Here is a 144179-nt window from a genome sequence, read left to right as displayed (position 1 = left end):
GGACATTTCTCACTACTGGACCACCAATGAGGCTCCAAGAATTGCAAAGGGACTGCCACCATGGATCGATGTGCTATGCTCGAGGATTCATGTACAGTCTGGTGTACTCAAGCAGTGACTATAGTAAGCCACTATAAAAAGTGGTTTCTCATACAAACGACGGAACTAACCGATAAGAGGTATATTGGAAGAATTTATTCGTCAAGTTAAGGCAATCCTAACAAAGTAGCTAAGTTCTTGGTCCAAAATTGTACAGAGTCGGGCCTAGAGTATCTTCGCAGTAGCAGACTTGTAGTCTTGGGGAAAATCAAAAGTCTTGCCATTACCGGACAGAGAAGAAATAATAGCAAAACACAGTCAATAAGGTTGGCCTCCCTTTTTTAGTGCCCTTCACAGTCTTCCTCTCGTCTACCATGACTGGGTCCTTTTGAACTTTCTTTCTCCATTAATTATTAGGGTTTTACTTCTAAGGAAAAAAACAATCATCTTTCTGTCCATTTGCTTGTCCCCAATTGTAGGAGGCTGGCTCTGTTATGTAGTGTGCAAAGCAGGACAGACTGTGCAGGGGGTCCAGGCAACCACATGTTGGTCTACAGGGGTAAAAACTAGACCACCTAATGCTCAAATTTTTATGGTAGCTTGGTCAAGCAGATAGGCCTATCCTGGGTAAGTGCAAATCATTTGTTGTACTCACGGTATCAATCTTGCAACTCACACACTCAAAGGAATACCTCAAGACCAATTTATGAAAATACTTCAGATTTGTATATAATTTTTAAGAACAAGATCATCAGATTTGGTTAAGTACTTTTTGTGATAATAATTTTTGAAGTTTAATAAAAATTGTCTTATAGGCTCACATTTAAAAATACATATAAAATCATACAGTTGGTTTACCAAGTTCTTCTTTTGCCGGTTGGTCAAGGTCGTCGGTCGCACGCTGTGCCAGCTGGAGCAGTTCAGGTGACTCCCGGTTCCAGCGGGAGAAGGTCTCTGGAGCTGGTGCAGAGCCACTGCGAGGGGCCACGTGGAAACGCACTGCACAGGTAAGTTTAACAGTGAATCCTGGGGGTCCACTTGGAGTGTCAAGTTCGCAAGAGGTGGGGAACCCTTAGAGCACAGTCGGTTCTTCAATGTAGAGCATAGGGCGGCCGGATGCAGAGCGAATCGGTGAGCCAAGAGTGGTGCGCAAGGATACCCTCAGGAGCAGGAGGTAAGTTGGTTCAAGGGGCATTCACAGGACAACAGGGGGCACTCTGGTGGGCAGGCAGCAATAGTGCCAGGTGACAGGCAGCATAAAGTGTCAGGTGACAAGCAGCATAAGGTGTCAGGTGCCAAGCAGTTTAAGGTGTCAAGTGAAACCAGCATAAGGTGGCCATCAGGATGTTGATGGCTTATTAGTCACACCTAAGTTCCCTCTGTGTGTGGCTGTCTAGAGGGGATGCACAAGACAGCTGTCCCCCTACCTCTGACGTGTATTCCAGAGACAGGCAGTAGGCACCAAATGGCTAAAGTAAGGAAATAATTCTATGAATGGCATTTCCAAAACTGAAATTTAAAATCTGACTTCACTGTAAGTTGTGATTTTAGATTGTGAGTTCAGAGACAGCCAACTTGCTAACCTTATCTCTTCCAGATTGGGAATTACACTTATAAGATGTAATAAGGGGCTCCCAATGTTATCCTATGGGAGAGATAGGCTGTGCAGTAGTGAAAAGTGAAAAGTGAAAAACGAATATGGGAGTTTTTCACCACCACGGCATATAAAACATACAAGTACATGTCCTGCCTTTTAAATACATTGTACCCTGCCCTGTAGGTCACACAGGGCCTACCTTAGGGGTGACATATGTATAAAAAGGGTAGATTTAGGCCTGGCAAGAGGTCTAATTTACCAGGTTGACATGGCAGTATAGCTGCACAGACAGGCTCTACAATAGCCGGCCTGAGACATAGTTAAGGGGCTACTCACGTGGGTGTCACAATCAGTGCTGCTGCCCCCACAGTAGCATTTAATTTACAGGCCCTAGGCACATGTAGTGCACTTTACTTGTGAACTGCATTTATAAGTAAATTACATATGCCAACTTGGTATGAGACATGTTACTGTGTTTTAGGGCAGGGTGTAGAGAGCACAAGCACTTTAGCACTGGTTAGCAGTGGTAAAGTGTACAGAGTCCTAAAGCCAGCAAAAATGAGGCCAGAAAATGGAGGGAGACAGGCAAAACTTTGGGGGGAATACCACCATAAGGCTATCAGGTCTAACATGTTTCCCCCAGCTGAAAGTGGGGAGAGCTACACAACCCCTTAGGAGCTGTCTTCACTAGAGTGGACAATCCTGGAGATCAGTATTTGTGTGGGCAATGCCCGGTCATTGTTCCACTGTAAAGTCCATTCCCTGGAGGGAGATGAACCACCTCATCTGCATGAGCCATCTGAGGGGTCCGAGGTCTGTCTGAACTATGATTTCTCTACATATGAGTCCCAAACAGGTATAGTCTCAACGTCTCATTGTCCAGACCACAGCAAAAGTGTCTCTTTCAATGGCAGTCCACCTCTTTTTCCATGGAAGTAACCTCCTACTAATGAGGGTTACTGGTTGGTCAAGGCCCTCCTCATTCAGCTATGCTAACACTGCCCCTATGCCATGCCCTGAAGCATCTCCTTGCACAATAAACTGCTTGGAGTCAGGTGCTCTAGCTACCAATACTGTGTGCATGGCTTCTTTAAGGGTGCCAAAGGCTTTTTGACAAACCTCTGTCCAGATCACCAATCTGGGCTGCTTCATTGAAGTCATCTCAGTTAAGTGGGTAACAATGATGCCATAGCGCTTAACAAATCTCCTTTAATAGCCAGTGAGGCCTAGGAAGGCTCTTAAGTCTGTTTGGATTTTAGGTGGTTCCCAGGCCCGGGTGGTTTCAGTCTTGGCCTAGAGAGGCAGCACCTTGGCCCCACTGGCCAAGTGTCCCACATACACCACAGATACCTGCTCAACCTACCACTTACTGGCCTTGATGGTCAGGCCTGCCTATTGCAGGGCCTAAAGCACCTCATGAAAGTGGTGCAGGTGGTACTCCAAGCTGGAACTGTGGACAGCAATGTCATCTATATAGGTGGCAAAAAAGACTTCCTTACTAGCCAGGGCCCTGTTAACCCACATTTGAAAGGGAGCAGGGACATTTTTCAGTCTAAAGGGCATCACCCGAAACTGGAAGTGGCCCTCTGGGGTTGAAAATGCTGACCTCTTTAGCTCACTCAGTCAAAGCGCTATGACTTCCCTGTAGTCAAATCAAAGGTACTGAGGAATTTGGCAGCACCTAGCCTGTCAACGAGCTCACCAGCTCGAGGGGTGGGGTGCGCATCAGTCCTGGTGACTGAATTCAGTCCTTGGTAGTCCACGGACTTCTGATGTGGTACCCGGTAGGAAAGCCTTTGGTACCAACACCATAAGGCTACACCAGAAACTATTAGAGGGCTCAATCATCCCTAAGGCCAGCATCCTGGAGACTTCCTCCCTGACGCTGGCCCTCACCCTGTCTGACAACCTGTACATTTTGTTCTTTACAGGGGGACTGTCTCCATGTCAATATCATGGACGCACAGATGAGTGCTAACCAGGCCCCAGCACCTGTATTCTTTCCCTAAACTATACCATTGCTTCCACAATTGGCACACCCCTGACACACAGCTCAGTCCCTTGTAAAAGGTACCACTGGTACCAAGGGCTCTGTAACCAGGGATGGTGCCTAAGGTCTGCAGCATGTATTATGCCACCCAAAGAGACCCCTCACCAAACACATGCACACTGCCATTGCAGATTGTGTGTGCTGGGAAGAAAAAGGTAAAGTCAACATGCCACCCACAAAATACTGCCTGTGACATAGGTAGGCCACCCCTCTAGCAGGGCGTACAGCCCTAAGCAGGGTGCACTATACCACAGGTGAGGGGATAGCTGAATGAGCAATATGCCCCTGCAGTGTCTAAGTCCATTCTTAGATATCGTAAGTGCACTGTGGCCATATTGAGTACCTGGGCTGGGAGTTTGTCATTACAAACTACAGAGCTCCATGATGGCTTTGCTGAAGACTGGGAGGTTTGTTATCAAACATATCAACCCAATAAGCCCACACTGATGCCAGTGTTGGATCTGTTGAAAAAAAATAGAGATGCCCCCTGAAATTCACCCTCTCTCTAGTGAGTGGCTGGCCAGTCTATGCCAGCCTGCCACCATCAAACATGTTTGGGGTGAGAGCCTTTGCGCTCTCAGGAGTCAGGAACAAAGCCTTCTCTGGATGCAAATGTTTCAAACCTCCCCCTGCATGAACAGTAATACTTAGCAGTGAGCCTCAAAGGCTCCTGCCTTTTGTTCTGGTGCCTCAGGGCCCTCCAACTAGTAGAGATGCCTGCCCCCAGACCAAGTCCTACTTTGACAGTAGGTCAGGTGGGAAAATTAGTAAACATGAGTAGGAGTGTCCACCTCAGCTGAGAACACCTCTGGGCGGCCCAAAGCAGCGGTGAGCTTCTCTCTGCGGAATCCTCCATCTTGTTTTGGAGGATGGTAGCCAATAGGGTTAGGAAGGTGCCTCTATCCCCAGAGGGAGTGGGCACAGAGGGGTGTAGTCACCTTCAGAGTCAGTAGCCCTTGGCTATTGCCCTCTAACATCTATAGTACCCCTAAATGTAGTATTCAGGGGCACCCCTGATCCTTGCTCTGCAGATTCCTAGCAACCGTAAAGAAGAAGAAGGACTAAAGAGCTGCACCAGCAGAGAAGATGCCAGGTGACGACTGACTTGGCCCAAACCCTACCGGCCTGTCTGCAACTTCAAGAATCTTGCTACAGAAAAGCAACTCATCCTGCAGGACCAGCGACCTCTACAAACCCCCAGAGGACTGCATGCCTACCTAAGGGCCAAGAACTCCAGAGAACAGCGGCCCTGTCCACACAGAAACCTCCAACAAGGACTCCAGAGCCTGTAGGATTCACAAGTCCTGCCCATTCTGTACCCGACACCCACATCCCATGTCCAGGTGGCACACCAGTCCAGTTACACCCCTAAATCTAGTATTTAGAGGGTACCCCTGAACCTTGCTCTTAGATTCCTGGTGAAATTAAAGAAGAAGAAGGACTGAAGAGCCACATCAGCAGAGAAGACTCCAGACGACAACTGACGAGGCTCCAGCCCTACCAGCCTTTCTACAGCTCCAGGACTCCTACTACAAAAAGGCAATGCATCTTGCAGGATCAGCAACCTCCACAAACTCCCAGAGGACTGCCTGCCTACCCAAGGACCAAGAACTCCACAGGACAGCGACCCTGTCCACAAAGAAACCTCCAACAAGGACTCCAGAGCCTTCCGGATCCGTGAGTCTTGCCCACTCTACCACTGACGCCCACGGCCCTTGTCCAGGTGGCCCACCACTCCAGAGAAGGTCCCCAGGTGATTACAAGCTCGAGCCCACTCTGGGTTTTCCCCTCCTGACCAACACGACAATGCTTGCAGCCTAAATCCAGAGGACCTCCCAACTGTGACTTGCTCTGGTGAAGATTCACGATGCCTAAAAGTAACCCTGCACCTGCAGCCCCTGGCCTCGGGGAACCCAACCAACGGTCCGCTGACGATCAGTGGGGTACCTTCTTACCTGTCCAGTTGTTGGTCTTCTTCAGATGACTCCCTGGACCAAGCCTGCAGACTCTTTGTGACCCGGGGTTCCTCATTGAAAAGCTTTGGGCCCCAATGCTGTGTTTGCATCATGCATCCCGCAACTCCCGCGCCTCTAAGGGTGTGTGTTTGGTACTGACCTGTGGCCCCCCCAAGCTAACTGGGACCACCTCCTCCCGAAGTGCTACACTGCCCACTGGTGGGGGCTGGGACCTCTTGGGACATTTGGAATCACCCTTGGAGTGTCCATACTTCTAGCACTCAGTACAATGGGGAACAAACCTCCATATCTTGTGATAAAAGAACCCTTTTGTGACAGGGTCGCAGTATTCCTGGCTCCTGAAAGTACGACGGGCCGTTGTATTTGTACCCAGGGGGATCCATAGGGAGAATAAATGGCCAGACCGGCAACCCGGATATCCGGAATGCAGTGTTTTTAACTACACCAGGAAGATGCAATGTGAGGAGGGAAATGAAAGAAACGCTAGCTGCGGATGAGACGGAGCAGTGCAGAAAACACCAAGAAGAGCTTGAGGTTACGTCAAAGAAGGACGAAGCGGGAGGCGTACTACCGGCGGCGTGTCGGGACGTAGTGGAAAGTAGAGACTCTGAACCACGCACCAGGCAGACTGTAGGACCCTGCGACGTCCCTGATGGGACGTGGCTAATGCAGGTGCGTGCATACCTCCCCAAAACCAGGGGGCTCTTGCGGAAGTGGGGAGGCGGTAGAGGGACGAGGGGCGGCCAGGAGGGGATGGAAGAGGGTTAACCGGAGAATGAGGAAGGGAAAAGGAGGGTCGAGGAAAAGAGGAATGAGGACGGGCACTCCTAAAAGAAATCTTTTTCACCGAGGTGATAAAAACGTATATATACCCACTCTCCTCCCTACCATCACGGGATACCCCTTTCTTCTCTGTACTTTCCCTACTTCCTTCTGGAGCACTCCTCCGACCACCTATCTCTTTTCCTACCACTATAATCATAAGAGACACCCACTTTAAAACAAAACCCACTTACCTTTTGTTTTGTTTTCTTTTTCCTCAGTTTGTTTAGTTTTTTCCCCCAAGGAGCCCACCACAGTGGTGAAGAAGTGGGATTTCCTATATAGTGGGGTGGGGAAATAAACCACAACAAAAATGGAAGACTAACCTGTGTTACAGGACATGATTCACCAATTGGCAGAGGGATAGCGACATCTGCAATTGGGTTGGGAGGAGCAGCAGAAGGAGGCATGTAATGACCGCAAAACACTCCAAAATGCTCTGAAAAGTCAAGCCACAATTATAGCCAATAACCATTTGGTTCATGAAACGGCATTACGAAAATTGACGTATACCATTGCCTCCAGTCGAGTCCATCCTAATGTTCAAGTTCCGTCCTTCAGAAATTTCAAGAAGGGGAGGACCCAGACGCGTTCTTTACTAACTTTGAACGAGTTGCTACATCAGCCACCTGGCCGGAGGATAGGTGGGGACAGTATATTGCCCCACTTTTAACGGGAACATTACAAGCCGCTTATCAAGCTATAAATCCAGGTGGTAATACCCCCTATCCAGAAATAAAGAAAGGTATATTAAAACGCGTAGGACATGACACAGAATATTATCATATCAAGTTTCGGAGAACAAAATGGGACCCTATGGAGAATCCACAGGCCCTTTATTATCGAATTCAGGACTTAGGACTCAAATGGCTAGCTCCTATCAGTGCAGATAGGGATAACGTGTTTAGAATTATACTGCTTGAATAGTTTCTTGAGGCTCTACCCCCCACAAACCCGGAATTGGATAAAGCAACATCCCACTGTAGATATCACCATGGCTATAGAATTGGCCTGTGCATTTCACCGGGCTCCTGAATTTAAGTAAGGAAAAGGGCCACTAACCAGCAATCGTTTATCTAGCCCCTCCTACCGGGTTAAATCATTGAAAGGTCCAGAGGAAATCTCCTTACAAAAACTGGTAGACAGGATTCCCAATCAGTTACCCCAATGTTTTCACTGTGCGGAATGGGGACACATAGCCCGGAATTGTCCCCACAAAATGGACAAAACTGAACCCATGGAAATAGGGGTCACTAGAGGGAGAGTTATCTATACAGGCAAGGATGTGCCTTGTTATACTAAAGAACTATTGATAAATGGGTGTTCCACAAGGGCCCTCATCGATTCCGGGTGTAGTCAGTCTGTAATCCGAGCGGACCTAGTACCTGAGACTTTATACAGCACCGATGATAATGTTTCTATCTGCTGTATTCACAGGGATCTGAAACAATATCCTTTGATAACTATAACAATTGAGTGGGGAGGACAACTCAAGAATTTTAAAATGGGAGTTCTTACTCATCTAGTGGAAGAAGCGATTCTAGGTACAGACTATGACAATTTCTCCATGTCATTAGACAGTCTCCATGATAAAAACAGACTAGAGGAATGGTGGACAGAAGCCCCATTTTACCAGATCACCCTTAGTCCGGACAAAAAACGCATCAAACAAAGTAAAAGACAAAGAAGGGAAGGGAAGAGAGCCTATCAAAAGAGAATACTATGCAATAACTCACCCATAGACAATAAACTAGTATTGGCGACCCTACCTCCGTTCAAGAACAGCCAAAGAGAGGACCCTACCTTACGTCAATCGTGGGAGGCAGCCGTAACGCAAAAACTGGACTGGTGGGTCCCTACTTCCTCGTTCAAAATGGACTGTTATATAGGGTTATACAACAGAAAGAACAAGAAAAACGTCAGCTAGTAGTACCCCAATCATATTGTACCCTGGCTGTACAGTTGGCCCACAGTCTGGTAGGGGGCAGACATTTACGTAGAGAAGAGACGGAAGAGTACTTGTTACGTCGGATTTACTGGCCAGGCGTCATTTCAGACATTTGCCGGTTTTGTAAAAAATGACAAAAATGTCAGCTCATTAATCCGAAGGAAATAGAAAAGCACCTCTCTTTCCTCTGCCTATCATAGATGTTCCCTTCTCACGGGTAGGCATGGATTTGGTGGGACCCCTGACTCCATCCTCGAGAGGCAACATGTATATCCTTTTTCTAGTAGACTATGCTACAAAGATATCCTGAAGCCATCCCCTTAAGTAGTATGACCACTAAAAATATAGCACAAGCTATGATTGGGTTTTTCTCTAGGGTTGGATTCCCCAACGTAGGAAGGTAGCCTCTTTCTAGCCTTGCTACCCCCACTTTTGGCCTGTTTGTGAGTGTATGTAAGGGTGTTTTTACTGTCTCACTGGGATCCTGCTAGCCAGGGCCCAGTGCTCAGAGTGAAAACCCTATGTTGTTAGTATGTTTGATATGTGTCACTGAAATCCTGCTAACAAGGACCCCAGTGCTCATAAGTTTGTGGCCTATATATGTTCCCTGTGTGGTGCCTAACTGTCTCACTGAGGCTCTGCTAACCAGAACCTCAGTGTTTATGCTCTCTCTGCTTTCTAAAATTGTCACTGCAGGCTAGTGACTAATTTTACCAATTCTCATTGGCACACTGGTACACCCATGTAATACCCTTGTATATGGTACTTAGGTACCCAGGGTATTGGGGTTCCAGGAGATCCCTTTGGGTTGCAGCATTTCTTTTTCCACCCATAGGGAGCCCAGACAATTCTTACACAGGACTGCCACTGCAGCCTGAGTGAAATAACGTCCACGTTATTTCACAGCCATTTTTCACTGCACATAAGTAACTTATAAGTCACCTATATGTCTAACCCTCAATTGGTGAAGGTTAGGTGCCAAGTTACTTAGTGTGTGGGCACCCTGGCACTAGCGAAGGTGCCCCCACATTGTTCAGGGCAAATTCCCCGAACTTTGTGAGTGCGGGGACACCATTACACGCGTGCACTGCACATAGGTCACTACCTATGTGTAGGGTCACAATGGTGTAGGAAAGTACCATCTTGCCTGGCATGTTACCCCCATTTTTCACTGCATATATGTTGTTTTAGTTGTATGTGTCACTGGGACCCTGCCAGCCAGGGCCCCAGTGCTCATAAGTGTGCCTGAATGTGTTACCTGTGTTATGACTAACTGTCTCACTGAGGCTCTGCTATCCAGAACCTCAGTGGTTATGCTCTCTCATTTCTTTCCAAATTGTCACTAACAGGCTAGTGACCAATTTCACCAATTCACATTGGCATTCTGGAACACCCTTATAATTCCCTAGTATATGGTACTGAGGTACCCAGGGTATTGGGGTTCCAGGAGATCCCTATGGGCTGCAGCATTTCTTTTGACACCCATAGGGACATCTGACAATTCTTACACAGGCCTGCCAGTGCAGCCTGAGTGAAATAACGTCCACGTTATTTCACAGCCATTTACCACTGCACTTAAGTAACTTATAAGTCACCTATATGTCTAACCTTTACTTAGTAAAGGTTAGGTGCAAAGTTACTTAGTGTGTGGGCACCCTGGCACTAGCCAAGGTGCTCCCACATTGTTCAGGGCAAATTCCCCGGACTTTGTGAGTGCGGGGACACCATTACACGCGTGCACTACACATAGGTCAATACCTATGTGTAGCTTCACAATGGTAACTCCGAATATGGCCATGTAACATGTCTAAGATCATGGAATTGCCCCCTCTATGCCATCCTGGCATTGTTGGCACAATCCCATGATCCCACGGGTCTGTAGCTCAGACCCCGGTACTGCCAAACTGCCTTTTCAGGGGTTTCACTGCAGCTGCTGCTGCTGCCAACCCCTCAGACAGGTTTCTGCCCTCCTGGGGTCCAGCCAGGCTTGGCCCAGGAAGGCAGAACAAAGGACTTCCTCAGAGAGAGGGTGTTACGCCCTCTCCCTTTGGAAAAAGGTGTTAAGGCAGGGGAGGAGTAGCCTCCCCCAGCCTCTGGAAATGCTTTCCTGGGCACAGATGGTGCCCATTTCTACATAAGCCAGTCTACACCGGTTCAGGGACCCCTCAGCCCTGCTCTGGCGCGAAACTGGACAAAGGGAAGGGGAGTGACCACTCCCCTGACCTGCACCTCCCCTGGGAGGTGCCCAGAGCTCCTCCAGTGTGCTCCAGACCTCTGCCATCTTGGAAACAGAGGTGCTGCTGGCACACTGGACTGCTCTGAGTGGCCAGGGCCAGCAGGTGATGTCAGAGACTCCTTCTGATAGGCTCCTTCAGGTGTTGCTAGCCTATCCTCTCTCCTAAGTAGCCAAACGCTCTTTTCAGGCTATTTAGGGTCTCTGCTTTGGGGAATTCCTTAGATAACGAATGCAAGAGCTCATCAGAGTTCCTCTGCATCTCTCTCTTCACCTTCTGCCAAGGAATCGACTGCTGACCGCACTGGAAGCCTGCAAAACTGCAACAAAGTAGCAAAGACGACTACTGCAACTCTGTAATGCTGATCCTGCCGCCTTCTCGACTGTTTTCCTGGTGGTGCATGCTGTGGGGGTAGTCTGCCTCCTCTCCGCACTAGAAGCTCTGAAGAAATCTCCTGTGGGTCGACAGAATCTTCCCCCTGCTACCGCAGGCACCAAAGAACTGCATCACCGGTCCCCTGGGTCTCCTCTCAGCACGACGAGCGAGGTCCCTTGAATCCAGCAACTCTGTCCAAGTGACTCCCACAGTCCAGTGACTCTTCAGTCCAAGTTTGGTGGAGGTAAGTCCTTGCCTCCCCACGCCAGACTGCATTGCTGGGAACCGCGTCTTTTGCAGCTACTCCGGCCTCTGTGCACTTCCGGCGGAAATCCTTTGTGCACAGCCAAGCCTGGGTCCACGGCACTCTAACCTGCATTGCACGACTTTCTAAGTTGTCCTCCGGCGGCGTGGGACTCCTTTGTGCAACTTCGGGTGAGCACCGTTTCACTCCTCTTCGTAGTGCCTGTTCCGGCACTTCTGCGGGTGCTGCCTGCTTCTGAGAGGGCTCCTTGTCTTGCTCGACGCCCCCTCTGTCCCCAGACGCAATTGGCGACATCCTGGTCCCTCCTGGGCCACAGCAGCATCCAAAAACCCTAACCGCACGAATTGCAGCTAGCAAGGCTTGTTGGCAGTCTTTCTTCAGGAAAACACTTCTGCATGACTCTCCACGGCGTTGGGGATCTATCCTCCTAAGGGGAAGTCTCTAGCCCTTGTCGTTCCTGCAGAATCCTCAGCTTCTACTGTCCAGTAGCAGCTTCTTTGCACCCACAGCTGGCATTTCCTGGGCATCTGCCCATCTCCGACTTGCTTGTGACTTTTGGACTTGGTCCCCTTGTTCCACAGGTACCCTCGACTGGAAATCCATCGTTGTTGCATTGCTGGTTTGTGTCTTTCCTGCAGAATTCCCCTATCACGACTTCTATGTCCTTTGGGGAACTTTTAGTGCACTTTGCACTCACTTTTCAGGGTCTTGGGGTGGGCTATTTTTCTAACCCTCACTGTTTTCTTACAGTCCCTGCGACCCTCTACAAGGTCACATAGGTCTGGGGTCCATTCGTGGTTCGCATTCTACTTTTGGAGTATATGGTTTGTGTTGCCCCTATCCCTATGTGTCCCCATTGCATCCTATTGTAACTATACATTGTTTGCACTGTTTTCTAAGACTATACTGCATATTTTTGGTATTGTGTACATATATCTTGTGTATATTTGCTATCCTCATACTGAGGGTACTCACTGAGATACTTTGGCATATTGTCATAAAAGTAAAGTACCTTTATTTTTAGTATATCTGTGTATTGTGTGTTCTTATGATATTGTGCAAGTGACACTAGTGGTACTGTAGGAGCTTCACTCGTCTCCTAGTTCAGCCTGAGCTGCTCTTCTAAGCTACCATTATCTATCAGCCTAAGCTGCTAGACACCCTATACACTAATAAGGGATACCTGGGCCTGGTGCAAGGTGTAAGTACCCCTTGGTACTCACTACAAGCCAGTCCAGCCTCCTACATTGGTTGTGCAGCGGTGGGATAAGTACTTTGCAACTACTTACCACTTTTGTCACTGTACTTTTCATAAGGGAAAAATATACAAAACAAGTTCAGTGTATGTACACCTAACCAAAAAGTTTTGCATTCCCTCTTTTCACTCTTTTCTAAGTGCTGAAAAGTACCTCTAAACTTTCTAAAAGTTCTTAAAAAGTGTAAAAAGTTTTTTTCTGTCTTTCCAAAAGTTCTGAAAAACTTTTTCTATCACTTAAACACTGTCTAAAATGTCTGGCACAGGCCAAACTGTTGATCTGTCCAAACTTGCTTATGATAACCTTAGCTGGAAAGGAGCAAGGAGTCTCTGCATAGATAGAGGTTTAAGTGTAGGGAAGAATCCCTCCAGAGAACTGTTGGTTAACATGCTTATAGAACAGGATAAGGCAAGAGGTGCCCCTTCTGTTAAAAAAGTAGCTAATGGTTCCCAATCTGATCCAGGGACTTCCCTAGAAAAAGATTCAGGAAAGAAACTTCCTAGCCTGCCCATTACCAGACAGCCTAGCATAGTTGGCACTGATGTAGAGTCACACCATACTGATAGTGTTGTCCCACATCATAGCAAGAGTATTCCTTCTCATCATAGTAGAAGTGATGTTTCTGTTAACCAAGCTGTTAGGATGCCTTCTGTTAGGGACAGGTCTCCTTCTGTTCATTCTCAACATACTTCTGTTTCAAGGAATGTCCCTCCCACCCACCCTGATGACAGATTGTTAGAAAGGGAGCTCAATAGATTGAGAGTGGAACAAACCAGACTGAAGCTCAAGAAGCAACAGCTGGATTTGGATAGACAGTCCTTAGAAGTGAAAAGGGAAAGACAGAAATTGGGTTTAGAAACCCATGCTGGCAGCAGCAGTATTCCCAATAGTCATCCTGCAAGAGAGCATGATTCTAGGAATCTGCACAAGATAGTTCCCCCTTATAAGGAGGGGGATGACATTAACAAGTGGTTTGCTGCACTTGAGAGGGCCTGTGTTGTACAGGATGTCCCTTAAAGGCAGTGGGCTGCTATCCTATGGCTATCATTTAGTGGAAAGGGTAGGGAGAGGCTCCTTACTGTGAAAGAAAGTGATGCCAATAATTTTACAGTTCTTAAGAATGCACTCCTGGATGGTTATGGCTTAACCACTGAACAGTACAGGATGAAGTTCAGAGAGACCAAAAAGGAGTCTTCACATGACTGGGTTGATTTTGTTGACCATTCAGTGAAGGCCTTGGAGGGGTGGTTACATGGCAGTAAAGTTACTGATTATGAAAGCCTGTATAACTTGATCCTGAGAGAGCATTGTGGCGTGGTCTTTTTCCCGAGCCGAGGGGATATTGGAAGAAGGTGACAGACGCGGCACTTAAGGGTGTAGTATGTTTTTTTTCTTGCTTGTTTGGGATTATAGCACTAACTTTTCCGCCAAACTGTTATATTTCAAGTCCAAAACTAATATAAAATCCCTTTTCTTTTCAGGGTTCCTTGGTGTCCCCGGGACGGCCTGGTCCGGTTCGGAGGGAGAGGTCTTGTTCACCCGGTTCTCATGGCCCAGGATTTCCCAAAAACAAAGAAGGAGAAAGGAACAGGTAAGTGGGGAGAATTATTTATACACGGTTAATTGGGGTTAGTAAGGAGTGGGAGGAGGAAGGGGGTGGTTCTGTGGAGGTGGAGGAATGTGGGGTTTACTTTTCTCTTGTGACTTCCTTTCTTTGTGCCCTCTCTGTGACCCCCTTACTCTTTTGTTCACTGGTCGGGGTACGGAGGGTGTGGTTATTCTTTATTTAACGGTGTTCCTGTTCAAATGGGCTCCCCTTCTTTACACGACCTCAGCCCTCCCTTCTTAGCCCCCTTAAACGCAGCCAACCACCCAGAACCCCAGCCCCAGTCCCGGTACGCTCGTACCTGGCTTGGCCACGCCCCTCCAGGGACGTGGCCGGCTTGTAGGGGATCTCCCGACTTCGCCTCGGCAGGGGCGGGAGGCGCCCAAGGGTTTTCGCTCTCCGTCCGTTGTTCCTCGTCTACGGCGGGGTTTCCCTTCTCTCTGGGTGGTCCGTGGCGTTCGTCTCTCCGGCTCTCCTTGACGTCGGCGTCTTCCTCTGGGTCACGCAGCGCTTTTCTTTTGTCGGCTGGTGTTGTCTGACGGATGACGTTGGACGTCATCACGTCAGGAATCCCTCGGGTGCCCCCGGGGTATCCGCCGGCGGTCGTTCGCTCCGACGGGGAACCGGCGTCCGGAGGCGCCCGGTTACACATCCCCTCACATGAATGGGGCTGATCGAGCCCCACCAGATCCGGAAACCGGGACAAATAGTCAGCCTGACCCATAAGGTCACCAGGGAGGTGGCAAACCTGGAAGGAGAAAGGTTGGAGTTCTATGAACCATCTCAATATACGATTGTTGGTATTCTTGTATCTTGAGAGCCACGTAAGGGGTGCATGGTCCGTATACAGTAGGAAAGGTCTGCCCAAAAGATAGTATTGGAGACTTTCGATAGCCCACTTAATGGCAAGACATTCCCGCTCTATAATGGGGTATCTCTGCTCCCTGGGAAATAGCTTACGGCTAATAAAAACGACGGGATGGTTCACTCCGTCTTCATCCTTTTGGAAAAGAACGGCCCCTACCCCCACATCGGAGGCATCCGTTTGGAGGTGAAAGGGTTTGTCAAACTCAGGACATTTCAATATCGGTTGAGTGGTGAGACATCTTTGCAAGGTATGATAATTATGAAGTTGAGTGGGGTCTAGTTGTGGGATGTTGTTGGGCTGTCCTTTTCTTAAAAGATTGGTTAGGGGGGCAGCCAAACTGGAATAGTGGGGAATGAACCTTCGATAGTACCCCACTAGACCTAAAAAGGAACGAATTCCCTTCTTCGTGGTGGGAGCATTGGTGTGTAGGATGGCTTCGATTTTATTCTTTTGGGGTCGAAGTATACCGTTGCTAATGTGATAACCCAGGTAGGAGATCTCACTAAAAGCCAGTCGGCTCTTGGCGGGGTTGGCTGTCAGTCCAGCCTTCCCTAAGGCCGAGAAGATGTGGTCTATGTGGGCCACATGGTCTTCCCAGGTCTCACTGAAAATAACGATGTCATCCAGATAGGCCGCCGCGTATCTGGTATGAGGTCGTAATATGGTGTCCATGAGACGTTGGAAGGTGGCGGGGGCGCCGTGTAACCCGAAAGGGAGAACCTTAAAGTGATACAATCCGGAGGGAGTAGCGAAAGCCGTCTTTTCCTTGTCTTCGGGACCCAACGGGATCTGCCAATACCCCTTGGTCAAGTCAAGGGTAGACATGTATTTCGCTTTCCCCAATCTTTCTAAGAGCTCGTCTATCCTAGGAAGGGGATAGGTGTCAAATTGTGATATGGAATTGACCTGTCTAAAGTCAATACAGAAACGTATAGACCCATCAGGTTTGGGCACCAATACCACGGGCGAACACCAGGGGCTGTGGGAAGGTTCTATGATGTCTAGATCTAACATCTTCTCGATTTCGTTTTCTACGAGGGTTTTCCTAGCTTCAGGGATACGATAAGGTTTTAGTCGCACGGTCTTCCCAGGTGGTGTAAGGATTTGATGATGTACCAATCGTGTCCTACCGGGTATCGAGGAGAACACCCGAACGTGTTTATCGAAGAGATTCTTCAACTGTCTATTTTGTTGAATCGAGATCTCTGTATTAATGAGAGGAACCTCCCTCTCGCCAGGGGGATCAGTGGGGCACCACCCTATCTCTAGTTCTTTGACGGTATTAATTAGGCAGCCGTGCCTTGGGTCGTTCGGAGGTTCTTCCCATCTTTTTAATAGGTTAACATGGAAGATCTGTGACCTAGGGGGGGTATCGTTAAGCTGAATTTTATAAGTTACGGGAGTTACTAGTCCTGTTATGGTGTAGGGTCCCTGCCACTTGGCCAACAATTTGTTATCTGAACTGGGAAGAAGAACTAGCACTTTATCTCCTAGGGAAAAGGACCTCAATTGGGTATTCCGATCATAATTCCTTTTCTGCTTGTCTTGGGCCCTCTCCATGTGTTCCCTTACGCTTTCCCATACTGTATGCAGGTGGGTTTTTAACTCACGTGCGTATTTTAGAATGGTTTTTTCCCCGTCTTCTTCTTCCCACATCTCAGCGGCCATATCTAGTAGGGTCCATGGTTGTCGCCCAAACAACAGCTCAAACGGACTATGGCCCGTAGAGGCTTGTTCGTGTGTCCTGATTGCGTATAATACTAAGGGGAGTTTCCTATCCCAGTCCTTACCTGTCTCCGAGATAGCTTTCTTTAGTAGTGTTTTGAGGGTACGGTTGTATCTCTCCACCAAACCATCGGTTTGTGGATGATAGACCGACGTCCGTAACTGTTTAATCCCCAATAACTGACATATTTGTGTCATCAGGTTGGACATAAATTGGGTCCCTTGGTCCGTTAGGATTTCTCGAGGAAACCCAATTCGGGAAAAGAACCCTATCATGGCGTGTGCAACACTCTTGGTGTTAATACTAGAGAGGGGAATAGCCTCAGGGTATCTTGTGGCGTAATCCACTAATACCAATATATAACGATATCCTCTCGACGAGGGCAGAAGAGGGCCAACGAGGTCCATCCCTATTCTGGAGAAGGGGACATCAATGATGGGGAGGGGTTGTAAAGGGGCTTTTCTCCGTGAGCCTGGGTCAATCAATTGGCATTTTGGACATTGTTGACAGAACTTCCTAATCTGGGAAAATACCCCTGGCCAGTAAAATTTCCTCAACAAATACTCCTCGGTTTTCTCCCTCCCATAGTGTCCACCCCCTGGCTGGCTGTGTGCTAAGTGTAGAACTTGTTGTCTATAAGGTTCTGGAACTATCAACTGTTTCTTTTCGTCTTGGTCTTTGGATGTGACTCGGTATAATAGATCCTTAACTACGGTGAACGAGGGACCCTTCTCCTGGGGGTTCCGTGGCCGTGCACTTTTCCATGCATGAATTAGACTGGGGTCTTCTCTTTGAGAAGTCCGGAAACTGGGAAGAGCAGTGAGGGCGAGGACCTTTGTAATTACCCGGGGCGTGCTGGAGAGGTCTTGGGTATAGGCTTTCTTAATTGTTCTTTTCTCCTTCCGGGAGAGTTTAGGTCGTACCCTCGGAGGTGATAGAGGCATATTGGAGAAAGGAGCGTCTTTCCACCAGTTGTTAGTTTCTTCGAGCTGTCTGAGGCTGTCTAGGAGTTGTGGGAATTCTGAAAAGTCAGTTCCTATAATAGCTTCTTCAACCAGTTGCTCTACTAAACCCACTCTTATGGGTATTTCTTTTCCTCCCCAAGTGAGGGTTGTCCAGATTAGGGGATATTCTCTGGTTTCTCCATGGATACAACAGATTGATACCGTGAGTCCCGAAGTGTAGTAATGGGCGTCGAACAACCCGGCCCTGACCACAGATTGGCTACATCCTGAATCGATGAGGGCCACTGTGTTTTTCCCATTGATAATTAGTCTCTTCTTATAAGGGGTGTCTCTTCTCCCGGTATAAAAGACTCTTCCCCTCGTGACCCCTATTTCCATGGGTTCCGGTTTTTCTGTTTTCAGGGGGCAACCTCGAGCTATGTGACCCCATTCCCCGCAACTGAAACACTGAGGTTGTTGTATATAGGGCCTATCCAGCCCCCGGGTTTTCCCTATGTCCTCATTGATTCTTCATCCCCCTGTCGAGGATGTTCCCGAACCCAGACGCAGGGGACTAGGTGTTGACCGGGGGGGGGTTACTTTGAACTCAAGGGAGCGATGAAAGACGCAGGCCAACTCGATGGTAGCATTGGTATCTGGGTTTGGATGTTGTTTGATCCAGTTGCGTGTAGACGGAGGCAGCGCGTCCAGATATTGCTCTAAGAGCACGATCTCAATAATGTCTTCCCGATTTGTCCCTATGGGACCCAACCATTTGAGACCCAGATCCTTGATCCTAAAATATAGGGCCCGGGGATTTTCGTTGGGCCCCCACTTAGCTTTTCTAAACCGGATGCGATAATGTTCAGAATCAAAGCCCACCCGTTCTAAGATGCTCTTTTTAATATCCTTATAGGGGGTTATTCCACCGGGGTTTACCGCTTGATAGGCGGCTTGGAGAGTCCCCGTCAATAAGGGGGCGATATATTGGCCCCATCGCTCCGGAGGCCAAGTAGCGGAAGTAGCAACTCGTTCAAAATTGGTGAAAAAGGCATCGGGGTCTTCACCTTCTTGATATCGTTGTAAAACCGAACTGGGCACATTCGGGTGTACGCGGGTAGCAGCGATGGTATCTGTGAGATTCTTAATGGCGGTTTCGTGAACCAACTGGTTGTTGGCCATTATGGTGGCCTGACTCTTAAGGGCATTCTGTAGTGCCTCTCTTTCCAATTTGGCCTCTTTTTGTTGCTCTTCCCACACTAATTGCAGGTGTCTTTGTCCGGAGGCCAACTGTTGCATCATATCGGATATGGTACACTTCTCCTCCATGGTTGGGAAGTCTCTGTCGCCTATTCCAATATCCCACTTCTGACACCACTGTGGCGGGGTCTTTTTCCCGAGCCGAGGGGATATTGGAAGAAGGTGACAGACGCGGCACTTAAGGGTGTAGTATGTTTATTTTCTTGCTTGTTTGGGATTATAGCACTAACTTTTCCGCCAAACTGTTATATTTCAAGTCCAAAACTAATATAAAATCCCTTTTCTTTTCAGGGTTCCTTGGTGTCCCCGGGACGGCCTGGTCGGTTCGGAGGGAGAGGTCTTGTTCACCCGGTTCTCATGGCCCAGGATTTCCCAAAAACAAAGAAGGAGAAAGGAACAGGTAAGTGGGGAGAATTATTTATACACGGTTAATTGGGGTTAGTAAGGAGTGGGAGGAGGAAGGGGGTGGTTCTGTGGAGGTGGAGGAATGTGGGGTTTACTTTTCTCTTGTGACTTCCTTTCTTTGTGCCCTTTCTGTGACCCCCTTACTCTTTTGTTCACTGGTCGGGGTACGGAGGGTGTGGTTATTCTTTATTTAACGGTGTTCCTGTTCAAATGGGCTCCCCTTCTTTACACGACCTCAGCCCTCCCTTCTTAGCCCCCTTAAACGCAGCCAACCACCCAGAACCCCAGCCCCAGTCCCGGTACGCTCGTACCTGGCTTGGCCACGCCCCTCCAGGGACGTGGCCGGCTTGTAGGGGATCTCCCGACTTCGCCTCGGCAGGGGCGGGAGGCGCCCAAGGGTTTTCGCTCTCCGTCCGTTGTTCCTCGTCTACGGCGGGGTTTCCCTTCTCTCTGGGTGGTCCGTGGCGTTCGTCTCTCCGGCTCTCCTTGACGTCGGCGTCTTCCTCTGGGTCGCGCGGCGCTTTTCTTTTGTCGGCTGGTGTTGTCTGACGGATGACGTTGGACGTCATCACGCCAGGAATCCCTCGGGTGCCCCCGGGGTATCCGCCGGCGGTCGTTCGCTCCGACGGGGAACCGGCGTCCGGAGGCGCCCGGTTACAAGCATATTCTTAATAATTGTGTGTCTGATTTGTTGCACCAGTACTTGGTGGACTCTGATCTGACCTCTCCCCAAGAATTGAGAAAGAAGGCAGACAAATGGGTCAGAACAAGGGTGAACAGAAAAGTTCATACAGGGGGTGACAAAGATGGCAATAAGAAGAAGGATGGTAAGTCTTCTGACAAGGGTGGGGACAAATCTAAAACTGAGTCTTCATCAGGCCCACAAAAACACTCTGGTGGGGGTGGTGGGCCCAAATCCTCTTCCAATCAAAACAAAGAAAACAAACCATGGTGCTATTTATGTAAAATAAAAGGCCATTGGACAACAGATGCCAGTTGTCCAAAGAAAAGCACCAAGCCTCCTACCACTACAACCCCTACTGCTACACCTAGTGTCCCTACTAATAGCAGTGGTGGTGGGAGCAAACCTACTAATAGCCAATCCAAGGGAGTAGCTGGGCTCACTATTGGTAACTTAGTTGGGGTTGGTCTGATTAGGGAGACCACAGAGGCTGTGTTAGTCTCTGAGGGGGCTATTGATTTAGCCACCTTGGTTGCTTGTCCCTTTATCATGGATAAGTACAAGCAACTACCCCTAATAATGGTGTTGAGGTTCAGGCCTACAGGGACACTGGTGCCAGTGTTACAATGGTAATAGAGAAACTGGTCCACCCTGAACAACACCTACTTGGTCACCAGTACCAAGTAACCGATGCTCATAACAACACCCTTAGCCACCCCATGGCTGTTGTGAATCTCAACTGGGGGGGGTTACTGGCCCAAAGAAAGTTGTGGTTGCCTCAGATTTACCTGTTGACTGTCTATTAGGGAATGATTTAGAGACATCAGCTTGGGCAGAAGTGGAGTTGGAGGCTCATGCAGCAATGCTGGGCATTCCAGGGCATATTTTTGCTTTGACCAGGGCTCAGGCCAAAAAGCAAAAAGGACAGGGTGACTTGGATCCTGGAAGAATGGACCAAGTACTCCCTAAAGCTAGGGGTAGCAAAGGTAAATCACTACCTACTATCCCTCCCTCTACAGTGGATTCAACTTCAGAGGAAGACGAATTCCCACCCTGTGCAGAACCTACACCAGAGGAGCTGGAAGCAGACACTGCTGAGCTTTTGGGTGAAGGGGGGCCTGCCAGGGAGGAGCTGAGTGTGGCACAGCAAACCTGTCCCACACTAGAGGGTCTAAGACAGCAAGCTGTCAAACAAGCAAATGGGGATGTCAGTGACTCTCACAGAGTTTACTGGGAGGACAACCTCTTGTACACTGAAGCAAGGGATCCAAAACCTGGAGCTGCCAGGAGATTGGTGATTCCTCAGGAGTACAGAAAGTTTCTCCTAACTCTTGCTCACGACATTCCCTTAGCTGGACATTTGGGGCAAATGAAAACTTGGGACAGGCTTGTTCCCTTGTTTCATTGGCCTAGAATGTCTGAGGACACAAAAGAATTTTGCAAGTCCTGTGAAACCTGTCAAGCCAGTGGCAAGACAGGTGGCACTCCAAAGGCACCCCTTATTCCACTGCCTGTGGTTGGGGTTCCCTTTGAAAGGGTAGGGGTTGACATAGTTGGCCCCCTTGACCCTCCTACTGCTTCAGGCAATAGGTTTATCTTGGTGGTAGTGGACCATGCCACCAGATATCCTGAAGCAATTCCTCTAAGGACCACTACAGCTCCTGCAGTGGCAAAGGCCCTCCTGGGAATCTTTTCCAGGGTGGGCTTCCCAAAAGAGGTAGTATCAGACAGGGGAAGCAATTTCATGTCTGCTTACTTAAAGGCCATGTGGAAGGAGTGTGGTGTGACATACAAGTTCACCACAACCTATCATCCACAAACAAATGGACTGGTGGAGAGATTTAACAAACCTCTCAAAGGCATGATTATGGGACTCCCTGAAAAACTCCGCAGGAGATGGGATATCCTTTTACCATGCCTCCTTTTTGCTTACAGGGAGGTACCCCAGAAAGGAGTGGGCTTCAGCCCCTTTGAACTCCTATTTGGTCACCCTGTGAGAGGTCCTCTCACACTTGTTAAGGAGGGTTGGGAACAACCTTTAAAAGCTCCAAAGCAAGACATAGTAGACTATGTACTTGGCCTCAGATCAAGGATGGCTGAGTACATGAAAAAGGCCAGTAAAAACCTTCAGGCCAGCCAAGAGCTCCAAAAGCAATGGCATGACCAGAAGGCTGTTTTGGTTCAGTACCAACCAGGGCAGAAAGTGTGGGTCTTGGAGCCTGTGGCCCCAAGAGCACTCCAAGATAAATGGAGTGGACCCCACACAATTGTTGAGAAAAAGGGTGAAGTCACCTACTTAGTTGACTTAGGCACTGCCAGGAGTCCCCTTAGGGTGCTCCATGTCAATCGCCTGAAACCCTACTATGACAGGGCTGATCTCACCCTGCTCATGGCAACTGATGAGGGACAGGAAGAAGAGAGTGAACCTCTCCCTGATCTCTTCTCTTCCACAGAACAAGATGCTCTGGTGGAAGGGGTTGTACTAGCAGATTGTCTTACTGCTGAGCAGAAAGACCACTGCATAAATCTCCTGGGTCAGTTTTCTGAACTCTTCTCTACTGTGCCAGGTACCACTTCTTGGTGTGAGCACACTATAGATACTGGAGACAGCTTGCCTGTCAAAAGTAAGATCAATAGGCAGCCTGACCATGTTAGAGACTGCATAAAGCAAGAGGTGCAGAAAATGTTAGAACTGGGAGTGGTTGAGCACTCTGAAAGTCCATGGGCCTCTCCTGTGGTACTTGTACCAAAACCTCATTCCAAAGATGGAAAGAAGGAAATGCGGTTTTGTGTAGACTACAGAGGTCTCAACCAGGTAACCAAAACTGATGCTCACCCTATATCCAGGGCAGATGAGCTCATAGATACACTGGCATCTGCCAAGTATCTAAGCACTTTTGATTTGACTGCAGGGTATTGGCAGATCAAATTATCAGAAGATGCTAAAGCTAAAACAGCATTTTCAACCATTGGAGGCCATTACCAATTCACAGTAATGCCTTTTGGATTGAAAAATGCACCTGCCACTTTTCAGAGTTTGGTGAACACAGTCCTGCAAGGGCTGGAAGCTTTTAGTGCAGCATATCTGGACAATATAGCTGTCTTTAGCTCCAGCTGGGATGATCACCTGGTCCACCTATGGAAAGTTTTGGAGGCCCTGCAAAAGGCAGGCCTCACTATTAAGGCTTCAAAGTGCCAGATAGGGCAGGGGAAGGTGGTTTATCTGGGACACCTGGTTGGTGGAGAACAGATTGCACCACTTCAGGGGAAAATCCTAACTATTTTAGATTGGGTTCCCCCTACTACTCAGATTCAGGTGAGAGCCTTTTTAGACCTCACTGGGTATTATAGGAGGTTCATTAAGAACTATGGCTCCATTGCAGCCCCTCTTAATGACCTCACTTCAAAGAAAATGCCTAAGAAGGTATTATGGACAGCAAACTGTCAGAAAGCTTTTGAGGAGCTGAAGCAGGCCATGTGCTCTGCACCTGTCCTGAAAAGCCCTTGTTTCTCTTAAAAATTCTATGTCCAAACTGATACATCTGAATTAGGAGTAGGGGCAGTTCTATCACAACTTAATTCTGAGGGCCAGGATCAACCTGTTGCTTTTATCAGCAGGAGGTTGACCCCTAGAGAAAAGCGTTGGTCTGCCATAGAGAGGGAGGCCTTTGCTGTAGTCTGGGCACTGAAGAAGTTGAGGCCATACCTGTTTGGCACTCACTTAATTGTTCAGACAGACCACAAACCTCTACTTTGGCTAAAACAAATGAAAGGTGAAAATCCTAAATTGTTGAGGTGGTCCATATCCCTACAGGGAATGGACTATACACTGGAACATAGACCTGGGAGTACCCACTCCAATGCAGATGGACTCTCCAGATATTTCCACTTAGACAATGAAGACCCATCAGGTAATGACTAGTCTTATTGTCCTTCGTTTGGGGGGGTTGTGTAGGAAAGTACCATCTTGCCTGGCATGTTACCCCCATTTTTCACTGTATATATGTTGTTTTAGTTGTATGTGTCACTGGGACCCTGCCAGCCAGGGCCCCAGTGCTCATAAGTGTGCCTGAATGTGTTACCTGTGTTATGACTAACTGTCTCACTGAGGCTCTGCTATCCAGAACCTCAGTGGTTATGCTCTCTCATTTCTTTCCAAATTGTCACTAACAGGCTAGTGACCAATTTCACCAATTTACATTGGCATACTGGAACACCCTTATAATTCCCTAGTATATGGTACTGAGGTACCCAGGGTATTGGGGTTCCAAGAGATCCCTATGGGCTGCAGCATTTCTTTTGCCACCCATAGGGAGCTCTGACAATTCTTACACAGGCCTGACACTGCAGCCTGAGTGAAATAATGCACACATTATTTCACAGCCATTTTTCACTGCACTTAAGTAACTTATAAGTCACCTATATGTCTAACCTTTACTTAGTAAAGGTTAGGTGCAAAGTTACTTAGTGTGTGGGCACCCTGGCACTAGCCAAGGTGCTCCCACATTGTTCAGGGCAAATTCCCCGGACTTTGTGAGTGCGGGGACACCATTACACGCATGCACTACACATAGGTCAATACCTATGTGTAGCTTCACAATGGTAACTCCGAATATGGCCATGTAACATGTCTAAGATCATGGAATTGCCCCCTCTATGCCATCCTAGCATTGTTGGCACAATCCCATGATCCCACGGGTCTGTAGCTCAGACCCGGGTACTGCCAAACTGCCTTTTCAGGGGTTTCACTGCAGCTGCTGCCAACCCCTCAGACAGGTTTCTTCCCTCCTGGGGTCCAGCCAGGCTTGGCCCAGGAAGGCAGAACAAAGGACTTCCTCAGAGAGAGGGTGTTACACCCTATCCCTTTGGAAAATGGTGTTAAGGCAGGGGAGGAGTAGCCTCCCCCAGCCTCTGGAAATGCTTTCATGGGCACAGATGGTGCCCATTTCTGCATAAGCCAGTCTTCACCGGTTCAGGGACCCCTCATCCCTGCTCTGGCGCGAAACTGGACAAAGGGAAGGGGAGTGACCACTCCCCTGACCTGCACCTCCCCTGGGAGGTGCCCAGAGCTCCTCCAGTGTGCTCCAGACCTCTGCCATCATGGAAACAGAGGTGCTGCTGGCTCACTGGACTGCTCTGAGTGGCCAGGGCCAGCAGGTGACGTCAGAGACTCCTTCTGATAGGCTCCTTCAGGTGTTGCTAGCCTATCCTCTCTCCTAAGTAGCCAAACCCTCTTTTCTGGCTATTTAGGGTCTCTGCTTTAGGGAATTCCTTAGATAACGAATGCAAGAGCTCATCAGAGCTCCTCTGCATCTCTCTCTTCACCTTCTGCCAAGGAATCGACTGCTGACCACGCTGGAAGCCTGCAAAACTGCAACAAAGTAGGAAAGACGACTACTGCAACTCTGTAACGCTGATCCTGCCGCCTTCTCGACTGTTTTCCTGGTGGTGCATGCTGTGGGGGTAGTCTGCCTCCTCTCTGCACTAGAAGCTCTGAAGAAATCTCCCGTGGGTCGACGGAATCTTCCCCCTGCTACCGCAGGCACCAAAGAACTGCATCACCGGTCCCCTGGGTCTCCTCTCAGCACAACGAGCGAGGTCCCTTGAATCCAGCAACTCTGTCCAAGTGACTCCCACAGTTCAGTGACTCTTCAGTCCAAGTTTGGTGGAGGTAAGTCCTTGCCTCCCCATGCCAGACTGCATTGCTGGGAACCGCGTCTTTTGCAGCTACTCCGGCCTCTGTGCACTTCCGGCGGAAATCCTTTGTGCACAGCCAAGCCTGGGTCCACGGCACTCTAACCTGCATTGCACGACTTTCTAAGTTGTCCTCCGGCGGCGTGGGACTCCTTTGTGCAACTTCGGGTGAGCACCGTTTCACTCCTCTTCGTAGTGCCTGTTCCGGCACTTCTGCGGGTGCTGCCTGCTTCTGAGACGGCTCCTTGTCTTGCTCGACGCCCCCTCTGTCCCCAGATGCAATTGGCGACATCCTGGTCCCTCCTGGGCCACAGCAGCATCAAAAAACCCTAACTGCACGAATTGCAGCTAGCAAGGCTTGTTGGCGGTCTTTCTTCAGGAAAACACTTCTGCATGACTCTCCACGGCGTGGGGGATCCATCCTCCAAAGGGGAAGTCTCTAGCCCTTGTCGTTCCTGCAGAATCCTCAGCTTCTACTGTCCAGTAGCAGCTTCTTTGCACCCACAGCTGGCATTTCCTGGGCATCTGCCCATCTCCGACTTGTTGTGACTTTTGGACTTGGTCCCCTTGTTCCACAGGTACCCTCGACTGGAAATCCATCGTTGTTGCATTGCTGGTTTGTGTCTTTCCTGCAGAATTCCCCTATCACGACTTCTATGTCCTTTGGGGAACTTTTAGTGCACTTTGCACTCACTTTTCAGGGTCTTGGGGTGGGCTATTTTTCTAACCCTCACTGTTTTCTTACAGTCCCAGCGACCCTCTACAAGGTCACATAGGTTTGGGGTCCATTCGTGGTTCGCATTCCACTCTTGGAGTATATGGTTTGTGTTGCCCCTATCCCTATGTGTCCCCATTGCATCCTATTGTAACTATACATTGTTTGCACTGTTGTCTAAGACTATACTGCATATTTTTGGTATTGTGTACATATATCTTGTGTATATTTGCTATCCTCATACTGAGGGTACTCACTGAGATACTTTGGCATATTGTCATAAAAATAAAGTACCTTTATTTTTAGTATATCTGTGTATTGTGTTTTCTTATGATATTGTGCAAGTGACACTAGTGGTACTGTAGGAGCTTCACTCGTCTCCTAGTTCAGCCTGAGCTGCTCTGCTAAGCTACCATTATCTATCAGCCTAAGCTGCTAGACACCCTATACACTAATAAGGGATACCTAGGCCTGGTGCAAGGTGTAAGTACCCCTTGGTACTCACTACAAGCCAGTCCAGCCTCCTACAAATGGTAACTCCGAACATAGCCCTGTAACATGTCTAAGATCATTCTGGTATTGGGGGGACAATTCCATGATCCCCCGGGTCTCTAGCACAGAACCCGGGTACTGCCAAACTGCCTTTCCGGGGTTTCCACTGCAGCTGCTGCCAACTCCTCAGACAGGATTCTGCCCTCCTGGGGTCTGGGCAGCCACGGCCCAGGAAGGCAGAACAAAGGATTTCCTCTGAGAGAGGGTGTTACACCCTCTCCCTTTGGAAATAGGTGTGAAGGGCTGGGGAGGAGTAGCCTCCCCCAGCCTCTGGAAATGCTTTGATGGGCACAGATGGTGCCCATCTCTGCATAAACCAGTCTACACCGGTTCAGGGATCCCCCAGCCCTGCTCTGGCGCGAAACTGGACAAAGGAAAGGGGAGTGACCACTCCCCTGACCAGTACCTCCCAGGGGAGGTGCCCAGAGCTCCTCCAGTGTGTCCCAGACCTCTGCCATCTTGGATTCAGAGGTGTTGGGGGCACACTGGACTGCTCTGAGTGGCCAGTGGCAGCAGGTGACGTCAGAGACCCCCTCTGATAGGCTCTTACCTTTCTTGGTAGCCAATCCTCCTTTCTTGGTAGCCAACCCTCCTTTTCTGGCTATTTAGGGTCTCTCCTCTGGGGTATTCTTCAGATAACGAATGCAAGAGCTCACCAGAGTTCCTCTGCACTTCCCTCTTCGACTTCTGCCAAGGAACGATAGCTGACTGCTCCAGGACGCCTGAAAAACCACAACAAAATAGCAAGACGACTACCAGCAACATTGTAGCGCCTCATCCTGCCGGCTTTATCAACTGTTTCCTGGTGGGGCATGCTCTGAGGGCTGTCTGCCTTCACCCTGCATTGGAAGCCAAGCAGAATTCTTCCATGGGTCGACGGAATCTTCCCCCTGCTAACGCAGGCACCAAAAGACTGCATCACCGGTCCTCTGGGTCCCCTCTCATCCTGATGAGCATGGTCCCTGGACCACAGGAGCTGGGTCCAAGTGTCTCCCACAGTCCAGTGGCCCTTCTGTCCAAATTTGGTGGAGGTAAGTCCTTGCCGCCCCACACCAGACAGTAAACCTGTGTACTGCATGATTTGCAGCTGCTCCGTCTGTGCACTTCTCCAAGGATTGCTTTGTGCACAGCCTAGCCTGGGTCCCCAGCACTCCATCCTGCAGGGCACCTAGTGACACTGGTAGTGTTAGAGGGTCACACGTCAGTAGGACATCTTTCACTCCTAGAGGCCAAGTTACTAGGGTTCAGATAGTTAGGGACAGGTCTCCCTCTGAAACTTCCCACATTTCCTCTGTGTCTAAACATTCCCAACCCACCCACCCTGAGGATAACTTAATGGAAAGGGAACTAAGAAAGCCGAGGTTGGAAGAGACCAGACTGAAGCTTAAACAGCAGCAGCTGGCCATAGACAGGGAATCCTTTGACATTGAGAAGGAAAGACAGAGGTTGGGGTTAGTTCCCTGTGAGAAAGTAGCCTCTTTCTAGCCTTGTTACCCCCACTTTTGGCCTGTTTGTGAGTGTATGTCAGGATGTTTGTCAGATAACGAATGCATGAGCACCTTCTGATAAGGAATCGACTGCTGACCGCGCTGGAAGCCTGCAAACCTGCAACATAGTAGCAAAGACGACTACTGCAACTCTGTAACACTGATCCTGCCGCCTTCTCGACTGTTTTCCTGCTTGTGCATGCTGTGGGGGTAGCCTGCCTCCTCTCTGCACCAGAAGCTCCGAAGAAATCTCCCGTGGGTCGACGGAATCTTCCCCCTGCAACCACAGGCACCAAAAAGCTGCATTACCGGTCCCTTGGGTCTCCTCTCAGCACGACGAGCGAGGTCCCTCGAATCCAGCGACTCTGTCCAAGTGACCCGCACAGTCCAGTGACTCTTCAGCCCAAGTTTGGTGGAGGTAAGTCCTTGCCTCACCTCGCTGGGCTGCATTGCTGGGAACCGCGACTTTGCAGCTACTCCGGCCCCTGTGCACTTCCGGCGGAAATCCTTTGTGCACAGCCAAGCCTGGGTCCACGGCACTCTAACCTGCATTGCACGACTTTCTAAGTTGGTCTCCGGCGACGTGGGACTCCTTTGTGCAACTTCGGCGAGCACCGTTTCACGCATCTTTGTAGTGCCTGTTTCTGGCATTTCTCCGGGTGCTACCTGCTTCAGTGAGGGCTCTTTGTCTTGCTTGACGTCCCCTCTCTCTTCAGGTCCAATTTGCGACCTCCTGGTCCCTCCTGGGCCCCAGCAGCGTCCAAAAACGCCAAACGGATGATTTGCAGCTAGCAAGGCTTGTTGGCGTTCTTCCGGCGGGAAAACACTTCTGCACGACTCTCCAAGGCGAGAGGGATCCGTCCACCAAAGGGGAAGTCTCTAGCCCCTTTCGTTCCTGCAGAAACCTCAGCTTCTTCTGTCCAGTCGAAGCTTCTTTGCACCCGCAGCTGGCATTTCCGGGGCATCTGCCCATCTCCGACTTGCTTGTGACTTTTTGACTTGGTCCCCTTGTTCCACAGGTACCCTAGATTGGAAATCCACAGTTGTTGCATTGCTGGTTTGTGTCTTTCCTGCATTATTCCTCTAACACGACTACTTTGTCCTTAGGGGAACTTTAGTGCACTTTGCACTCACTTTTCAGGGTCTTGGGGAGGGTTATTTTTCTAACTCCCACTATTTTCTAATAGTCCCAGCGACCCTCTACAAGGTCACATAGGTTTGGGGTCCATTCGTGGTTCGCATTCCACTTTTGGAGTATATGGTTTGTGTTGCCCCTATCCCTATGTTTCCCCATTGCATCCTATTGTAACTATACATTGTTTGCACTGTTTTCTAAGACTATACTGCATATTTTTGCTATTGTGTATATATATCTTGTGTATATTTCCTATCCTCTCACTGAGGGTACACTCTAAGATACTTTGGCATATTGTCATAAAAATAAAGTACCTTTATTTTTAGTATAACTGTGTATTGTGTTTTCTTATGATATTGTGCATATGACACTAAGTGGTACTGTAGTAGCTTCACACGTCTCCTAGTTCAGCCTAAGCTGCTCTGCTAAGCTACCATTATCTATCAGCCTAAGCTGCTAGACACCCTATACACTAATAAGGGATAACTGGGCCTGGTGCAAGGTGCAAGTACCCCTTGGTACTCACTACAAGCCAGTCCAGCCTCCTACATTGGTTGTGCAGTGGTGGGATAAGTGCTTGATCTCTGGAGGCGGGGCAGGAGCCCTTTAAAACTTGTTCGCGCTCCCGCCGTCGCGGGAAGCGCTGTGTGATCTCTGGAGGCGGGGCAGGAGCCCTTTAAAACTTGTTCGCGCTCCCGCCGTCGCGGGAAGCGCTGTGTGATCTCTGGAGGCGGGGCAGGAGCCCTTTAAAACTTGTTCGCGCTCCCGCCGCGCGGGACGCGCGCGGGCGGCGCCCGGGCGAAGCCCGGGCCAAGGGCGGGCCCGTCCTGCGCCCGTCCGCGGCTGACAGAGGCTGGGCTGGGCCACCCCCCTAACATCTATCTCCCAAGAAGGCCATATTGTACTCAGTCCCTTTTGCTAGTTCCTACTCTGTCTCCCCAGTCAGCTGCTCCATTTAATCTGACACCTTATCATTTAACCCTGCACCTACACTAACACCAGATGGGCAAAAGGAAAGCAATAGAGGCAGGGGCCGGGGCAGTACTAAAAGCCAAGCGAAAAAGGCATAAGCATGCTGCTAGCAATTGCGTTATGGATAGAATCGACTCTCTCCTGGGCGAATGCAACGGAATACTAACTAGCCCCCAGGGAAACATTTCTATTGCAACTGGGGAGGGGCCCACTTCAACTAGCAGGAAGGAAGGTTCCATGAAAATCGCTGAGATTTTCATGAAACGTGGGCAACAAGTTACTGACACTACAGGGGCGGGTGAAAGTAGGAACGTTATCACCCATGCGGCCCCCTCCCTAGCAGAAGACCTACCACTTGCCATCAACGATTCCATCCAGCTCAGTAACCGCTTCAATCCCCTAACCAACCTCCCTGAATCACGCGACGACATCAACCCAGACACCCTGGCAGATGGGCCAGCAGCAACCAACACGCACTCTCCCCATGTAACCCCACAGCATATCGAATACATACAAGCTCTAAGGAAGGAAGTCACAGAACTCAAGCATATGGTTAACTCATTACTTGCAATAGTAAAACAGCTAACCCACGCAAATAACACGACCACCAGTAACCTTGCCCAAAATCCAATCCTATCAGGCATCACAACAAACTCGCCCAACTCCTCTGCTTCCAGCCACGCTGGCCCTCACCCTACCAAAGAAAAGACCATGAACTCCCACCAGTCTCCCCTCTTCCACAATTTAGGCATAGGAAATTCACTAGACATCTATCATAATACCCTCAAACCCATGAGCAACACTGCCTCAAAATACTCTACGCAACCTGCCACTGACCAGTCCCATTTAGGTAATATAGTTCTAATGGTTAACGTTCCCAAGTTAACCACATTGGCGCACAAGGAAGGGGTAGACTCTATCAAAAACAAGGCAATCCACTGGATTCGCCATGTTAGAGGCTGCCGATCCATAATACGTGAGGACCTAATTACCGTAGTACGACGGCCAGATCCGGGAACTCACTTTGATATCCTAAAACTGACACTCAAGAACAGGACCATGGCGAACAATCTGGTGGCCCTAGACGCAAGAACAAGCCCACCTGCACACTCACGCATCCGGTTTAAACAGCCCAGGTCACCCACGCTCCACGAGGAACGCCCGAGTTACCACCCGGCAGAAAACCTATCCCCTCTTGTTAAACATGATTGACTCACAGCTCCACCTAAAATCTATGCAGGCAAACCTTGCAACCTTCCAACATCCATCACCCCCAGATCCTCCTTTTACCCCACCACTGTCTGTCCATGTATTCACCCCCCTACCCATGATACCGCGACCATTTCCGGCTCACCGAGCAATCATGACAACGATGCTCCACCCATCTTGCAGGCACATTGCCCACCAAACCTAGAGCTGCTGTCTAGGCCCGCAAGCATCTCCTTGATCAGGACCAGGCCTGTTCCAACAGAGGAACATCACCAACCACCACAAACCTCACGGGCAAACATTGGCATCAACCCATCCCTGCTCCCCCAGCCACATCTGCCAAACCAACCCCTGACAGCCAACCTCAAAAACCCCGGGCATTTAGGTAGGACAACTCAGTCACAATCTGGGGTACGACTTGTCTCATGGAACGTGGCAGGTCTGAAACCTATTCTTCCCCTTCCATCCTTCTCCTCATTTATTGACGAACATGACATATGTCTCCTACAGGAAACATGGTCACTCGACCCACTGTTCCGAACAGGCTACTCAAATTTCCACATCCCCGCTGTGGCCAGCACGAGAGGCAGGCCCTCAGGGGGTCTGACCATCTGGATCAAAACATCACTTAGCTGCCATATATCACAGCTACCTACCGCCTCTCCCGACCTGTTAGGCCTTCGTCTATCCTTTGGGCCTGACTCTGTGGTGAACATCTTTAATATCTACGCTCGAGGGGTCAGGGGGGGTCAAGCCTCCAAAACCCTCTGCGCCCTCGTAGCCCTCTTACAAAATTATCCCCGCCATCATAAAACCATTGTGGCTGGGGACTTCAACGTCACATTCGAACCCCTTGACTGGGACGATCTCAGGTCCACCCGCGAGGAAGATCAAGTCTGGTCTATCCCCGCCCTGTCCATTGCACCCATCAAAAGGTGGACGTCGGTTGCGATTCAGGTAAAATCATTGACCATGGAGTTTGGACTCAGGGCGCTAAATGGCAGAACTAATTCAGACACCAACGGTAGTCACACATACAACAAAACGAACCACACCAGCAGAATCGATTATTGCCTATTCGATATAAGATTATGGCCTCTAGTCATCGATATGACAATCATCGAAAGGACCGAAAGTGATCACAACCCTCTTTCTGTCCACACATTAGCCCTAGGTAACCTCCCAGCCACGTCTAACCCCGCAGCAGTAGCACCCGAGGGTATTAACCTGGCCAACAACAAAAGACACCTAAAATGGGTCAATATTGTGGCCCGGCCCGCACTCATCAATGCTGCCAACAACACCCTAAAATCCACACTAAGGGACCTAGAGGCAGGTTCTGCAACACCCCACCAGGAAATTAGCTCAATCCACACCTCCTGCTTTAGGGATATCGCAACCCACTTCTCAGCACCCCCAGCCCACGACGACAAACGACCCAAAGCCAGGCACCGCTGGTTCAACAAAACGTGCCGGTCCCTAAACAAGCGCCTAGTTCAAGCCATTAAATCCAAGGACCCCATCGCCATCCGCGTAGCTAGGAAGTCCTATAAATCTGCAATATGCATAGCCAAGCGTGATCAAGATAGCAAATGGTGGACATCACTCAGCGACGCTGTGCGCGAGAGAAATTATAGTCTGTTCTGGTCCCTGGCAGCGCGAGGCCCAGAAACCAGTGGTTTGGACATCACAACCAATATTGCCCCAAGAGACTGGATAGCCCACTTTAGTAGTCTGTACTCCCCTGATCATGATAGCCCCACCTCTGTTTGTACGGGCCCCCTCCTATTTCACTCGTTAGCACCAACCACCGCAGCACCCCTGTTGTTCTCCCAAAGTGATATAACTTACTCTCTAAGCACTCTAAAACGCGGCAGGGCCCCTGGTTCAGACTGCGTCCCTGCAGACCTATTCTCAACAGACCTAGCATCCTGGTCAAGATATCTCACCATTCTAGCTAACGCAATAGCATCTGGGGCGCCAATTCCCGACTCTTGGAAAGCGGCCATTGTTATTCCAATCTTTAAAAAGGGCGACAGATCTCTTCCCTGTAACTATAGACCCATTAGTCTAATTGACTGTGTCCAAAAAGTCTTCTGCCACTGCCTCCTAGGGAAGATAGAAGAATGGATAATTGACCACGATATCCTTAGCCCCCTCCAAGCCGGTTTCCGAAAGAAGATTTCCACCACTGATCAAGCCCTCAGATTCCTATTATTATATTGGAAAACAGTGTTCATCGGTAAAGGCAGCCTTTATGTAGCTTTCGTGGATCTCAAATCTGCTTTTGACCTAGTACCTCGCAACAAACTGTGGGTCACTCTCTCTCGGATGGGAATCCCGGAACACATCCTTGCCATTTTGATATGACTCCACGAGGACAACTACGCACAAGTCAGGTGGGGCAACAAGGGCCAACTTACCGATAGAATCCACGTCTCTAGGGGTGTGCGGCAAGGTTGCGTACTTGCCCCGACCCTCTTTTCCCTGTACATCAACGAAATTGTCCCCTCCCTCCTCAGACTGCAGGCTGACGCACCTTCACTTGGCACACAAAAAATCCCAGTCTTACTCTTTGCCGATGACACTCTCTTGATATCTAAGACCCCTAGTGGTCTAAGGAAACTCCTTGCGTGCTTCGAGCATTTCTGTTCATCCCAGGGACTCGAAATCAACGCAACGAAAACCAAACTAATGACCCTTAATCCCCACAGATCTTTCAAAGGGAAATTTACTCTAGAGGGCTCCTCACTCGAGAAGGTGGGCATTTTCAGCTACCTGGGCATAACACTCACTGACAACATGTCCTGGAAGCCACACATAGGAAAACAAGCCCTTAAATTAAGACAAACAACTGGGGCTCTACTAAAAAACTTCCACCTCTCACACACAAAACCAATTCGCCCAGCATTACAATTATACGAAGCCCAGGCAGTTTCCTCAGCGCTCTACGGGGCTGAACTTTGGGGTTATACCAAAACCCAAGACCTAACCACCGCTGAAAACAACTTCTTAAGAAACCTTGTGTCCCTTCCGCTAAGCACCCCACTGTTCCCTCTTTTCAAGGACCTCGGCATCAAACACATTGGTCACAAAGCCCGCCTGCGACCTCTGCTGTACTGGCGGCGTCTCTGGACCACTCCGGAACTTGTCATCTTCACCAAAGCTCTACAGGTCATCCTAAAAGCCGACCACCTGCACAGAATCCCCTGGCTACGATCCATCAAGGATTTACTCCACTCTATCGGGCTCGATGATCTCTGGAACTCACCAGCCACGTCAGTCTTTCCCTCGAAAAGCGAACTAAAGAAACTTTACTGGCAAAGGGCCAACAACGAAGACACTCGGGCTGCACTCCACACTACATTATCTTGTGACTTTGCCAACCTAAAAGAGTCATGCAAGTACGAAACTTTTTGGGACCTAATCACGGCCCCAAGGGAAAGGAAACTGTACTTCCAGCTCCGCATTGGAACACTCCCATTAAGACTTTTCACCAGCAGCTGGTCAAACAACGAATCCACCGCATGCCCTGCTTGCAAAGCCCCCGTGGAGAATCTCCCTCACCTCCTTTTTGCATGCCCCGCGTATACTGCCCCCCGTAGGAAATGGCTGGCCCCGGCATGCAGACTACTGGGAGCACGCTGCTCTGCGCTAGCTCTGCGAATCCTCAGATCAGACACCAGACCAACGCTAGTGATCGCTATCGCCAAATTCCTCGGAGCTAGTTGGCTTATTAGAGGGAAAACTCTCCTGGACAAAGACTCCAAATAAGACTGTCCCAACATCCTGCAGAGTGCATTTCACTTCATTTCATTTTTTCTAATTTCATTCCATTTTATTCTATCTCATTTTTATTCCATTTTAATTTTTATTTATATTTCATTCCCTTTTATCACCATATTTACCTGCAATTTTATTTTATCATGTGCATTTATTTGTATTTATTACTGCTCGCGCTTTTTTGGCTCTTGTAGCCGCAATAAAGCTTCTTTGAATTGAATTGCTTGAGACTACTTACCACTCTTGTCATTGTACTTTTCATAAGAGAAAAATATACAAAACAAGGTCAGTGTATATACACATAGCCAAAAAGTTTTGCATTTCCTCTTTTCACTCTTTTCTAAGTGCTGAAAAGTACCTCTAAACTTTCAAAAAGTTCTTAAAAGTTTAAAAAGTTTTTTTCTGTCTTTCCAAAAAAAGTTCTGAAAACTTTTTTCTCTTTTTCTATCACTTTAACTCTCTCTAAAAAAATGTCTGGCACAGGCCAAACTGTTGATCTGTCCAAACTTGCATATGACAACCTTAGCTGGAAAAGAGCAAGGAGTCTCTGTATAGAGAGAGGTTTGAGTGTAGGGAAAAATCCTTCCTTGGAACTGTTACTTAACATGCTTAGAGAACAGGATAAGGCCATAGGTGCCCCATCTGTTGAAAAAGTACCTAATAGTTCCCAATCTGATTCAGGGACTCCCCCAGGAAAAGATTCAGGAAAGAAACTTCCTAGCCTGCCCATTACTAGACAATCTAGCATAGATGGTAATGATGATGAGCCACACCATATAAATAGTGTTGTCTCACACCATGGCAAAAGCATTTATTCTCACCATACTGGTAGTAATGTTTCTGTAAACCAAGCTGTTAGGGTGGCTTCTGTAAGGGACAGGTCTCCTTCTGTTCATTCCCATCATAGCTCTGTTTCTAGAAATGTCCCTCCCACCAACCCTGATGACAGAATGTTAGAGAGGGAACTCAATAAGTTGAGGGTGGAACAAACCAGACTGAAGCTTAAAAAGCAACAGCTGGATTTGGATAGACAGTCTTTTGAATTAGAGAAGGAAAGACAGAAGTTGGGTTTAGATACCCATGGTGGCAGCAGCAGTATTCCCCATAGTCATCCTGCAAAAGAGCATGATTCCAGGAATCTGCACAAGATAGTTCCCCCTTATAAGGAGGGGGATGACATTAACAAGTGGTTTGATGCACTTGAGAGGGCCTGTGTTGTACAGGATGTCCCTCAAAGGCAGTGGGCTGCTATCCTATGGCTATCATTTAGTGGAAAGGGTAGGGATAGACTCCTTACTGTGAAAGAAAGTGATGCCAATAATTTTACAGTTCTTAAGAATGCACTCCTGGATGGTTATGGCTTAACCACTGAACAGTACAGGATAAAGTTCAGAGAGACCAAAAAGGAGTCTTCACAAGACTGGGTTGATTTCATTGACCATTCAGTGAAGGCCTTGGAGGGGTGGTTACATGGCAGTAAAGTTACTGATTATGAAAGCCTGTATAACACAATCCTGAGAGAGCATATACTTAATAATTGTGTGTCTGATTTGTTGCACCAGTACCTGGTAGACTCTGATCTGACCTCTCCCCAAGAATTGGGAAAGAAGGCAGACAAATGGGTCAGAACAAGGGTGAACAGAAAAGTTCATACAGGGGGTGACAAAGATGGCAATAAGAAGAAAGATGGTGAAAAATCTCAAGATAAGCATGGGGATAAGGGTAAAACCAAAGATCCCACTTCAAATCTTAAACACTCTTCAGAGGGTGGGGATAAAACAAATTCTTCCTCTTCTTCCCAACCTGCACACATTAAAAAGCCTTGGTGCTTTGTGTGTAAAAATAGAGGCCATAGGCCAGGGGATAAGTCCTGTCCAGGTAAACCCCCTGAGCCTACCACCACTAATACATCAAGCTCTAGTGCCCCTAGCAGTAGTGGTACTAGTGGTGGGACTGCTGGCAACAGTCAAGTTAAGGGTGTAGTTGGGTTCACTTTTGGGTCCATAGTAGAAACTGGGGTAGTCAGTCCCAAGACAGTTTCTGTCACACCTAGTGGCATTGGCCTTGCCACACTGGCTGCTTGTCCCCTTACAATGGATAAGTACAGGCAGACAGTTTCAATAAATGGTGTTGAGGCCTTGGCCTACAGGGACACAGGTGCCAGTTTCACTTTGGTGACTGAAAACCTAGTGCACCCTGATCAACACATCATTGGACAACAGTATAAGATTATTGATGTCCATAACTCCACTAAGTTTCTTCCCTTAGCTATAATTCAGTTTAGTTGGGGTGGAGTTACTGGCCCTAAGCAGGTGGTGGTATCACCTAGCTTACCTGTAGACTGTCTCTTAGGTAATGACCTAGAGGCCTCAGGTTGGGCTGATGTAGAGTTTTATGCCCATGCAGCCATGCTGGGCATCCCTGAGGAATTGTTCCCTCTCATTTCTACTGAAATTATAAAAGCAAAGGAGAGAAGGCCTGAAAACTCAGGAACCCTCTCCATCAACAGGTAAAAGGGGTATCACAGTATCCCCTAACCACCCTACCATTCAGGATACCATTCCTGTGGTGGGAGAAACCTCTCCTGGGGTGGCACCTGTTCCAAGGGAATCATCAGTTGGCAAAACTGTACTCCCTGAGGTGGAAGTACCTCTCTGTGGGATAACTAACATTGGTGAGAAAAAGAGCACCATTTTAGTTAACATGGAGCATCCCTCCAACCCTCCCAGAGAAACTTTAGTGCAGAAACTCTGCACTGCCTCACAACACTTAGGACAGCATCCCTGCCCTAGTGTGGAGCTGATAGGACAGCATCCCTGCCCTGCTCCAACTCAAGAGAAACAGCATCCCTGTTCTCTCTTCCAGCCATATGGACAAAGTTTTTGCCCAGCTATGGCTTTTCTGAGAAAGCATCCCTGTCTGGCATTTCCATCACTACAAATAGGTTCAGTGGACAATTCCCACTGCTCTAAACTAAAACTTACTGATAGAAACTCTGAAAATACATCTCCACATTGTTGCTTAGCTAAAAAACTTCAAACAGAATGGGTTACATCCCCACAGGGAAGTAACCATATAGTGGATGATAAAGGGAGTAACCAGTCTATTGCAGAGCTACTCTCTACTTATCACCACTTAGACAATAAAGTCTCAACTGGCCAAGGTTAGCCTTATTGTCCTTCATTTGGGGGGGGGTTGTGTGAGAAAGTAGCCTCTTTCTAGCCTTGTTACCCCCACTTTTGGCCTGTTTGTGAGTGTATGTCAGGATGTTTGTCACTGTTTTCACTGTCTCACTGGGATCCTGATGGCTGGGCCCCAGTGCTCATAGTGAAAACACTATGTTTTCAGTATGTTTGTTATGTGTCACTGGGACCCTGCTAGTCAGGACCCCAGTGCTCATAAGGTTGTGGCCTATATGTATGTGTCACTGGGACCCTGTCACACAGGGCCCCAGTGCTCATAGGTGTGCATGTATGTGTTCCCTGTGTGGTGCCTAACTGTCTCACTGAGGCTCTGCTAACCAGAACCTCAGTGGTTATGCTCTCTCATTTATTTCAAATTGTCACTAACAGGCTAGTGACCAATTTTACCAATTTACATTGGCTTACTGGAACACCCTTATAATTCCCTAGTATATGGTACTGAGGTACCCAGGGTATTGGGGTTCCAGGAGATCCCTATGGGCTGCAGCATTTCTTTTGCCACCCATAGGGAGCTCTGACAATCCTTACACAGGCCTGCCACTGCAGCCTGAGTGAAATAACGTCCACGTTATTTCACAGCCATTTTACACTGCACTTAAGTAACTTATAAGTCACCTATATGTCTAACCTTTACCTGGTAAAGGTTAGGTGCAAAGTTACTTAGTGTGAGGGCACCCTGGCACTAGCCAAGGTGCCCCCACATTGTTCAGAGCCAATTCCCTGAACTTTGTGAGTGCGGGGACACCATTACACGCGTGCACTACATATAGGTCACTACCTATATGTAGCTTCACAATGGTAACTCCGAATATGGCCATGTAACATGTCTGTGATCATGGAATTGCCCCCTCTATGCCATCCTGGCATAGTTGGCACAATCCCATGATCCCAGTGGTCTGTAGCACAGACCCTGGTACTGCCAAACTGCCCTTCCTGGGGTTTCACTGCAGCTGCTGCTGCTGCCAACCCCTCAGACAGGCATCTGCCCTCCTGGGGTCCAGCCAGGCCTGGCCCAGGATGGCAGAACAAAGAACTTCCTCTGAGAGAGGGTGTGACACCCTCTCCCTTTGGAAAATGGTGTGAAGGCAGGGGAGGAGTAGCCTCCCCCAGCCTCTGGAAATGCTTTCTTGGGCACAGATGTGCCCAATTCTGCATAAGCCAGTCTACACCGGTTCAGGGACCCCTTAGCCCCTGCTCTGGCGCGAAACTGGACAAAGGAAAGGGGAGTGACCACTCCCCTGACCTGCACCTCCCCTGGGAGGTGTCCAGAGCTCCTCCAGTGTGCTCCAGACCTCTGCCATCTTGGAAACAGAGGTGCTGCTGGCACACTGGACTGCTCTGAGTGGCCAGTGCCACCAGGTGACGTCAGAGACTCCTGCTGATAGGCTCCTTCAGGTGTTAGTAGCCTATCCTCTCTCCTAGGTAGCCAAACCCTCTTTTCTGGCTATTTAGGGTCTCTGTCTCTGGGGAAACGTCAGATAACGAATGCATGAGCTCAGCCGAGTTCCTCTGCATCTCCCTCTTCACCTTCTGATAAGGAATCGACTGCTGACCGCGCTGGAAGCCTGCAAACCTGCAACATAGTAGCAAAGACGACTACTGCAACTCTGTAACGCTGATCCTGCCGCCTTCTCGACTGTTTTCCTGCTTGTGCATGCTGTGGGGGTAGCCTGCCTCCTCTCTGCACCAGAAGCTCCGAAGAAATCTCCTGTGGGTCGACGGAATCTTCCCCCTGCAACCGCAGGCACCAAAAAGCTGCATTACCGGTCCCTTGGGTCTCCTCTCAGCACGACGAGCGAGGTCCCTCGAATCCAGCGACTCTGTCCAAGTGACCCCCACAGTCCAGTGACTCTTCAGCCCAAGTTTGGTGGAGGTAAGTCCTTGCCTCACCTCGCTGGGCTGCATTGCTGGAAACCGCGACTTTGCAGCTACTCCGGCCCCTGTGCACTTCCGGCGGAAATCCTTTGTGCACAGCCAAGCCTGGGTCCACGGCACTCTAACCTGCATTGCACGACTTTCTAAGTTGGTCTCCGGCGACGTGGGACTCCTTTGTGCAACTTCGGCGAGCACCATTTCACGCATCCTTGTAGTGCCTGTTTCTGGCACTTCTCCGGGTGCTACCTGCTTCAGTGAGGGCTCTTTGTCTTGCTCGACATCCCCTCTCTCTTCAGGTCCAATTTGCGACCTCCTGGTCCCTCCTGGGCCCCAGCAGCATCCAAAAACGCCAAACGCATGATTTGCAGCTAGCAAGGCTTGTTGGCGTTCTTCCGGCGGGAAAACACTTCTGCACGACTCTCCAAGGCGATAGGATCCGTCCACCAAAGGGGAAGTCTCTAGCCCCTTTCGTTCCTGCAGAAACCTCAGCTTCTTCTGTCCAGTCGAAGCTTCTTTGCACCCGCAGCTGGCATTTCCGGGGCATCTGCCCATCTCCGACTTGCTTGTGACTTTTGGACTTGGTCCCCTGGTTCCACAGGTACCCTAGATTGGAAATCCACAGTTGTTGCATTGCTGGTTTGTGTCTTTCCTGCATTATTCCTCTAACACGACTACTTTGTCCTTAGGGGAACTTTAGTGCACTTTGCACTCACTTTTCAGGGTCTTGGGGAGGGTTATTTTTCTAACTCCCACTATTTTCTAATAGTCCCAGCGACCCTCTACAAGGTCACATAGGTTTGGGGTCCATTCGTGGTTCGCATTCCACTTTTGGAGTATATGGTTTGTGTTGCCCCTATCCCTATGTTTCCCCATTGCATCCTATTGTAACTATACATTGTTTGCACTGTTTTCTAAGACTATACTGCATATTTTTGCTATTGTGTATATATATCTTGTGTATATTTCCTATCCTCTCACTGAGGGTACACTCTAAGATACTTTGGCATATTGTCATAAAAATAAAGTACCTTTATTTTTAGTATAACTGTGTATTGTGTTTTCTTATGATATTGTGCATATGACACTAAGTGGTACTGTAGTAGCTTCACACGTCTCCTAGTTCAGCCTAAGCTGCTCTGCTAAGCTACCATTATCTATCAGCCTAAGCTGCTAGACACCCTATACACTAATAAGGGATAAGTGGGCCTGGTGCAAGGTGCAAGTACCCCTTGGTACTCACTACAAGCCAGTCCAGCCTCCTACATTCCCCATGGTGGCAGCAGCAGTATTTCTGATAGCAATCCTGTTAGAGAGCAAGATTTCAGAAACCTGCCTAAGACAGCGCCCCCTTACAAGGAGGGGGATGACATTAACAAGGGGTTTGCTGCACTTGAGAGGGCCTGTATGGTACAGTTGGTCCCTCAAAGGCAGTGGGCTGCTATCTTGTGGCTATCTTTCACTGGAAAGGGTAGGGATAGGCTCCTTACTGTCAGAGAAAGTGATGCCAATTACAAAGTTTTGAAGGATGCACTCTTGGATGGATTTGGCTTAACCACTGAACAATACAGGATTAAGTTCAGAGACACCAGAAAAGAGTCCTCTCAAGACTGGACAGATTTTGTTGACTGTTCAGTGAAGGACTTAGAGGGTTGGTTACATGGCAGTAAAGTGTCTGACTATGAAAGCCTGTATAATCTGATCCTGAGAGGGCATATTCTTAATAATTGTGTGTCTGATTTGTTACACCAGTACTTGGTAGACTCAGATCTGACCTCTGTCCAAGAATTGGGAAAGAAGGCAGACAAATGGGTCAGAACAAGAGTGAACAGAAAAGTTCATACAGGAGGTAACAAAGATGGCAAGAAGAAAGATGGTGAGAAATCTCAGGATAAGCATGGGAATAAGGGTAAAACTAAAGATGGTTGTTCACATCCTAAACACTCTTCAGGGGGTGGGGATAAATCATCTTCTTCCTCTTCTTCACAACTCACACACATTAAAAAGCCTTGGTGCTATGTGTGTAAAAATAAAGGCCATAGGCCAGGGGATAAGTCCTACCCAGGTAAACCCCCTGAGCCTACCACCACTAATACATCAAACACTAGTGCCCCTAGCAGTAGTAATAATAGTGGTGGGACTGCTGGCAACAGTCAAAATAAGGGTGTAGTTGGGTTCACTTTTGGGTCCATCATAGAAACTGGGGTAGTCAGTCCCAAGACAGTTTCTGTCACACCTGGTGGCATTGGCCTTGCCACACTGGCTGCTTGTCCCCTTACAATGGATACGTACAGGCAGACAGTTTCAATAAATGGTGTTGAGGCCCAGGCCTACAGGGACACAGGTGCCTGTATCACTTTGGTGACTGAAAACCTAGGGGCATATTTATACTCCGTTTGCGCCGAATTTGCGTCGTTTTTTTCGACGCAAATTTGACGCAAAACTAACTCCATATTTATACTTTGGCGTTAGACGCGTCTAGTGCCAAAGTTCATGGTGTTAGCGTCATTTTTTTGCGTGAACACCTTCCTTGCGTTAATTATATGCAAGGTAGGCGTTCCCGTCCTAAAAAATGACTCCGATGCATATGCGTCGTATTTATACTCCCGGGCAAAAATGACGCCCGGGAGTGGGCGGGTCTAAAAAACCTGCATTTGCGCCGGATTGTAGCGCCTGGGTCAGGGCAGGCGTTAAGGGACCTGTGGGCTCAGAATGAGCCCAGAGGTGTCCTCCCCTGCCCCCAGGGACACCCCCTGCCACCCTTGCCCACCCCAGGAGGACACCCAAGGATGGAGGGACCCACCCCAGGGACATTAAGGTAAGTTCAGGTAAGTATTTTTTTTATATTTTTTTGTGGCATAGGGGGGCCTGATTTGTGCCCCCCTACATGCCACTATGCCCAATGACCATGCCCAGGGGACAGAAGTCCCCTGGGCATGGCCATTGGGCAAGGGGGCATGACTCCTGTCTTTGCTAAGACAGGAGTCATTTCAATGGGGGATGGGCGTCGTAAAAAAATGGCGCAAATCGGGTTAAGGCGATTTTTTTGCCTCAGCCTGACTTGCACCATTTGTGGACGCCCATACGCCATTTTCCCCCTACGCCGGCGCTGCCTGGTGTACGTCGTTTTTTTTAACGCACACCAGACAGCGCCGGCGGCTAACGCCGGCTAACGTCATTCAATAAATACGGCGCCCGCATGGCGCTTCAGAATGGCGTTAGCCGGCGCTAATTTTTTTGTCGCAAAACTGCGTTAGCGCAGTTTTGCGTCAAAAAGTATAAATATGGGCCCTAGTGTCTCCTGAACACCACATCATTGGAAAACAGTACAAGATTATTGATGTCCATAACTCCACTAAGTTTCTTCCCTTAGCTATAATTCAATTTAATTTGAGTGGAGTTACTGGCCCTAAGCAGGTGGTAGTATCACCTAGCTTACCTGTAGACCGTCTCTTAGGTAATGACCTAGAGGCCTCAGGTTGGGCTGAGGTAGAGTTTAATACCAATGCAGCCATGCTGGGTATCCCTGAGGAATTGCTTCCTCTCATTTCAGCTGAAAGGAAAAAGCAAAGGAGAGAAAAAAGTTCTGAAAAGCCAGGATCATTTTCCAACAACAGGTAAAAAGGGCATCTAAGTATCCTGTATCCACCCTGCCATTCAGGATACCATTCCTGTGGTAGGAGAAACCTCTCCTAGGGTGGCACCTGTACCAAGGGAAACATCAGCTAACACAGCTGTACTCCCTGAGGTAGAAGTACCTCTCTGTGGGATAACTAATATTGGTGAGAAAAAGTGCCCCATTTTAGACAACATAGAGCATCCCTCCAACCCTCCCAGAGAAACGTTACTGCAGCAACCCTGCACTGCCTCACAACACTTAGGACAGCAGCCCTGCCCTAGTGTGGAGCTTATAGGACAGCATCCCTGCCCTGCTCCAACTCAAGAGAAACAGCATCCCTTTTCTCTCTTACAGCCATATGGACAAAGTTTTTGCCCAGCTGTGGCTTTACTGAGACAGCATCCCTGTCTGGCATTCTCATCACTTGATATAGATCCAGTGGACAATTCCCACTGCGCTAAACTAAAACTTACTGATAGGAACTCTGAGAATATAACTTCACATTGTTAGCTAGCTAAAAAACTTCAAACAGGGTGGTTTACATCCATACAGGGAAGTAACCATATAGTGGATGATAAAGGGAGTAACCAATCTATTGCAGAGCTACTCTCTACTTATCACCACTTAGACAATAAGGACTCAACTGGCCAAGGTTAGCCTTATTGTCCTTCGTTTGGGGGGAGGGGTGTAGGAAGGTAGCCTCTTTCTAGCCTTGTTACCCCCCACTTTTGGCCTGATTGTGAGTATATGTCAGGGTGTTTTTACTGTCTCACTGGGATCCTGCTTGCCAGGGCCCAGTGTTCATAGTGAAAGCCCTATGTTGTCAGTGTGTTTGATATGTGTCACTGGGATCCTGCTAGCCAGGACCCAAGTGCTCATAAGTTTGTGGCCTAAATGTGTTCCCTGTGTGGTGCCTAACTATATCACTGAGGCTGTGCTAACCAGAACCTCAGTGTTTATGCTCTCTCTGCTTTCTAAAATTGTCACTGCAGGCTAGTGACTAATTTTACCAATTCTCATTGGCACACTGGTACACCCATATAATTCCCTTATATATGGTACTTAGGTACCCAGGGTATTGGGGTTCCAGGAGATCCCTATGGGTTGCAGCATTTATTTTGCCACCCATAGGGAGCTCAGACAATTCTTACACAGGACTGCCACTACAGCCTGAGTGAAATAACGTCCACATTATTTCACAGCCATTTTTCACTGCACATAAGTAACTTATAAGTCACCTATATGTCTAACCCTCACTTGGTGAAGGTTAGGTGCCAAGTTACTTAGTATGTGGGCACCCTGGCACTAGCCAAGGTGCCCCCACATTGTTCAGGGCAAATTCCCCGGACTTTGTGAGTGCGGGGACACCATTACACGCATGCACTGCACATAGGTCACTACCTATATGTAGCATCACAATGGTAACTCCTAACATGGCCATGTAACATGTCTAAGATCATGGAATTGTCACCCGAATACCATTCTGGTATTGGGGGGACAATTCCATGATCCCCCGGGTCTCTAGCACAGAACCCGGGTACTGCCAAACTGCCTTTCCGGGGTTTCCACTGCAGCTGCTGCCAACCCCTCAGACAGGATTCTGCCCTCCTGGGGTCCAGGCAGCCCCGGCCCAAGAAGGCAGAACATAGGATTTCCTCAGAGAGAGGGTGTTACACCCTCTCCCCTTGGTAATAGGTGTGAAGGGCTGGGGAGGAGTAGCCTCCACCAGCCTCTGGAAATGCTTTGATGGGCACAGATGGTGCCCATCTCTGCATAAGCCAGTCTACACCGGTTCAGGGAACCCTTAGTCCCTGCTCTGGCGCGAAACTGGACAAAGGAAAGGGGAGTGACCATCTTGGATTCAGAGGTGTTGGGAGCACACTGGACTGCTCTGAGTGGCCAGTGCCAGCAGGTGACGTCAGAGACCCCTCCTGATAGGTTCTTACCTCTCTTGGTAGCCAAACCTCCCTTCTTGGTAGCCAAACCTCCTGTTCTGGCTATTTAGGGTCTCTCCTCTGGGCTATTCCTCAGATAACGAATGCAAGAGCTCACCAGAGTTCCTCTGCACTTCCCTCTTCGACTTCTACCAAGGATCGACCGCTGACTGCTCCAGGACGCCTGCAAAACCGCAACAAAGTAGCAAGACGACTACCAGCAACATTGTAGCGCCTCATCCTGCCGGCTTTGTCGACTGTTTCCTGGTGGTGCATGCTCTGAGGGCTGTCTGCCTTCACCCTGCACTGGTAGCCAAGAATAACTCTCCTGTGGGTCGACGGAATCTTCCTCCTGCTAACGACGGCACCAAAAGACTGCATCACCGGTCCTATGGGTCCCCTCTCATCTTGACGAGTGTGGTCCCTGGAACACAGGAGCTGGATCCAAGTGACCCCGACAGTCCAGAGGCCCTTCTGTCCAAATTCGGCAGAGGTAAGTCCTTGCCTCCCCATGCCAGACAATCATTACATACAACAATGCCCTAATGGGGAAAGATCAACAAATTATTTATACATCATAAGGCAACATAGGTGAAAGCAAAAAAACGATTTATTCATATAAATATATATATATTCATTTATTTACTTATACATAAATATCAATTTAATATATTCATCCTATATAGACAGCCCATGTACTAAAACAACACACTGAAGGACAGATAGTGTGAGAAAAAGTGCTTGTGATAGATAAAAAGAAGAATACATATTCCATTGAATCAAAAACCTATAAAAAAACATTAAAACCAGTCGGTTGGTTCTTTTTTGTTTGCTGCATTAACTCCATTCCAAATCTTCCGAGAGTCTAAATCAATTCATTAAATCCTCCAAAGATCCTATGCAGAGACCAATCCAGACTATGATATATCCGTTGACGTTTCGACCCCTCTATATCTTGGGCCAAATCCCAGCTCCACAATGGGTCTTCTTCAGGACTAATACGATGGGAGTCCCTAAAACACCACAACAACTCAATCAAAAACCATCACTAATATCCTAACCACCTATATTGTCTAACGAAATTAATCAAAACTTACCTTAAATATATCGTCAAATTTCTTCACTTCCTTTACTTGTCTATTTATGAGGAGATCACATCTAAAATAATAAGCCACATGGCACCATTTAACATCACAAAAACAACCCAATCTATCATATTCAAACCCTTATAAATAAGAAACCAACAGAAAAACCACCTACTCACCTGATTTTAAATTATCATTCCTCCTCATATACCAGGTCACCAATCAAATCCAATACACCCTAAAAATATTAACCAAACACAACACATTGTCACATACCACTCAATAAATACCAATATCAATCACTAAAGCATGATACAATATCCTCTCATTCCCTCACTTATTAATACCACTCAATAAATATTCATATAATATCCTCTTTATATATTTTACAACAATCACTAAAACCTTATAATACAAATACCAACCATCCCATTCCTACAAATCCCATATTACTAAATATTCAATCACAACATCTCATAATGCACTCCAAGGGAACAAGCCTCTCCATATCGCTCCCCGTATGCAGACAAGCAAGCCCTCATATTATAACTATATAACCTTCTTTATATTGACATCCAATAACTTCTCAAAACAGTTCCCAAAACCTCACAGAACTTTTACATCTCCCTCTTACGCCGAACCACATTTTACCTTCATTCATGTGTGAGCCTTCAGTAGACTGAGCGTCGCAGAGCAAACCGCAGCCTTTCCAGCAGCACCCTTTTATAATCCCTCTTTTATAATCACCCTTTTATAATCACACAAGTTCACGTACTGTGACAAATGAGTCCCAGCTGCCAACTAACAATGAGGGTAATTCCATCAATTAAGCAGAGCCCAATTTAAATAAAAATATGTGTACCACTTAAGAACCCGCTATATGTTGTTGAAGTAGTTCTAAATATTCGAGCGGCACATTCTCGCCTCAACCAAGAAACGTAAACAAAACCTTCCCATCTTCGCCCACTTCGTTACACAAAGCCTTCAGTGTGCGCGCGCCTCATTACAATTAAACTCTTTCAGTTTCCTACCAGAGCCTGATTTAAGTACAGATGTGTGTGCCACTTAGAGCAACACCAGTCCATTAAAAGAGCAGATGTAAACATCCCACGGCACACACACAAGGCACCTGAGGAATGTAAACAGAGCCTACAGGGCTCCTTCATTGCACAAAGTGTCCGATGTTCAGCTCGCTCAGTTAAACAATTCCAGCTGCCACCGAAAACCATCCATTATTAAGGCAGCTTTCCATGTGAAACCAGCGCACAATCTCCGCAGAGGAAGAATGTAAACAGCACCCCCAGGCCCAACATAAGGGACAGCAATCGCAGTAATGTATGTGTCTTTTCCCTTCAATGGCTTTATTAATTACTTTTAAACTAGAAAACAAAGCATCCTGGCCCAGCAGCTGAGAGAGAGGAAAACAACTCGTTCTCACTACTCCGCGCACCAACCGAAAGAGTTCATCTTAAAAGCAGAGGGAAAACCATCCTCCCATCAGTACAAGACACATACAATCCCTTATATCCTTTGACTTAACAGAATGTGAAATACCAGCAGTCCTCATAACCTGTATATGATGGATAGGGACCAACTGAAAACATGACTAGACAATGATGCCAATAACACCACGTTCAGAGCAAACAGACAACACTCATAACTAGACTAATTTAGACAAATTAAAACTATTCCCTTCCACCATTAAGGGCGCAGTATAGCAAACTAATTTCAAACCAATCCTGCATCTCTATTACCAAAATATAGAAAAGCTAAACCAATCATTAAACAAACGAAACCTTCCAGTATTTAAACATATCTGATTTATTACCAAGTGTAGGAGGCTGGACTGGCTTGTAGTGAGTACCAAGGGGTACTTACACCTTGCACCAGGCCCAGGTATACCTTATTAGTGTATAGGGTGTCTAGCAGCTTAGGCTGATAGATAATGGTAGCTTAGCAGAGCAGCTTAGGCTGAACTAGGAGACGTGTGAAGCTACCACAGTACCACCTAGTGTCATATGCACAATATCATAAGAAAACACAATACACAGTTATACTAAAAATAAAGGTACTTTATTTTTATGACAATATGCCAAAGTATCTCAGAGTGTACCCTCAGTGAGAGGATAGGAAATATACAAAAGATATATATACACAATAGCAAAAATATGCAGTAATAGTCTTAGAAAACAGTGCAAACAATGTATAGTTACAATAGGATGCAATGGGGACACATAGGGATAGGGGCAACACAAACCATATACTCCAAAAGTGGAATGCGAACCTATGTGACCTTGTAGAGGGTCGCTGGGACTATTAGAAAATAGTGAGGGTTAGAAAAATAGCCCACCCCAAGACCCTGGAAAGTGAGTGCAAAGTGCACTAAAGTTCCCCAAAGGACAAAGAAGTCGTGATAGGGGAATAAGGCAGGAAAGACACAAACCAACAATGCAACAACGATGGATTTCCAGTCGAGGGTACCTGTGGAACAAGGGGACCAAGTCCAAAAGTCACAAGCAAGTCGGAGATGGGCAGATGCCCAGGAAATGCCAGCTGCGGGTGCAAAGAAGCTTCTACTGGACAGAAGAAGCTGAGGTTTCTCCAGGAACGAAAAGGGCTAGAGACTTCCCCTTTGGTGGACGGATCCCTCTCGCCGAGGAGAGTCGTGCACAAGTGTTTTCCCGCCGAAAGACCGCCAACAAGCCTTGCTAGCTGCAAATCGTGCAGTAAGCGTTTTTGGATGCTGCTGTGGCCCAGGAAGGACCAGGATGTCGCAAATTGCGTCAGGAGAGAGAGGGGACGTCGAGCAAGACAAGAAGCCCTCTCAGCAGCAGGTAGCACCCGGAGAAGTGCCAGAAACAGGCACTACGAGGATGCGTGAAACGGTGCTCACCCGAAGTCGCACAAAGAAGTCCCACGTCGCCGGAGAACAACTTAGGAGGTCGTGCAATGCAGGTCAGAGTGCCATTGACCCAGGCTGGACTGTGCACAAAGGATTTCCGCCGGAAGTGCACGGAGGCCGGAGTAGCTGCAAAAGTCGCGGTTCCCAGCAATGCAGTCTGGCGTGGGGAGGCAAGGACTTACCTCCACCAAACTTGGACTGAAGAGTCACTGAACTGTGGGAGTCACTTGGACAGAGTTGCTGGATTCGAGGGACCTCGCTCGTCGTGCTGAGAGGAGACCCAAGGGACCGGTAATGCAGCTTTTTGGTGCCTGAGGTTGCAGGGGGAAGATTCCGTCGACCCACAGGAGATTTCTTCGGCGCTTCTAGTGCAGAGAGGAGGCAGACTACCCCCACAGCATGCACCACCAGGAAAACAGTCGAGAAGGCGGCAGGATCAGCGTTACAGAGTTGCAGTAGTCGTCTTTGCTACTATGTTGCAGGTTTGCAGGCTTCCAGCGCGGTCAGCAGTCGATTCCTTGGCAGAAGGTGAAGAGAGAGATGCAGAGGAACTCGGATGAGCTCTTGCATACGTTATCTAAAGTTTCCCCAGAGACAGAGACCCTAAATAGCCAGAAAAGAGGGTTTGGCTACCTAGGAGAGAGGATAGGCTAGCAACACCTGAAGGAGCCTATCAGAAGGAGTCTCTGACGTCACCTGGTGGCACTGGCCACTCAGAGCAGTCCATTGTGCCAGCAGCACCTCTGTTTCCAAGATGGCAGAGGTCTGGAGCACACTGGAGGAGCTCTGGGCACCTCCCAGGGGAGGTACAGGTCAGGGGAGTGGTCACTCCCCTTTCCTTTGTCCAGTTTCGCGCCAGAGCAGGGCTAAGGGGTCCCCTGAACCGGTGTAGACTGGCTTATGCAGAATTGGGCACATCTGTGCCCAAGAAAGCATTTCCAGAGGCCGGGGGAGGCTACTCCTCCCCTGCCTTCACACCATTTTCCAAAGGGAGAGGGTGTAACACCCTCTCTCAGAGGAAGTTCTTTGTTCTGCCATCCTGGGCCAGGCCTGGCTGGACCCCAGGAGGGCAGATGCCTGTCTGAGGGGTTGGCAGCAGCAGCAGCTGCAGTGAAACCCCAGGAAAGGCAGTTTGGCAGTACCAGGGTCTGTGCTACAGACCACTGGGATCATGGGATTGTGCCAACTATGCCAGGATGGCACAGAGGGGGCAATTCCATGATCATAGACATGTTACATGGCCATATTCGGAGTTACCATTGTGAAGCTACATATAGGTAGTGACCTATATGTAGTGCACGCGTGTAATGGTGTCCCCGCACTCACAAAGTCCGGGGAATTGGCCCTCAACAATGTGGGGGCACCTTGGCTAGTGCCAGGGTGCCCTCACACTAAGTAACTTTGCACCTAACCTTTACCAGGTAAAGGTTAGACATATGGGTGACTTATAAGTTACTTAAGTGCAGTGTAAAATGGCTGTGAAATAACGTGGACGTTATTTCACTCAGGCTGCAGTGGCAGGCCTGTGTAAGAATTGTCAGAGCTCCCTATGGGTGGCAAAAGAAATGCTGCAGCCCATAGGGATCTCCTGGAACCCCAATACCCTGGGTACCTCAGTACCATATACTAGGGAATTATACGGGTGTTCCAGTAAGCCAATGTAAATTGGTAAAATTGGTCACTAGCCTGTTAGTGACAATTTGAAAGAAATGAGAAAGCATAACCACTGAGGTTCTGATTAGCAGAGCCTCAGTGAGACAGTTAGTCACTACACAGGTAACACATTCAGGCACACTTATGAGCACTGGGGCCCTGGGTGACAGGGTCCCAGTGACACATACAACTAAAACAACATATATACAGTGAAAAATGGGGGTAACATGCCAGGCAAGATGGTACTTTCCTACACACCCCCCGCCCCCAAACGAAGGACAATAAGACTAGCCATGACCTGATGAGTCTTCATTGTCTAAGTGGAAATATCTGGAGAGTCCATCTGCATTGGAGTGGCTACTCCCAGGTCTATGTTCCACTGTATAGTCCATTCCCTGTAGGGATATGGACCACCTTAATAATTTAGGATTTTCACCTTTCATTTGTTTTAGCCAAAGTAGAGGTTTGTGGTATGTCTGAACATAGGGGTCAACCTCCTACTAATAAAAGCAACAGGTTGATCCTGGCCCTCAGAATTAAGTTGTGATAGGACTGCCCCTATTCCTAATTCAGATGCATCAGTTTGGACATAGAATTTTTTAGAGTAACAAGGGCTTTTCAGGACAGGTGCAGAGCACATGGCCTGCTTTAGCTCCTCAAAAGCTTTCTGACAGTTTGCTGTCCATAATACCTTTTTAGGCATTTTCTTGGATGTGAGGTCATTAAGAGGGGCTGCAATGGAGCCATAGTTCTTAATGAACCTCCTGTAATACCCAGTGAGGCCTAGGAAGGCTCTCATCTGAGTCTGAGTGGTAGGGGGAACCCAATCAATAATTGTTTGGATTTTCCCCTGAAGTGGTGCAATCTGTTCCCCACCAACAAGGTGTCCCAGATAAACCACCTTACCCTGCCCTATCTGGCACTTTGAAGCCTTGATAGTGAGGCCTGCCTTTTGCAGGGCCTCTAAAACTTTCCATAGGTGGACCAGGTGATCATCCCAGCTGGAGCTAAAGACAGCTATATCGTCCAAATATGCTGCACTGAAAGCTTCCAGCCCTTGCAGGACTGTGTTCACCAACCTCTGAAAAGTGGCAGGTGCATTTTTCAATCCAAAAGGCATTACAGTGAACTGGTAATGTCCTCCAATGGTTGAAAATGCAGTTTTAGGTTTAGCATCTTCTGATAATTTGATCTGCCAATACCCTGCAGTCAAATCAAACGTGCTTATATACTTGGCAGATGCCAGTGTATCTATGAGCTCATCTGCCCTGGGTATAGGGTGAGCATCAGTTTTGGTTACCTGGTTGAGACCTCTGTAGTCTACACAAAACCGCATTTCCTTCTTTCCATCTTTGGAATGGGGTTTTGGTACAAGTACCACAGGAGAAGCCCATGGACTTTCAGAGTGCTCAACCACTCCCAGTTCTAACATTTTCTGCACCTCTTGCTTTATGCAGTCCCTGACATGGTCAGGCTGCCTATAGATCTTACTTTTGACAGGTAAACTGTCTCCAGTATCTATAGTGTGCTCACACCAAGAAGTGGTACCTGGCACAGTAGAGAAGAGTTCAGAAAACTGACCCAGGAGATTTATGCAATGGTCTTTCTGCTCAGCAGTAAGACAATCAGCCAAAACTACACCTTCCACAAGAGCATCTTGTTCTGTGGAAGAGAAGAGATCAGGTAGAGGATCACTGTCTTCTTCCTGTCCCTCATCAGTTGCCATGAGCAGGGTGAGATCAGCCCTGTCATAGTAGGGTTTCAGGCGGTTGACATGGAGCACCCTAAGGGGACTTCTGGCAGTGCCGAAGTCAACTAAATAGGTGACTTCACCCTTTTTCTCAACAATTGTGTGGGGTCCACTCCATTTATCTTGGAGTGCTCTTGGGGCCACAGGCTCCAAGACCCACACTTTCTGCCCTGGTTTGTACTGAACCAAAACAGCCTTCTGATCATGCCATTGCTTCTGGAGCTCTTGGCTGGCCTGAAGGTTTTTACTGGCCTTTTTCATATACTCAGCCATCCTTGATCTGAGGCCAAGTACATAATCCACGATATCTTGCTTTGGAGCTTTTAAAGGTTGTTCCCAACCCTCCTTGACAAGTGTTAGTGGACCCCTAACAGGGTGACCAAAGAGGAGTTAAAAGGGGCTGAAGCCCACTCCTTTCTGGGGTACCCCCCTGTAGGCAAAAAGGAGGCATGGTAACAGGATATCCCATCTCCTGCGGAGTTTTTCAGGGAGACCCATAATCATGCCTTTGAGAGTTTTGTTAAATCTCTCCACCAGTCCATTTGTTTGTGGATGATAGGGTGTAGTGAACTTGTAAGTCACACCACACTGCTTCCACATGGCCTTTAAGTATGCAGACATGAAATTGCTTCCCCTGTCTGATACTACTTCCTTTGGGAAGCCCACCCTAGAAAATATTCCCAGGAGGGCCTTTGCCACTGCAGGTGCTGTAGTGGTCCTTAAAAGAATTGCTTCAGGATATCTTGTGTCATGGTCCACTACCACCAAGATAAACCTATTGTCTGAAGCAGTAGGAGGGTCAAGGGGGCCAACTATGTCAACCCCTACCATTTCAAAGGGAACCCCAACCACAGGCAGTGGGATAAGGGGTGCCTTTGGAGTGCCACCTGTCTTGCCACTGGCTTGACAGGTTTCACAGGACTTACAAAATTCCTTTGTGTCCTCAGACATCCTAGGCCAATGAAACAGGGGAACAAGCCTGTCCCAAGTTTTCATTTGCCCCAGATGTCCAGCTAGGGGAATGTCGTGGGCTAGAGTTAGGAGGAACTTTCTGTACTCCTGAGGAATCACTAATCTCCTGGCAGTTCCAGGTTTAGGATCCCTTGCTTCAGTGTACAAGAGGTTGTCCTCCCAGTAAACTCTGTGAGAGTTACTGACATCCCCATTAGCCTGTTTGACAGCTTGCTGTCTTAGACCCTCTAGTGTGGGACAGGTTTGCTGTGCCACACTCAGCTCCTCCCTGGCAGGCCCCCCTTCACCCAAAAGCTCAGCAGTGTCTGCTTCCAGCTCCTCTGGTGTAGGTTCTGCACAGGGTGGAAATTCTTCTTCCTCAGAATTAGAATCCACTGTAGAGGGAGGGATAGTAGGAAGTGCTTTACTTCTACTAGCCCTAGCTTTAGGGAGCACTTGGTCCATTGTTCCAGGATCCAAGCTTCCCTGTCCTTTTTGCTTTTTGGCCTGAGCCCTGGTTAAAGCAAAAATATGCCCTGGGATGCCCAGCATTGCTGCATGTGCCTCCAACTCCACATCTGACCAAGCTGATGTCTCCAAATCATTTCCTAGTAGACAGTCTACAGGTAAATCTGTGGCTACCACAACTTTCTTTGGACCAGTAACCCCCCCCCCCCAGTTGAGATTTACAACAGCCATGGGGTGGCTAAGTGTGTTGTTGTGAGCATCGGTTACTTGGTACTGGTGACCAAGTAGGTGTTGTTCAGGGTGGACCAGTTTCTCTATGACCATAGTCACACTGGCTCCAGTGTCCCTGTAGGCCTGAACCTCAACACCATTTATTAGGGGTAGCTGCTTGTACTTATCCATATTAAGGGGACAAGCAACTAAGGTGGCTAAATCAATAGCCCCCTCAGAGACTAATATAGCCTCTGTGGTCTCCCTAACAAGACCAACCCCAACTAAGTTACCAATAGTGAGCCCAGCTACTCCCTTGGATTGGCTATTAGTAGGTTTGCTCCCACCACCACTGCCATTAGTAGGGACACTAGGTGTAGCAGTAGGGGTTGTAGTGGTAGGAGGCTTGGTGCTTTTCTTTGGACAACTGGGATCTGTTGTCCAATGACCTTTTATTTTACATAAATAGCACCATGGTTTCTTTTCCTTGTTTTGATTAGAAGAGGATTTGGGCCCACCACCCCCACCAGAGTGTTTTTGTGGGCCTGATGAAGACTCATTTTTAGATTTGTCCCCAGCCTTGTCAGAAGACTTACCATCCTTCTTCTTGCCATCTTTGTCACCCCCTGTATGAACTTTTCTGTTCACCCTTGTTCTGACCCAGTTGTCTGCCTTCTTTCCCAATTCTTGGGGAGAGGTCAGATCAGAGTCCACCAAGTACTGGTGCAACAAATCAGACACACAATTATTAAGAATATGCTCTCTCAGGATCAAGTTATACAGGCTGTCATAATCAGTAACTTTACTGCCATGTAACCACCCCTCCAAGGCCTTCACTGAATGGTCAATGAAATCAACCCAGTCTTGTGAAGACTCCTTTTTGGTCTCTCTGAACTTTATCCTGTATTGTTCAGTGGTTAAGCCATAACCATCCAGGAGTGCATTCTTAAGAACTTTGTAATCATTAGCTTCATTTTCTTTTACAGTAAGGAGCCTATCCCTACCTTTTCCACTAAATGATAGCCATAGGATAGCAGCCCACTGCCTTTGAGGTACATCCTGTACAGCACAGGCCCTCTCAAGTGCAGCAAACCACTTGTTAATGTCATCCCCCTCCTTATAAGGGGGAACTATCTTGTGCAGATTCCTGGAATCATGCTATTTTGCAGGATGACTATGGGGAATACTGCTGCTGCCACCATGGGTTTCTAAACCCAGTTTCTGTCTCTCCTTCTCTACTTCTAAAGTCTGTCTATCCAAATCCAGCTGTTGCTTCTTGAGCTTCAGTCTGGTTTGCTCCACTCTCAATCTATTGAGCTCCCTTTCTAACAATCTGTCATCAGGGTGGGTAGGAGGGACATGTCTTGAAACAGAAGTATGATGAGAATGGACAGAAGGAGACCTGTCCCTTACAGAGGGCACCCTAACAGCTTGGCTAACAGACACATCATTTCTACTGTGATGAGAATGAATGCTCTTGCTATGATGTGAGACAACACTATCTGTGTGGTGTGACTCAACATCAGTACCAACTATGCTAGACTGTCTAGTAATGGGCAGGCTTGGAAGTTTCTTTCCTGAATCTTTTCCTGGGGGAGTCCCTGGATCAGATTGGGAACCATTAGCTACTTTTTCAACAGATGGGGCACTTTTAGCCTTATCTTGTTCTCTAAGCATGTTAAGTAACAATTCCAAGGAAGGATTCTTCCCTACACTCAAACCTCTTTCTACACAGAGACTCCTTGCTCCTTTCCAGCTAAGGTGGTCATATGCAAGTTTGGACAGATCAACATTTTGGCCTGTGCCAGACATTTTCAGAAAGAGTTAAAGTGATAGAAAAAGGAAAAACGTTTTCAGAACTTTTAGAAAGACAGAAAAAAAAAACTTTAAAAACTTTTTAGAACTTTTAAGAAAGTTAGAAGTACTTTTCAGCACTTAGAAAAGAATGAAAAGAGGAAATGCAAAACGTTTTGGTTATGTGTATATACACTGAACTTGTTTTGTATATTTTTCTCTTATGAAAAGTACAATGACAAGAGTGGTAAGTAGTCTCAAAGCACTTATCCCACCGCTGCACAACCAATGTAGGAGGCTGGACTGGCTTGTAGTGAGTACCTAGGGGTACTTGCACCTTGCACCAGGCCCAGTTATCCCTTATTAGTGTATAGGGTGTCTAGCAGCATAGGCTGATAGATAATGGTAGCTTAGCAGAGCAGCTTAGGCTGAACTAGGAGACGAGTGAAGCTCCTACAGTACCACTCAGTGTCATATGCACAATATCATAAGAAAACACAATACACAGTTATACTAAAAATAAAGGTACTTTATTTTTATGACAATATGCCAAAGTATCTCAGAGTGTACCCTCAGTGAGAGGATAGGAAATATACACAAGATATATATACACAATACCAAAATATGCAGTAATAGTCTTAGAAAACAGTGCAAACAATGTATAGTTACAATAGGATGCAATGGGGACACATAGGGATAGGGGCAACACAAACCATATACTCCAAAAGTGGAATGCGAACCACGAATGGACCCCAAACCTATGTGACCTTGTAGAGGGTCGCTGGGACTATTAGAAAATAGTGAGGGTTAGAAAAATAGCCCACCCCAAGACCCTGAAAAGTGAGTGCAAAGTGCACTAAAGTTCCCCAAAGGACAAAGAAGTCGTGATAGGGGAATAAGGCAGGAAAGACACAAACCAACAATGCAACAACGATGGATTTCCAGTCGAGGGTACCTGTGGAACAAGGGGACCAAGTCCAAAAGTCACAAGCAAGTCGGAGATGGGCAGATGCCCAGGAAATGCCAGCTGCGGGTGCAAAGAAGCTTCTACTGGACAGAAGAAGCTGAGATTTCTGCAGGAACGAAAAGGGCTAGAGACTTCCCCTTTGGTGGACGGATCCCTCTCGCCATGGAGAGTTGTGCAGAAGTGTTTTCCCGCCGAAAGACCGCCAACAAGCCTTGCTAGCTGCAAATCGTGCGGTAAACGTTTGGATGCTGCTGTGGCCCAGGAAGGACCAGGATGTCGCAAATTGCGTCAGGAGAGAGAGGGGACGTCGAGCAAGACAAGGAGCCCTCTCAGCAGCAGGTAGCACCCGGAGAAGTGCCAGAAACAGGCACTACGAGGATGCGTGAAACAGTGCTCACCCAAAGTCGCACAAAGAAGTCCCACGTCGCCGGAGAACAACTTAGGAGGTCGTGCAATGCAGGTTAGAGTGCCGTGGACCCAGGCTGGACTGTGCACAAAGGATTTCCGCTGGAAGTGCACGGAGGCCGGAGTAGCTGCAAAAGTCGCGGTACCCAACAATGCAGTCTGTTGTGGGGAGGCAAGGACTTACCTCCACCAATCTTGGACTGAAGAGTCACTGGACTGTGGGAGTCACTTGGACAGAGTTGCTGGATTCGAGGGTCCTCGCTCGTCGTGCTGAGAGAAGACCCAAGGGACCGGTAATGCAGCTTTTTGGTGCCTGCGGATGCAGGGGGAAGATTCCGTCGACCCACAGGAGATTTCTTCGGAGCTTCTAGTGCAGAGAGGAGGCAGACTACCCCCACAGCATGCACCACCAGGAAAACAGTCGAGAAGGCGGCAGGATCAGCGTTACAGAGTTGCAGTAGTCGTCTTTGCTACTATGTTGCAGGTTTGCAGGCTTCCAGCGCGGTCAGCAGTCGATTCCTTGGCAGAAGGTGAAGAGAGAGATGCAGAGGAACTCGGATGAGCTCTTGCATTCGTTATCTAAAGTTTCCCCAGAGACCCTAAATAGCCAGAAAAGAGGGTTTGGCTACCTAGGAGAGAGGATAGGCTAGCAACACCTGAAGGAGCCTATCAGAAGGAGTCTCCGACGTCACCTGGTGGCACTGGCCACTCAGAGCAGTCCAGTGTGCCAGCAGCACCTCTGTTTCCATGATGGCAGAGGTCTGGAGCACACTGGAGGAGCTCTGGGCACCTCCCAGGGGAGGTACAGGTCAGGGGAGTGGTCACTCCCCTTTCCTTTGTCCAGTTTCGCGCCAGAGCAGGGCTAAGGGGTCCCCTGAACCGGTGTAGACTGGCTTATGCAGAATTGGGCACATCTGTGCCCAAGAAAGCATTTCCAGAGGCTGGGGGAGGCTACTCCTCCCCTGCCTTCACACCATTTTCCAAAGGGAGAGGGTGTCACACCCTCTCTCAGAGGAAGTTCTTTGTTCTGCCATCCTGGGCCAGGCCTGGCTGGACCCCAGGAGGGCAGATGCCTGTCTGAGGGGTTGGCAGCAGCAGCAGCTGCAGTGAAACCCCAGGAAAGGCAGTTTGGCAGTACCAGGGTCTGTGCTACAGACCACTGGGATCATGGGATTGTGCCAACTATGCCAGGATGGCATAGAGGGGGCAATTCCATGATCATAGACATGTTACATGGCCATATTCGGAGTTACCATTGTGAAGCTACATATAGGTAGTGACCTATATGTAGTGCACGGATGTAATGGTGTCCCCGCACTCACAAAGTCCGGGGAATTGGCCCTGAACAATGTGGGGGCACCTTGGCTAGTGCCAGGGTGCCCTCACACTAAGTAACTTTGCACCTAACCTTTACCAGGTAAAGGTTAGACATATAGGTGACTTATAAGTTACTTAAGTGCAGTGTAAAATGGCTGTGAAATAACGTGGATGTTATTTCATTCAGGCTGCAGTGGCAGGCCTGTGTAAGAATTGTCAGAGTTCCCTATGGGTGGCAAAAGAAATGCTGCAGCCCATAGGGATCTCCTGGAACCCCAATACCCTGGGTACCTCAGTACCATATACTAGGGAATTATAAGGGTGTTCCAGTAAGCCAATGTAAATTGGTAAAATTGGTCACTAGCCTGTTAGTGACAATTTGAAAGAAATGAGAGAGCATAACCACTGAGGTTCTGATTAGCAGAGCCTCAGTGAGACAGTTAGTCACTACACAGGTAACACATTCAGGCACACTTATGAGCACTGGGGCCCTGGGTGACAGGGTCCCAGTGACACATACAACTAAACAACATATATACAGTGAAAAATGGGGGTAACATGCCAGGCAAGATGGTACTTTCCTACACCAAGGTATTTAAATTAATCCCCAGTGCAGAACCAAGAACATAAACCTCAAAAAAGGAGAATTCAACCATTCGACAAATTCTCAGTTTGTCTAGAGATTTCTTCATATTCATTCAAGCCATTCTCTACCTAGTTCAGAGAATGAATCCATTTACAAAGCTCTTAGATTCAGGGCCCTTGTTAGATCACCTCCTCGAGAGTTGTGATAAACTTTCTCAATCACCATCTAGCGTAGAGAGACAGTGGGATGGTTCAATTCAGCAAAGTGTTCCACTAAAGGTGGCCCTAATGTTTTGCACCTAATGCGACTGCAGTGTTGCAAAATCCGTGCCTTAACCTTTTGTTTTGTCTGCCCCACATAAAACAATTCGCACGGACATTTGATGATATTAATTCCTTACTGCTATTACAATTGGTGTGCTCTTTCAAAACTACAGAAACATTTTGATAATTAAACACCTTCATTTCCATACACAATGAACATGCTTTGCATGATCCACATTTATAATGACCGACAATCCTTGGTAAATTTAACATAGAAATCAAAGAGGGGGTTGTCTGGGTTCGGTTAGCAAAGAACTAACCACCCAATCCTTAACATTTCTACCCCTCTTAAAGGCATACATCAGTATATCATTAGTCTCAAGATCATCCGCAATCATATTCCAGTAGCCATTGATAATCTTTTTGATTTCTGAACTTCTTGTACAAAATGTAGTCACACAAATCAATCTGTTAGTCTCATTATCGGCCCGTTGTTTGGATGACAAAAGATTTTCTCGATGACAAAACCATGATCTTGTTTCTGGCCTTTCCACATACACTCTTCGGGTATCCCCGTACTATCAAACGATTAATCAAGTCATCCGACTACAGAAAGTAATCCTGTTTGCGGGAGCAGTTCCTCCGAATACGGAGGAATTGACCAAAGGGTAAATTATCCTGCAAATTATGTGGATGGTGACTGGAATATTGTAATAAAGAATTCCTCTCGCTCTGTTTCCTATACAAAGTAGTGTATAAACGTTGTTCCTCTACTTTGATAGTCAAATCCAAAAATACAATTTCAGAAGAGCTATATTTAATGGTAAACTGAATATCCTTACATCTATTGTTCAACCAATGATGAAAATTCAAAAGATCTTCCGCAGAACCTGTCCAAATCATTAACACATCGTCAATATATCTTCTCCACATTGTTATGTTAGCATAATAGGGCAAGGATTCCTCAAAGATACAGCGTTTTTCAAAGGAATCCATAAACAAAATGGCAACATCCGGGGCAGGGACGCTCCCATCGCTACTCCTTTTGTTTGAAAGTAATAATTACCCTGAAAATAGAAAAAATTCCTGGCCATTGCGATTTCTAACAATTCAATAATAAAACTGGTAGGTACCTGCACAGGTTAAATTCTTCTATCAAGGACTTCTGTCAAAGCCTGTAACACCTGTCCTTGAGGAATACTCGTATATAACAAGACAATATCTAAAGTCACCAAAAATTGACTATTGCATCTAAAGTCTCGATCATCACTCATAGCAATAGCTTCCATGGTGTCCCTTATATACGCCTTAGTCCCAATCACCAGCGGTTTCACAAAGAAGTCAACATATTTACATAAAGGTTCCAAAACTGAACCACATCCTGATATAATAGGACGTCCCGGGGGTTTCCGAGGGTCTTTATGTATTTTTGGGAGAGTATAAATAGTGGGAGTAAGAGGATTCTTCTTATTCAAAAAGTCATATTCTAAATCAGACAAGAATCCATTGGTAAAACCCCCATCCGTTACTGTTTTTATCATAGTCACCACTGCATTCGTAGGGTTATAACCCAATTTCACTTAGCTCCCTGTGTCCAGCAATTGTAATAAAATCTCCTCTTTGTAATCCTGGAGATTTTGGACCACTATAGCTCCCCCTTTATCTGCAGCTTTTACAACTATGTCTTTATTAGCTCTTAATTATAAAGAGCATATTTTTCAGCTTTAGTAGTGTTGTATTTTTCATATGGCCCTTGGAAACCAGATTCATTGTATCCCTCATGACCACCTGCTCAAAAGCTAAAACCTTATGCAACATCGTATGAGCAGGAGGGGTAAAGGTAGAGGGTGTCCTCAAACCAGTCACTGAAGGGATCGCTACCGAGGGGGACTTCCTAAAATAATATCTCAGTCTGATTTTTCGAAAAAAATAACAAAGTTCCATCTTAAGATTGAAAGAGTCAGGTAATGTTGTGGGGACAAAAGATAAGCCCCTAGATAGAACTTGACATTCTACTTTACACAAACAATAGGTTGACAGATTAATTACCGGATTAGATACATTTACCACCTATAGTGTTGTCTCCGGGTTTGTATCTCCCCATGATACAGTGAAAAAACCCTGACATACACTCACAAACAGGCCAAAAGTGGGGGTAACAAGGCTAGAAAGAGGCTACTTTCTCACACAACCCTCCCCCCACCCAAACAAAGGACAATAAGGCTAACTTTGGCCAGTTGAGTCTTTATTGTCTAAGTGGTGATAAGTAGAGAGTAGCTCTGCAATAGACTGGTTACTCCCTTTATACTCCACTATATGGTTACTTCCCTGTGGGGATGTAAACTACCCTGTTTGATTTTTTTTAGCTAACCAACAATGTGAAGATATATTCTCAGAGTTCCTATCAGTAAGTTTTAGTTTAGAACAGTGGGAATTGTCCACTGGACTTATTTCTAGTGATGAGAATGCCAGACAGGGATGCTGTCTCAGTAAAGCCATAGCTGGGCAAACACTTTGTCCATATAGCTGTAAGAAAGAACATGGATGCTGTTTCTCATGTTTTGGAGCAGGGCAGGGAATGCTGTCCTATCAGCTTCACACTAGGGCAGGGCTGCTGTCCTAAGTGTTTTGAGGCAGTGCAGGGTTGCTGCACTAAAGTTTCTCTAGGAGGGTTGGAGGGATGCTCCATGTTAACTACAATGGTGGACATTTTCTCACCAATATTAGTTATCCCACAGAGAGGTACCTCCACCTCAGGGAGTACAGCTGTGCCAGCTGATGGTTCCCTTGGTACAGGTGCCACCCTAGGAGAGGTTTCTCCTACCACAGGAATGTTATCCTGAATGGCAGGGTGGGTAGGCGATACTGTGATGCCCTTTTTACCTGTTGTTGGAGAAGTATCCTGAGTTTTCAGGCCATTTCCTCTCCTTTGCTTTTTCATTTCAGTAGAAATGAGAGGAAGCAATTCCTCAGGGATACCCAGCATAGCTTCATGGGTATTAAACTCTACCTCGGCCCAACCTGAGGCCTCTAGGTCATTACCTACGAGACAGTCTACAGGTAAGCTAGGTGACACTACCACCTGCTTAGGGCCAGTAACTCCACCCCAACTAAGCTGAACTATAGCTAAGGGAAGAAACTTAGTGGAGTTATGGACATCAATAATCTTGTACTGTTGTCCAATGATGTGTTGTTCAGGAGGCACTAGGTTTTCAGTCACCAAAGTGATACTGGCACCTGTGTCCCTGTAGGCCTGGGCCTCAACACCATTTATTGAAACTGTCTGCCTGTACTTATCCATTGTAAGGGGACAAGCAGCCAGTGTGGCAAGGCCAATGCCACTAGGTGTGACAGAAACTGTCTTGGGACTGACTACCCCAGTTTCTATGATGGACCCATAAGTGAACCCAACTACACCCTTAACTACACCCTTTGCTTGACTGTTGCCAGCAGTCCCACCACTATTGCCACTACTGCTAGGGGCACTAGAGTGTGATGTATTAGTGGTGGTAGGCTCAGGGGGTTTACCTGGACAGGACTTATCCCCTTGCCAATGGCCTTTATTTTTACACACATAGCACCAAGGCTTTTTAATGTGTGTGTGTTGTGAAGAAGAGGAAGAATTTGATTTATCCCCACCCTCTGAAGAGTGTTTAGGATTTGAAGAAGGATCTTTGGTTTTACCCTTGTCCCCATGCTTATCCTGAGATTGCTCACCATCTTTCTTCTTGCCACCCTTGTCACCACCTGTATGAACTTTTCTGTTCACACTTGTTCTGACCCATTTGTCTGCCTTCTTTCCCAATTCTTGGGGAGAGGTCAGATCAGAGTCTATCAAGTACTGGTGTAACAAATCAGACACACAATTGTTAAGAATATGCTCTCTCAGAATAAGATTGTACAGGCTTTCATAGTCAGATACCTTGCTGCCATGTAACCACCCCTCCAAGGCCTTCACTGAACAGTCTACAAAGTCTGTCCAGTCTTGTGAGGACTCTTTTCTGGTGTCTCTGAACTTAATCCTGTATTGTTCAGTGGTTAAGCCAAATCTATCCAAGAGTGTATCCTTCAAAACTGACAAATTGTTAGCTTCACTTTCTCTAACAGTAAGGAGCCGATCCCTACCCTTTCCAGTGAAAGATAGCCACAAAATAGCAACCCACTGCCTTTGAGGGACCCCATGTACCATACAGGCCCTCTGAAGTGCAGCAAACCACTTGTTCATGTCATCCCCCTCCTTGTAAGGGGGAACTATCTTGTGCAGATTCCTAGAATCATGCTCTCTAACAGGATTACTATCAGGAATACTGCTGCTGCCACCATGGGGTCCTAACCCCAACCTCTGTCTCTCCTTCTCAATGTCTAGGGATTCCCTATCTAAGGCCAGCTGTTGCTGTTTAAGCTTCAGTCTGGTCTCTTCAACCCTCAACTTTTTGAGTTCCCTTTCTAACAAGTTATCCTCAGGGTGGGTGGGTTGGGAATGTTTAGACACAGAAAAAATGTGGGAAGTTTCAGAGGGAGACCTGTTCCTAACTGTCTGGACCCTAGTAACCTGGCCTCTAGGGGTGAAAGATGCCCTACTGGTGTGGGACCCTCTAACACTACCAGTGTCACTAGGTGCCCTGCTAGGGGGCAGGACCTTGTAAGAACCCTTCCCAGCTTCCTCATGGAACTCCTCTGAGTCTGACCGGGAAGCTTCCCCATTTTCTAACCTCTCATGAGATGGGCCAGACTGGGTCTGGTCATCTACAATGAGCATGTTAAAGAGAAACTCTTTTGTAGGATTCTTACCAATACTTAAACCTCTTTCCAGGCAGAGACCCCTCAAACGTTTGTAGTTTAAACTCACATATGTTGCATTAACAGGTTTGGGAGTGGGGACTACAACAGACATGTTTAGAAAAGGTTTAAGGATAGTGAGAGAAAACGTTTTAGGCCTTTAGAAAGCACAGAAACAAACTTTTTCAAACTTTGGGAAAACCTTTAGATGTTTTCAAAAACTTTTCAGAACGTTGTAAAAAGTTTTAGAATAGAAACGTATACTTTTTTGGTTAAGTGTACATATACTGAACTATTTGGTAAATGCTTCTCTTATGAAAAGTACCAAATGACAAAGTGGTAAAGCAGTTGCAAGTACTTATCCCACCGCTGCACCACCAATGTAGGAGGCTGTCCTGGCTTATAGTGGGTACCTTGTGGTACTTACACCCTGTTCCAGGTCCAGTTATCCCTCATTAGTAGAATAGAGGTGTTTCTAGCAGCTTAGGCTGATAGAAGGTAGCTGCGGCAAAGCAGCTTAGGCTGAACTAGGAGACATTCAAAGCTCCTACTATACCACTTATATCATGGAGCACAATATCATACGAAAACACAATACTCAGAGTTACTAAAAATAAAAGTACTTTATTTTTATGACAATATGCCACAAGTATCTCAGTGAGTACTCTCAGTTAGAGGGTAAGTAATATACACAAGTTATACGTACACAAACCCAAAACAGGTAATAGTAAGAAAAGTAATGCAAACAGTGTAGAATTACAATAGGATGCAATAGGTGAACATAGGTCTAGGGGCAACACAACCCATATACTACAAAAGTGGAATGCGAATCACAAATGGACCCCAGACCTATGGGAGCTTGTAGAGGGTCGCTAGGACTGTAAGAAAACAGTCAGGGTGTCCAAGATACCCCACCCCAAGACCCTGAAAAGTAGGAGTAAAGTTCCCCTACTGCCCCAAAAGGACACAATAGTTGTGATTGGGGATTCTGCAAGAACCACAAACACCAGCAAAGCCCTGAAGATGGATTTCTGGACCGGAGGACCTGCAAGGCAAGGGGACCAAGTCCCAGAGTCGTGATAGTGTCTGGGGTGGCAGGGCACTCAACCCCAGATGAAGGTCCAAGAAGGCTGCCTCTGGGTGGAAGAAGCCGAAGATTCTGCAACAACGAAAAGGGCTAGGACTTCTCCTTTGGACGGAAGATATCCCACGGTGAGCTGGATGTTGCAGAAGTGTTTCCACGCAGAAATACCACAAACAAGCCTTGTTAGCTGCAAGGGTTCTGGAAGAGGTTTTTGGGTGCTGCTGGGGACTAGGAAGGACCAGTATGTCGCCCCTTGGGGGAGAAGACAGAGGGGGCACTCAGCAACTCAGAGAGCCCCCACAGAAGCAGGCAGCACTCGCAGAAGTACCAGAGCAGGCACTTAGAAGATTTGTGAATCAGAGTCAACTCAGAGTCACAAAGGAGGGTCCCACGACGTCGGAGTCCAACTCAGAGGGTTGAGCACTGCAGGACGGAGTGCTGGGGTCCCAGGTTAGGCTGTGCAGAAAGGAATCATTGGAGAAGTGCACAGAAGCCGGAGCAGCTGCAAATCACGCAGTACACAGGTTTGCAGTCTACCGTGGGGAGGCAAGGACTTACCTCCACCAAACTTGGACTGAAGCATCACTGGGCTGTGGGGGTGATTTGGATATAGCTCCTGTGTTCCAGAGACCACGCTCGTCGAGATGAGAGGGGACCCAGAGAAATGGTGATGCAGAAGTTTGGTGCCTGCGTTAGCAGGGGGAATACTCCGTCAACCCACCGGAGATTTTCTTTGGGATTTCCAGTGCAGGGTGAAGGCAGACAGCCCTCAGAGTATGCACCACCAGGAAGCAGTCGAGAAAGCAGGCAGGGTTAGGGGCTACAATGTTGCTGGTAGTCGTCTTGCTACTTTGTTGCGGTTTTGCAGGCGTCCTCGAGCAGTCAGCGGTCGATCCTTGGCAGACGTCAAAGAGGGAAGTGCAGAGGAACTCTGGTGAGCTCTTGCATTCGTTATCTGAAGAATACCCCAGAGGAGAGACCCTAAATAGCTATAAAAAGAGGTTTGGCTACTAAGAAAGGAGGATTGGCTACCAAGAGAGGTAGGAGCCTATCAGAGGGGGTATCTGACGTCACCTGCTGGCATGGGCCACTCAGAGCAGTCCAGTGTGCCTCCAACACCTCTGTTTCCAATATGGCAGAGGTCTGGGACACACTGGAGGAGCTCTGGGTACCTCCCCTGGGAGGTACTGGTCAGGGGAGTGGTCACTCCCCTTTCCTTTGTCCAGTTTCACGCCAGAGCAGGGCTCGGGGATCCCTGAACCGGTGTAGCCTGGCTTATGCAGAGATGGGATCCATCTGTGCCCATCAAAGCATTTCCAGAGGCTGGGGGAGGCTACTCCTCCCCAGCCCTTCACACCTATTTCCAAAGGGAGAGGGTGTAACACCCTCTCCCAGAGGAAATCCTTTGTTCTGCCTTCCTGGGCTGGGGCTGCCCAGACCCCAGGAGGGCAGAATCCTGTCTGAGGGGTTGGCAGCAGCAGCAGCTGCAGTGTAAACCCCGGAAAGGCAGTTTGGCAGTACCCGGGTTCTGGGCTAGAGACCCGGGGGGATCATGGAATTGTCTCCCCAATACCAGAAAGGTATTGGTGTGACAATTCCATGATCTTAGACATCTTACATGGCCGTGTTCGGAGTTACCATTGTGACGCTATACATAGGTAGTGACCTATGTATAGTGCACACGTGTAATGGGGTCCCCGCACTCACAACGTTCGGGGAATTTGCCCTGAACGATGTGGGGGCACCTTGGCTAGTACCAGGGTGCCCACACACTAAGTAACTTGGCACCCAACCTTCACCAAGTGAGGGTTAGACATATAGGTGACTTATAAGTTACTTATGTGCAGTGAAAAATGGCTGTGAAATAACGTACACACTATTTCACTCAGGCTGCAGTGGCAGGCCTGTGTACAAATTGTCTGAGCTTCCTATGGGTGGCAAAATAAATGCTGCAGCCCATAGGGATCTCCTGGAACCCCAATTCCCTGGGTACCTAAGTAACATATACAAGGGATTTATATGGGTGTACCAGTGTGCCAATGAGAATTGGTAAATTTAGTCACTAGCATGCAGTGACAAATTTAGAAAGCAGAGAGAGCATAAACACTGAGGTTCTGGTTAGCAGAGCCTCAGTGATACAGTTAGGCACCACACAGGGAACACATACAGGGCACATACTATGAGCACTGGGGTCCTGCCTAGCAGGCTCCCAGTGACACAAGGGCTAAAACACACATAGATACAGTGAAAATGGGGGTAACATGCCAGGCAAGATGGTACTTTCTTACAGTAGGGTTTTAGGCGGTTGACATGAATCACCCTAAGGGGACTCCTGGCAGTGCCCAGGTCTACCAAATAGGTAATCTCACCCTTCTTTTCAACAATGAGATGGGGTCCACTCCATTTGTCCTGGAGTGCTCTTGGGGCCACAGGCCCCAATACCCACACCTTCTGTCCTGGTTGGTACTGAGTCAGGACAGCCTTCTGGTCATGCCATTGCTTTTGCAGCTCCTGGCTGGCCTGAAGGTTTTTACTGGCCTTTTTCATGTACTCAGCCATTCTGGATCTTGGGCCAAGTACATAGTCTACTATGCCCTATCTAGGAGCTTTTAAAGGTTGTTCCCAACCCTCCTTCACAAGAGCAAGTGGACCTCTTACAGGGTGCCCAAAGAGGAGTTCAGAAGGGCTGAAGCCCACTCCTTTCTGGGGTACATCCCTGTAAGCAAAAAGGAGGCAATGTAACAGGACATCCCATCTCCTCCTGAGTTTTTCAGGGCGTCCCATTATCATACCTTTGAGAGTTTTATTAAACCTCTCAACCAGACCATTTGTTTGTGGATGGTAAGGGGCGGTGAACTTGTAGGTAACACCACACTCCTTCCACATTGCTTTTAGGTATGCAGACATGAAGTTGCTACCTCTGTCTGACACCACCTCTTTAGGAAAACCCACCCTGGAGAAGATTTCCTGGAACGCCTTTGCCACTGCAGGAGCTGTAGTGGTCCTTAAAGGTATGGCTTCAGGATATCTTGTGGCATGGTCCACTACCACCAAGATAAATCTATTGCCTGAAGCAGTTGGAGGGTCAAGGGGGCCAACTATGACAACCCCTACCCTTTCAAAAGACACCCCAGCCACTGGAAGTGGAATTATAGGGGCATTTGGAGTGCCACCAGTCTTGCCACTGGCTTGGCAGGTCACACAAGATTTACAAAAGTCTTTTGTGTCCTCTGACATATGAGGCCAGTGAAACAAGGGGACAAGTCTTTCCCAAGTTTTCGTCTGGCCCAAATGCCCAGCCAAAGGAATGTCATGTGCTAGGGTGAGAAGAAACTCTCTGTACTGCAGGGGAATGACCAATCTCCTGGCTGCTCCAGGTTTTGGGTCCCTTGACTCTGTGTACAGGAGGTTGTCTTCCCAGTACACCCTATGACTGTCACTGACATCCCCATTCTGCTGTTTGACAGCTTGCTGTCTTAGACCCTCTAATGTGGGACAGGTTTGCTGTGCCACACTCAGCTCTTTCTTGGCAGGCCCCCCTGCACCCAAAAGCTCAGCAGTGTCTGCTGCCAGCTCCTCTGGTGTAGGTTCTGCACAGGGAGAGGATTCCTCTTCCTCAAAAGTGGAATCATCTGTAGAGGGAGGGATAGAGGGTAGGGATTTACCCTTTCTACCCCAAGCTTTAGGGAGCACTTGGTCCATTGTTCCAGGATCCAAGTTTCCCTGTCATTTTTGCTTCTTGGCCGGAGCCCTTGTCAAAGCAAAAATATGCCCAGGAATGCCCAGCATTCCTGCATGAGCCTCCAACTCCATTTCTGCCCAACCTTATGTCTCCAAATCATTTCCCAGTAGATAGTCTACAGGTAAATCAGTGGCTACCACAACTGTCTTTGGACCAGTAACTCCCCCAGTTGAGATTCACAACAGCCATGGGGTGGCTAAGAGTGTTGTTATGAGCGTCTGTCACTGGGTACTGCTGACGAAGAAGGTGTTGATCAGGGTGGACCAGTTTTTCTATCACCATAGTTACACTGGCTACTGTGTCCCTGTAGGCCCCAACCTCAACACCATTGATTAGGGGAAGTTGCTTGTACTTACCCATATTAAGGGGACAGGCAACCAAGGTGGCAAAATCAATGCCACCATCAGAGACTAAAACAGCCTCTGTGGTCTCCCTAACAAGACCAACCACAACTACATTGCCAATAGTGAGCCCAGCTTCACCCTTGGATTGGCTATTAGTAGTAGATTTCCCACCACCACTGCTATTACTAGGGGCACTAGAATTTGCAGCAGGGGTTGTGGTGGTGGGAGGTTTGGTGTTTTTCTTTGGACAAGTGGAATCACTTGCCCAATGGCCTTTGACTTTCCACAAATAACACCAAGGCTTTTTCTGATTATTAGAAGAGGATTTGGACCCACAACCCTGTAGGAAAGTACCATCGTGCCTGGCATGTTACTCCCATTTTCACTGTATGTATGTTTGTTTTAGCCCTTGTGTCACTGAGATCCTTCTAGGCAGGACCCCAGTGCTCAAAGTATGTGCCTTGTATGTGTTCCCTGTGTTGTGCCTAACTGTATCACTGAGGCTCTGCTAACCAGAACCTCAGTGTTTAAGCTCTCTCTGCTTTCTAAATTTGTCACTGCAGGCTAGCGACTAAATTTACCAATTCTCATTGGCACACTGGTACACCCATATAATTCTCTTGTATATGGTACTTAGGTACCCAGGGTATTGGGGTGCCAGGAGATCCCTATGGGCTGCAGCCACCCATAGGGAGCTCAGACAATTCTTACACAGGCCTGCCACTGCAGCCTGAGCGAAATAACGTCCACATTATTTCACAGCCATTTTTCACTGCACATTAGTAACTTATAAGTCACCTATATGTCTAACCCTCACTTGGTGAAGGCTGGGTGCCAAGTTACTTAGTGTGTGGGCACCCTGGCACTAGCCAAGGTGCCCCCACATTGTTCAGGGCAAATTCCCCGGACTTTGTGAGTGCGGGGACACCATTACACGTGTGCACTATACATAGGTCACTACCTATGTATAGCATCACAATGGTAACTCCGAACATGGCCATGTAACAAGTCTAAGATCATGGAATTGTCACCCCAATACCATTCTGGTATTGGGGGTACAATTCCATGATCGCCCGGGTCTCTAGCACAGAACCCGGGTACTGCCAAACTGCCTTTCCGGGGTTTCCACTGCAGCTGCTGCTGCTGCCAACCCCTCAGACAGGATTCTGCCCTCCTGGGGTCTGGGCAGCCCGGCCCAGGAAGGTAGGACAAAGGATTTCCTCAGAGAGGGTGTTACACCCTCTCCCTTTGGAAATAGGTGTGAAGGGCTGGGGAGGAGTAGCCTCCCCCAGCCTCTGGAAATGCTTTGATAGGCACAGATGGTGCCCATCTCTGCATAAGCCAGTCTACACCGGTTCAGGGATCCCCCAGCCCTGCTCTGGCGTGAAACTGGACAAAGGAAAGGGGAGTGACCACTCCCCTGACCGGTACCTCCCTGGGGAGGTGCCCTGAGCTCCTCCAGTGTGTCCCAGACCTCTGCCATCTTGGATTCAGAGGTGTTGGGGGCACACTGGACTGCTCTGAGTGGCCAGTGCCAGCAGGTGACGTCAGAGACCCCCTCTGATAGGCTCTTACCTCTCTTGGTAGCCAATCCTCTTTCTTGGTAGCCAAACCTCCTTTTCTGGCTATTTAGGATCTCTCCTCTGGGGTTTTCTTCAGATAATGAATGCAAGAGCTCACCAGAGTTCCTCTGCACTTCCCTCTTCCACTTCTGCCAAGGATCGACCGCTGACTGCTCCGGGACGCCTGCAAAACCGCAACAAAGTAGCAAGACGACTACCAGCAACATTGTAGCGCCTAATCCTGCCGACTTTCTCGACTGCTTCCTGGTGGTGCATGCTCTGAGGGCTGTCTGCCTTCACCCTGCACTGGAAATCCCGAAGAAATCTCCCGTGGGTCGAAGGAATCTTCCCCCTCTTAACGCTGTCAACGACGCCGCTGGCCTGCACCGTGACCTGCCGAAGCTGCACGGAGTCGCATTGACCCGCTTCGCACTGTGACCCTGGCCTCACCGACGCTGTCATCAGACGACTTCACCGAGCCGCTGCTCGCACCGTGACCTGTCCGCTCCGCACTCCGGCGTCACCTGCTCACACCGCAGCCTGGGCCTCCCCAACGGCACCGCTCCTACTGACACCGCCGTCGCTGGCTGCACCGTGGCCTGTGGACACCGTTCGTGAGGTACACAAAGCATCCTTCCGTCCCGCACCACAGCCCCGGTCCACTGACGCCAGCACCATCGACTCCAGTGTCGTCTCCAGGCATCCCTGCCTGCACCATGGCCTGTGGACACCGCTCATGAGGGTCACGAAGCACTGTCCCGTCCTGCACCACTGGCTTGGGCCTACTGATGACAGCGCTTCAGCAACAACGATGCCACTGCCTGCACCATGACATGTGGACACCGCACGTCACACTGCCCCGCTTCACACCGCAGCCTTGGTCTCACCGACGCAGCTGGATGCCGTCACTGAGCCGCTGCCTTCACCATGACCTGTGGGCATCGCACATTGCACCGCAAACCCAACGCCATTCACATTAGAGCTCCTGACTTCATCAGCCAGGAGTTTGATCCGCAACGCGTGTTACCTCAAGGGCATGACGACTCCCGCACCGACTCCCGAACCGACACCCCAACGCTGCTCTCTGGAGCTCACCGCGAGGATCAAGACGCCCTGCAAATCCAAGGTACTGTTTGCAGGTCTTCCCAACACTGTAGCTGGCCCGCAATGCTGCGGCTGGCCTGATCTATTAGTTTTGTTGATCACGATGCCGTGATAGTCCCAGGTAGAGCTATCAACTTCAAGGAACTGTAATTTTAACAAAAATCTTACAAAATTCATATCTTTTGCACTGTATGTTGGATTTTTATCATTTCGGTCTTGTTTTATACAGATAAATATTGGGTATTTTTCTAAAACTGGTGTGGTGTCCTTTTATAGTGTTTTCACTGTTTTACTGTGTGTTATGTGCTTTACACATTGCTTCTGAGATAAGCCTGACTGCTCACACCAAGCTACCAATGGGGTGAGCAGTGGTTATCTGAGCGGGTGTAGGAGGCTGGACTGGCTTGTAGTGAGTACCAAGGGGTACTTGCACCTTGCACCAGGCCCAGTTATCCCTTATTAGTGTATAGGGTGTCTAGCAGCTTAGGCTGATAGATAATGGTAGCTTAGCAAAGCAGCTCAGGCTGAACTAGGAGACGTGTGAAGCTACTACAGTACCACTTAGTGTCATATGCACGATATCATAAGAAAACACAATACACAGTTATACTAAAAATAAAGGTACTTTATTTTTATGACAATATGCCAAAGTATCTTAGAGTGTACCCTCAGTGAGAGGATAGGAAATATACACAAGATATATATACACAATAGCAAAAATATGCAGTATAGTCTTAGAAAACAGTGCAAACAATGTATAGTTACAATAGGATGCAATGGGGAAACATAGGGATAGGGGCAACACAAACCATATACTCCAGAAGTGGAATGCGAACCACGAATGGACCCCAAACCTATGTGACCTTGTAGAGGGTCGCTGGGACTATTAGAAAATAGTGAGAGTTAGAAAAATAACCCTCCCCAAGACCCTGAAAAGTGAGTGCAAAGTGCACTAAAGTTCCCCTAAGGACAAAATAGTCGTGTTAGAGGGAAAATGCAAGGAAAACACAAATCAGCAATGCAACAACAATGGATTCCTGACTGAGGGTACCTGTGGAACAAGGGGACCAAGTCCAAAAGTCACAAGCAGCTCGGAGATGGGCAGATGCCCAAGAAATGCCAGCGGTTGGTGCAAAGAAGCTCTTACTAGGCTGAAGAACTGTGAATACTGCAGGAACGACAAGGGCTAGAGACTTCCCCTTTGGAGGATGGATCCGCCACGCCTTGGAGAGTCGTGCAGAAGTGTTTTCCCGCCGGATGGGCGCCAACAAGCCTTGCTACACGCAAATCGTGCGTTTGGCGTTTTTGGACGCTGCTGGGGCCCAGGAGGGACCAGGAGGTCGCAAATTGGACCTGCAGAGAGAGGGGACGTCGAGCAAGACAAGGAGTCCTCACTGAAGCAGGTAGCACCCGGAGAAGTGCCAGAAACAGGCACTACGAGGATGCGTGAAACAGTGCTCGCCGAAGTTGCACAAAGGAGTCCCACGTCGCCGGAGACCAACTTAGAAAGTCGTGCAATGCAGGTTAGAGTGCCGTGGACCCAGGCTTGGCTGTGCACGAAGGATTTCCGCCGGAAGTGCACAGGGGCCGGAGTAGCTTGCAAAGTCGCGGTTCCCAGCAATGCAGCCCAGCGAGGTGAGGCAAGGACTTACCTCCACCAAACTTGGGCTGAAGAGTCACTGGACTGTGGGGGTCACTTGGACGGGGTCGCTGGATTCGAGGGACCTCGCTCGTCGTGCTGAGAGGAGACCCAAGGGACCGGTAATGCAGCTTTTTGGTGCCTGCGGTTGCAGGGGGAAGATTCCGTCGACCCACGGGAGATTTCTTCGGAGCTTCTGGTGCAGAGAGGAGGCAGACTACCCCCACAGCATGCACAAGCAGGAAAACAGTCGAGAAGGCGGCAGGATCAGCGTTACAGAGTTGCAGTAGTCGTCTTTGCTACTATGTTGCAGGTTTGCAGGCTTCCAGCGCGGTCAGCGGTCGATTCCTTATCAGAAGGTGAAGAGGGAGATGCAGAGGAACTCGGCTGAGCTCATGCATTCGTTATCTAAAGTTTCCCCAGAGACAGAGACCCTAAATAGCCAGAAAAGAGGGTTTGGCTACCTAGGAGAGAGGAAAGGCTACTAACACCTGAAGGAGCCTATCACAAGGAGTCTCTGACGTCACCTGGTGGCACTGGCCACTCAGAGCAGTCCAGTGTGCCAGCAGCACCTCTGTTTCCAAGATGGCAGAGGTCTGGAGCACACTGGAGGAGCTCTGGACACCTCCCAGGGGAGGTGCAGGTCAGGGGAGTGGTCACTCCCCTTTCCTTTGTCCAGTTTCGCGCCAGAGCAGGGGCTAAGGGGTCCCTGAACCGGTGTAGACTGGCTTATGCAGAATTGGGCACATCTGTGCCCAACAAAGCATTTCCAGAGGCTGGGGGAGGCTACTCCTCCCCTGCCTTCACACCATTTTCCAAAGGGAGAGGGTGTCACACCCTCTCTCAGAGGAAGTTCTTTGTTCTGCCATCCTGGGCCAGGCCTGGCTGGACCCCAGGAGGGCAGCTGCCTGTCTGAGGGGTTGGCAGCAGCAGCAGCTGCAGAGAAACCCCAGGAAGGGCAGTCTGGCAGTACCAGGGTCTGTGCTACAGACCACTGGGATCATGGAATTGTACCAACAATGCCAGGATGGCATAGAGGGGGCAATTCCATGATCATAGACATGTTACATGGCCATATTCGGAGTTACCATGGTGAAGCTACATATAGGTAGTGACCTATATGTAGTGCACGCGTGTAATGGTGTCCCCGCACTCACAAAGTTCAGTGAATTGGCTCTGAACAATGTGGGGGCACCTTGGCTAGTGCCAGGGTGCCCTCACACTAAGTAACTTTGCACCTAACCTTTACCAGGTAAAGGTCAGACATATAGGTGACTTATAAGTTACTTAAGTGCAGTGTAAAATGGCTGTGAAATAACGTGGACGTTATTTCACTCAGGCTGCAGTGGCAGGCCTGTGTAAGATTTGTCAGAGCTCCCTATGGGTGGCAAAAGAAATGCTGCAGCCCATAGGGATCTCCTGGAACCCCAATACCCTGGGTACCTCAGTACCATATACTAGGGAATTATAAGGGTGTTCCAGTAAGCCAATGTAAATTGGTAAAAATGGTCACTAGCCTGTTAGTGACAATTTAGAAAGAAATGAGAGAGCATAACCACTGAGGTTCTGATTAGCAGAGCCTCAGTGAGACAGTTAGTCACTACACAGGTAACACATTCAGGCACACTTATGAGCACTGGGGCCCTGGGTTACCAGGGTCCCAGTGACACATACAACTAAAACAACATATATACAGTGAAAAATGGGGGTAACATGCCAGGCAAGATGGTACTTTCCTACACAACCCCCCCCCAAACGAAGGACAATAAGACTAGCCATTACCTGATGAGTCTTCATTGTCTAAGTGGAAATATCTGGAGAGTCCATCTGCATTGGAGTGGCTACTCCCAGGTCTATGTTCCACTGTATAGTCCATTCCCTGTAGGGATATGGACCACCTCAACAATTTAGGATTTTCACCTTTCATTTGTTTTAGCCAAAGTAGAGGTTTGTGGTCTGTCTGAACAATGAAGTGAGTGCCAAACAGGTATGGCCTCAACTTTTTCAGAGCCCAGACCACAGCAAAGGCCTCCCTCTCAATGGCAGACCAACGCTTTTCTCTAGGGGTCAACCTTCTACTAATAAAAGCAACAGGTTGATCCTGGCCCTCAGAATTAAGTTGTGATAGGACTGCCCCTACTCCTAATTCAGATGCATCAGTCTGGACATAGAATTTTTTAGAGTAACAAGGGCTTTTCAGGACAGGTGCAGAGCACATGGCCTGCTTCAGCTCCTCAAAAGCTTTCTGTCAGTTTGCTGTCCATAATACCTTTTTAGGCATTTTCTTGGATGTGAGGTCATTAAGAGGGGCTGCAATGGAGCCATAGTTCTTAATGAACCTCCTGTAATACCCAGTGAGGCCTAGGAAGGCTCTCACCTGAGTCTGAGTGGTAGGGGGAACCCAATCAATAATAGTTTGGATTTTCCCCTGAAGTGGTGCAATCTGTTCCCCACCAACAAGGTGTCCCAGATAAACCACCTTACCCTGCCCTATCTGGCACTTTGAAGCCTTGATAGTGAGGCCTGCCTTTTGCAGGGCCTCCAAAACTTTCCAAAGGTGGACCAGGTGATCATCCCAACTGGAGCTAAAGACAGCTATATCATCCAAATATGCTGCACTGAAAGCTTCCAGCCCTTGCAGGACTGTGTTCACCAACCTCTGAAAAGTGGCAGGTGCATTTTTCAAACCAAAAGGCATTACAGTAAACTGGTAATGTCCTCCAATGGCAGAAAATGCAGTCTTAGGTTTAGCATCTTCTGACATTTTGATCTGCCAATACCCTGCAGTCAAATCAAAAGTGCTTAGATACTTGGCAGATGCCAGTGTATCTATTAGCTCATCTGCCCTGGGTATAGGGTGAGCATCAGTTTTGGTTACCAAGTTGAGACCTCTATAGTCTACACAAAACCTCATTTCCTTCTTTCCATCTTTAGAATTGGGTTTTGGTACCAGTACCACAGGAGAAGCCCATGGACTGTCAGAGTGCTCAACCACTCCTAGTTCCAACATCTTCTGAACTTCTTGCTTTATGCAGTCCCTGACATGGTCAGGCTGCCTATAGATCTTACTTTTGACAGGTAAACTGTCTCCAGTATCTATAGTGTGCTCACACCAAGAAGTGGTGCCTGGCACAATGGAGAAGAGTTCTGCAAATTGTCCTAGGAGATTTATGCAATTATCTTTCTGCTCAGCAGTAAGACAATCAGCCAAAACCACCCCTTCCACAAGAGCATCTTGTTCTGTGGAAGAGAAGAGATCAGGTAGAGGATCACTGTCTTCTTCCTGTCCCTCATCTGTTGCCATGAGCAGGGTGAGATCAGCCCTGTCATAGTAGGGTTTCAGGCGGTTGACATGGAGCACCCTAAGGGGACTCCTGGCAGTGCCTAAGTCAACCAAGTAGGTGACTTCACCCTTCTTTTCAACAATTGTGTGGGGTCCACTCCATTTATCTTGGAGTGCTCTTGGGGCCACAGGCTCCAAGACCCACACTTTCTGCCCTGGTTGGTACTGAACCAAAACAGCCTTCTGATCATGCCATTGCTTCTGGAGCTCTTGGCTGGCCTGAAGGTTTTTACTGGCCTTTTTCATGTACTCAGCCATCCTTGATCTGAGGCCAAGTACATAATCCACAATATCCTGCTTAGGAGCTTTTAAAGGTTGTTCCCAACCCTCCTTTACAAGTGTGAGTGGACCCCTAACAGGGTGTCCAAAAAGAAGTTCAAAGGGGCTGAAGCCCACTCCTTTCTGGGGTACCTCCCTGTAGGCAAAAAGGAGGCATGATAGAAGGATATCCCATCTCCTGCGGAGTTTTTCAGGGAGTCCCATAATCATGCCTTTGAGAGTTTTATTAAATCTCTCCACCAGTCCATTTGTTTGTGGATGATAGGGTGTTGTGAACTTGTAAGTTACACCACACTCCTTCCACATGGCCTTTAAGTATGCAGACATGAAATTGCTTCCTCTGTCTGATACTACTTCCTTTGGGAAGCCCACCCTGGAAAATATTCCCAGGAGGGCCTTTGCCACTGCAGGAGCTGTAGTGGTCCTTAAAGGAATAGCTTCAGGATATCTTGTGGCATGGTCCACTACCACTAAGATAAACCTATTGCCTGAAGCAGTAGGAGGGTCAAGGGGGCCAACTATGTCAACCCCTACCCTTTCAAAGGGAACCCCAACCACAGGCAGTGGGATAAGGGGTGCCTTTGGAGTGCCACCTGTCTTGCCACTGGCTTGACAGGTTTCACAGGACTTACAAAATTCTTTTGTGTCCTCAGACATCCTAGGCCAATGAAACAATGGTACCAATCTGTCCCAAGTTTTCATTTGACCCAGGTGCCCAGCTAAGGGAATGTCATGTGCCAGTGTTAGGAGGAACTTTCTGTACTCCTGAGGAATCACTAATCTCCTGGCTGCTCCAGGTTTAGGATCCCTATGCTCAGTGTACAAGAGGTTGTCCTCCCAGTAAACTCTGTGAGAGTCACTGACATCCCCATTAGCCTGTTTGACAGCTTGCTGTCTGAGACCCTCTAATGTGGGACAGGTTTGCTGTGCCACACTCAGCTCCTCCCTGGCAGGCCCCCCTTCACCCAAAAGCTCAGCAGTGTCTGCTTCCAGCTCCTCTGGTGTAGGTTCTGCACAGGGAGGGAATTCTTCTTCCTCAGAAGTTGAATCCACTGTAGAGGGAGGGATAGTAGGAAGTGGTTTGCTTCTACTAGCCCTAGCTTTAGGGAGCACTTGGTCCATTGTTCCAGGATCCAGGCTTCCCTGTCCTTTTTGCTTTTTGGCCTGAGCCCTTGTCAAAGCAAAAATATGCCCTGGGATGCCCAGCATTGCTGCATGGGCCTCCAACTCCACATCTGACCAAGCTGATGTCTCCAAATCGTTCCCTAATAGACAGTCTACAGGTAAATCTGAAGCTACCACAACTTTCTTTGGACCAGATACCCCCCCCCCCCAGTTGAGATTTACAACAGCCATGGGGTGGCTTTGTGTTATGTTGTGAGCATCGGTTACTTGGTACTGGTGTCCAAGTATGTGTTGTTCAGGGTGCACCAGTTTCTCAATCACCATTGTGACACTGGCACCTGTGTCCCTGTAGGCCTGGACCTCAACACCATTTATTAGGGTTAGTTGCTTGTACTTCTCCAAGTTATGGGGGCAAGCAACCAAAGTGGCTAAGTCAATAGCCCCTTCAGAGACTAAAGTAGCCTCTGTGGTCTCCCTAATCAGACCAACCCCAACTAAATTACCAAAAGTGAGCACAGCTACTCCCTTGGATTGGCTATTAGTAGGTTTGCTCCCACCACCACTGCTATTAGTAGGGACACTAGGTGTAGCAGTAGGGGTTGTAGTGGTAGGAGCTGTGGTGCCTTTCTTTGGACAACTGGGATCTGTTGTCCAATGGCCTTTTATTTTACATAAATAGCACCATGGTTTCTTTTCCTTGTTCTGATTAAAGGAGGATTTGGGCCCACCACCCCCACCAGAGTGTTTTTGTGGGCCTGATGAAGACTCATTTTTAGATTTGTCCCCACCCTTGTCAGAAGACTTACCATCCTTCTTTTTGTTGCCATCTTTGTCACCCCCTGTATGAACTTTTCTGTTCACTCTTCTTCTGACCCATTTGTCTGCCTTCTTTCCCAATTCTTGGGGAGAGGTCAGATCAGAGTCCACCAAGTACTGGTGCAACAAATCAGACACACAATTATTAAGAATATGCTCTCTCAGGATCAAGTTATACAGGCTGTCATAATCAGTAACTTTACTGCCATGTAACCACCCCTCCAAGGCCTTCACTGCCTGGTCAATGAAATCAACCCAGTCTTGTGAAGACTCCTTTTTGGTATCTCTGAACTTTATCCTGTACTGTTCAGTGGTTAAGCCATAACCATCCAGGAGTGCATTCTTAAGAACTTGGAAATTATTTGCATCATTTTCTTTTACAGTAAGGAGCCTATCCCTACCTTTTCCAGTGAATGATAGCCATAGGATAGCAGCCCACTGCTTTTGAGGGACATCCTGTACAGCACAGGCCCTCTCAAGTGCAGCAAACCACTTGTTAATGTCATCCCCCTCCTTATAAGGGGGAACTATCTTGTGCAGATTCCTGGAATCATGCTCTTTTGCAGGATGACTATGGGGAATACTGCTGCTGCCACCATGGGTATCTAAACCCATCTTCTGTCTTTCCCTCTCTATTTCTAAAGACTGTCTATCCAAATCCAGCTGTTGCTTCTTGAGCTTCAGTCTGGTTTGCTCCACTCTCAATCTATTGAGCTCCCTTTCTAACAATCTGTCATCAGGGTGGGTGGGAGGGACATTTCTAGATACAGAGGTATGATGGGAATGAACAGAAGGAGACCTGTCCCTTACCAAGGGCACCCTAACAGCTTGGCTACCAGCATAATGTGAGAGCACATCATCAGTATGATGTGATTCAACCTCTGTACCAACTATGCTAGACTGTCTAGTAATGGGCAGGCTGAGAAGTTTCTTTCCTGAACCTTTTCCTGGGGGAGTCCCTGGATCAGATTGAGAACCATTAGCTACTTTTTCTACAGATTGGGCACTTATGGCCTTATCCTGTACTCTAAGCATATTAATTAACAGTTCTAAGGAAGGATTCTTCCCTACACTCAAACCTCTCTCTATGCAGAGACTCCTTGCTCCTTTCCAGCTAAGGTGATCATATGCAAGTTTGGACAGTTCAACTTTTTGGCCTGTGCCAGACATTTTTAGAGAGAGTTAAAGTGATAGACAAATAGAAAAAAGTTTTCAGAACTTTTTGGAAAGACAGAAAAAACTTTTTAAACTTTTAAGAACTTTTTGAAAGTTTAGAAGTACTTTTCAGCACTTAGAAAAGAGTGAAAAGAGGAAATGCAAAACTTTTTGGCTATGTGTATATACACTGACCTTGTTTTGTATATTTTTCTCTTATGAAAAGTACAATGACAAGAGTGGTAAGTAGTCTCAAAGCACTTATCCCACCGCTGCACAACCAATGTAGGAGGCTGGACTGGCTTGTAGTGAGTACCAAGGGGTACTTGCACCTTGCACCAGGCCCAGTTATCCCTTATTAGTGTATAGGGTGTCTAGCAGCTTAGGCTGATAGATAATGGTAGCTTAGCAAAGCAGCTCAGGCTGAACTAGGAGACGTGTGAAGCTACTACAGTACCACTTAGTGTCATATGCACAATATCATAAGAAAACACAATACACAGTTATACTAAAAATAAAGGTACTTTATTTTTATGACAATATGCCAAAGTATCTTAGAGTGTACCCTCAGTGAGAGGATAGGAAATATACACAAGATATATATACACAATAGCAAAAATATGCAGTATAGTCTTAGAAAACAGTGCAAACAATGTATAGTTACAATAGGATGCAATGGGGAAACATAGGGATAGGGGCAACACAAACCATATACTCCAGAAGTGGAATGCGAACCACGAATGGACCCCAAACCTATGTGACCTTGTAGAGGGTCGCTGGGACTATTGGAAAATAGTGAGAGTTAGAAAAATAACCCTCCCCAAGACCCTGAAAAGTGAGTGCAAAGTGCACTAAAGTTCCCCTAAGGACAAAATAGTCGTGTTAGAGGGAAAATGCAAGGAAAACACAAATCAGCAATGCAACAACGATGGATTCCTGACTGAGGGTACCTGTGGAACAAGGGGACCAAGTCCAAAAGTCACAAGCAGCTCGGAGATGGGCAGATGCCCAAGAAATGCCAGCGGTTGGTGCAAAGAAGCTCTTACTAGGCTGAAGAACTGTGAATACTGCAGGAACGACAAGGGCTAGAGACTTCCCCTTTGGAGGATGGATCCCCCACGCCTTGGAGAGTTGTGCAGAAGTGTTTTCCCGCCGGATGGACGCCAACAATCCTTGCTACACACAAATCGTGCGTTTGGCGTTTTTGGACGCTGCTGGGGCCCAGGAGGGACCAGGAGGTCGCAAATTGGACCTGCAGAGAGAGGGGACGTCGAGCAAGACAAGGAGCCCTCACTGAAGCAGGTAGCACCCGGAGAAATGCCAGAAACAGGCACTACGAGGATGCGTGAAACGGTGCTCGCCGAAGTTGCACAAAGGAGTCCCACGTCGCCGGAGACCAACTTAGAAAGTCGTGCAATGCAGGTTATCGTGCCGTGGACCCAGACTTGGCTGTGCACGAAGGATTTCCGCCGGAAGTGCACAGGGGGCGGAGTAGCTTGCAAAGTCGCGGTTCCCAGCAATGCAGCCCAGCGAGGTGAGGCAAGGACTTACCTCCACCAAACTTGGGCTGAAGAGTCACTGGACTGTGGGGGTCACTTGGACGGTGTCGCTGGATTCGAGGGACCTCGCTCGTCGTGCTGAGAGGAGACCCAAGGGACCGGTAATGCAGCTTTTTGGTGCCTGCGGTTGCAGGGGGAAGATTCCGTCGACCCACGGGAGATTTCTTCGGAGCTTCTGGTGCAGAGAGGAGGCAGACTACCCCCACAGCATGCACAAGCAGGAAAACAGTCGAGAAGGCGGCAGGATCAGCGTTACAGAGTTGCAGTAGTCGTCTTTGCTACTATGTTGCAGGTTTGCAGGCTTCCAGCGCGGTCAGCGGTCGATTCCTTATCAGAAGGTGAAGAGGGAGATGCAGAGGAACTCGGCTGAGCTCATGCATTCGTTATCTAAAGTTTCCCCAGAGACAGAGACCCTAAATAGCCAGAAAAGAGGGTTTGGCTACCTAGGAGAGAGGAAAGGCTACTAACACCTGAAGGAGCCTATCACAAGGAGTCTCTGACGTCACCTGGTGGCACTGGCCACTCAGAGCAGTCCAGTGTGCCAGCAGCACCTCTGTTTCCAAGATGGCAGAGGTCTGGAGCACACTGGAGGAGCTCTGGACACCTCCCAGGGGAGGTGCAGGTCAGGGGAGTGGTCACTCCCCTTTCCTTTGTCCAGTTTCGCGCCAGAGCAGGGGCTAAGGGGTCCCTGAACCGGTGTAGACTGGCTTATGCAGAATTGGGCACATCTGTGCCCAACAAAGCATTTCCAGAGGCTGGGGGAGGCTACTCCTCCCCTGCCTTCACACCATTTTCCAAAGGGAGAGGGTGTCACACCCTCTCTCAGAGGAAGTTCTTTGTTCTGCCATCCTGGGCCAGGCCTGGCTGGACCCCAGGAGGGCAGCTGCCTGTCTGAGGGGTTGGCAGCAGCAGCAGCTGCAGAGAAACCCCAGGAAGGGCAGTCTGGCAGTACCAGGGTCTGTGCTACAGACCACTGGGATCATGGAATTGTACCAACAATGCCAGGATGGCATAGAGGGGGCAATTCCATGATCATAGACATGTTACATGGCCATATTCGGAGTTACCATGGTGAAGCTACATATAGGTAGTGACCTATATGTAGTGCACGCGTGTAATGGTGTCCCCGCACTCACAAAGTTCAGTGAATTGGCTCTGAACAATGTGGGGGCACCTTGGCTAGTGCCAGGGTGCCCTCACACTAAGTAACTTTGCACCTAACCTTTACCAGGTAAAGGTTAGACATATAGGTGACTTATAAGTTACTTAAGTGCAGTGTAAAATGGCTGTGAAATAACGTGGACGTTATTTCACTCAGGCTGCAGTGGCAGGCCTGTGTAAGATTTGTCAGAGCTCCCTATGGGTGGCAAAAGAAATGCTGCAGCCCATAGGGATCTCCTGGAACCCCAATACCCTGGGTACCTCAGTACCATATACTAGGGAATTATAAGGGTGTTCCAGTAAGCCAATGTAAATTGGTAAAAATGGTCACTAGCCTGTTAGTGACAATTTAGAAAGAAATGAGAGAGCATAACCACTGAGGTTCTGATTAGCAGAGCCTCAGTGAGACAGTTAGTCACTACACAGGTAACACATTCAGGCACACTTATGAGCACTGGGGCCCTGGGTTACCAGGGTCCCAGTGACACATACAACTAAAACAACATATATACAGTGAAAAATGGGGGTAACATGCCAGGCAAGATGGTACTTTCCTACAGCGGGTATCTACTTTATCCTGACTAGAGTGAGGGTCCCTACTTGGACAGGGTGCAAACCCACTACCAGCTAGGGATCCTGTTTCTAACAGGTAACCCTATGTTATCCTACGGGAGAGGTAAGTCTTGTGATTTAAATGTTTCTCACTACCAGGACATGTAAAAGTTAAAACTACCTGCCCAACTTTATAAACACACTGTACCCCCCCCAAAGAGATGTGGGAAGTTTAGGCCTGGCAAAAGGTTTATTTTGCTAGGTCGAATAGGCAGTTTAAAATTGCACTGGATGTAAGCTAATGTTTGTCATTTAGAAAGAGCACAAGCACTTTAGCACTTGGCAGAAGTGGGAACGTGCACAGAGTCCTAAGGCCAACAAAAACAAATGTCAGCACACAGGAGGGGAGAAGGCAAACCGCTTAGGGAAAAACCACACCAGAGGCGGACAGATAGAACATTTACTCTTTCTGTATGAAAATATCAAACTCATCCTTTCAGGCTTTGATGGCTTCCAAACCCCACTGACACCTTCTTGGCTGACCCAGAGGATGGAGTAATCAGAGCAAGCCCAACATGCAGGGAGTTTTCATCCTGCGTGTGAGGGTGGTTTCACCTATCTGAGACTGACAGGCATTGCAGTGCCAGCCAAGGAGAACTATTGGGGGTCCCCCCTCCCTAAACAGGACAGGACTCAGGCACTATGACCTGACATGCCTCTACCCTCAAGTGAGCAGGGTTACCTGTGAGCTTGGCAGGTCAGACGCACTGCTGAAAGTTAAGCTTATAGCAAGGATTGTGTTAAAATTGGAAGCATTTGTAAAAATATCAATTGTTGCTCCTTGACTAGGAACCAATAAAATGTCCTGTTCTAAGGATGGACGTTACTTCCTTCAAAAGCTTGGTAGCAGCAGCAGGAGACTCAGGGAGCTCTGCTGAACCAGATGATGCCCCAGAAGTACGCGGGTGCCAGTGTGTTGGCCATATCACACCGCTACCCTCCTACGGCCAATGAAACCTCAGTTCACAGCTTCCTTGGTAGCTACGAATAGGTCTGGAAATGCTGGACCCCATTCGTTCAGGTGGTGACTTAATGACAGCTACAAAATCTAGTTCTTGACTATGTAACTCCCAAGTCTTGAAGATCCAGTTTTATCTTTCAATTCTTCGAGAAAGGAGAATAAACTCGATCACAGCAGCTATCCTGGGAGCCGCATCAAAGGCTTTCATAGAAGTTCCTATTCCACTGGCAGCAGAGGGTGATGCTGAGGTCACCTTAGCTCCTCAAAGCCGGTGTTGGTATTGAAGCACTATATCGAAAGGGTAAACGTAACCATGGGTACAAGGTGTTCAGAATCAGGGATTCAGAGGTATAAAACAGAAGGGGATGATTAGTGGAATCATCATTATTTAAGAGCCAAGGGGGTAGAATTTATTGAGCTGCATCACTTTCAAGGCATAAATATTTGAGTCCAATGAATGATAAATTATCTGGAATGTTAAGACGCGGAGGGACATAGCAAGGGACAACAGGGCAGAGCTCAGTTTACAGATAAGCAGGGGGGTATTTCTAAAGAACCAGGGAGATGGCGGAAATGAGTGAAAACAGGTGTCGGGCCAACAAGCCAAAAGATTGTTACAGTGACACCTGGGGTCAAAAGACCAAAAGATAAGAGTTACACTGATTTATGAGATTAATAGGGCAAAAGGCAGTGTGTCTGTCATTAATGGGTTCAATCCACTAAGGCAGTGGTTCTCTACCTTTGGATTCTGTGGACCTCCACTTTATCATTAATGGAACCCGGGAACCCCTCACTGAGTCATTACTGGAAGCCGGGGGACCCACCCCCCACTGAGTCATTACTGGGGGACCCACCCCCACTGAGTCATTACTGGAACCCTGGGGACCCACCCCCCACTGAGTCATTACTGGAAGCTGGGGGACCCACCCCCCACTGAGTCATTACTGGAGGACCCACCCCCACTGAGTCATTACTGGAAGCCGGGGGACCCACCCCCCACTGAGTCATTACTGGGGGACCCACCCCCCACTGAGTCATTACTGAAAGCCACGGGACCCCGGTCTAAACACTGTCCATGATTTGAACCACAAAGCAATACACAACAAATACAGAAACAAGCATTCATCAAACACATACACAAGTGAAAACACATTTTATATAATTTGCAATTATAAATAAAATAAATAAATAAATACATTTTAATAGGACAGTTGAAGCCACACATTGTTCACACTATGTTCTGTTTGAGGCACCAGCACTGCTCCCACGAGTCAATCTGAGGAGACTCATTTAATTTTTAGCTCCAATTTCAAATCTCTTGACATTTGCAGTATGTTTCAAAATGTTTAATTGTACATTTAGCCCCTTTATTTTTATACACTTTAATAGTTTGATCATGTTATTCATTTTCTAAGCAGTCGTGGACCCTCTGAGGAGGCTTCGCGGACCCCCAGGTTATATTATGTTAAAAATGCTGGACATCATAGCGCTATCTGCAGAGATGAATGATACGGTTTGTAGTGAGAGACTGGACATCATAGCACTATGTGCAGAGATGAATGACACAGTTTGCAGTGAGAGACTGGACATCATAGCGCTATGTGCAGAGATGAATGACACAGTTTGCAGTGAGAGACTGGGCAGCATAGAGCCACATGCAGGGATGAATGACACATTTTTCACTGAGAGACTGGACATCATAGCACTATGTGCAGTGATGAATGACACAGTTTGCAGTGAGAGACTGGGCATCATAGCGCTATGTGCAGTGTTTGGAGTGCTCTTTGTGCGATACTTGCCAGATTGTTCCTCAATGATCAATGCTGCTATTAATTATATATTTCATGCTGATACCAGAGGGCTCTTGACGTTTACCGGGATAGGAAGACCATTTTTCTTCCAAAAAAATCTACAGGACGAAAGAGAGGTGCAGCGATTTATGGGGTGAATTAGGACAAAAGTGCCATGAATGGTCACTGTACCCTGGGGTGGCATGATGCTTGCCAGGGTCTCCTCCCGGTACCACCAGTTCCAGAGACAGAGGGCCTCATTCCGACCCGGACGGGCGGCGGACGCCGCCCGCCGGGCGGAAACCGCCCAAACACCGCCCCGCGGTCAGAAGACCGCGGGGGGCATTTCAACTTTCCCGCTGGGCCGGCGGGCGATCTGCAAAAGATCGCCCGCCGGCCCAGCGGGGAAAGCGCCTTCCACGAGGATGCCGGCTCCGAATGGAGCCGGCGGAGTGGAAGGTGTGCGACGGGTGCTGTGGCACCCGTCGCGCTTTTCAGTGTCTGCTGAGCAGACACTGAAAAGCAATGTGGGGCCCTGTTAGGGGGCCCCTGCAGTGCCCATGCCATTGGCATGGGCACTGCAGGGGCCCCCAGGGGCCCCACAACACCCGTTCCCGCCAGCCAGGTCCTGGCGGTGTAAACCGCCAGAACCAGGCTGGCGGGAAGGGGGTCGGAATCCCCATGGCGGCGCAGCTTGCTGCGCCGCCATGGAGGATTCCCATGGGCAGCGGGAAACCGGCGGGAGACCGCTGGTTTCCCGTTTCAGACCGCGGCGCTACCGCCGCGGTCAGAATGCCCATGAATGCACCGCCAGCCTGTTGGCGGTGCATTCGCTGCCCTCGGCCCTGGCGGATTCAATCCGCCAGGGTCAGAATGAGGGCCAGAGTATTTGAGGGCCAGGAGAGCGGCAGGAGTGATGGGAAGGAACAGAAGCTAGAGAAGTTTAATAGAAGAGAAAGCAAACCTGTGAGAGGATGAAAACAAATATCTGGACCATACCAGCATGTCTGAGACACCTTCCCCATATAGGCCAGGGAACCGGTAGTCTCAGCAAGCAGCTGTAGCAAAGTTAGACAGCATGCAACAGCGGTCATCCGGCTGGAACCTCCCTCTAACATGCAGGGGCAGAGCTGGTTTTCTGAGAAAAGTGCCCCCATGTAAACATACGTATGTTTCTGTGAAATGTTTGAGACACGGTGTACCACTTTGTGCCGGCAACCCTATCTTGTCGCAGCCTTGAATAAAGTACAGAGTGAAAGAATGTTGTGCTAAGAAATGTAAATGCTCTCCTAAGCGAAAGGACACCAAGATAAAGAAAAGCTTAAACAAAACCACAAGTGTGATTGTTTCTAAAAAAATAAAATGAAATAAAATGCAACGTTACTACGCTAAACGGCACAGACAGCAGGCCTAGTTACTAATATAACGCGCCCACAAACATCGCTAAAGGGCTTCAATCTGCCCTCCCTTTGTCGGTTCTGAAGTGGTAAAGCAGCCTAGTCCCTAAGTTAAAAGCAGCAAAAACGCAAGACTCTACAACAGTTGTTAGACCTGGCAGCTTTTTGGCATGTCTCCCCTGTCTTTTTGCCTTCTTACCTCCAGTTTTTATGGTTTACTGGACTCTCTTTTTGCTGGTTTGTCTCTGGGCACTTTACCACTGCTGGCCAGTGCTAAATTGCAAGTGCTCCCTGTGTAAATTGCATGTGTAATTGGCTTTTCCATGATTGGCGTATTTGATTTACTGGTAAGTCCCTAGTAAAGTGCACTGGAGGTGCCCAGGGTCTGTAAATCAAATGCTACTAGTGGGCCTGCAGCACTGGTTGTGCCCCCCACATTAGAAGCCCTGTAACCATGGCTCAGATCTGGAACTGCAGTGCCTGTGTGCAGTTTTAAACTGGCAATTCGACCTGGCAAGTGTACCCACTTGCCAGGCCCAAACCTTCCCTTTTGGTACACGTAAGGCACCCCTATGGTAGGCCCAGGTAGCCCCATGGTAGGACATTTACTGGTGTGTCTTACATGTTCTAACAGTGAAATACTGCCAAATTCGATTTTCACTGTTGCAAGGCCTATCTCTGTCATGCGTTAACATGGGGACTGCCTTTAAATAACTTTAAAGTGCAGATTCCCTTTGAGTGCAGATAGAAATCTAGAGTTTAGGGTCTCTGAACTCACAATTTAAAAATACATCTTTTAGTGAAGTTGGTTTTTGGATTGTGAGATTGAAAATGGCACTTTTGGAAAGTGGGCATTTTCTTGCTTAAACTGTTCTGTGACTCTGCCTGTTTGTGGATTCTCTGCCTGGGTCAGTATGACAGTTCGGCTGTTGTAAATTCTCTCTAGACAGTGACACAAAGAGGCCGGGGTGTAGCCTGCATATCCTAATGGGTCATCTGAGCTAGAGGGGAGGGAGGAGTGGTTGCTTACACCTGAAAGACTATGCCTGATCTCACACAATGCATTCTCCAACCCTCTGGTGTATGTCTGGGGCCTGGCCTGGACAAGGAAGGATCTGGCAAACACTTGAGACTTTGCTTTGAAGTTTGCCAACTTCAAAGGCAGAAAGGGGTATAAGAACAAGACCCAAAACCACAGACTTTTAGAACCTTTCTGGAATCAAGAGGACCCTCTGCCCAGGAGAAGAGGTGAAGGAGGAGTACTGTTCCTTTGCTGTGTTGCTTTGCTGGACCGGTCTGCCTGTTGCTGCTTCTGCCTGAAAAGAGTGCAAAGGGTGAAGTTTGCTGTGTGTCCTGCTTGAGAGAGTTCTCCAAGGACTTGGAGTAGAGCTTGCCTCCTGCTGGAAGTCTCGGGAACACCAAAGACTTCAGTTTCCTCAACCTGCAGCACTGGGAAATATGTGTTTTGTGCTGTAAAAGAAGGAAAAACACCTGTTTTGCTTTTCTAATGACCGAGCTGAAAACAATCTCTGGAATGGACTTCTTAGTTTAAAGAAGACATTTATTATTACTTCACTACGAGGTTCCTGAGAGAAGAAATTAGTAGGTTGGAGGCACACATTTAACAGTAGTCACAGCAATGAAAGGAAAATATATCAAAGTGATTCTCAATTGCAATGTACACAGCAAATATATGTGATTATATTATAGCATAACTTCAAAGCAAAGACTAAAAGTCAAAATTCATCACTGTAAAGCCAATCACTTCTCTTCATCTTTCTCATGCCTGCAAGCTGATGACTCCTGTTCAACTGCGAGAAAGAGATTTTCCACCCATACGGGAGGTCAGGCAGCTGACGTCCGCTCCTGACTGAAGTCTCGGAAAATTTCCCTCGCTACTGCCCAGGGACACCTTTTATAATGAAAAAGCCTGCTAACAGGTCCTGTCCTCTAATAGTCAAAACATGCTGGCTACTGTAGATCAGAGTTGGAAAAGAACAAGCAATGGAGGGTGGCCAAGTCTCCACACTTCGTTCTCCTTCCCAAGGATGAGTAGAGGGGAAAAAACACAAAATATGCGCTTCCTTATCATGCTATCGTGTACGATGAGAGAAAAACACAAGATTAGTTTACCATGTGGAAAAACACAGCTCATCTGCAATGTCTCAACTGCGATGTCTAACGCCACGATAAAGCCCATAGGCAGCTAAACTGAATACAGAATGTAATGTCTAATACCACGTTAAAGCCAATAGGCAGCTAAACCGAATACAAAATGTAATGTGCTACTGGTGAACATTGAACAACTAATGTGCGCAGTGGTGAAACACAAAGTCAGTGGTCAAACACAATTAATGGCATAACACCACCATGACACTGTCAACAACGCCACTGGCCTGCACCGTGACCTGCCAACGCGGTACGGAGCCGCACTGCCCTGCTTCGTACCGCAACCCTGGTCTCACCGTCACGTCATCGGACGACTTCATGAGCCGCTGTTCGTACTGCGACTGTGGGCCCGCACTCCGGCATCACCTGCTCACACCACCGCCTGGGGATCCCTGACGACGCTGCTCCTGCTGACACTGGCGCCGCTGTCTGCACCGTGGCCTGGGGACACCGCTCGTGAGGTACACAAAGCACCGTCCCATCCCCCACCGCAGCCCGGTCCAACACCAGCATCATTGACTCCAGTGTCATCACCAGGCATCCTGCCTACACCGTGGCCTATGGACACCGCTCGTGAGGGTCATGAAGCACCGTCCCGACCCGCACCGCTGGCTTGGGCCTACCGACAGCAGTGCTTCAGCAAAGACGGCGCTGCTGCCTACACCGTGACCTGGTGACACTGCACGTTGCACTGCCCGGCTTCACACCGCAGCCCTGGTCTGACTGAAGCCGCTGGATGCCTTCACCGAGCCGCTGCCTGCACCGTTACCTGTGGGCACCACACGTCGCACTGTCCACCTTCGTACCGCAGCCCCAACACCATCCAAGCCAGTGCTGCTGGCTTCATCAGCCCGGGGTTCAATCCACGAGGTATGTGACTTTAAGGGCCCGATGACTCCTGCACTGACTCCAGAATCGACACCGCAGCGCCACAACGCCACTCTCCAGAGCTCACCACGAGGATCACAACACCCTGCATTTCGAAAGTTACTTTTTCTGAGTCTTCCCAACACCGTAGCTGGTCCTCGACGCCACGGCCGGCCTGAACTGTTGGTTTTGTTGATCATGATGCAGTGATAGCCCCAGGTGGAGCTATCGACTTCAAGGAGCTGTATTTTTTAGTTAAATATTTAAAAAATCATATCTTTATTACTGTATGTCGGATTGTTATCGTTTTGGTCTTGTTTTGCACAGATAAATATTGGCTATTTTTCTAAACCTGGTGTGGTGTCCTTTTGTAGTGTTTTCATTTATTACTGTGTGCTATGTGCAAATGTTTTACACATCGCTTCTGAGATAAGCCTGACTGCTTGTGCCAAGCTACCAAGGGGGTGAGCAGGGGTTATCTGAGCAGGTATTTCCCTTATCCTGACCAGAGTGAGGGTCCCTACTTGCACAGGGTGCAAACCGAATGCCAACTAAAGACTTCGTTTCTACAGTGGTTCCCAACCTGTGGTCCGGGGACCCCTGGGGGTCAGCAAAGCCTCCTCAAGGGGTCTGCGACTGCTTAGAAAATTAAATATTATTAACAGATTAGGTTCCAGCTTTCAGTGATGACTCAGTGGGAGGTCCCGGGGTTCCAGTAATGATAAAGTGGGTCCAGAGAAGTCAAAAAATAGGGAACCACTGCTCTAAAACATATATACATAGGTCAATTGAGACAAGTCAAAAAATACGCAAGCAGGTAAATAAAAAATAAATAAATGGACAATTTTAAAATTTTAGGAACGGTATCAATAAAGCTGAATTTTAAAAGTCAGTGTGATTTTGAAAATCTTCAATCACAGCTGGGACAATTGAATTAAGGAAATATTCTACTTCGGCAGGCGATAAGTAGATCAAATTGGTGCCAAGGAAAACCAAAGAGCACTCATGTTCCAAAGCCTAAGCTCCAGCTGAGGCAGCAGCATTTGTGGTGTGCCAGATGTTGAAGCAAGAGCCGCATGACCCAGAAAGGGCAACTCATAAATGGCTTCCCGTAGCAAATGCACCCTCTATGCACATATCTGGAAATGAGCCTCCAGCGAGAACATCAACAGAACAGAGCCCAATAATGTAAGCGCCACATAGAAAGTCAAAGTTCCAGCGCACATTTGAGAAAGCACCAACTGCACCGAAACAAAGGCTGCACTCAATCCAAAATAAAACCGGTTTAAATGACAGAGACAAGTTACACTCCAGTTCTTCCAGGAGTGGTGCTTCAAAATACTGCATCATGTGTTCACGACACAGTTGCACTGGTGGAAGTGCCATGAGCCCTCCTTGTTGCGCTGAGATAGCCATTGCGAAATAAAAAAGATGTCACCTACTATAGTCAAAATAATTGGAAATACCCCCCAAATACTCAAGAATGTCAAGTATATGGCTGAAGGTATGAAGCCAAATATAGAAGAGAAGGGGCTGATGAAACCAGAACCAGCAGCCATAAAGAAATGCACAATCCCTGTAGTACTGGATGCGTTAAAAATCCGTCCCATGAGTTTACCAAAGTGTCTTGGAAAGTTTGTATTTAAAAGGGACTGTATCTCTGCAGATGACCTCAGCACTTGGAGTGCATAGGTCTTGCGTGCAGATGTCAGCGCCACATTTTTTTGAACAATAGAGCTTTTAGTCTGCTCAACTTGTCAAAATTCACATTTGAAGTAGCAATGTGAGTCCAAATATCTGCTACTTTTGTCTGTTGCGTGGGGGGGAAGAGAAGGTTACCACAATAGGTGACAATTTGGGAGACCAAAACTGCATAAGCAATTCAGGCTGGCATTCCGTAACAGCTCTCACTGTTAAGGAGCCCATAGCTTCCATTCTAGAGCACCTGGAACGCAGATCTAATCAAAGGGACGGGAACTCTCTTCAGATAGCAAGCTAAATTTGCCGCCAAAGAATTACCCGCCCAATGCAAGGGCAGCTCACTGAAGTCTTTTATCCACTGCTGCAAGTCCTCTTTCACGCCATTGAGACATTTGTGTGAAAAGTGAAGATCGACACTTCTTGTATGGCGATATCTCCCAGCCTTTTTATACCTGCCCACTGGAATGTGTTTTAGGCAGGATGTGAATTGCGGTGTTGAAATAGGCAGATTGATAAACCCATGTATTAACCATTCAGCAGATGACATTTCAGTCATAGTAAAAGACTTTTCTAACTTTTTGATGTTTAGCATAACATAAGTTGCTTCCTTCTTAGCCATTATTTGTTGCTGTCACGTCAAGTTGAATGCTGAAAAGTTGTCCCTTGCACTAATGTGTTGCCAGGGAATGTGACCAGATTTCGATGTTTGTAGTGTCCATCCTAGCTGCATAATAAGCCTATGCTGGCTCTGTCCATGTTGTAAAAATGAAATGTCACTTTGTACAACGTCTATTGCAGATTTAACAATATTGTTTAAAGTGTATATGAGGTTGGACAACGTGTTAATCCCATTATCTACAATGGCTAATTGTTGTAATTAGAATCAGTAAGACCAGATGATTTAACGTCGGTTTATTGGTAAACTCCTTGCATTACACCTTCACAGCTCACTGCTCCTCACCAACTCCCCTGCCTCCAACTCCCACTTCTCTTCATCAACATTCTAAGGTGCACTCCCAGGTTGTACCATTAGTCAACATTCTAAAGGAAGGGTTGGAGTGCACCATTTTACTAACCATAATTACACAATGGGATTATACAGAATTAATAAAGGGAAAATAAGGTTAAGAGAATAATAATAGTGGTGTATATAATTAGGACACATACTATGTTACATATATTTGAGTTATTCAAACAACAACATTACAACACTTCCCCTTCCCCACCAAGGTGGATAGGAGTTGTGGCTAAGACGCACACTTGTTGAAAGTAGAATACTATTCTTTATAATATATCAGAAAAGTCCTCCACATGGAAAAGCGAACTTGCTCCCTTCCAAGATCATTGTTGCTCCTCTCCGAACCATTCTCCAGACTTCCTTGGGTCACCCTGGATGGTAGACAAGCGGTCCATACTCCACACACGACCATCTTCCATAGTTACAACGTTCTTATGTACTTTAGTAATTCTCAAAGGCCTGGAGAACCGGCTTCCTTCCCTTCGAGTAGATCCTGGAAGCTTTACCCTGACCCATTGTCCTACCGTCCATTATTTGCTCTTAGTACCAAATCTGTTATTATACCATTCCTGGTACTTCCTCTGATTCCTTTCCACTCTTGTCAATACTTCCTTGCGATGAACTATGACAGGCTCCCCTCCTCTCAACCAATTCGGGTTTAACTTGGTTCCTGGTTGCCTACCCTTGAGAGATACAAAAGGGGATACTCCTGTGACCATGTTGGGTGTGGTATGGTAAGACCATAGCATACACTCAATTGCGCCTTCTCCTGATTCACGAGATACATTGGCCACCTGCAAACACTCTTTGACCATCCTGTTGACCCTTTCTACAAGACCATTTGCCCTTGGGTTACATAATGCTGTCCGGTAATGTTTAATCCCACAGACTGTCAAGAACTCCACCATGGTGCTTGAAGTGAACTGTACTCCATTGTCTGTCACTATAGTGCTAGGAATCCCTTCACGGGAAAAGGATTCTTTAAGAAATTGTATTACATCATGTGTGGTTACATTATGTACAGCCTTGGTCATCACCCAGTGTGTGTGATAATCAACTAATACTAAAATGAACCTGACTCTCGATCCAGGGCACGTAAGAGGTCCTACTATGTCCAACCCTAGCTTGTCCCATGGTTTAGTGGGGACCTCAACTGGAGATAAGGGTGCCTTACGTGTACTTCTGGTTTTGTCACTTAATGAACAATGGGTACAATCACGTACGGTATCCTCTACTAACCTGTCCATAGTGGGGAACCAGTAGGAAGCTCGTAGTCTGTTTTTAATCAAAGTTCTTCCCAAATGTCCCTCATGTGCTAATCCTATTAGTTTTTTCCAGAGTGCTTTAGGGGGAACAATTCTCTCACCTCTCATTACTAGTTCCTTGGTTAGATGAAGTTCAGAACGTACCTCCCAATATCCCCTTACATCCTCGTCAAGCTGTTGACATCTATCAGGCCACCCCTTCAAAATCATATCTTTCAAAGTTTGCATAGTCTGATCCAATGTTGTAGCTGTGACCCATTCTTCTTTAGTGATACCTGACAATTCTACATGGAGCACAGGATCCAGGATCTCATTGGTCTCCTCCTCCCCTCCCTTCCTGGGTAGTCTTGAGAGACAGTCAGCTACTATATTTCTTTTGCCTGGAACATATTGCATGTCGAAATTAAAGCCTTCCAACCCCATAATCCATTTCGCAATTCGAGGGGTAGCTTGGTCTTTACCCTTAACAGTAAATAATGAAATGAGGGGTTTGTGGTCCGTTCTAATTACAAATGGCAACCCCCACAGGAAAAATTTGAAATGATTGATTGCCCAAAAACAGGCTAAAGCCTCCCTCTGTATTGTGGAATAATTTAGTTCTGCCTCCTTTAATGACTTGGATGGGAACGCCACAATTCTTTCCTGCCCATTTACCCACTGTGATAGAGTGGCACCTAAACCTCTTCCACTCGCATCTGTAGTGAGCCAAGTTTTCCTGGTGGTATCAAAGTTTCCTAACATAGGGCAATGGATAATGGCTTCTTTAACTTCATCAAATGCAATTTGACAGTCTTTATTCCACTCGAAGGGTACATCTTTCTTCAATAATGCTCTCATAGGAGCAGTGACTGTAGCAAAATTATACACAAATTTTGACATAAATTCAGCTAAACCCAAAAACGATCTCAACTCATCTTTATTGGTAGGAGCTGGAGCTTCCTTCACTGCTACTACCAGATCACATTTGGGTTCCACACCATCCTTACTTATTTTGTGTCCTAGGTATTCCACTGATCCGACACCTAGTTGACACTTTTCTTTTCTGATGGTCATGCCAGCCTCATCAAAGGCTTGGAATACCTCTCTTAAGGTTGAATCATGTTCACTTTCCGTACTTCCATAGACTAGTATGTTATCTTGGAAGCACATAACCTGCTTGATTCCCTGCAACACCTTCTGCATGATTCTTTGGAATACCGCTGCCGCTGATGCGAGGCCGAATGGCATCCTGCGATATCTAAATGCCCCAAATGGAGTGATAAAAGATGTGAGTGAGCATGATGTAGGGTGCAACTCCACTTGGTGGTATGCAGAAGATAGGTCGATTACACTAAAATGTTTAGCAGAACCCAACATGCTTATCATTTCATTTATTTTAGGTAAGGGGAATCTATCTACCCATATATTTGTATTCAAGTCCCTCAAGTCCACACACAGACGAATGCCTCTGCCGTTGGGTTTCTTGGTGACAACTATAGGTGCCAACCATAAGGAACTTTCAATTGGTTCTATAACTCCCAATTTGACCAATTTGTCCAGCTCTTCCTTCAAAGGTTCCCTCATTAAATACGGTACTGTTCTAACTTTATGTACCACTGGTGTAGCTCCCTCCTTAAGTTTAATTATGTGTTGAAAGTTTTTCAACAACCCTAATCGATTTTCAAACAACCTAGGATATTCCTCACAAATGTTTCCACAAAGATTATGCAAGTCCACTAGTAACACCTGTTCCTCGCCATTGGGATCCAGTTTGATCCCAAGTTCCCTCTGGTGCCTCCATCCCAGTAAGTTGGATCCCCTCTCAGTGATGTACACCATTCCTTTAGTATGTCTACCCTTGAACATAATGTCTAGTTCTAGCATTCCCTTAAGAGGTATAGGATCGTTGTTGTACCCTCCCGGTTTAATATTGGCCGCATACAATTTGTAACCATGCGTTTGGAACTTGTCAACAAATGTCTGGTAATTCAAGAATGTATACGGTGAACAAGAATCAGCGTAGACCTTCACCTCAATGTCAAGTTTGATGTCACACAAAGGATAAGTGTTATTGAGGGGTTCCTTTTCATGATTACCCTTAACCTGCAGAATAAACTTCGTGCCTAAATCAGTGACTTCTTCTACTCTATTTAGTTTTTTCTTGGAGTTCTTATCATTTTTGCATACCCGCGCATTGTGCCCTTTAGCACCACACTTTCTACATATGCAGCCGCGCGCAGGGCACAAGGGACTATTTGCTAGATGTTTGGGGTTTCCGCATCTGAAGCATCTTCCTTTTATGTCCTCATCACTATTTCTCCTTACTGTGGTGGCTAACACTACTGAATCTTCGTCTTTATTAACCACCCCCTCATCCCTTGCATTACCACCTTTTATTTCTTTCACACCTTCTACCTCAAGTGTGTTTTTAATCTCTCTCATGCATTCTACTGTATGCTTGATACTCCTTGCCATATCCACAGCTTCTTTAAGAGTAGGGTTGTAAGTAAGGAGCTTCTCTTGTACCCTTTGGCTGTTTGTACATCTAACTAACTGATCATGGATCAACGAATCTTCTAACTCCCCAAATTCACATGTTTGAGCCAGCCCTCGCAGAGAAGCTATATAGGTGCCTACCTTTTCGTCCTTGGCCTGTACTCTACTGAAAAATCTATGCCGCTCTAAGACAATATTAACTTTGTGCCCAAAATGACTCTCCAAGCTGTACAATGTTTGTTGAAAAACATCTAAGTTCTCTCCATCCTCCTCTCCTTTCCCTTCATTAGCCGTCAGGCTCTCATACACTTTTCTTCCTTGTATTCCTGAGTTATGTAATAGAATATGTTGCTTCCTTAATGATGTGAACTTTTCTCCCCCAATAGCAATTAAATAAGATTCAAACAATTTAGACCATTCCTTCCAAGGTAACAATGGTTCACCAATTTCATTTAGGAACGGAGGAGGTTGGGACATTCCTGCCGCAGCCATTACGTACTTGCTTACACTATAGTATATTATGTTGTATGAGTAATTTTTCCTCCCTTCCAGTTCCTTTAAAATACACCCTCTAAGAAAATTATTGCATAATGATGTGCAGCTTTCACATTAATAACCCAATCCAAATACTGCATTACAGAACCATCTGGCTTAATAATATGCACACATTTAGATTAGTAAATTGCAAGATAATCACCAGCCTATACAATCTGTACACAATGAGGTAGCACCCCTAAATAATATTTACTGTACACCTTTGGGCTCTTATTTTGAAATAAACTTAACACAAGAAAGGGCTTTTATTTTGAATGCGTCCTTCTGCTGCCAACGCTTGCTTCATATGCGAAGATTCAATCTCTTTCCTCGACCCATACACCGATGAGCACTCCCCGTTTCCCCGATATTAAGAGTCTTAACGGTAAGCTCCAAACACATGAATAAGTGGGTTGATCGTACCTCGCCGGGTTCTATAGGCGAGGACGCTCGCTGTAGAATTCCTTAAGCGCTTCTTCCGATAGCGCCGCACTGAGACACCGCTCACTATGCTTCAGTGTCGCGCTTGACACAGAAGTTCCTCAAGGGTTTCCTCAGTCGGCGTCGTGCCGCAGCTCACCACCTAGCGCCACACTGAGACGCCACTCACCGCCCTCAGCGCCGTGCTCGATACGGACTTCCTCAGGCGATCCTTCAGTCAGTGCCGTGCCGCAGTTCACCGCACTAGCGCCACACTGAGAAGCCACTCACCGCGCTGAGACGCTTACTCCGACCGAGTAATTCTTTTTACCCGTCCAGCCGCGAACAATAAAGTAAATAAGGTTGTATTAATAGAATTGCCTTAGTCACTTTAGCGTCAGCGCTATATCGCCGCAATCTTCACTGCAGTACTGGCTGACAGCTCTACAGGCAGGTTCTCTTCAGTACTTTATCCTTATGGCACGGTGATGGGTTGCACATCAAGCCGCGTTGATTAAACAAGGCCACACTCACGATTTTGCCAGTATATTCTTCACACAGCACACTCCCAGATGACGTGCTGAAGCGCTATACAGTTATTATGCAGCAGATGTTAATATGAAATAGTAGCGTTCTCAATCGCTACTCTGCCTGCTTACAACACACAGGCGCCACTTGACTATACCTTCTTGGTTCAAAACGGGAAGCAGATAATCCACTGTGGTGCTGAATAAATCAGGGGCAAGGAGTCTTCACTGCCCCTGCGCAGTATCCCATCCTCGTCGCCAAATTTTAGTCTGTTATAATTAGAATCAGTAAGACCAGATGATTTAACGTCGGTTTATTGGTAAACTCCTTGCATTACACCTTCACAGCTCACTGCTCCTCACCAACTCCCCTACCTCCAACTCCCACTTCTCTTCATCATCATTCTAAGGTGCACTCCCAGGTTGTACCATTAGTCAACATTCTAAAGGAAGGGTTGGAGTGCACCATTTTACTAACCATAATTACACAATGGGAGTATACAGAATTAATAAAGGGAAAATAAGGTTAAGAGAATAATAATAGTGGTGTATATAATTAGGACACATACTATGTTACATATATTTGAGTTATTCAAACAACATTACAACACTAATGCTTTCTGTACATTTGTCTGATCTATTTGCCTTAACCGGGCATTGGCTTCTTGTTGGGAAAGTTTCCAAATTTCATTGTAAATTGCATATAAGAAGCGCTTTTTACGTTGTCTTCTGTGGCCTAGCAGGAAACCCTGCATGTCTGTATTGTTTGACAGGAGACTGAGGTGTTCTTTAACAGCATCTAGCGAGGAACTCTTTAACCATTTCTGACATAATTTCCCTAGAATATATGTTGTTACTATACCAGAACGTTCTGATGACAAATAGCGAGGGTCTGCTCTACTTGAGCTAAAACCCAATGTGGAGTTTACAAAGCGTGCATGCCGACCATTTGTGTCCCCTGCTCTTAATAACTACCCACCAGGACGTGAGAGTGATGTGTTAAAAGTTCCATTTTGGACCCACTCATCAGGCTGATCCTCATTTGCATTATTGTATTTTTGCCATTTATAGAATTTCGCAGGAGCAGGCATACTGGCAGCACTCAATTCCTTAATTTTTGCCAAGCCTAAACAACCTGTCTGTTGTACAGTTTCATTTAAAAGTATTGTTTGTACAGTTATTAATAGCTATTGCCAGCCGGGAAACAAAGGAATCAGTATAAATCAATTTTGTATCAGTCAATAATACCTTGTGCATTTCCACCGTAGGCAATTTAAAAACGTATGACTCAGCATTTTTAAGATTGTGCACAGAAAAATATGCAAACTTTTCAGAGTATGTTTTAGAACAATTAGTTGGACAATGTTCTCACTGTGTGTAATTAAAAATAGTCTTTGTGGTATTTGCTCTATGAATTAAATGATATCCATTATTATTGTAACAGAACATATCGCTATAATTTTCATTTGATTGGTAAATATCTTCACTTTCAAATACAGTAAAATATTCTGGTTCAGATAACATAGAATCAACTGTTTTTACATTGCAATCATCAGAAACAACACCAGGTGTTATTACATCATTTATTTAAAGTCTGAATACATATGGAATGGCTCCGTCAGGCCATATATATCAAGAGATACTTTATCAAAAACAATCCCATCAGGAACTGGTATAGCTGAAATGTTCACTAGGGACAAATCACGATGGATCTCACGGGAGACAAAATGTGGTTTTAGGACATCATCCACCAGTTCAACTGCAGAGCATTCAGGAAGGTAATGACCATGTATCAATAAGAAAAAGACTATGACAAAACCAATCCAAAGAAGGAAGGCAAATACAGTTAATAAGAGCCACAGATAGTTCCATGGACAAAAGAAATAGTTAATTTTGAGTCAGTTTACCAGCTTACGCGCTTTTTGCTGCAGATGAGTCATTGAAAGAGTTGTTGACGTCGGCAAAATACACAGAAGCAGCGTGTGCAAAAACTGGAGCCATGTTTGGAAGAGGAGAGCTGGCAGAAGTCACCCTTGGTGATTCATAGTAAACGATTCCATCTGTTTGAGTTGAATTTGAGAACAACTGATCATTGGTGTGGAAGTTTATTGTCGCAGAGGAAGTTAATGGTACTAATGAAAGATCATCTTCCACCCTTCCCAAGCTCGGGGAAGTATCAGCGTTGCTGCTCAAAACCTCTAGAGCAACATCCGCGTCTATAGTGAGAGGGACTCGGGTACTACCCAGAAGTCCTCTAGGTCTGCTGTGCAGGATCGGCTATATGGGGTAGCTTGACATTGTCGATGGAGACAGAGCGTTTTTCTTTAGAACCAGGCAACGGTGGAAGATTAACAGTCCTGGTATCCTGTATTCCCAGGACTGGGACAGGTGCACAATAAGAAAGACCAAGCTCCTTTTTCACAGCAATCTTTTCACACACTAGCTCCCCAACTTTTGGAATCCAGTCGGTAGATGTTACTGGTGCATCCCCTATTCCTAAGGAGGCGATACTAGAGGATGCGTAGTCATCATAGAACTGTTCCACGCCTAGACCATCAAGATCTAGAACACACATTTGTGTTCCAAACAAGACTTCATATGGGGTACGCCCTCCCAGGGACCTTCTGGGCAGATTATTAAGTACTCTCTGAACTCCATACAGGTGATTAAGCCAACTACGACCTGCGCCTAATACTCTTGCTGTTAAGGATTGATATAAGTCTCGATTTGTTTGCTCCACAACACTACTTCCCTCTGGATAATATGGAGACAAATAATACAATTGGACCCCTAACAAAGCCATGGTGTCCCTGAATGCTCTTGAGCCGAAAGCAGGGCCTTGGTCCGACTGGAAAGCCACAACCACATATGTGCCGATAAAGACTTGCAAATCTGTAATAACAGTTTGAGTGTCAGTTGAGCGTTGTGGCCACACCAACAGAAATCTAGAGCATGAGTTGACAGCAAGTAAAATGTATTTGTATGCACAGTCAGGTGTCAAGGGATCACAATGGTCCAGGTACACACATTGTAGAGGTGTTTTTTGAAAATTAGAAGGGGTGTCTGCAGTGGACATTTGACAGTGGATCCTTTTATTTGCTGACAGAAGTCACAACAAAAGACATACTGTTTGTTCTGCTTGTATAGACCTGGCCACCAGAAACGTCACTGTAGTAAAGAAATAGTAGCTGCCACACCAGAATGGGCAGAAGCAACTCCCTCATGCGCTGCTATTGTTAATAGGGCAATATTTAGGCTAGATATGCGGTAGCATGATTTGGCAGGATATGCCTTTGGGATGGGCTTGCTCTCAGCCGGAGCTTTCACAGCAGCCGATGTTTCATCATCCAGCCTCACCTGTGAACGAGTTTCTGCAGCAAAGGAGCTTTAGCTATTGCTGATTTGGCCACTTCATCAGCCAAGGTATTGCCAATAATGTGTATTCCAACACATTGATGTCCCAATGTATGAACTACATGGACATTGGGCAGCGTTTCTTTCAGATCGGTTACTTTCCCCCACAGTAATCTGTGTTTGATGGTGTAGCCTTTTGGATCTCTGAACCCATTCTGGAGCCAGTAATACAGGTAGTCACTGAAGGACTGGACCCAATAATACGAATCACAGACTATTAATGTTAATAGTCCTAGATCAGTGTTTTTCAGTGCCTCAACAGAGCCTTGAGCTCTGCTAATTGTGCAGTACAGTCCCCTAAGGTCTGCGTCTAAGTGTGTTGTAGATGGAATTCACCATCCTTCATGTAGCCACTCACAACCGCACAGGCTGCACAGTATTGATGTTTCGTGCCTATTGCTGGCTGGGCTGAACCATCAGTGTAAATGATTGTATGATATTGTTCAATAGGCAAAGTGTTTGCTGGATCTGGGTATGCTAGTTCATATTGGAGAAATTCTTGAGTTTGTAATTTTGGGTCGAAAACATAATCAACATCACTGGCTGTCAGAGGCGATACCCATTGAATCCAATGTGGATGTAGTACATTGGCATTAGGAACGCTGGTTTTGGTGACAGCCTTAAGGGCTGGGATCGGAGATACGACAATAATGCGTTTTCCCTGGGCCACAGGTCTCCCTTTAATAACAGTCATCTAAACAGCAGTCAGAATTTTTTCTGTGGGATCAAATCTTTGTTCAGCTGTGATTTGTATGCTATGGGGACTGTATCACCCTCATTGAACGTTACATAGGTGAAGCCAATGGCACCAGCAATAACTCTGATGACCAAAGGCGTTTTGTTGTCCCTTTGTGTTTAGCTGCAAGCATGTCTTGTTGCAATGCTCTAAAAATGCGTGTGTTCAACTATCCAAGTTTTGCTTGAAAAGGCAGAACATATTAAATCATATAATGGTTTAATCCGTTGTGCATAATCTGGAATGTAAATTCTGCCAAAGTCTAAAAAGCCCACCAATGATTGGAGCTTTTTATGGTGTTGGGTGGCTGCAATTCTGTGCACTTTTCTGGAAAGTGGGGAGCTACGCTCTTGCCTTCCTCTGATAATTTGTACCCCAAAAATAGGACACTAAGGAAGGCTATTTAAAAAAAAAAAAAATTGAAGCCGAATTCAGCAAATTCCACAACAATGCAGCTCACTCGTCTTATATGTTGCACGAGATCATCATCTGTAAGGTAGATATCATCTAGGTGTGACAATGCCTGAGGGTCGATGTCATGTAAAATTGAAGTAACACGAGCTGAACACAATCCTGGGGGGTTGAGTTTGCCGTTGGGACTAATTGGTATTATATGGTATGGGGAATCTTTATCCCACCCTACATGGTTATGATACAGCACGGGTGCCTGCGCTAATGCTTAATCAATACTGAAAGCCTCCCCGAGTTTTACTGGAACTAGTGGCAAGAACGATGGTTCAATTACCTCTTCTCCATATGGGAGATTAGGGACAAATTCTGGTGGCCATTCTTTTTTAGCCAATAAAATATCAAAAATTGTATTTACGCGATCCCAAAAGGTAGCATCAATTGTGCTCTCAATCTCTCCTTCTAATTGTATTTTCAGTTTATACACCCTATTGGTTGTGGCGATACACATGTCCACAGTCTTGACTTGTAAAAAGTCACTAGTTGCTTTCACCTCCAGATGTTCTTGAAGATTCTGTCAAACTATTGTGACCTCTGCTGCACTGTCTAACAGGGCCAGTGCCCACTTGTTCTTCAGTAAAGCTCTCGTCCTCAATGACATTTTGTACAGAAATTGCTGCCCTTTTTTCTTTTTGAATTGAGGTTTTTGTTAGAGAAGTTTCTCTTTACTAACAGAAACTTCTGATGAGCATTTTGACTTCATTTTTGGTTTCAAATACTCAGACTGCTTCTCTGACCGCCCACCTCTCTTACTGCGTTTATCTGGTGAGTCCTGAAAGGAACAATATTAGTGTGTATCATTATATTAATATCTCTAAGTTTTTTTAAAAATATTATATCTATTTTTAAGGCTATAGGGGTTTTGAGTGGTCTCCGAAAGTGGAGAATATCACCTTTCTTTTTTAGGTGTTTGCCTTTGGGTATCCCAGCGTTTTTTAGAACCCTCGGGTGCTTGTGTGGTAGAATCTGGATTGGATTTACCCTGTAATTGTGGTTTACTAGGTCTGGCTGCCAGACTATTCCGACCAACACTAGAGTAGGTCTTGGCGATAATCTTTGGCAGCTCACGTTCTTCATCCTGTACAGGAACGTCTTGGAGCCGCATGCGCACTGCTAGTGCTACAGATTTCCCTTCAAGATTGCTTAATATTAGTGAAGACGCTGTGGCAAAATTGCCTATTAATTGCATCCCCAAATCAAGGGCATCACCATATTCATCCTGAATTTGTTTTAACACTTTCAGAAGATTGGCAAGTGTTGGTGTACTGTGTGCGGTAGTACAGAGCATGCAGATACCATGCCCCTAGTGGTGCAGTTATCTACTGGGGGAACCATCCCAAATGGCAAGCACATAGTGGGAATTCTGTTCATCTTGAGGTCCTGTCTGGGGAATACTGCCTCCAGCCCGTTTATTTTGTGAGCTAACCAAACCCGAATTTCTTCTCATTTCATGGATACCTTACCCATAACTGAAAGTACATTTGGAGGGTTTATGCCTAGTGTGACTGGGTGTGGATGCGCTGGAGCAGCACATACTGGGTTATTATTTATTGTTTGCATTACAAACTGTACTGGGGGCAAGATGTATCACAGCTTTTAGCATTCGCAAATGATGCGAATCGCAAAATTCCACCATTTGCGAATGCAAACATGCCTTTCAGAATGTATGAAAGGCATTCACAGTGCAATCTCAAGGAATCACTAAAATAGCGATTCCCTGAAATTGCGACCCCATTTAGGGAATCGCAAATTGTGATTCCCTAAATAGGTAATCGCAAATAGGGAATTCTTACTTGCAATTACCAAAGCACATGTATCATGCATTTCCTAAATGCAAACTGGGCATTTAGAAAATGCAATTACCACCAAATCCAATTTGGTGGTAACCATGTGCAAATTTAAAAAATGCATTAAAGATGCATTTTTAAAAATGACATGTAGTGCGCACATTCCCCTATGGCATGTGTGCGCTTTACATGTCCACAGATATCTTTTTGGGGTGCATCAAAGGGGAGTTAGGCCCCCAACACCCTGGGATTTGCATTACCTAATTTGCAAATTCCTAATAGGAATTTGCAAATTCAGAAATGCAAACCCATTCACACTTATCGGCCTACAGGCCCATAGGGATGAATGGAGTTCCATTCCCTAATTGCGATTTGGTAATAGTGATTGCGATTTTTAAGAAATCGCTATTACCGAATCGCAATTTTCATGCATCCCATTTTGCATTTCTTAAATAGCCATTTCTTAAAAATCGCTATTTAGGAAATGCAAACCGGGACTTTGATACATCTGGCCCTAGATGAGGCCCTGGGTGATGATGCCCTTTGGTCCATGAGTCAGGAATCATCTGGTAGGACATCATGACGGTGCTCCCGCCTCTAGATCTTTCTTGTACTAGGATTGCTTGGGCGTTGACTACGGGAATTTCTTCTCAATCTTGAAAATACAAAGCTGAGGACGTTTCTCCTTAATCATTCTGAGGTTCATATCCTTTCTGGGAGTCCAAAATCTATTTTACTACAGACTCTGGTTGTCCTTGCATTATTATGGGCACTTGTCGATTCTGATGACAAGACTGAGTGGGTTTCAGAAGTGATGAGTCAAACACCGGATCTATGCTCTCTGAGGTGGGAGGCTAATTAGTAAGTTCCTGGGTCCACTTGTATCTCCACCAAGCACGGTCCGATTCATCTAGGATGAAACCTACATGTGTATGAGGCCAGCTTGTTGTTTCTTCTCTGCTTGTAATTTGTACTTTTCTTTTGATTTCAGTCCATGTTTTCTCAAATGTCTTTTAATTGTACAGAACTCTATTTTTCATGGGTGATGCAGCTGAAGAGGTGACAAATTCAAGAGACGTAGGGGACATGACTGTTCCTCATCTGATAAAAGTCAGCCATTCTGTTCTGTGTCCCGACAACACGATGAAATCTGGGAAACAAATAACATCCATCACAATTGACATGGAACAACTAATCAGGCAGAGTGAATGAACTGCAAATTGTGATGATCAGTAAAACTGGTCATGTGTGTGTGTCAAGAAGATAATGTTGCCATTCACACAAAGCCTGTCCGATGGCCACTGAATGTTTGTCAGCCATGGTATAACTTATTTCAACAGAATTTAGTTTTCGAGATATATATACAACAGGGTGCAAGTGACCATGTGTCTCATTCCGTGCGATAATATCACTTCTATAAGTATGTTTGAAGTGTCTGCTTCAACTATGACTCTGAGAGCTGGATTAGGATGGGTTAACTAGGGATGAAGTAAAGGCTTACTTTAAATGTTAAAATGCCTTTTCTGCTCCTGGAGACCAAAATAAAGGTTTATTTTCTAAGAACTGTGTCATCTGCGCAAGGATATGACATATGGTCAATAAATTATCTGCAGGAGTTGGCAAATCCCCAAAAACAGCTTTTAGATTTGGTCAATCTGCACCTTTTCATCGTCATTTTCATGCCAAATGTCAGAGCTACCCCAAGGGAACTCTACCGTTGTCACTTGGAAATCACAGTTTGTGAACTCACAAAACATACGTTTTTAAGGAAGACAAAACCACTGATAAGTTCTAATCCAACTACTTGCATCAGATGAATGAACTAAAATATTATCAATTTAAACAATGTCAAAGTCGTCAAGCAAGTCATGTAAAACCTAATTTAAACAACTACTTGAAAACCTCCAGGGCACTAGGTAACACAAACAGCATTACTCAGTATTGAAACAAACCTAACACATTTAAACTCGGTTATCCACTTGTCCCCCCTACCTCGCCTGACCAATGAATAGCTCCCCTTATATCAAGTTGAGTACAAATAGTAGTGCTGTTAACCTGATCTTGTGGAGAAGGAATCAAAGGCAGGCATTTAAATGACTGGTCTTCTACAAATTCACACAAATCCCCAGCCACACAATTAGAATCTGTGCTAACAGGCTTGGAAAGAAAAGAACTGATGCCTGCGTGCCGAGGTGGCGCCTGTATAGGTAACCGTGATGTCACTATGGCATGTAAAATGACAGGCGGAACTAATCAAAGCAACCCAACGACACGCAGGGGTACTGCTTACGAAAAATCTCGCGGGTCCAGTCTAACGTCTGAGAAAATGAGGAGGATATGATTCCCCTTTCTGACTGGTACACAGATACGAGACAGGTAAGCGACGTGGACCACTAATCACCCTCAGAATTGCTGACAGTGAGAAAGAGAAAATAAGGTCTCCTTCTTTTAACAATTTCTCAGATTTTCATACTTGACTCGGATGCAATGCGTATTTCTATGAGGTTGTTCTTGTGAAATCCCTCTGAAGTGGACTACAGCGGTGAGTGTGTCAAGAGATAGTGATACTGAGTGACGGTATGGTGGAAGAATGGCTGGTAAATATGGAGGATTTAGAACAGTGGAAAGTATGGTGACATGTAAGATGGAGATACACTGTGGGTTTTATGTGAGCGTTGCCAGCATAATATGGGAGACACAATAACCAGATGATCGGGGTTTCTTATTGTGGGTTGTGATTGAATTGAATCTTTGGGGGGTGTAACTGAGATTAGGAAAATGTTAACATTCTGTGTATAGAAAGGTAATTCATTACAGGCCTTTTGTGATGAAGTGAGTATAGAAACATGAGCCAAGAAATGTAGATTTTTTTGTGAGATAATATGGCAGAGTGTATGTTTGTTTCATCTAGAGGAAGGTGGTAGAACATCAGCAAAACCACTGAAACGTGTTGACACATTATTTAATCTGAATCTGTTAAGATATCTCGATACTATTGAATGTTATCTGTGTATTACATCTTGTATCCGGCAGAATATGAAAACAGTCCAGTACCGTTGCACTGATGTATTTGATGGTGTTTTAATATTCTCCCTTTGTATATTATTTCTGTTATTTTTATGTTCTGGTTTCATTTTAATTTGCTCTGTAATTTTTTTTGGGGGGTGGAATGTTTCGACATGTATGAAATTAATTATGTATGATCATTAGCAGTTACTTGTTCAGAAGTTTCTTTGGTCACTACTGGTCTGGCCGGACCCTTCACCATCTGTAAATCAAAGAAATGACCAGTAGTCCCCGAATCTATCATAGTAAAACTCAGGACAGGGGACTGAAGCATTGAGAGAGAAATGAGTGTGTCTTCATGTCTTGTGCTCTACCTGGACAAGGACTAGGGACTTCCCTGAGGGAACCCCATTCATCCTGCATCAAGGTTCTTAGTTTTCTGTCAAAACATCAGGATTGTCTATGACCACTGTCCTTCTGTCACTTCCAATGATTTCACCTTTTGGTTTTACTGACACTCTTTTACAAAGTATTATTTCCTAACACAATCTAGGCACTGTCTATTTCAATGCTTTGCATCTTTTTCTTCCTTAGAGTCAGAGCTGCTGTCACCTGAAATCATGTTTTTACAAGCGTGATCTTTTTCTGTGTACCCTGAATTCCTCTTAAATTTTCTTCAGTCTCCTTTTCTGATATGAGGCCTCTGATGTAATCGTAAAGTGAGATTTATAAGATATGTGCATTTTGTTATCTATGGGTCAATCTGACAGAGAACATCTTTCAGTTCGTCCTTAAGACCTGATTAAAAAACAAAACACAGCTGCCCTTGTTTCTTCTAGTCACACGTTCTCTGCCACCAGCCAACTGAATTGATTTCTTTGTTGAAGGTCCAGCTGTACTTTGTCAGCTGACAACATAGCTGATTGTCAATAAAAAAACTTCTCAAATTCAGATCTAGAGATCTTCCAGTTATACAAGAGGCGATTACCCAAAACAGGACATTAATCATTCCACCCCAGACTAGAAATCTCACACATTACAACTGCACCTGGATTAAGTAGGTCTAGACTTTTGTGTCTCCAAATAATCTCTTCAGAGCAGATAGCTGGACTACCTGAGGCACTAATACATTTATATCAGGTGCTACAAATGGGGGCTTGTTCTACTTTGCTTCAAACTAAGAAAAACATAATGCCAAGGAATGTAGCATTCCTAGTTTGAGTAATGATTTTATTAAGGAACTTCCCAGATATCAAAACACAGCGCATGAAAAACTGAATATAAGCATTTAACTTGAATGCAGTAAAACACGTGTAAATGCTAAGTACAATGATTCAACAATTAATATGTATGCAGTGAATATATATATATATGTACATATATATATATTTATGTACACAGCAAAGCTAAATAATTAAGAATAAAAATGCATCACTATGGGGATCCAATCCAACATCATCCTGCGCCAACTTCAAGCTGTGGAACCCTGGACAGCTGGGACAGAAGAAACCTTCCCACCTAGGACTTTGTTCTGGGCAGTACATTCACCCCCAAAATGAGTTCCTTCTACCTCAGTGCCAAGCTTCCCCACCTTATATACCTTAAACAAACCCAAAAGGAAGGTTCTGGCAACCTCCCCCTCTTTGATGTAAGTTATGAAATTCAAGCGCTGGCTGTACTCGGTCTGCGCCGAAAACATGCAAAGGAACAGGCCCTGCCCCGATGCGCATTACAGAGGCAGAGGAGAAGTACTTTTCCGTAGTGAAAACATTAAAACTATTCCCAGGCTGGGACTCTTATCATGTGTACCGTCCACAACCCCCATGTTTTGATCCTGCACGGTGCAACCTGGTGTTGGTGAAAAGAAGCTAAAACACGTTCAGTGTAGAAAACAAGCTTTGTTGAAAAATACCTGCGCCACATTTGTGACGGCATCTGAAGCTAAGCTAAAAACAAAATGGAGACAGATTAGCTGTGCACTGTATACAGCAACATAGCATTATTATAATACAAATCACTACGAGCACTCCAACTAGAATAGTGCGTAATTGCCCTAAATCAGGCAACCAGCTAAACAGACAGTCCCACCACCCTTTACCTTCACCAATTTGAGTAAAACGTCAATGTGGGACTGAATAGAGGTTGAGTTGTGTGACAAATTAGAACAACACATATCCTCAAATTCTGAGCAGCCATGATCATGCTTCAAGGGCAAGTAGTCAATGGCTGCCCTGTTTTGCAATGGTCCTTTTCTAGTGCCTTGTATGTCTAACAATAATTCAGTCAAAGCAGTGGAAGTATAATTGATACTCTTCACCATTAAACATGCTAACTTGTTAATAACTCAAGTATTATAAACAGCTAATCCTGAAACTCCTACTATAGAAATACTTAAGCTTACTGTAACCGGGCGCCTGTCGCCACGGTTACACAACAAAGCCCCGAACCCGACGGCCCATACCCCGGGGGCACGGCCACTAGAGGCGCTAACCCAGAAGTGGAATCCGATATGGATATCCGGGAACGCGATGGAAAAGGAGAGGAAGAGAGACGAGGGACAGCACGCATAGGAGAGACGGGAGGAGCGGAACCTGGAGAGCGAGGGAGCAGTTCGAGTGCTGGGTCAAGGACCGCGGGAGGAGACACGGAGGAAGATGGAGAAACCGACAACGAGGACGCCGAGAAACCAAGGGATAACGCTCAACGCCGCCACGTCCCAGGAGGAGCGTGGCTCTCACAGGTACGGGTGTACCTTATTGTGAAAGTTCTACCCGAGTGGATGCAGGTAGATAAAAAGAGAGAGAAAGGGAGCGAGGAACCGGGAAGGGACCGGGAGGAGGGAAGCTAAAAAGAGAATGTTTAAATACCCTAACAGCACGTAAGGAGGGGGTGAAGTAAACCACCCTCCTACCACATAAAGGAGAAACGGAGAGAGAGAGAGAGAGAGAGAGAGAGAGAGAGAGAGAGAGAGAGAGAGAGAGAGAGAGAGAGAGAGAGAAAAGTAGAACCACGGGACGGGTGAAACACCATAAACCAAATAGCTCCCCACATAATACCCACACCCTACCCTCACCTCCCTACTAACCTATATATATATATATATCAAAAACCCAAATGTCTACACTTACCTGGTTTTTCTTTCCATTTTTCTTTTGGGGAACGTCACCTTCCTTTTGAGACTGGGATCACGATGAACACCTGGAATCCCTAGGGAAAGGACAGAGAAATTATCATCTTCATGATTAAACCAGAAGAAGGCAATATCAGAGACATTGGTCAAGAAGAAACCCGAACAACGTATAAAATTCCCCTAACCCATACCACAATAAAAGAGTGTTATCACTGACTTAGGTGTTTCCATAGTTCTTTACAAACCTGTTTCAACGAGAACCCATTACACTTACATACTCCGATTTAGAAAATAACTGAATTTCAGAGTCACATTCTTCCCTTAATTGAACAGCTTCTCTTGTAAGTCGCTGATGTGACATAGACTGAAATGGAAACATCTTAAGTCAAATCCGCGTAAAAGCACATGGGCAGCCAGTTATATTGGCAGGAATGTACGTGTAGGTGGGGTTTCCACAAGAGAACAACCATCGCATCAGTAGTTTTAAGAAGAAAGTTTATTGAAAAATCATACAGGATATTAAAAAAAAAAATATATATATATATATATATATATATATATATATATATATATAAATACATTTGATAATAGAAATGAAATTAATACAACAGTTCAATTTCTGAGAAAACACGTGGTAGAAGAAAACACTTTAAATATATTAATACTCTAAAACCAAAGTATATATGCATATATTAAAAATATTATAAGAGATAGTTAAATATAAGTATGTACATTAAGATACGGAGAAGAAAACAACAATTCATGGTGGTTTAAAGACCTCCTCATTTCTAGGAAAATTATTACATGCAGAATAAGTCAAAGAGTTTAAGTAATTTGTAATAGGTAACCATAGCATGTCTCTCTTAATAGCGAGGGATACGGGGGAAACATAAGCTCTATCCAGCCTATGATTGTAGCACACACCATACCAACAAGCTTGAAAGGATAATTGAGACAAATTCTTCCAATTTTTCGTAATCTGCTGAAAAGCAACAGCCAGCAATAAATCCAATATTACAATAGAAGTTTTTGGAAAACGAGACCAGTCAGCTGCAAGTCTACCTAGAAATATGTTTGCAAAACTCATGGGAATTTGAGTTCTAAAAATAGTATTAATCTGACTCCATACTTTAACTCAAGATTGAAATGTATAGGGACATTCAAAAAGCATGTGATTAAGTTCAGAGATCGGCGTATTACAGGACCAACAGGAGGACGGGAGGTTAGAATTAATTTTATGTAAAAAAGAAGGTGTAATTAATAACCTATTATATATAAAGAACAAAGTTTGAATTGCATTAGCTGCTCTAGAAGACTTACGTATATCAATCTACACTCTATTCCACAAAGAAGGTAAAAATGTGAAATATCCAGATCCGTTTCCCACTGCATTTCTATTACCGACTTAGGTCTATCTTCAGGAAGAGCTATAAGAGTTTGATAAAGACAAGAAGCTGATGCAGATTTTAATAACAAATTCTTAATTGGAAGAGGCCGGACTGAAGGTGTTTGCTGAACTGGAAAAGATTGATATAAAGTATTTATAACGTGTATTAGAGCATAATTTTTTATGAAAAGAGGATGGAAGTGAAAAAGATTGTACCTGTACAAAAGAAAGCGGGGAATCATTTTCAAATAATTGATATACCCATCTTAGCCCCTTCAAATGCCACGATTTCCAATAGATGTTTCTAATATTCAACTTAATGAGCTTATTGTACCAAATTGACGAATTTAGAAACCTCGCTTTATCATCATTGTGTGAAGCAAAAACAGACTGTAAAATTCGACAAGAATTATTCAAAATCGGAAGGGAGATAGAAGCTGGTTTATTTGACAGAGTCAATACCACCGGAAATTTAAAGGGAACAACTAAAGATTTTTCAACTTCAACCTATAAGGGTAAAAAAATAGAAACATCATCCTTCAATAAACAAGAAGCTTGCTTACGAGAAAAAGCCATATGATAAGAGCAGAGATTCGGAAAATTGACCCCTCCATTGTATTTAGGTCTCATTTACTTTTGAAGAGACATTCTGGGTTTCTTATTATTCCATAAGAATTTCATTAAGAGGGAATTCAACTTCTTAAAATAAAGATTTGGAATATTAATTGGAATGTTTCAAATATAAAAGAGGATAACAAAAAATTAGGAGAAATTGTATCTTTACAAGAGGGATTGAACCACAAACCTAGATATTTAATTTTATCATTATTCCAATGAAAATGTAAGGATTGAAAATCTTCATGAAAACAAAATTTATTTAGCTGGAGTATTTCACACTTGTCTTCGTTTAACTTATACCCTGAAATAGAAGCAAAAAGCTGTACCTCGGACAGAAATGAAGGAACTGAAGATTTCAGATTTGATATAAAAAGTAAGATGTCGTCTGCATAAACTAAAAAATGTATCTGTCTTTCCCTATAATAGAAACCAAGCAAATTTGGATTAGTTCTAAGTTTCAATAAAAAAAGTTCCAAGGCAAGAACAAACAAAAGCGGTGACATTGGACAACCCTGACGAATTCCTCTATGGAGTGAGAACGAGGGAGAAATAAGACCATTTAGAAAAATAGCTGCTTTAGGAGAGGAATACAATAACAAAATTAAATTTATGAATTTAGCTCCAAAGCCCAACCAGGAAAGTGTTGAAAAAATAAAAGGCCAATTAACCCAATCAAAAGCTTTTTCAGCAGCTAGAGCTATTGCAGCTAGAGAGTCTTTATATGCCACAGACTTACTTAAGATATTAAAAAATAGGCGCTTGTTGTCCGATAATAGGTGTCCTTTAATAAAACCAGACTGCTCTTTACCAATTAACTTAGGTAGGAGCAATAATTTTAGCAAAAATTTTATAGCCAAAATTTACTAGAGATATAGGTCTATAATTCTTACAAAGCTTTGGATCTTTATTATCTTTTGGTACTAGAACTATTAAAGCTTCCAGAAAAGACCCTCCAGAGGATTTTGCTTCAACAAAATAGGTAAAAAGCTCAAATAATCTTGGAACCAATAATTTAGAAAAACGTAAATAGAATTCAATAGTAAAGCCATCATGGCTTGGGGCTTTACCTTTTTGAATACATTTTAGAGCACTACGAATGTCATCAATAGAAATATCATTATTAAGCTCAGAAAAATCAGAAGAGTGAAGTACAGGTGGGCTAATGGTAAGCAAGTATTGATCAATAAGATGCTGAACTGCAACAGAATCAGGAGTATACAATTGTGTGTAGAAATGAACAAATTCATTCAAAATGTCTTCATTCTTATGTAATAAAAGATTGGAGGATTTATAAATAGATTCTATCTTTGTTCTATCTTTTTTGGTTTTAAGATAATTTGCTAAAAGTTTTCCTGATTTATTTTGGTCCCCATAATACTTAGCACAATACTTAAGAAGATAAGAATGAGCGATATCAGTCGAATTTTTATTGAAAGTGAATTTAGCTTGAAGTAAGTCATTAAGACAACTTTGTAGATTTGGAGGAATAATAAAGATTCTCTAATTGTTTGATGCGATTCATTAAATTAAGCAATTTTTTATTAGCCGTTTTCTTTTTGTCGGCAACATAAGATATAATAAAATCCCTAGAGGCCGTTTTAAATGTATCCGAGATAATCTGAACTGATATCTGAGGGGTATCATTATCTACAAAGAACTGTGTGACTAATTTCTCAAACAGCTGAGTAAAATTATTATCAAGAAGTAGTAAATGTAAAAAATGTAAATGTAAATTAGCACTTGTATATCGCACTACTCACCCGTTAGGGTCTCAAGGCGCTGTACTCATACCGCTATGGAACCCCTCCTGGCTTTTCCCTGTGAGGCGCCCACTCCTGAGCACCCCCAGGGTGAAGCCAGGCATCCAAGCGCTGTTGGGGCCGTTGTGGAGATTAAGCAAGCTATTGCCCAGAGTTGCAGAGTGGGACCCATGAATTAGATTAGGCACCGAGGCGAGAATTATCTGGTCAAGGGGAATTGAGCCCAAGACCTGCTGAAGCGGGACTTGAACCCTGGTCTTGAGCCAGATCTCTGCTTAGGGTCTGCCGCTCTAACCATTGAGCCACACTTCTCCACAGTGAACACTTCTCCACAGTGAATTATTAAATCTCCATCTGTTACTTGGCTGTGTGCGATAAGATCAAGGTCAATGCTCACAGGAGCATGATCTGAGATTAATAATGAGCCAATCTCCGAACCCAAAACATGTAGTACAAGAGGTTGTGAGACAAACAGATAATCAATCCTTGATTGGGAAAAATATACTGGGGAAAAAAAGGAAAATTCCTGTAATGTGGGATTACACAACCTCCAAACATCCGTTAATGCTCTTTGTTGAATCATGGAGGTAAACTGGGAAAAGATGGTGGATGGAACAAATCGAGAATTGGATTTGCGATCAAGAAAGTTGTCCATAACCATGTTGCAATCACCTCCAAAAGTCAAATATTAATCTGAAAGAATCATTAACTTAGCTAATATTTCATTCCAAAAGGTTTTATCAGGTTGGGTTGGCACATAAACATTAAATATAGTGAGAGGTACTTTATTAATATTCATTTAAACTGTAACCCATCTACCCTGCTCATCAGAATCTTGAGAAATATCAGTAATGTTCAAAGCCATATGACACAGTACAGTAACCCCATTTCTTTTCCTGGTACCTGGAGATGCAAAAACATAACATACCCATTGTCTTTTAAGTTTAGCTACCTCATCACCTGTTAAGTGAGTCTTTTGCAGCAGAGCAATATCAGCTTTCAATTTTAAAATATGTGTCAAAACTCTCTGACGCTTTATTGGGGATCCCAAACCTTTTACATTCCATGAAAGAAATCTAATTGTCATTTAATATATAGGAAATTTAATATGACTATGAAATTAATACATATAAACCACTTATCAATATGAAGAAATCGAACCAAAAGAAAACATTTGTTATGAATAAAAAGAAAAATATAACTATGAGAAAATAGAAAGAAGAACAGAAAAGGAGGAAAAATTAAGAGCAGAAGAGGTGAAGTGAGTGAGAACAAACAGAATAAACAGAATAAAATAAAGAAGAAAACATGAAAACTACAGAAAAAAACACATAATGAGTAATAAAAACATACCTATAAGACAGAAAAACAACGTGAGGGTGGTGAAACCACAATGGAAGACGACGTTACCTTCACTCCACGACCGCAGACACGAAGGGAAGAGGGGCCCGGTCACATAGGTTGCTACCACAAAAGACGGGTATGTAAATGCATGAAAATCTAAAAAGAGAGAAACATATGAAACAATGAAAACCATGGATAATTGAACCAATTTAAGATTTCAAAAACCAATAATGGGCATACCCATTAAATAAGAGGATAATAGTAAAACAAAGAAACAAAATAATACAGTATTCAAGTCTCTGATATTTTGGAAGCGTCCACTGTGTTGCCCCTACAAGACTCAATAAATCGCTGAAGCAATACTGGATCTTCGTATGTTGTGGTTTTATTATTGTAGTTCACCTTGAACAAACATGGATGAAAGAGACCATACCGAGCATTAAGTAACTTCAATGCCGGACCCATATCCAGCAATTTATTTTGTTTGTCCGCTGTTGACTTAGCATACTCCTGAGCAAAAAAAAGATTAGAACCTGACCACATAATCTGACCTTTAGCTTTTGCCTCTCTGAGAACCTTTAGCTGGTCTACATACTCCAAAAAATAAAGTATTATTCCTCTTGTTTTCTCTGACGTTGAAGCCAAATGTGAGGGATGACCAAGTCTGTGCGCTCTTTGTATATTCAAAACAGGCGAAGTAGGGAAGTCCAGAATCTTGGGCACAAATGTTTGAAAGAAAGATAGAGAATCTGAGCCTTCAATTCCCTCAGGTAGACCATAGATACATAGATTATTCCTACGATTTCAATTTTCTATATCCTCTGCATGCTTTTTTTAACATAGTAACTTCAGACTGCAGAGATTGAATAACCGTCACTGAATCCTCAAGCACTTCCACTCTTCGTTCCACACGAGAGACTCTGTTTTCCACAAGAGACCATTTGTCGTCCAATAATTGTAATTGTTTGTTTGTATCCTCCATATAGGGTTTAAGCGCTCTTATTTCTTCAAGGAGTAACTCCATAGAAATGGTATCAACAACTTTAAGAGGAGATGGAAGATCCTTTTAGCTCTCCTATTCGAGGACGTTGGAACTGTTACGGGGAGCTTGGACGATACTTTATTAATAACAGTAGGAGGAGAAATAGGCACTGAGAGTGTAGCATCAAGAGTAGTAGACCCGACATTCTCCATATTTGTTAAAGGAGCAAATGAGTTTGACGAAGAAATATTTTCAGAACCTTTATTCCTCTGTACTTTGTTGCTAGTCAATTGAAGGTTCCTAGATCTGCCCATAAGCAAAAAATAATAATTCTGCCCAAGATATACTAAAGCATGTATTTTATGAAGCGAGGTTCATCTCAAAAAGGAGAGCAGCCCAAAATTCCCCTTAAACTGGACCAAATCGTCCAAAAAGGCAAATATGGTGAATAAAGAACCTAAATATACATCCATCAACCAAAAAAGTGCAAAGAGAAACTCTCAGAGCGCGATGAATAGAGCAAAAACGAAGTCATGAGGTGAAAAGTGAAAAAACAAAATGGCGGTCGCAATAATTTCCTGAGAGAAATGTAAGTCATTGATAAAAGGCGCAAAAAATACCTTTTACTTCATTTCAAGGGGAATAATGCTGTCCAGGCATATTCCCCTAACTCAATCACTCTCCCGAGGACCTTATTACCTTTGAGTGCCAACCCAGATCTAGGACCAATCAATCCGAAGTGCTCCAGGGGAATCTGTATTCCAACACCTGTTTCAAGAAGTGCCACGTCTCTTGGTTTCAGTCTGTACATATTCAAAGTATGTAAATCAAGACTGCAGCTTCTGGTGTGGCTCGCTAAGGAGCTAAGGCTCCTGGTTTTATTTCCCAATACATGATGGTATTTTTCACTACATGTGGTTGTATCTGTTACACTGGGGTCAACATTCGTATTAAAGGGGTCTCTGCATTTGTCAAAGGTCTGTTATTTAAAATTTGGAGGGCTTCATTTAAATGCCCTCTTCAGTTTCTCAAAGTTCCATTGTAGGAAAGTACCATCTTGCCTGGCATGTTACCCCCATTTTCACTGTATGTATGTTTGTTGTAGCCCTTGGGTCACTGGGATCCTGCCAGGCAGGGCCCCAGTGCTTATAGTATGTGCCCTGTATGTGTTCCCTGTGTGGTGCCTAACTGTATCACTAAGGCTCAGCTAACCAGAACCTCAGTGTTTATGCTCTCCATACTTTCTAAATTTGTCACTGAAGGCTAGTGACTAAATTTATCAATTCTCATTGGCACACTGGTACACCCATATAATTCCCTTGTATATGGTACTTAGGTACCCAGGGTATTGGGGTTCCAGGAGATCCCTATGTGCTGCAGCATTTCTTTTCCCAACCATAGGGAGATCAGACAATTCTTACAAAGGCCTGCCACTGCAGCCTGAGTGAAATAACATCCATGTTATTTCACAGCCATTTTTCACTGCACATAAGTAACTTATAAGTCACCTATATGTCTAACCCTCACTTGGTGAAGGTTGGGTGCCAAGTTACTTAGTGTGTGGCAAATTCTTCGAACTTTGTGAGTGCGGGGACACCATTACACGCATGCACTATACATAGGTCACTACCTATGTATAGCGTCACAATGGTAACTCCGAACATGGCCATGTAACATGTCTAAGATCATGGAATTGTCCCCCCAATACCATTCTGGTATTGGGGGGACAATTCCATGATCCTCCGGGTCTCTAGCACAGAACCCGGGTACTGCCAAACTGCCTTTCCGGGGTCTCCACTGCAGCTGCTGCTGCTGCCAACCCCTCAGACAGGATTTTGCCCTCCTGGGGTCTGGGCAGCCCTGGCCCAGGAAGGCAGAACAAAGGATTTCCTCTGAGAGAGGGTGTTACACCCTCTCCCTTTGGAAATAGGTGTGAAGGGCTGGGGAGGAGTAGCTTCCCCCAACCTCTGGAAATGCTTTGATGGGCACAGATGGTGCCCATCTCTGCATAAGCCAGTCTACACCGGTTCAGGGATCCCCCAACCCTGCTCTGGCATGAAAATGGAAAAGGAAAGGGGAGTGACCACTCCCCTGACTAGTACCTCCCAGGGGAGGTGCCCAGAGCTCCTCCAGTGTGTCCCTGACCTCTGCCATCTTGGAAACAGAGGTGTTGGGGGCACACTGGACTGCTTTGAGTGGCCAGTGCCAGCAGGTGATGTCAGAAACCCCCTCTGATAGGCTCTTACCTCTCTTGGTAGCCAATCCTCCTTTCTTGGTAGCCAAACCTCCTTTTCTGGCTATTTAGGGTCTCTCCTCTGGGGTATTCTTCAGGTAAAGAATGCAAGAGCTCACCAGAGTTCCTCTGCACTTCCCTCTTCGACTTCTGCCAAGGATCGACCGCTGACTGCTCCAGGACGCCTGCAAAACCGCAACAAATTAGCAAGACGACTACCAGCAACATTGCAGCGCCTAATCCTGCCGGCTTTCGCGACTGCTTCCTGGTGGTACATGCTCTGAGGGCTGTCTGCCTTCACCCAGCACTGGAAATCCCGAAGAAATCTCCCGTGGGTTGATGGAGTCTTCACCCTGCTAACGCAGGCACCAAACCTCTGCATTACCAGTCCTCTGGGTCCCCTCTCATCTCGAAGAGTGTGGTCCCTGGAACACAGGAGCTATATCCAAGTGACCCCCACAGTCCAGTGATCCTTCAGTCCAGGTTTGGTGGAGGTAAATCCTTGCCTCCCCACGTTAGACTGCAAACCTGTGTACTGGTTGATCTGCAGCTGCTCCGGCGTTTGTGCACTTCTCCAAGGATTCCTTTGTGCATAGTCTAGACTGGGTCCCCAGCATTTCGTCCTGCAGTGCTCAACCCTCTGAGTTGGACTCCGACGTCGTGGGACCCTCCTTTGTGACTCTGAGTTGACTCCTGTTTACAAATCTTCTAAGTGCCAGCTCTGGTACTTCGGCGGGTGCTGCCTGCTTCTGTGGGAGCTCTCTGAGTTGCTGAGTGCCCCCTCTGTCTCCTCCTCCAAGGGGCGACATCCTGGTCCTTCCTCGTCCCCAGCAGCACCCAAAAACCTCTACCGCAACCCTTGCAGCTATCAAGGCTTGTTTGTGGTATTTCTGCGTGGAAATACTTCTGCAACCTCCGGCACACCGTGGGACATCTTCCATCCAAAGCAGAAGTTCCTAGCCCTTTTCGTTCTTGCAGAATCCTTGGCTTCTTCCACCCAGAGGCAGCCTTCTTGCACCTTCATCCGGGGTTTCCTGGGCTCCTGCCCCCCCGGACACTATTGCGACTCTTGGACTTGGTCCCCTTGCCTTGCAGGTCCTCAGGTCCAGGAATCCATCTTCAGTGCTTTGCTGGTGTTTGTGGTTCTTGCAAAATCCCCCTATCACGACTATTGTGTCCTATTGGGGTAGTAGGGGTACTTTACTCCTACTTTTCAGGGTCTTGGGTTGGGGTATCTTGAACACCCTGACTGTTTTCTTACAGTCCCAGCGACCCTCTACAAGCTCCCATAGGTCTGGGGTCCATTTGTGATTCACATTCCACTTTTGGAATATATGGTTTGTGTTGCCCCTAGACCTATGCTCACCTATTGCATCCTATTGTAATTCTACACTGTTTGCATTACTTTTCTTACCATTACTTACCTGTTTTGGGTTTGTGTACATATAACTTGTGTATATTACTTACCTTCTAACTGAGGGTACTCACTGAGATACTTGTGGCATATTGTCATAAAAATAAAGTACCTTTATTTTTAGTAACCCTGAGTATTGTGTTTTCTTAAGATATTGTGCTATATGATATAAGTGGTATAGTAGGAGCTTTGCATGTCTCCTAGTTCAGCCTAAGCTGCTTTGCCATAGCTACCTTCTATTAGCCTAAGCTGCAAGAAACACCTCTATTCTACTAATAAGGGATAACTGGACCTGGCACAGGGTGTAAGTACCACAAGGTACCCACTATAAGCCAGGCCAGCCTCCTACATCGATCAGATAATTTTCGTAATTGGGCTCTCAGTAAGCTGTTCATTCTCTCAATCAGTCCTGAAGCTTGTGGGTAATATGTTTGCAGATAGGCAGGCACCTAAGTGGGATGGGTGTGGGGGGCACCTCAGCCGAATTTGGGAACATGCCCACTGGTTCTGGAGGGGGCTCCATTCCAGTTTCTCTGTGCTGGGGAGTGCAAGGTCACAGTCTCTCAGGTGGGTGACTTGCCCACTGGTTCTGGAGGGGACTCCATGCCCATTTCTCTGTGCTGGGGAGTGCAAGGGCACAGTCTCTCAGGTGGGTGACTTGCCCACTGGGTCTGGAGGGAGATGCTTGTACAGCAGACCCTGGAGGGTGGCCTACATGCCCTCTGCTGGAGGTGAGGGCTGCACTGTGTTAGCAGGTGAAGATGCCTCCTGGGCATGCCTCTGCTGGAGGTGAGGGCTCCACTGTCTCAGCAGGTGAAAGTGCAGCCTCTGCAGGAGGAGTGGGCTGCACTGCCTCAGCTGGAGGTGAGGGCTCCGTGACCACTGGTGGTGGTGGTGTCACCCTGCCAGCCTCTGCTGGAGGTGAGGGTTGCACTGTCTCATCTGGAGGTAAGGGCTGTACTGTGTCAGCAGGTGAAGATGCCTCCTGGGCAGTCTCTGCTGGAGGTGAGGGCTGCACTGTCTCAGCAGGTGAAGGTGCAGCCTCTGCAGGAGGAGTGGGCTGCACTGCCTCAGCTGGAGGCGAGGGCTCCATGACCACTGGTGGTGTCCCCCTGCCAGCCTTCATGGCAGAAGTTGAGGGCTTCTTCCCCTTCATGGCAGGAGGTGTGGGATCCTTTCCCTTCCTAGCTGGTTGAGTGGAATCCTTCACTGTCTTGCCTCCACTGTGTGCGTGGACTGTTTGGCTGAGGTGTTGGGTTGGGTCGTTGGGACCCCGCTCTTATGGGAAGAACAGAGGGAGGGGGAAGGAAGAGGTCAAGTTGGGCAAGGAAAAGCTTCTTAGGGACGGTGGGGAGGAAGAGGGAGGAGGGATGGGAGTGGAGGTTGAGGGAGTGGTTGTTGGAGGTGTATGTCTGCTAGACTTGGGTGCAGGTGCCTGGGCAGTGTGTGTGTGTGAGGTGGATGGCTGTTGGGTGTCTGAGTGCTTGCGTTTGTGTCCTTTAGGGGGGGCAGACAGGGTGGGAGAGGACACAGGGGACGAGTGGATGGATGTTGTAGAGGTGTCTGCTAATGAGGTGTGTGTGTTGCTTGGTGTGGTAATGCTGGTGGTGGATGTTGATGCAGTGCATGCAGGTGCGAGTGTGGACGTGACTGTGAGAGAGGTGGAGGAGGAAAATAAGGGGGAAGACAGTGGAGGCAGTGGATGTGGTTGTGTCTGCAACTGTCTGGTGTTTGCGTGAGTGCTTGTGGGCTGAAGTGTGGTGCCTGTGTGTGACTGTGCCACTCTTGTGTGATGTCTTGTGTGCATGCTCGTCTGTATGTGTGCATGGGAGGGGTTGGGGTTCAGGAGACTGGGACTGGGGAGTGGTAGTTGGAGGGGGGACGGTAGGTACAGGGACAATGGCTGCCATCAGAGAGGAGGCCAGAGCCTGAATCGATCTCTGTTGGGGCGCTAATCCACTGTGGATGCCCTTGAGGAATGCATTGCATTGCTGCATCTGGGATGCCAGCCCCTGGATGGCATTCACAATGGTTGACTGCCCTACAGAGATGTATCTCAGGAGGTCAATAGTCTCCTCACTCAGGGCAGCAGGGCTCACTGGGGCAGGGCCTGAGGCGAATGGGTCTAAGGAGATGCCCACCCTCCTGGGTGAGCGGGCACGGGCAACTCGCTGAGGGGCTACTGGGAGGGCGGTGCTGGTACGGGGGTGGTAGCTGTACCTGCAGCTGAGGTGGTCACAGAGGTGTCCACCACCACCAGGGAGCTTCCAATTGGAGGAGGTATCTGAGTCAGTGTTGTCACCTCCTGTCTCCGCTGTGGTGCTCCCCTCGCCTTCCGTCCCACTGGTTCCCTCAGCATTGGTAGACTCTGCCTCCTGGGTCCTGTGGGATGCAGCTCCCTCTGTCACTGGTGCCCCTGCTCCTCCACCACATGATGCTAATGCACACATGCACAGGATGACAGAAGAAAAAAAGGGGGGGGGGAGAGAAAGGGAGCACTAGGTCAATTACTGCACCAACACCACAGACGGCATACACAGTATTGTCACACATAGGGATCAGGATTGAGCACTATGCATTGCACTGCCAAACAATTGGCTATATGCCACAGCAAGATGAGGGCCAACCACCGCTAACTGCACACCTCCTGGGACCCATGAAGCCCTGTCAGACATGGAATGCAACCTAGCTAAGTTACCTTGTTTTCCCTTTCAACCATTACCCTTGAGCTGGATCACGCTGCAATGTCTGGCCTGGCATTAAGGGGCACTGTTAGACCTAACAGCCTTAGGGTGGTCACCCCTAACTTTTTGCCTGCCTCCCTCCACTTTTTGGACACCGTTTTTGCTGGTTTTAGGACTCTGTGCACTTTACCACTGCTAACCAGTGCTAAAGTGCATATGCTCTCTCCCTTAAAGCATGATGACATTGGATCATACCCATTTGGCTTATTTAATTTACTAATAAGACACAGGTAAAGTGCACTATATGTGCCCAGGGCCTGTAGATTAAGTGCTACTAGTGGGCCTGCAGTACTGATTGTGCCACCCACTTAAGTAGCCCCTTAACCATGTCTCAGGCCTGCCATTTTAAGGCCTGTGTGTGCAGTTTCACTGCCTATTCAACTTAGCATTTACAAGTACTTGCCAAGCCTAAAACTGCCCCTTTTCTACATATAAGTCACCCCTAAAGTGGCCCATAGGTAACCCATAGGGCAGGGTGCTGTGTAGACAAAAGGCAGGACATGTACCTGTGTCGTTTACATGTCCTGGTAGTGTAAAACTCCTAAATTCGTTTTACACTGCTGTGAGGCCTGCTCCTTTCATAGGCTAACATTAGGGCTACCCTCAAATACTGTTTGAGTGGTAGCTCCTGAACTGAAAGGAGTAACAAGGTCATATTTAGTATGGCCAGACTGGTAATACAAAATCCTGATGACTGGTGAAGTTGGATTTAATATTACTATTTTAGAAATGCCACTTTTAGAAAGTGAGCATTTCTTTGCACTTAAATGCCTTACAATCAACGCCTGGCTAGGTTTAGTTGACAGCTCCCTTGTGCATTCACTCAGACAACCCCAAACAGAGGATGCTCAGCCACACTAACATACATCTGCATGTTAAATGGGTCTTCCTGGGCTGGGAGGGTGGAGGGCCTGACACTTACATGTCAAAGGACATTCGCCTGCCCTCACACAAAGGACTGCAACACCCCCTACTGGGACCCTGGCAGACAGGATAGAACTGAAAGGGGACCTTGTGCACTTCTAAGCCACTATTTGAAGTCTCCCCCACTTCAAAGGCACATTTGGTTATTTACACAGGGCCTCTGCCCTTACCAACTTAGACACTTCTGTGGTAGAGACTTCTACTTCATCAGACACTTCCTGGAGAAGAAACGCTGAAGAAGAGCCTGCAACCTGCCAAGAAGAACTGCCTGGCTGCCCAAAGGACTCGGCTGACTGCTTTCTAAGAAGGACTGCTGCCTTGCTGTTGCCCTGCTGCCTTGCTGCTCTCTGGCTGTGCTGATAAGTGGTCTCCAAGGGCTCTGATAGAGCTTGCCGCCTGTTTCCTGAAGTCTCAGGCCTAAAAAGACTTAATTCCTGCAAGAAGAACTCCCTGTGAGGCAAACATCGATGCACAGCCTGCCAGAAACGATGCACAGCCTGCATCGCAATGAGAAAATCACTGCACGCCGAACCGGAACGAGGCAGCCCAACTTCGCCAGGAGAAGATCGAGGCAGCACCAGCATAGAGACCGGAAATTAGACACACGGCCCACTGGATCGACGCAAAGCCAAGCCAGAATGAAGCAGCGCGACTTCCTGAGAGGAATCAACGCAGTGCCTGCAGTGCAGTAGAAATGTCCATGCAACGCCCACCGGATCAACGCAGCCCCTGTGACTTTGTCCTGTCAGCGCGGGATTTCAACGCATAGTCCCCGGAGCGTCCGAAAACACCGCAATCCTAAGAGGATCCCAGTCTATGCACCGGAAATCGATGCAAAGCCTGCCCTGCATGAAAACTCAACAACGCATCTACTGTGTGCGCTAGAAAAATCGACGCACACCTCCCCGTTTTCGACGCATATCCTCCTCTGCGGTCCCTTGCGGAGAATTTGAACGCAAACCAGGTACTTTGTGCTGAAAGAGACATTTGTTGTTTTTAAGAGACTAAAAGACACTTTATATCATTTTTACAGTGATATTTCAACATATACTTATTGCATCTTAATAGTTTTGACCTGCATCTTACCACATAAATATTATATATTTTTTTACATGCACCCACTAACTGATACCCATCACCCGGATACCATGCCACCTACAAATTATTGTTGAAACGGCCACTGTACTCAACCCCTTGTGGCTGCTGTGATGCCCTCAAGCGCCCATCCAGCTCTGGGTAGGCCACCGCTAGTATGCAGGTCATCAGGGGAGTCAGGTTCTGATGGGCACCCCTTCCTCGTTTGGATGCCATGCCCAGCTGGGCCTCCAGCGTCTCAGGTCCTCCCACTGTTTCTGACAGTCAGTGCTCTGCCTGCCATAGACCACCAGGGTCTGCACGTCCTTGGCGATGGCATGCCCTAATCCCTTCTTTCCATGGGTGCTGACCTGCAGAGGTGATACAGATGGGAGGACACCATTACACATACAATACAGCCTGTCACACATATGGCCCACTAATCCCATTTCCATTACCATTGGCACACACATCACATGGCGCACACCATGTACACCACCACAAGACACCCCGGATGACACGATGCTTGCACACACATCTCCATGTATCCTTCCCACATGCATTGTGCCCAAGGTGTACTCACCTCTTGGTCTGGAGGCCATACAGCAGTCCGTACTGGGGTAGGACCCCATCCACCAATTGCTCCAACTCCTCCGCAGTGAAGACAGGGTCCCTTTCCCCAGTCACACGAGTCATGATAGGTTCCAGACACAGGTCACAGCAGCATACGCAATGTAGGTGTTCTCCTGTTGAGGGTCAGGAAACAAGTGAGGAATCAGATAGAAAATGCCGGTCACGTCCACAGCGGTGTACACTGTCACCCCCGGCGCTGATCCCCATTGGCCACTGTACTCCATAGAGCCCCATATTATCCAATGAGGAATTGCACGGCCGTGCAAGACCGCCTTTTGCCAAAACACCAAATGTCGGCGGAGTAACCTCACTAGCACCTGTCCCTACATACAGGACAAGCGGTCGCCATTTAACGGTGGTGGACAACGATCATATTAACCTTAACTGCGCCACTGCCTAGAATTGCACATACCTTGCCATTCCCACTGTCCCATCACATAAATGCACTATGTACAGTGAGGTGGTGGTTCCATTGTTCAAATTGTGACAGACTACTCACTCTTGTGACTCTTAGATAACTACCACTGTGGATGAATGGAAGGAGAAGACAAACCCCCGTTTACAGACCCCTTGTGGGCTTGGTTACACTGGCAGAAAGGCAGATTATACTGACTTATAGACTGGACAGGGCCACAATCACAGAGCTGTGTGCCCAATTGGAGCCTGACCTGATACCAGCTATCTGTCATCCCACTGGGATCGCCCCTCTTGTGCAAGTGCTATCAGTGCTCCATTTCCTGGCAACTGGTTCTTTCCACGTGACAGTGGGATTGGCAGCAGGAATGTCACAGCCAATGTTTTCAATCGTGCTGGCAAGGGTTTTGTCTGACCTGGTGAAACACATGTGCAGCTACATAGCTTTCCCCCAAGTGGCCACTGTGAAGGTAGGATTCTATGCAATGGGCCATATCCCCAATATTATTGGGGCGATTGATGGGACACATATAGCGTCTGTTCCCCCCCTTCATCCTGCCAGAATGAACAGGTGTTCAGGAATCGTAAGAGTTTCCACTCACTGAATGTGCAAATGGTGTGTCGGGCGGACCAGTATATCTCCCACGTCACTGCCAAGTATCCTGGGTCGGTGCATGACACCTTTGTCCTGGGTAATAGCAGCATACCAAATGTGGTGGCTCAAATTCAGAGTGTTGGAGGCTGGCCTGGTTTGTAGTGGGTACCTCGGGTACTTACACCTTACACCAGGTTCACTTATGCCTTATTAGTGAAATGTAGTAGTGTTCTAGCAGTTTAGGCTGATAGAGGTAGCAATAGCAGAGCAGCTTAGGCTGAACTAGGAGACATGCAAAGCTCCTGCAATACCACCTAGAGTTACACAGTACAAATACACAACTAAAGACAATACTCAGTGTTACGAAAAATAAAGGTAGTTTATTTGGGTGACACAAGGCCAAAAACACTTTAGGGGCAATACTCCTTCTGGAGGTAAGTACTATACACAATATATACCCAAGACACCAAAATAAGGTAAGCAATTAGACATGGGATAGTGCAAACAATAGGAAATGCTATAGAATGCAATGGAAGAGAATAGGTCTGGGGCAAAACAAACCATATACTAAGAAAGTGGAATGTGAACCACAAATTCCCCCCTAGACAAATGTAGTGTGTAGAGAATGGCTGGGAGAGTAATAATACAGTAAAGGTAAGTAAATTACCCCACCCCAGAGCCCAGGAAAGTAGGAGTAAAGTACTACAAGTTTCCTTAGGACACACTACAAGTCGTGATTAGAGTTATTGCAAGAACGAAGCAAGACTGCAAACAACAAATGGTGGTTACCTGGACCAGAAAACCTGCAAAGGAAGGAGACCAAGACCAGAAGTCGGAAGAAGTTCCAGGAAGGACAGGAGCCCCTGCCAACCCAGAAGAGAGTGCAAGAGAAGCATCCCCTGTTAGACGAAGACTGCAGAAATGCACCCAAGGAAGATATCAGCAGGTTCCTGCATGATGCAATGGATGTCCCACGAAGAGATGTTGGATGCAGGTGAGTTTTGGTTCTGGATTCTGCCAAAAAGCCTTGGTTCCGGCAAAGTTGCGTTTTGCATCAAAATGGCGCTGTCTGGACCCAGGAGGGACCTTGGGGCCTCAACTCTGCGTGAGGAGGAAGAGGGGGCTCTCACCACTTTATAGAGCCCTCAGAACACCAGACAGCACTTATAGGAGTCCCACGACACGGGGACAAAGGAGGTGCAAAATGCAGTTGGTGTAGCACTACAAAGGAAGGTCCCACGCCACCGGAGGTCAACTCAGCGAGTTGAGCGTCGCAGGATAGAGTGCTGGGGACCTGGGCCAGGCTGTTCATGAAGGAATTTTGCAAATAGTGCACAGAGGCCTCAGGAGGTGAAGAAGATGCAGTGCATAGGGGTACTGTCGTGCTCGGGAAGGTAAGGTCTTACCTCCTCCAAATTAGGACAGCAGGACCTCAGGACAGTCTGTGGCAAAGGGGTCCACCACCTGTGTTCCAAGGAGCACTCTCGTCGCCAGGAGAGGAGTCCAAGAGAACAAGTCGTCGACTTAGAAGGTGCCTGCGTGAGCAGGGAAGTGACTCTGTCACTCCACTGGAGATTTCTTCGGTCCTTCTGGTGCAGGGTGAAGACAGAGAGTCCCCACAGCGTGCACACTGGGGAAACTGTTGCAGTTGCTGGCTTGAGCTGAAGTTGCAGAGGAAAACTAGCCCTTCTGGATACTTTGCTGCTGTTACAGCGGATCCTGGAGCAGTCTGTGGTTGATCCGGGTCAGAAAATGAAGTAGTAGTTGCAGAGGATTCCTGATGGAAACTTGCATGCAGAATCTGAAGAGAAACCCACAGGAGAGACCCTAAATAGCCCTGAGAGGGGGATTGGCTACCTTATCAGGTATGGACCTATCAGGAGGGGTCTCTGATGTCACCTGCTGGCACTGCAAAAACAACAAGTGATGGACGGAATGCTGAACATTGTCAAACACTCACCCCCAGTCATAGATCTGGGTTTAATCCATCGTTCTTTTGCTCACCATGCCACCCCAGTTTGGACCCAGCCATATGCAAATCAGTCTTGACCCTGTTCCTCATGGGAACAGTACAGACCGAACTGCCAAGCCAGGTCCTCACTAGACCGGAAACAAGCATCCTGGGACCGGTTTCGGGGTTTCACCCCTCATCAGCCAGGCTAGCTTGAATCCAGTGGCATGGGAAGCACGGGACCCACGTCTGGGCATACCCTTCCCACTTAGGGCGACAAAGCAAAAACAACAAGTGATGGACGGAATGCTGAACATTGTCAAACACTCACCCCCAATCATAGATCTGGGTTTAATCCATCGTTCTTTTGCTCACCATGCCACCCCAGTTTGGACCCAGCCATATGCAAATCAGTCTTGACCCTGTTCCTCATGGGAACAGTCCAGACCGAACTGCCAAGCCAGGTCCTCACTGGACCGGAAACAAGCATCCTGGGACCGGTTTCGGGGTTTCACCCCTCATCAGCCAGGCTAGCTTGAATCCAGTGGCATGGGAAGCACGGGACCCACGTCTGGGCATACCCTTCCCACTTAGGGCGACAAAGCAAAAACAACAAGTGATGGACGGAATGCTGAACATTGTCAAACACTCACCCCCAGTCATAGATCTGGGTTTAATCCATCGTTCTTTTGCTCACCATGCCACCCCAGTTTGGACCCAGCCATATGCAAATCAGTCTTGACCCTGTTCCTCATGGACACTGGCCACTCAGAGCCCTCCAGAGTGTCCACACACCTTGGAAAACAAGATGGCTGAAGTCTGGGACACACTGGAGGGGCTCTGGGCACCACCCCTGGCGTGGTGATGGATAGGGGAGTGGTTACTCCCCTTTCCTTTGTCCAGTTTCGCACCAGAGCAGGGACTGGGGGTCCCTGAACCGGTGTAGACTGGCTTATGCAAGGAGGGCACTATTTGTGCCTTTCAAAGCAATTCCGGAGGCTACCCCTCCCCAGCCTGTTACACCTATTTCTAAAGGGAGAGAGTGTAACACCCTCCTCCCAAGGAAATTCTTTGTTCTGCCTTCCTGGGACTGAGCTGCTCAGACCCTAGGAGGGCAGAACCCTGTCTGTGAGGTTGCAGCAGCTGTAGCTGCATTGCAAGCCTCAGAGAGCTGGTTTGGAAGTGCTGGGGGTCCATGGTGGAGCCCCCAGGATGCATGGAATTGGCTCCCCAATACCAGATTTGGAATGGGGGAGAATTCCATGATCTTAGACACCTTCTGGCCATATTCAGAGTTATTATTTTGAAGCTACATAGGTATTGACCTATATGTAGTGCACGCATGTAATGGCATCCCCACACTCACAAAGTCCGGGGAATTGGCCCTGGACTGTGTGGGGGCACCTTTGCTAGTGCAAGGGTGCCCTCACACTTAGTAACTTTGCAGCTAACCTTCAGTAAATAAGGGTTAGACATATTGGTGACTTATAAGTTACTTAAGAGCAGTGAAAATGGCTGTGAAATAGTGTGTGCACTATTTCACACAGGCTGCAATGGCAGGCCTGTGGAAGGGTTTGTCTGAGCTCCTCATGGGTGGCAAAAGAAATGTTGCAGCCCAAAAGGATCTCCCGGAACCCCAATGCCCTGGGTACTGAGGTACCATATACTAGGGACTTATAAGGGGGGTGCAGTGTGCCAATTGAAATTGGTAAATGAAGTCACTGGCCTATAGTGACAAATTTAAAAGCAGAGAGAGCATAAGCACTGAGGTTCTGGTTAGCAGAGCCTCAGTGACACAGTTAAGCATTACTGACAACACACACATTAGGCCACAAACTATGAGCACTGGAGTCCTGGCTAGCAGGATCCCAGTGACACAGTAAAACACAGTGACACGCTTTGGGCCAAACTACACTTTGCGTCTAAAATATCTGACTCCAAAAGATTCTGGAAAATCATTAATACAATGGATAAGGGTCCAAAGGCAGCTAATATTGCAAACATAACAGAGCAAGCATGGGTGTGCCACTTAAAGTCTCATCTAAAAGAGATACCCACCAAAGTAGGACCGCAAACCCAGGGGTTCACTGAAAATCGGGAACACGATGTTTTGGAGGAGTTTGAAGATCACGGCATCAGAATTCATAAAAATCATCGGGAAGTCACAAACTGACTGTGCACCTGGCCCAAACGGTTTACCGCAGGCACTGTTTAAACAGGAAACAGAAAGATGGACCAATTTCCTGGTTGCAATGTTCAAGTGTGTGCTCACAACATGAATTGTTCCAACAACATGGAGAGGCTCAATAATCCACCCCACAGAAGGGAGGAAACACGGCTTCCCCAAGCAATTACAGATGAATCGCTCTTTTAGATGTTGACCTCAAGTATTTCTTTTCTTGTGTGCTAAAACACTTAGGGGGTCATTACGACCGCCAGGGGTAATGTGGCGTCCGTACCGCCAACAGGTTGGCGGTACGGAGACCCGTATTACGACTGCGGCGGTAGCGCTGCAGTCGCACCGCCGGGGCCGGCGGTTTCCCTCCGTTTTAGCCCCGGCGGTGATAATCCGCCAGGGCAGCGCTGGGGGGGATTATGACTCCCCTACCGCCAGCCTGTTCCTGGCAGTTTGCACCGCCAGGAAGAGACTGGCGGTAAGGGGAGTCCTGGGGCCCCTGGGGGCCCCTGCCCTGCCCATGCCACTGGCATGGGCAGTGCAGGGCCCCCCTAACAGGGCCCCGTGCAGCTTTTCACTGTCTGCATAGCAGACAGTGAAAAGCGCATCGGGTGCTACTGCACCCGTCGCACGGCCGCAACACCGCCGGCTCCTATGTTGCGGCCTCATCCCCGCCGGCCCGGCGGGCGTAAACTAGGTTTGCGCCCGCCGGCCCAGCGGGGATGTTGTAATGGGGTCCGCGGGAGTGCGGCTGCATTGGCGGCCGCACTGCGGTTACCGCTTGGTGGGCGGCAGTAGCCGCCCGCCAAGCTTGTAATGGCCCCCTTAGAGACTTGGATTGCAGATAAAAACGTACTGCCTTTAAATTAAAGCTGCTTCACCAAGCATCAAGGAACGCTAACAAACCTTATGGCACTGGGACTAATCACCAACAGAGCAAAAGCAACTGGGACGTCCACCTATTTGTGCTTTGTTGAATTTAAAGCTGCCTTTGATAGTGTCCGACGTGGCAAACTGTGGGTCAAACTACAGCTTTGGGGGTTACCAGCTACAATTTAAATTCCATCAAAACGATTTACTCTGATACATGGGTGAAGGTTAAACTGGGGGGAGGCTCACACCTGCCTAGGGCAGTTAAAACAACAGTCAGTGTTAAACAAGGCTGTGTATTGGCCCCAACACTGTTTAACTTGTACTTAGCAGATCTTTCTGCCAAGTTAAACGATCAATCATCCCATTCTCCCTCTCTGGGCGGACGACAACTATCTAATATGTTATATGCAGATGACCTATTACTAATTAGCAACACCAGAATAGGCATGCAAAAGCTGCTAAACAAATTAGAAGAGTATGCAAGAACAAACAAATTAGAAATCAACCATAACAAATCTAAAATGATTACTCTAAATCACAGACCCACTAGCCAGCGTAAATGGTACTTGTCTGGCAAGACCTTAGAGGAAGTAAGCTCATACAGATACCTAGGAGTCGTGGTCGATGCCAGATGTAACTATGCGCTACAAAAAGAAGCAATAAAAAATAAGGCGCTGGCACTTGCTCATGCCTTTGGCAAGCTCTCAAATTCAATCTGTGGCCACACTCTGAACCCACTGACAGCCATAATGAGAAAAACATTACTGCCAACCCTCACTTATGGGGCCGAAATAATGCATCTCTGTCAGGAGGTCCAAGTTCTCGGGATCTGCACAATGCTGAATATGGGTCCCACTTCCAGGCAACACCAAAGTCAGATGCTGTAATAGCGCTGAACTTTCGAGTGGCCCAGCCGGGGGAAGTGTTAATCGGGAAGGAACAGCAAGGAGGGAGATCTGAAAAGGAATGGGTTAATATGAAATATGCAAAAATGACATTAACTATAAAGTTTCACTAACTATCAATGATCTCGCTAATTCCTATGAATGTCTCTCAACAAAGAACAATTTTTACTTAAGAATGTATTTTTAAAATTAAAGTCTGCACCACTCTTAGTACAGAAATCCAGAAAACATTTAGTTGAATTGTTCCACCTAATACCTTGCTTTATAGTCATTAAATAAAGACACCATAGATTCCTCAATAGCTCTCATCTAGGAGAAACATAAATATTTGTCTTTTTCTTTCAGCAGACAAGGTTTGTCCAAACACGTCACTTTCTAAATATAAATTATTACAGACGATGCTATAATACGATGGAATTGAAATGAACACTTTTAAATCCTTCAAACAATGTAGCGGAACATTCACTAGCGTGTAACTTCCTTTCAAAAAGAAAATGCCCCCTGAGAATATTGTTGACTTAGAATCCACAGTGAAATAAAAATCAGAAGGACACACTGTTATTAGACTACTTTCGCGTAGCGTTTCACTAAAGCAAATAAATCTTGAGTTCACGGAAAGGGCAAGTATGCCAAAAGGGAAATTCCTCACCGCCGCGAGCCGGCTGCTCGCTAAATAACCAGACAGATTTCCGAGAAACGTAATCAGCTGTTTACATCGAACCCCAAAAGGAAATTCCTCACCGCCGCGAGCCGGCCGCTCGTGAAATGAAAGACAGGACCAAGGAAATCCTGTCAGCTGCTTACGGGGACCCGCTCTTCATAGACGCTCAAAATAGGAAGCGTTGGTTGAACAGGTGTGGCAGGTATTTATAGCCTGACCACACCCAGACATAATTAGAATCAAAGGAGGCTGGGATTTGAAGTTCTCCCTGACTTCCTGATTCTTCCATGACGGCGATGCTCGATGTGCCAAAGATGCACATTTCACTGTTCTTGAACAATGATACCACCAATGGCCTAATCTGTTAAGAGAATGACTTTTACCACACAAAATGTGTTGTTTCATGGCAATGGTGGCTGTAACATGAGAACAGTTGCGCCCACGCGCTACCACGGTCCTGACAATCTCAACTTACTGCCACCCATGGCTTCTCACTTCCCAGATGTTGGTGATATGACAACAATGTCCTGATGTGATCACTACAGACAGTTACAGGTCATTATTTGTATGCTATCACAGTGTTCAGATCATTTGCACTAGATGTGACTGTTCCCACAAATGCACATTTTCAACACATAAAACAGTATCACTCAAATTTTGTTCAAGGTTGTCTATTGTAGTGCAAATATGTGACTGAAAAGTGCAATGGAAGGGGGTGATAGTGGAGGAAAGTCCAGGGTATTGTTCCAGTCTGTTTGTAGCACGGGTCGAGTGCCCAAGGGGCCATAGGAAGGGGAGAAAAGGCAGTTCAAAATGGACAAGGTGGCATGGTGGGACACAAGGGGGACAATCAGGAGAGTCTCATTTCCTGGGGGTGGCCTTGGTCTTGACAAGTATCTCTGGCTTCTGTCTAGGTCGCAGGGAACGTTTGCGGGGTGGTTAACCTTCTGCAAGGGGAGGGGTACTGGTGGCCTCTGGGTCCTGTGGCGGGGCCTCCTGTCCACTAGCTGCAGCGGATGTGGTGGGATAGTCAATAGAATGGCTAGTGGTAGGGGCCCGCTGGTGTGCTGTCAATTCCCTCATGATGTTGGCCATCTCTGCCAGCACCCCTGCTATATGGTGGTGTTGAAGGCCTGCAAGTCCTCCCTGATCTGATGGTGTTCCTCCTGCAGCTGCTTGTTCTCCTGCATGCTGTTCAGGATCTGGCTCATCGTGTCCTTGGATTGTTGGTAAGCCCCCAGGATTTTGGTGAGTGCCTCCTGGAGAGTCGGTTCCCTGGGCCTGTCCTCCCCCTGGTGCACAGCGGTCCTCCCAGTGTCCCTGTTGCCCTGTGCCCCTGTCCCCTGAACAGTGTGCCCACTGCCACTGACCCCAGGTCCCTGATTGTCTTGGGGGCGAGGTGTGGGCTGGTGTCCGTGTACAGGTGGGCACAATGCTGATTGACGTTTCCTGGGGACAGAGGTATGGGGACGCCGAGGGGGGTGCTGTGCTGTTAGATATTGAGGGGGGAGGCTCTGTGTTGGACTGTGAGTGGGCTGGGGTGACTGACTGACCAGTGGTCCCTGATGGGCCAGGTAGTTCATCCAAGTCCAGAGTTACTGTCATCACTGGGGGCATCTTCTGTTGGGGGACTGTTTAGTCGTGGCACCTGCTCTCCGCTGAGATTGGCTGGGGCACCTGTGGAGATGTAAGTGATGTATTATGCTTCATGCCTGTGACATATTGAACATCCCTATCTTCCCCTCTATCGTTGCTGTTGGCCTGCCACCTTTGAACGTGTATGTATTGTGGGATTGTTAGTACTCCAATGCTGTGCATGCTATGGTGATGGGTGTCCATGCAGGGCTGGGAGGGCTGTCCATGCATTGGTATGGAATGCAGGGCTTGGCATTGGGGTTAGTCATCTGCGTTGGTGCAGTGTGTGGGATGGAGTGGAGTGATGGGAGTGAGGGTGAGATGGCATGCAGATATGGAGGGTGATAAGTAGTAAATATTGACTCACCAGTGTCCAGTCCTCCAGCTATTCCAGTGAGTCCCTCAGGATGCAGTATAGCCAAGACTTGCTCCTCCCATGCTGTGAGCTATGGGGGAGGAGGTGGGTATCCACCGCCAGTCCTCTGGATGGCGAGCTGGTGCCTTGCTGCCATGGAAGGTTCCTTCCCCCGTAGGTCGTTCCACCTCTTCCTGATGTCTTCCCATGTTCTTGGATGCTGTCCCACAGCGTTCACCATGTCCACAACTCTCCTCTAAAGCTCCATCTTCCTTGCAATCGATATCTGCTGAACCTGTGCTCCAAAGAGCTGTGGCTCTACCCTGACTATTTCCTCCCCCATGACCTTCAACTCCTCATCTGTGAAACAGGGGTGCCTTTGTGGGGCCATGGGTGTTGTGTGGGGTGTGTAAGTGTGTGGGTGTTGGGTAGTGTGATTGGGTGTACGTAGTGGAGTACATGAGGGATGTATGGGTGTGTGTGTGTAGTTGTCTGAGTGGTCTTGATGTCTGTCTGGTGGCAATGATTTGAATTCGTAAGGGGTTTTGGGTAATGTGAGTGTGTGAAGGTGTATGTGTGGTGTGTGTATGGGTGTCAGGTGTGTATTTTTGGAATTGGCCAATGTTGAGTAGTTTAGTATTTGGGTGTCCATTCTGAGCACGGCAGTGTGTACCTCCAATGGTTTACCACCATTGAATGTCTGCCGTGATGATTCGTGGGTCTTGATTTGGTGGGCGTTGTTTTGTTGGGGTAACGGTATGGGTGTTGGTACCGACAGTTTACCACTGACCTTTGGGCTGGCGGATTTGTGTATGTGGCTGTATTCTGTCGGTTTGGGGTGTGTGTGTCATAATATGACGAACGGATATCCTCCACCACGGCAGTATGTTGGCGGCCGTCACCGTGGTGGTAGGCGGGATTGACTGCCAATGTCATGATGAGGTCCTATGTATCCACAACTGTGCAGGCGTATTGACACCTGCTATTATTCGTTAGTGGCCCAGTGTAATCAATTTGGCATATCTGCTTTGGCAACTTCCCTCTCCTCAGCTGATTTCTGATAGTTTACAGAACAGATGTTGTGTGTGTTGAAAAATAGGACATTACATGATCACAAGTCTAGGGGAATGTGCATCCCTCTAATCTCTGCCCACCTGTGTAATGCTATCTGAAGTTAACTACCGCACCGACTCCATCGTGACCACTGACTCCATTTTGTGCTAGGCTGAGCTTCAAAAGCCGTCACATTGGTGGCACAGGTATTTTTCCACACACAGCTTGTTAACGTGTTTTCGCTTTTCTCACTAGGGAAGGGAATATAACGTGGGGGATGTGATACTGAATGTACAAGGCTGAGAATGGTTATGGCAGAGAAGGGTACAGGTCAGTCTTGGAAATACACCTTGGGATCTGGCCAGTCACTTGCATGTTTTTTCAACACTGACACAGTACGCCAAGCACTTGAATTTCACAACCTACTTGATGGGAGGGGGTTTCTAGAATCTTCCTCTTAAGTTTGCTTAAGGTATATAAGATGGGGAAGCTTGACACTGAGATAGAAGGAGCACATTCCTGGGGGTGGACGCATTGCTCAGGAAGATCACAGTCCCATTGGGGAAATTTCCTCCTGTCTCAGCTGCCCAGGGTTCCACAACTTGACATTAGCAGACAAGGATGATGTTGGATTTGATCCCCATGGTGATGCATTTTTAATTCTTAATTCTTCAATTGTTGATGTATTGCATTTTCTTTAATTAATATTATCTAACTGCTGTAATTATTTTAGTAGCTGCATGTGTGTTGCTGCATTCAAATTAAAGGCTCAGGCTTTTCTTTTCATATATGAAACCTGGGAAGTGCCTTAATAAATTAATTACTCATTCTTCGCATGCTTTAGCTTCGTTCTCCCTCTATCTGAAGCAAAGCAGAACAAATTGGCGTAGTCAGCAGTACGAGATGGAAGGTTGAAAAGTCAAAGATTTAGAAGTGAAAAATATTCTATGGCAAGAAGTCAAAAGTGGTTTCCCAGGTTTCACATGAGTTTAAAGGGTGGGAGAATGAACCACATAATGTTCTCACAAATTAATGGGCTTCTGGTGCAGGTTTATGCTAGAGCTAGGACGGATGTCTTAGCCATGCTGAGCCCAAATTTTTTGTATTCTGTTTACAGAAAGCAACTCTGGAACGGGGATGTGTTTTATCTATTCTAGGCAGACATGGCTGGATCCTGTTATCTGCTTACAGAAAAATGCATGAAAAATGTAGGCAGCTGGAACAAGAAAACCAGCTGTGTGAGAGGGACAGCTAGTTGAAGCTAAAAATAATGTAACCATGCTATCTTGTCAGAATAAGCTATTACAAGATAAAGCAGATACTTATCAATCTGTCGCCGAGAAGGCAGCTGTCAGAGTTGCTCAATACAGGTAACGGAAAGGAAGAGGTAAAATCAATCAAAATAAAGTTCATTTAGCTATTGCTAATGCAGGGTTAAACTGGGATCACGCAATCTGGGACTCAAATACATGGGAATCCACTGATTTTTCAGATTCCACCGATGAAGCAGTTAAAAAAAGTGGGGGCCAACTTGAGCCAGACAAACAGAAAGTGGTTCACCCACAGCCAATATTTAGACGGAAGATACAGGACACTTCCGATGCCCTCCCTAGAAGATTACACCCAGCAAGAAGTTAATGATATTATAGATAGATTCAAGTAGAGATCAGGGGAAGCATTGCTTAAGTGGATGGTGAAGTTGTTTGACACAGGTGCCTCTGGATTGGCACTAGATGAGGTAGATGCAAGGAAGGTTTGTACTCCTAGCACTGAATCCATAATACAAGACCAGTTTAGAGGTTGTGGGAATTAAAGGGCGACTAACTTTTTGTAATTGGCAGTTGTGGGATGTAGTCAGTGAATTTCAGTACGAAACAACCACACCAGCACCAAGGCCATCTGGTTCACTGCTGACTTTCAGACCTCCAAACGGGAATGCCGGAAAATCGAGAAGAAGTGACACCACAAACCAATAGAGAGCAACCACGCAGCCCTCAAGACAGTCATCCGTAAGCACCATCAGCTCATCCAGACCACTAAAAGATCCTTCTACAAAGATTGCGTCGACAGCAACGCCCACAACAGCAAAGAGCTCTTTAGAATCGTCAAAGAACTCACCAATGCCAGGTCATGCTCCACCGACCCCCCTCCATCGCAAGACCTCTGCGACTCGCTCGCAACCTTCTTCCATCGCAAGATCACGGAAATCCATGACAGCTTCAACTCCTCGCCCCCCACAATCACCACCAACCCCAACACACCCAACCACACCAACCTCATGCTCTCCTGGACTCACATCAACGACGAGGACACCACTAAAACCATGAGCACCATCCACTCCGGATCCCCCTCCGACCCCTGCCCCCACCATGTCTTCAACAAAGCGAGCCCCATCATCGCTCCCCAACTCCGCATAATCATCAACAGCTTCTCGAGACCGCCACCTTTCCGGAGACCTGGAAGCACGCCGAAGTCAACGCCCTGCTAAAGAAACCCAAAGCTGACCCCGAAGACCTCAAGAATTACCGACCCATCTCCCTCCTTCCCTTCCCGACGAAGGTCATCGAAAAAATCATAAACAGCCAACTGACCCGCTTCCTAGAGGACAACAACACAGTGGACATCTCCCTATCTGGATTTCGTAGGAACCATAGCACCGAGACCGCCCTCTTTGCCGCAACCGACGACATCTGGTCCATGCTCAACAAAGGCGAAACCGCAGCCCTCAACCTCCTAGACCTCTCGGCTGCCTTTGACACTGTCTGCCACCACACCCTATGCACTCACCTTTATGACGCCGGAATTCGCCACAAGGCCCTGGACTGGATCACATCCTTCCTCTCTGGCAGAACTCAGAGAGTCCGCCTCCCTTCCTGTCAGAAGCCACCAAGACCATCTGTGGCGTTTCCCAAGGGTCTTCCCTCAGCCCAACTCTTTTTAACATCTACATGGCACCGCTCGCCAACATCGTCCAATCCCACAACCTCAACATCGTCTTCTATACCGACGACACCCAGCTGATCCTCTCACTCACCAAAGACCCTGCCACCGCCAAAACCAACCTCCACGACGGACTACATGCCATCGCAAACTGGATGGAGAAGAGCCACCTCAAACTTAGCTTGGAAAAGACAGAGATCCTCATCCTCGGCTCCAACCGCTCTGCATGGGATGACTCCTGGTGGCCAGCCACCCTAGGAACCGCACCTACACACACCACCCACGAACCGCAATCTAGGCTTCATCCTGGACTCATTGCTGACCATGACCTATCGAGTCAATGCTGTTTCATCTTCCTGCTTCAACACCCTCCGCATGCTTCGCAAGATCTTCAGAAGGATGCCCATCGAAACAAGAAGGACTGTCACCCACGCCCTCGTCAGCAGCAGACTGGACTACGGCAACGCGCTCTATGCAGGAACCACAGGCAAGCTCCAGAAGAAACTTCAATGCATCCAGAACGCCTCTGCACACCTCATCCTCAACATCCCACGCCGCGACCACATCTCACCCCACCTCCGAGACCTACACTGGCTTCCAGTCACTAAGAGGATCACCTTCAAACTCCTCATCAATGCCCACAAAGCTCTTCACAACACGGGCCCTGCCTACCTCAACGAGCGACTCACCTTCCATGCTCCCACCCACCAGCTCCGCTCCGCCAAGCTTGCCCTCGTCGCCGTTCCTCGCATCCACCGAACTACAGCCGGTGGCAGATCCTTTTCCCACCTTGCTGCCAAGACCTGGAACACCCTCCCCGTCCACCTATGACAGACCCAGGACCGCCTGACCTTCAGGAAACGCCTCAAGACCTGGCTATTCGAGCAGTAGCAGATCCCTCCCACCGCCCCCCTCTTTTTAAGCGCCTTGAGACCCTAGCGGGTGAGTAGTGCTCTTTACAAATGTTTGTTTGATTGATTGATTGATTGATTGAGTCAGAAATATCGTACTGAATCAGACTGGCTGCCAAATGATAAGCCTTGGTATACATTGAGGGATGTGTGAGAAAGTAGCCTCTTTCTAGCCTTGTTACCCCCACTTTTGGCCTGTTTGTGAGTGTATGTCAGGGTGTTTTCACTGTCTCACTGGGATCCGGCTAGCCAGGGCCCAGTGTTCATAGTGAAAACCCTATGTTTTCAATATGTTTGTTATATGTTACTGGGACCCTGCTAGTCAGGACCCCAGTGCTCATAAGTGTAGCCTATATGCATGTGTTCCCTATGTGGTGCCTAACTGTCTCACTGAGGCTCTGCTATCCAGAACCTCAGTGGTTATGCTCTCTCATTTCTTTCCAAATTGTCACTAACAGGCTAGTGACCAATTTCACCAATTCACATTGGCATACTGGAACACCCTTATAATTCCCTAGTATATGGTACTGAGGTACCCAGGGTATTGGCGTTCCAGGAGATCCCTATGGGCTGCAGCATTTCTTTTGCCACCCATAGGGAGCTCTGACAATTCTTACACAGGCCTGCCACTGCAGCCTGAGTGAAATAACGTCCACGTTATTTCACAGCCATTTACCACTGCACTTAAGTAACTTATAAGTCACCTATATGTCTAACCTTTACCTGGTAAAGGTTAGGTGCAAAGTTACTTAGTGTGTGGGCACCCTGGCACTAACCAAGGTGCCCCCACATCGTTCAGGGCAAATTCCCCGGACTTTGTGAGTGCGGGGACACCATTACACACGTGCACTACACATAGGTCACTACCTATGTGTAGCTTCACAATGGTAACTCCGAATATGGCCATGTAACATGTCTATGATCATGGAATTGCCCCCTCTATGCCATCCTGGCATAGTTGGCACAATCCCATGATCCCACTGGTCTGTAGCACAGACCCTAGTACTGCCAAACTGCCTTTTCAGGGGTTTCACTGCAGCTGCTGCTGCTGCCAACCCCTTGACAGGTTTCTGCCCTCCTGGGGTCCAGCCAAGCTTGGCCCAGGATGGCAGAACAAAGGACTTCCTCAGAGAGAGGGTGTTACACCCTCTCCCTTTGGAAAAAGGTGTTAAGGCAGGGGAGGAGTAGCCTCCCCCAGCCTCTGGAAATGCTTTCATGGGCACAGATGGTGCCCATTTCTGCATAAGCCAGTCTACACCGGTTCAGGGACCCCTCAGCCCTGCTCTGGCGCGAAACTGGACAAAGGAAAGGGGAGTGACCACTCCCCTGACCTGCACCTCCCCTGGGAGGTGCCCAGAGCTCCTCCAGTGTGCTCCAGACCTCTGCCATCTTGGAAACAGAGGTGCTGCTGGCACACTGAACTGCTCTGAGTGGCCAGGGCCAGCAGGTGACGTCAGAGACTCCTTCTGATAGGCTCCTTCAGGTGTTGCTAGCCTATCCTCTCTCCTAAGTAGCCAACCCCTCTTTTCTGGCTATTTAGGGTCTCTGCTTTGGGGATTTCCTTAGATAACGAATGCAAGAGCTCATCAGAGTTCCTCTGCATCTCTCTCTTCACCTTCTGCCAAGGAATCGACTGCTGACCGCGCTGGAAGCCTGCAAAACTGCAACAAAGTAGCGAAGACGACTACTGCAACTCTGTAACGCTGATCCTGCCGCCTTCTCAACTGTTTTCCTGGTGGCGCATGCTGTGGGGGTTGTCTGCCTCCTCTCTGCACTAGAAGCTCCGAAGAAATCTCCTGTGGGTCGACGGAATCTTCCCCCTGCTACCGCAGGCACCAAAGAACTGCATCACCAGTCCCCTGGGTCTCCTCTCAGCATGACGAGCGAGGTCCCTTGAATGCAGCAACTGTGTCCAAGTGACTCCCACAGTCCAGTGACTCTTCAGTCCAAGTTTGGTGGAGGTAAGTCCTTGCCTCCCCACGCCAGACTGCATTGCTGGGAACCGCGACTTTTGCAGCTACTCCGGCCTCTGTGCACTTCCGGCGGAAA

This window comes from Pleurodeles waltl, chromosome 4_2 (assembly GCF_031143425.1).
Source record: "Pleurodeles waltl isolate 20211129_DDA chromosome 4_2, aPleWal1.hap1.20221129, whole genome shotgun sequence".
NCBI lineage: Eukaryota > Metazoa > Chordata > Amphibia > Caudata > Salamandridae > Pleurodeles > Pleurodeles waltl.
The sequence above is the reverse complement of the archived record's forward strand: the minus strand, read 5'-3'. Positions refer to the sequence as shown.